At 44.9% G+C, this 144,179-nt stretch overlaps 2 protein-coding genes across 5 annotated transcripts; one reads left to right on the top strand and one right to left on the bottom strand.

Annotated features, from left to right (window-relative positions):
• Positions 1-23,332: 23,332 nt before the first annotated feature.
• Positions 23,333-35,965, bottom strand: Banf2 (BANF family member 2). The gene is made up of 3 exons (XM_046439522.2): positions 35,810-35,965; positions 32,337-32,465; positions 23,333-23,523 (listed from the first exon to the last, which is right to left on the bottom strand). Exons 2-3 carry the CDS (start codon positions 32,460-32,462, stop codon positions 23,377-23,379), a joined length of 273 nt encoding a protein of 90 aa, XP_046295478.1. The 5' UTR covers positions 32,463-32,465; positions 35,810-35,965; the 3' UTR covers positions 23,333-23,376.
• A 40,504-nt stretch (positions 35,966-76,469) lies between these two features.
• On the top strand, positions 76,470-142,524 carry Rrbp1 (ribosome binding protein 1). 4 transcript variants are annotated; one of them, XM_046434541.2, is made up of 24 exons: positions 76,470-76,609; positions 99,741-102,024; positions 114,735-114,883; positions 116,008-116,130; positions 118,586-118,738; positions 119,757-119,875; positions 121,924-122,077; positions 125,603-125,741; positions 127,643-127,812; positions 127,923-127,957; positions 131,743-131,833; positions 132,648-132,740; positions 134,281-134,373; positions 134,452-134,535; positions 134,682-134,771; positions 135,499-135,591; positions 135,984-136,055; positions 136,659-136,754; positions 137,438-137,521; positions 139,332-139,448; positions 140,267-140,350; positions 140,707-140,805; positions 141,288-141,431; positions 141,964-142,524. In XM_046434541.2, exons 2-24 carry the CDS (start codon positions 99,762-99,764, stop codon positions 142,000-142,002), a joined length of 4,584 nt encoding a protein of 1,527 aa, XP_046290497.1. In that variant the 5' UTR covers positions 76,470-76,609; positions 99,741-99,761; the 3' UTR covers positions 142,003-142,524. The 4 variants fall into 4 exon arrangements, with proteins under 4 accessions (XP_046290497.1, XP_046290487.1, XP_046290476.1 ...); XM_046434531.2 differs by having other exon boundaries at positions 99,741-102,033; positions 139,332-139,439; XM_046434520.2 differs by having other exon boundaries at positions 99,741-102,033.
• The last annotated feature ends 1,655 nt before the right edge of the window (positions 142,525-144,179 follow it).

Below are 144,179 nucleotides of genomic sequence, written 5' to 3'. Positions count from 1 at the left end.
TGTTCATAGCTCAGCCTATCATTGTGCTATACCAAGACTTTAAGTACTAGAAGTAAGGGTCAGGCTCTCTCTTTCTGGATGGCTCCAGGTTTGTTGGCAACCATGTTCCCTGCATTGTGGAAGTTGAAATCTGCAGCCATAGAGAATAAAAGCTGTTGGGCAAAGATGGAGATGGGAGACAGAAAGAGATTAGTGACGGGATTGGATTAGGAATTCCAATGGCCTAAGATCCACACTTGCCCCTGTTCTTCTCATTCTAATATGAGCTATCTCAGATATGACTCCTTCCAACAAACCATTTCTGGTGCAGGTAAACTCTAGCTGGGTTTTTGTCATGTGCCCACTAAAAATTCCATCTAATGCCAAATATTTACAGAACACCTATTATGTGAACATAGTAGGGTCAGCATTTTGTGATTTCAAGAGGGGTTATGAGAAAGTTTGCCTCTAGAAGATATTGAGGGGATGAGATCGTAAAAACTGGGATTCACCATTGGAAAGGGTGGCTGTGGTGGAGAGAAAGAGTGGGGCACGGGGAGGGAGGGAGAGAGGGAGAGACAAAATGAATGAGAATATGAGTGAATCTCATCCACAGTTCTGTTTGAGGACACCACAATTCCCTTCTCTCTTCCTGTCCATTCTCACTGATGCATGCGTGATTTAAACTCATAATCGTATCCTGAACAATAATGCCCGACTATGGCAGCCTCAGCTGGCAGAAGATGGGGATACTGCAAATGTGAAGGTTTGCAGGATACAGAGATATTAGAATTACATGTGTTGTTTTGCTTTTCAAAAGACAGAGCTCAGAAATGAACAGACATTGAACCAAAGAGGATAAACAGATGGCAAATAAGCACATGAAAAGATGCTCAATATCTTTAGCCATTAGGGAAATGCAAATTAAAACTACAATGAGATATCCTTACACACCTATCGGGGATGACTAAATTATAGTGCAGTGGCACATGTCTAGAATCTCAGTCACTTGGGAGACTGAGGCAGGAGGATCACAAGTTCAAGGCCAGCCTGGGCAACTTAGACCCTGTCTCAAAATAAAATAAAAAGGACTGTGAGGTGTAACTCACTTGTGTGCACACACACAGTGGGAGGTCGTCGGGGGAGAGAGAAAAGAAGCAAGAATGACTGAGATATAATGACACCACCAAATGCCAAGAGGATGCAGAAAAACTCATTCATGGCTGGTGGAATGTAAAATGGTTCAGTCTCTGGAAAGCACTATGATCATTTCCTTAAAACACTAAAAATACAACAACCATGTGATCTAGCAATTGCACTTCTACACACTTATCCTAAAGAAATGAAAACATGTTCACACAAAATTATGTACACATATACTTATAGTAATTTTATGTGTAATAGCTAAAAGTTGGAATCAGCCCAGATGGCCTTCTGTGGGCAAATGGTACATCCATGCCACTAAATAAAGGAATGGACTATTGTTACCTGCAGCGGGGATGAATCTCTAGGAAATTAGGTTAAGAAGCAACAATAATAACACCCAAAGATTACATACTATATGATTCCATTTGGACAATATTTTTGAAATAGCAAAATTTTAGAGATGAAGAAGAGGTGAGTGGTTTTGAGGAGTTAGGAGTGGGGATGAGAGGGAATTGAGTACACAAGGGCAAACCAAAGACCCTGTGGTGATGAAAATGTTGTGTTTTGATTGTGCTAACATCAATATCCCGGTTGTGATATTGCACTACAGTTTGGCAAGATGTTTCTATTGGGAGAAACATTTTTTTATTTTATTTTGAGATAGGGTCTAAGTTGCCCAGGCTGGCCTTGAACTTGTGAGTTCAAGAGCAAATGGAATTCTTGTAATAGTTTTTACAAGTAAACATGATTCTACAGTTAACTCAAAATAAAAAGTTTAATCAAAACCAGAAACCAATTGTTCAAGTCTTTGGCTGACCTTGAACAAAAGTGTGTTGAGGAATATTTCCTATAGCTAAGCCCAAGATAAGAGACTGAGCTAAGATTAGAACTGCTGCCCCAAAGGTGAAGATTTGCAGGGTACATAGATATTAGAATAGTTTGAGTCTAACCATGTTTACTGCTTTATAGAACGAGTAAGGAGAAAAACTGATACCAATGCTCTTCAGAGAAATATAACAAAATCCAGAGACAATACAGAATAGCATCTATAGTATCTGTCACACAATCCAAAATGATTTGACAACCGCCAAATGGAAGTCAAACCTAGGAGTTGTTCTGGATTCTTCTCTGTCCTTTGCTTTCTACACTCAATTCCCAAGATCTGTCAACTCAAATTCAAAACACAGCCTCACTCCTTCTGGACATTGTCAGAATGACTTTCTTGCTCTAGCTCCCACCATCTCTGCTTCCACTGCTGTTCCACCCTTGTTCATCCCTGCACAGAAATCAAAGGCATTCTTTTTAAAGTAGAGACCATGTCACTTACCTCCTTGTGACAGCCCACAGGCCATGCAGGATTGACCTTGTCTGCCTCTAGGGCCTCACCTCCTTCCACCCATGGCCTTTCTCACCACTCTCTGTTCTAATCAGCTGCTACCCCTGTTATCATTCAGGTTTCAGCCTAAATATCACTTCCTCAGATAGGTCTTCCCTGACCTTTCCACCACCCCTAAGTTAGGCCAATGGTCCTGGCACTGAGTCACTGCTGGAGTGTTTTTTATTTTATTTTATTTTTATCTATTTTCCCCAGCAACAGTGTTAGCCCCACATGGGAAGGAACTTTGCCTGCCTTGCTTATTGCTCTTGTAGAGCTTGGAATAGCACTTAATGTACAGTAGGTTCTTGTTCCAGCTAGTTGTTATGTATAATGGCCTTTCCAAACCTACAGATACAAAACAACAACCATCTTATGCCCACAGATTCAAGCAGGGCCCAAGAGAGATAGCACATCTCTGTTTCATGGTGTCTGAGGCCTTGTGATACCTGGAGAGACTAGACTGGCTGAGGTGACTTGAAGGGCTAGCCCTGGGCAGCTGAGGATCAGGGAACCAATTCCAAGAAGGCGTCCTCATTCATGTGTCCTATCTTGGCTGGGTGGGTGGGAGACTGGATCCAGCTGGTCTCCCAGCCTGGTATACCTTGGGGCTGTCAGATTCTTAATAGATGACTTAGCCTTTCAGCAAACTAGGTGAAAGCTGTTTAGCCTCATTCACAAAGCAGAATTTTGTGGGCCAACATAGTTGTAAGGGAATCTATACCCCAATTCTCAATGGTGAGGATGTAAAATATATTGTGACTGTTTTAAAAAGTTCACAACCGTTCTCAACAAATGTTTGTTTGCCCCACATGGGAAGGGATCCACGAATAAATGGATCTATATTAATATATCCCTAGGTAACAGGTCTCAAGTATCAGCCACTTAAATCAGAGCCAAAACTGATGAATCTCTCTCCAGGGTGGACTCCAGTGCATTTCTCCTCTATGCCAGCTCCATTAATGTCCTTCCTTATCTGTTCTGCTCTTTTTCTGGTGTGTGTGTGTGTGTGTGTGTGTATGTGTGTGGTGCTGGGGATTGAACCCAGGACCTTGTACATGTGAGGCAAGCACTCTAAAACTGAGCTATACCCACAGCCCTCTGTGTTCTGCTTTTTGAATTTCTGATCTTCATGAACAAATCATGAACAATCATTGTTTAATTTTCTAGCACCTTAATTTCCTTCCAAGGCCACCGGTGTCAGATACTGGATAAGACATGAGTGATGCAGCATGTGGTAACTTCTCCCAGGCCACACAGGGAAGTGTAACACAGCCTCCAACAAGGGATGACGGCTCCCTTGATCCTAGCCATTGGGTAGTATCGACTTTCAGAAGGCATGTTCATTTTCTTCACATGAAGTGAGAAGCTGAAAGATATGGATCCTTCCCACTCCTTCTCCCCTCCAAAGAGGGTTTAAAATCTTTGCAGGAACTTGAACAGGACTGAAATCAGACCAGTAATGAACCTACACATTGTAAGCAGTTGTAGCACTCTCCAAAAAGGTGGTGAAAGAATGAGAGGAGTTATTCTCTCAGAATTGAGTCAAGCAGAGAAAGGTGTTCATCACATAATCGCACACATTTTTAAATACCAATTATAAATGTGGCATTGAACTGAAAGTGAAAAAGGCCTCTATCCTGGAATTCTGCCATGATTCTGGGGTGAGGCCACTGCCAGAGTGGAAACCTCTGGTTCCTAATCTTTTCGAGATTTGGCAACAAAGATGTGACTGGAGTGTTCTAGGGCGACCATTGTGAAGCATATTCTCCAGTATCTCCCAGTGGTGCCCATTAGGATTGAGCCCTATTTCTCAATGGGGAGTTGGCTAAACTGCCCATTAATACACCCTTAATTGGAGTTTTGGTTAGCTTTGGTCACCATTGTGACCAGAATACCTGGCAAAAACAGCTTAGAGAAAGAAATATTTGTTTTGGCTCGTGGTTTTAGAGGATTCAGTAGAAGGTTGGTTGGTCAGCACCAAGCAGAAACATCATGGTGGAATGGCATGGTGGAGGAAAGCTGCCTAGCTCCCCATAGCCCGGGAACTATGGACTGTAGGACTCATTCATATGTCCTACCTTGGCTGGGTGGGTGGGAAGCTGGGTGGGAGAAGGGTGAGGCGGGGCAGGGAGAAGATAAACCCTCCCAGGACATGCCACCAGCCAGCAACCTACTTCCTCCTACCAAGTCCCACCTTCCAGTGCTCTATTCAGCTATCAGTAGATTAATACACTGACAGGTAAGAGCTCTCAGGATCCACTCATGGTCTAAAAGCCCCACCCCTGAAACTTGCTGAATCGAGGAACATTTTTTTAATACATCAGCCTTTTGGAGGACATTCCAAATTCAAACCATAACAATTGGCTTTCTCTTCTTCCCGTGTCAGCTATCCAACTCTTCCCCTGTGCTTTCTGGATTCACTTCTCAAACCAACTATTTGAACCCAAGTTGGAAGTTAAGGGTCTGTTTGGGAGGAAGTCACACCAAGGCAGTGGGAAGCAGTTGGTGTCACACAAAGAGGGAGCAGAGGAGTCTTTGGTGAACTAGAACACTCATGCTTCCAAAAGGGTAGCAACTGACATTCAGCTCGTGGCCCGTGATGGCTCTGTTGCTATTGCCTTCATTTTTTTTAAGAGTTGCCAGAAATCTAGATTTACATGTGATGTCTCCCAGTGTTGTTTAATGTTGTAAAATTGAAAATACTTTACAGGGCAAACAAAGAAAGGTGTTTATAGGGACTGCGGGGACCCCACCCCAACCTTGGCCAGCCGGGGAGCAGAGGAAGATTTTGGAAAGGCGTGACCTTCTGAATGGAGTCTTAATAAGTACATAGACAGCTAGGGGAAGGTGGGAGAAGAGGAGACAGGAAGGTTAGAGGAAGAGTGTTATGATTTGAATTTGGAATGTACCCCAGAAAACTCACGTTTTGAAAGCACGATCCCCAATGCAGTAAGGTTCAGAGGTGGGGTTTTTAGGCAATGGTGAGAGCTATAATCTTGTCAATTGATTAATCCATTTTATGGATTAATAATATGAATTAATAATTGAAAGGGCTACTGAGTGGTAATTGTAAGCAGTTGGGCATGGCTGGAAGAAGTAGGTCCCTGGAGGCATGCCCTTGGGGACTACATCTTGTCCTTGGCTCCTTGCTATCACTCTCTGCTTCCCAGCTGCCACATGCTGAGCAGCTGTCCCCTTGTCATGCTCCTCCTCCATGATATTTCTGCCTTAGAGCCTGCTGACCAGGAACTGAACGTCCGAAATTGTGAACCAAAATAAACCTTTCTACCTCTAATTTGTTCTCGTCAGGTGTTTTGGTCATAGTGATAAAAAGTTGACTAAGGGGCTGGGGATGTGGCTCAAGTGGTAGCGCGCTCGCCCAGCATGCATGAGGCACTGGGTTTGATTCTCAGCACCATATAAAAATAAAATAAAGATATTGTGTTCACCTAAAACTTAAAAAAAATAAATATTTAGGGCTGGGGATGTGGCTCAAGCGGTAGCGTGCTCGCCTGGCGTGCGTGCGGCCCGGGTTCGACCCTCAGCACCACATACAAACAAAGATGTGTCCGCCAAAAAAAAAAAACTAAAAAATAAATATTAAAAATTCTCTTAAAAAAAAACAAAGTTGACTAACACAAAGAGAAATGGTATGAATAAGATATGGAGAAGGGCCAGGGCTGTGGCTCAGTGGTGGAGTGCTTGCCTAGCATGTGTGAGGCACTGGGTTTGATCCCTGGCATCACATAAAAATAAGCAAATAAAATAAAGGTATCGTGTTCATCTATAACAAAAATATATTTTAAAAAAAGATATGGAGAATAGAAAGGGAAACTTGGAGATCTGGGGGCTGAGACTCATAGACTGATGTATTAATGGTGCTATTAGACCTTTGGTCCTCCGGTGAGTGGATCCCTCTCACACTTACTGCCATTGTGCCACCCTGGTTCCAGGTCCCAGGGAACCCCTCTCCAGTCCTTGTCTTCAGAGCCCCGCGACAAACCTAATGCGAGAGACTGTTTCATTCCTTATAGCCACACACCAAGATTTGAAAATGAAGACTGTATTCATTAATGCCAATTACAACTGAAAACTATTCCTCTACAGTGATCCCAGATTAGTTTGGTTTACAAAGACAGACCCCACCAAGCATTGAGGAGGATATAGAGCAACTGAAATTCTCCTATATGGCAGTTGGGAGTGTAAATTGGTAAAACATTGTTAGAAATCTATCTGGTAGTATCTAGTAAAGCTGAGCAAACATGCATCCTATTACCCAGAGTTTCACTCCCAGGTATACCCAAAAGAAATGAGTGCATAGGTTCACCAAAAAACAAACCAACAAAAACCCCACAACCACATGTAAGGATGTTCTGAGCAGTACGATAGCCAATAAATAAATTCATTTATTCATACAGAGGAATAAGAGCCATAAGAAAGAATGAATTATTGCTGTATGAGATACTATGGATGAATCTCACAAATGTAACAGTGAAAGAAGCCAGACACAAAATATATACTTTCAAGTTCAAAAACAGGCTAAGCGATCTCTGCTGCTAGATCTCAGCAGAGTAGGTGGCCACCAAAGGTAGGCCTGTCTAAGAGGGGCCTGCAGGGCCTCTCAGCAATAATGTTCTGTTGATTTGGGTGCTGGTTACATGGGGTGTTCGTTCCTGGTCAGTGATGATTTGTGAGCTCTTTTGTGTATATATTATACTTCAACAGAGTTTTATAAAGATCATATTCCATAACTTGATCTCCAAAATGGATCTTCAGCAGAGATTCACCATATTGAGGATACCAGAGAGAACAATTCAGGCTGTGGCAGCTATTCCCACAGAGAAATTCTAGAATGTTCTGAATCAGGAGTGGGTATGTGAGGCTCCCGAAGGGCCTGGGTAGGAAATATACTGAAAGAGAGAATTGAGAAGAAAAAAATCCTTTAACCATCAGGTAGGCCGGTTTGCTTGTGGAGGTGAATTAGAGTGATTCCATGATTTGGACCACCTCTGAGTTAATTTTCTTTGCTGAAGGCCCAAGCCTGAGACCATTCATTGTGGGCCATTGTCCATTGACTATCGGGCACTTTGAAAACATTGCCATATTGGGTTGGGGAATTTTGAGCCTATGCCTAAACTGGAAACCTCAAGGGCTCTGCCGGAAAAGTTGCACAATGGGGAGACTCCTGAGGGGCCTCCTGTTGCCTTGATAGACTCAGCCAGGGAAGGGATTTCCCTGCTTCCTGTGAGGCTTTCCTCTCCGGCCCCTGAGCTATGGTGCAGCCAGCCATTGCCGGAAACCACCCACTCTCCAAGGACTGTGGGCTGCCTCCTTGCTTGGGCATGGAGAGCCAGGTCCCTGGGAGCCCTGATGAGGCTATAGCACCTGCGGCTGCACTGTGAACAGTCAGGGGCCAGAAGGCAGGTGGGCTACCAGAAATCCCTGTCAGCTCTGCACTGCTTGAGCCCTGGCAAGGTTTGCATTCATTCCAGAAACAAACCTTTGTTCTCCCCAGTCACAAGGAGGCTTATCTATCAGGGTCAACCTCTTCCAGGTTTCTCTACCAGGCAGAACAAACAATCCTCAAGGTGATTGCCTTTCCAGTTTGCTCCAGAGCTGGGTGAAAAAAAGAATAGCTAACAGGAATTGTCAGAAGACCAGAGCCCTTGCATTGATCTTTGGGAGAGAAGGTCAACTTGGGTGGGAGGCAGAGCCCCTCAATTTAATAAGAGCAGCTCTCAGTGGCAGCCATTGACTAGATTCAACCCTTATTTATTGTGTGCCTACACATGCCAGGCACTGGGCCAGGCTCTAATGATTAATTTTAGTGGGTTGAGATAATAAAATAAAGTAAGTAAATTATGCAGTAGATTAGAAGGCGATAAGTGCTGTGGAGAAAAAATTAAAATGAAGCTGAGACAGGAGATAAGCTGAGAGATGATGGAGGTGACCAGGGATTGAACTCAGGGGCACTCAACCACTGAGCCACATCCCCAGCCCTATTTTGTATTTTATTTAAAGACAGGGTTTCACTGAGTTGTTTAGGGCCTTGCTTTTGCTGAGGCTGGGTATGAACTTGCGATCCTCCTGCCTCAGCCTCCTGAGCTGCTGATTATGGGCATGAGCCACCACGCCCAGGTGGAGGTGATGTTTCTAAAGGGAAGGCCTGGCTGAGAAAGTACAAGCCTAGAAGGAGGTGAATGAGCCCAGCAGGGGCTGGGGAAGTGTGTCCAGGTGCAGGGAACAGCCTGCCCTAGTCGCCTTCCTGCTAGAGAGTGTGGCTATGTTCAAGGACAAGGCAAGCCAGTCTGGCTGGAGCGAGAGAGCTGTGGGGCAGAGAAGAGGCCAGGAGAGAGGAAGCAAGGCCTGACCAGGGCCCCCCCCCAGGCCATTGTTAAGAACTTGGGGAATGGTGTCATGGGACTCCCTTTACGCCACAGTCTGTAGGTCAGGTCAAACTTTTGAGGAAAAAAAACAAAACAAAAACAGTTGCAGCAGGAATCAAAAACCTTAAAAATGTCTTTTTTTTTTTTTTTTTTTAAACCCAGTCATGTCTATTTCTAGTTCTAGGCATCTTCCTTAAAGGAACAGCGGGAGATACTGCCAATATTTCTTCTTAAGGATTTATCCATTCATTCACAAACGCATGTGGCCGTTCATAGGAAAAAACTGAAAACAAAACAGGAATGAAGGGCACAACCTGGGGGGGCCGTGGTGGCACATGCTTGTCATTCCAGTGGCTGGGGAGGCTGAGGCAGGAAGATCATGAGTTCAAAGCTAGCCTCAGCAACTTAGTGAGACCCTAAACAACTCAGGGACATCCTGTCTCTAAATAAAATATAAAAAGGACTGGGGGGGGGGCGCTGGGGTTGTAGCTCAGTGGTAGAGTGCTTGCCTAGCACGTGTGAGGCACTGGGTTTAATCCTCAGCACTGCATAAAAATAAATAAATTAAATAAATAAAGGTATTGTGTCTACCTACAACTAAAAAAAATACTAAAAAAAATGACTGGGGATGTGACTCAGTTAAGTGCCAGTACGGGGGGTGGGGGGCAAAAATGAAGGGCACAATTTAACCCATTATTATATACATAGTTGATATTCTGTTATACAGTTGGCTCTCCATCCATAAGTTCTGCATGCACAGATTCAACCAACCATGGACCACAAACATTAAAAAACAAAACCAAAAACCCATGACTGAACTGAACATGTAGAGACTTATTTTGTGATTATTCCCTAAACAATACAGTAAAACCACCCTTTACATCATATTCGGTATTATAAGTGATCTAGAAATAATCTCAAGTATACCAGAGGATGAGCATAGGTTACATGTAAATACCACAGCGTGTTGTATAAGGGACTGAGCATCCCTGGGTTTTGGTATCCATGTGTGGGGAGCGAGGGAATGATCTTGGAACAAATCCCCCACAGATACCTAAAGAGAACAGTATATGGCTGGGGTATTTGTGAAAGATGATTTAATGATGAGAGGAAAATGTTTACAACATAAATGAAGGAAACAGAGTAAGTCACTTTCAATATGCCCTCCATCTGTTTTAAAAACACATGCCCATAGGTGCTACATAGGTGAGCCTTGAAAACATGCCTGCTGCATGAAAGAAGCCAGCCACACAAGACCACGAAATGTGTGACTTCATTTATATGAAATGTCACAACAGACGTATCTGTAGAAATGGAAAGTATATTAGTGGTTTCCAGGGGCGAGGCTAGGGGTGAGGAGTGAGTGCTAGTGGTACTGTCAATAGGGTTTTTTGGGGGGGAGGGGTGATGAGAATATTCTGAAATATAATAGCAGCACAGGTTGTACAACTCTGTGAATATACTAAGGACCACTGAGTTGTGCACTCAACAGAATGGATTTTATGATATGTGAATTTTATCTCAATAAAGCCGTAATTAGTAATCCATCATGTGGATTTGCTAGCAGTTTTACTGTATGTAATTGAAAAACATCTGAAAAGAAATATAATAAAATATTGGATGGTAGGAAGGTTTTTAAAAATTATTCATTTCCTTCCGTGTGTACTCCTATATTCTCAAAGTTTCCACAAGGAGAATGCACCATTCCCCCCCCCCCATCATATCCACACACATTTTTTCCAAACCTCACTCATTGTGGAAAATTTGTAAAAAGATAAAGGGACAGATATTGCATGGAGCAGAGCCAGCTGAGGGACTTTCGGTGACTCTCAACCTGACCCTTCAAGACAGAATTATGTGGCAATGATTTGGGATTCTATGAGCTTCCCGTCACTGTAACAAAATACCTGAGATAATCAACTTATAAAGTGTTTTGGTTCAGAGTTTTGGGATTTCAGTCTATGATCTATTGGTTCCATTGCTTTGGACCTGTGGTGAGGCAGGACATTGCATGAAGTGCATGGCAGAGCTATAGCAGGATGTTTGCCCCAATTTTCTATTTCTCCCTTTTCCCAGCAGTACCCACTGGAACCCCTTAGGGTGGGTGAGACCATGTGACTAGTTCTGCCAGTGACTTGTTGGCAAAAGTGACATACAGCTTCTGAGCCAGAGCATTTAATTTCCGGTGTGAGCCCCCCACCCGCCCCCAGCTCTCTTCCTGCTGAAACAATCTGTGAACATTCAGAGGGGGCTCCTGTGTCAGCCCAGGTCCTAGAATGAGGAGAGAGCCACCACAACAGACCTGCATTGGGCATGTAATAGAACTCAGGTCTAAGCTTTGATTGTGCTTTTTGTTCTTGTGGTACGGGAGATTGACCCCAGGGGTGCTCTACCTCTGAGCTACACCCCCAGCCCTTTTTACTTTTATTTTGAGACAGTTCTCGGTAAGTTGCCAAGACTGGCCTTGAACTTGCTATCCTCCCAAGTAGCTGGGCTACAAATGTGGGCCACCATGCTTGGCTAAATTTTGTTGTTTTAAGCCCCTGAGTTCTTCAGGTCTCTCATTGTTGTTATTGGAGCACAACCTGGCCTGTACTGATTAACACATGCAAACAAGGAAATCTGAGGAACTACCCCAACCATTGGCCATTTGTAGCTGTTGTCCAAAATGAAATCAAGCAATAACCATACATTATAATGCGATGGGTCACCCCACCTCCTTTTCTAAATGCATTAATGTCTATTTTTGGAAATCTCTTCAAAACAAAGTTAGGAGATAGGAAAAAAAAATCATGTATTTTCCCCATTTCACAGTGCAGGAAACAGAATTGCAGACAAATCAAGTGATCTGTCCATGGTTGCAGACTGACTTAGTGCTATTAACCTGGTGTTTTAAATCTTGGTCCAGTGGCCTGGCTACCGTGGCTCCTCTACCAAGTCAAAGCAAATCTAATCACAGGACCAGGCTAATAAATAAAACAAAATATATTGTACAGTAAGGATTATCCTTAAAATAAACCAAACTTACCTGTAGAGGGGGAAACCAAGACAAAGATATATAGAATCTAGTAGAAATGGGTAAGAAAGAAATGGGTTAACAGAGAAAACCACAGTCTTCCATTTCTCCAGGGTAACTTTGGCCTTGAGAAAGTAAGGGTAGAATTAGAGACTGGGTGTGGGGGAGTGAGGAAGGAGATCCCAAAGTCTCCAACCCAGAGATTTGTAAGGGCGACTTTATCTCTGCCTAGAAAGACAGAGCTCATGATATGAGGCCAGCAATATAGAGGCTCTCGTTGGGATGTTGGCCACACAGAACGGCTATTCCAAGGATCTCAGCTCTAGAGCTCTCATTCTTTGTGTTCCAAAATGGGAACATCTTTTATTGCTTTTTTCTCTGATTTACAAAAGTAATAATGCTAACAAGTCCAAATGATGGATTGTTATTAAAGTAGAAAGTAGAAGTACCTTTTAATACTGCTCCCCCTCAAGTACAACTGGGTAACTGTTATTGATCGCTCCACATCTCGTTCCACAGTTTTCAACGCACGGACCATGGAAGAGCTAGGTGATCCTAGGATCCATGTATCTATTTATGCATCGGAGTATTTGTTTATAGACATGAATCTTTCCCTCTCTGAAGTCACCCACCCACCCACCGTCTTAGACAACTAGCTCACCCTGATCTTTACCTCCTCATTCTTGTTCATAGCCTGCTCTCTCGTTTCCCACTGCACTGAGAAAACAGCCCATCAGAAGAAAAATTCTATGACCTCCCACTTCAGCAACCCACTTCCCTGTCTCGGGGCCACCTGTGGTGCCTTCCCTCCCTGGGTGTCCTCCCAGCCATGACCAGTCCTCCTCCTGTGCCCTGGACCTCATGCCTGTTACCTACTCAAGGACACAAGGCCAGCAGCACTCTTCTCTCTCTCTCTCTTCACCCAAGCTCTCCTCTTTGGGATCTTCTGCACAGCATGCAAAAATACTACCCAACCTCCATTCCCAATTCTCACCTCACCTGACCTGTCAACTGCATTTGTCAGAAATGCTCACTTCCTCCTCTTCTCCCTTGGGGGCACCTCCAATCCACTGGGTGCTTCTCCCCTGTCTTTACGGAGTTTCCCTCATCTCTCTGCCTTCCAAATGTTAGAGGGCCCAAGGCTCAATCCTTGACCCCCGGCACTTTTCTTCCTATATCTGCCCCAGGGGCTCTACCTTGACCACTTCTCCCCAGCCCCTCACATCCATCCTGGTTAGACTCATTGTCATCTTTCAGTTGGTTATCGCCATAACTGGCCTTTCTATTCTCGCCCTTACACCTCCACACTGTCAACAGCATAGAGGGATCCTTCTAAGACACGAGTCTGATCACATGGCCCTCCAATGGATTTCTGTCTCAATCTGAGCAAAAGCCAAAGTCCTATCAAGAACATAACAGGCCCTATGCATTCTCCCTACCATTTTCTTTCCACCTTGCTCATTCCACTCTTTGTACTCACCAGGCACATTCCCACCCCAGGGACTTTGCACTGGCTGTCTCCCTGCCTGGAGTGGTCTTCTCCTAGCTAACTCAGAGTTCTCAGCCTCACTTCTTTCAGGACTTGTTAACCTTTGTAGTGGGGCCTTCCCTCACTGCGCTTAAAATTCCACATCCCCCCTAACCCTCTTAACCTCTTTCCCTTATTTTATTTTCCTCATAGCATTCACCATGAAACTATTAAGTTGAATCATATGAAGTTGCCCATATTCAGCTATTTTTCACCTGGAAAAAATGGCAATTTCATATGGTTCAAGTTAATACATGTTTTACCTGTTAATACTTGTTTTGGCCTCTTCCCACGAGAATGTCAGCTCCTGGGGGAAGTTAGTTTTGTCTGTTCTGTTCTTTGCTGCATCTAGAATTGTGCCTGGCGTGTGCTAGGTGCTAAGTCAACACTTGCTGAGCAGTGTTTTCCTGTGACCTGCTCTCTCTCTTGACACGTCATGGACATCTTTCCAGGACCATTCCAACAGATCCTTCTCATCCATTCTAACGCCTGTCTGCCCCTCATAAGCACCACCTTTGAGTGTCTGAGAGCATCTCTGAGTCACCAGATGTGTTCCCCACTCCTGGGGGAACTCTGCAGGCGGTGGGCCTGGATTTACCATCGGACCGACCAGACCACACCTCATGGCTGCCTGCCTTCCTGCCATGGGCTCATGGCTCTTTCTTCCCCTTGCCCTCCCTCTCTCCTTTTATCTGACCCCCACTTTCCCCTCTTTCCCTTTTATCACCAAGCTTTGAAGTCGCCTCCTGGTCCTGGGAGCCTCCCCTTCTGTAAGTAACCAGACACACCCAGCACGGAGGCTTCCAGAGCTCCCATGCATAGAGCTCTTACCAGGTGCTAGGAATGTTAATCTCCCCAACACAAATAGACACATGAATCGCCATTTTACAGCCAGGGAGCGGGGCCAAGAAGGTGGCTTTTCAAAGGTCTAACAACTGGTGGCAAGAAGGTGGATTCTGTTTTTAAAGCCAGGCCCATCCTCTCCCCACCCCACCCCACCCCCATGGCAGGAGCTGTCAGTGGCTCCCCGTCCCTTCACCCTTACTGCAGGGCAGGGATGGCCCAGCTGCCAGCTGCCTGCTCTTTTATTTCTTTGTCTTTCTCACTGAGGTTGATTTTCCCCATGGAGCTGGCCATCAGGAGCTCAGCCGTTCACTTCTTGTGGGTACAGCTCTGTACCAATGATTGGTGATGCAAGGGTGGCATGTAGGTCCCCCAGCTCCTTCTCCACTGGCTCCCAGGGTGGCCTGCAGGGTTGAGCTCCCACTGCTCACAGCGATCACAGTGGCAGCACTCTGGCTCACCTATCGCTGCCTGGCTTCCTGCCATGTTTCCCCACACACACACCTGCGTTCCCTGGGAGCAGCCCTCGATATCCCTGACAGGGTCTCAGGTCTACTTCTAGGGCAGACCAAAGTAAGACCCACCTCTCGACACCCCTGCTGTGCTGCCCCGCCTTCTCCCCATCCCTGCCACACTACAGGTCCTGGAAGCCAGAGAAACTCAGGTGTTCTTCCCCTGCCTCCTCCACGTCGTTTAATCAAGCTTAGAGCCTTAGACACTAGACATTCTAATCAAAGTCACCTATCCATGGATACCCTCTAAAATACAGTTATGAGGCCAAGAGGGGGGGTCCATCTCCTTTTCCTTGAAGATATTTCACTCTTATTAAGATGCTGGTCAAATCCACCTTTCCCAAATCTTCTGAACAGCCTTCCTGCCAAGTACAAGACGGGCTGTTAGCTGGGCTGCGGACATGTGTGCAAGCTGATCCTCCTGCGTGTCTTTTACAATGGCTTTCGGGGTTAGCAGGTTGATGGGACTCTACAGGTCACAGTCAAAATCAGAAATAATTTGATGTTGATCTGTTCTTTCTTTTACCCACCCATTGAAGAGTATATAGGTCCTAGGAGCCTGGCACGAAGATGCAGGCCTGTAATCCCAAGTGGCTTGGGAGGCTGAGGCAGGAGGATCGTGAGTTCAAAGCCAGTCTCAGCAACTTAGTTAGACTCTGTCTCTACATAAAATATTAAAAGGGCTGGGGATGTGGCTCAGTGGTTGAAAACCCCTGGGTTCAATCCCTGGTACTCCCAATAAGTAAATCAATAAGTAAAAGAGTATATAGGTCTCCACATTTTCAGTGTCCATACTCATTAGAAAAGTTGGTATCTGGGCTCTCTTCCAGCTCACAGCTGTGAACATTCTTCCAAGAGCCATGAGAGCAACAAGCTCTCAAGAGGCCAGGGCACTAAGGAAAGCACTAAGAAAAGAGATTTATCATGTTCCTACTGTACCACATTCTTTATATATACTATTTTTGTGGGCAGGATGGGGCAGTTCCAGGGATTGAACTCAGGGGCACTTGCCAGTGAGCCACATCCCCAGCCCTATTTTGTATTTTATTTAGAGACAGATCTCACTAAGTTCCTTAGTGCCTTGCTTTTGCTGAGGCTGGATTTGAACTCACAATCCTCCGACCTTGACCTTCCAACCCTCTGGGAAGCATGCACCACCATGCCCGGCTGCAGATACTATTGACATTGATCCACTTTGTGAGGCAGGGTTATTATTGTCTTGGTCTCTCTTTACAGATAAGTAAATAAAAGCTCAGTGAGGTGAACTAGCTCAACCAAGATAAGGTGGTGTTTTTCAGAGCCAGAATTCCCAATCATGCCTGCCCAGCCCCAAATGATCTGTGTTCTTTCACCCACCCTGGGATGTTTCTCCAGCTGAAGATTTGTTGGGACTTTGATGCAGCTCACCTTGGCAGAGTAAGGATGTTTCAGACTCAAAGGAAGGTGGCAGTTTGCTATTGCTGCATAGTAAACTGTCCCAAGCAATAGTGGCTTTAAGTGGGGATCCTTGCTACTTGCTAATACTCCTGCGAGAGACCTGCTGTCCCTCTCCTCTCTGAGAAGACTCACTCTCTCCCTTGAGAGTGTCCTCCTTTTCCTTTTCCTGTCCCTAAACTCATGCCTGTAACTCTGAGCAACATGTCTTGAATCTTTCTCACTTGATTGCGAGAATCAAGGTTGAAAGGGGGCCTCTTTGGCTGCCTCATTTTCCTGGAAGGCCCTAGCCCTGTAACATTTGATAACTTTTTAAAATTTATTCTTTGAAAGTCAGTGTTTTTTATTTTATGTGTCTTTTGGAGTCCATTTAGGTATAGGGTATATTTTCTATTTCATTAATATTGTCCAGTTTATTTTCTTGGAGAACAAAATTACCTTTCACAAATCTTCATTTCTCTCACATTTCTGTGGCCATTTGATCTTTTTGACTCTTATTTTAAGTAATTATGCATTCTGCCCTTCTTCTTGACTGGATGTAGATGGTTATTTATTTACTTATTTTTGTTCTTTTTAGTTTGCACGACAGAGTATATTTTGACATATTATATATTCATGGAATATAACTTACTCCAGTTAGGATCCCAGTCTTGTCGTTGTACTCCATGACATGGAGTTTCACTGTGGTGTATTCATATGTGAACATAGGAAAGTTACGTCAGATTCATTCCACTGCCTTTCCTATTCCTATTTCCCTTCCCTTCCCTTCATTCCCCTTTGTCTAATCCACTGAACTTCTATTCCCCCCCCACCACCTTTGTTGTGTGTTAGTGTCTACATATCAAAGAGAACATTTGACCTTTAGGTTTTGGGATTGGCTTATTTTGCTTAGCATAATAGTCTTTAGATCCATTTACTGGCAAAAAGTCATAAAGTCATTCTTTTTATAGCTGAGCAATAATCCATGGTGTATAGATGCCACTTTTTCTTTATCCATTCCTCTGTTGAAGGGCATCTAGGTTGGTTCCATCACTTAGCTATTGTGAATTGAGCTGTTATAATTGATGTGTTACTGTAGTATGCTGATTTTAACTCCTTTGGGGATCCCAGAGAAATTTCCAAATAGTCCCATCCAGGTTCACCCCTTGACTTTTGACTGACAGCAGGGTGATATCAGACTTTTAAGTCTCCACTGTCATGAAACTCTAGGTCACTTTGGCCCATGCAGACTGATTATAATTGGATTCTTTTTTTAAAAAATATCTTTATTTTATTTATTTTTATGTGGTGCTGAGGATCGAACCCAGAGCCTCGCATTTGCTAGGCGAGTGCTCTACCACTGAGCTACAACCCCAGCCCCTATAATTGGATTCTTAACCATAAATTCTTAAGACTTTATGTTAGGAGGAATTATCCTTATGTTCCTCAGTTTCAGTCTATGAAGAGGGGCAACTTAAGTTCCTCTTAGTGACATTATTTCAGGTCTGCATTTCTCCTGAAGATAACAGGTAGTTTGCTGAGAAACATGACATATCCTATCCACTGAGACCAGGCAGGGCTGTAGATAAATTGCTTCTTGAAAAAGAAAGCGTGGTGGAGGTCAGCAAAGTAGGCCCAATTTATAGATTTATTCCTTTAGCCTTATGTTCCCACTACTCACATCTGTCCCCTATCGAAAACACTACTTTCCCCCAAATGACTAAGCTTACAGGGCCCTTTAGAGAACAAACCATAATTGTTCATTGTGTAAATGAAGACTAGGAGAGATACATATAATAAAATGTATTTTTTCTTTTCGTTACACAGCTTGATGAGTTTGGAAAAATTTATACACCCAGCAAACCACCACCACCACAGTGGAGTTGTAGAGTGGGTTCATTACACCAAGAAGCCCTCCTGCCCCTGTCTAGGCAACCCCTCTGCCTCCACCAGATCACCAGTGCTGTGCTTTTTGTTATAAATTACCTTTACTTGATATAGAATATATCCATGGGCTCATAGAGTATATATTCTCATATCCCTGGTTTCTTTCGCTTAGTAAAAATTTTTTGATATTCATCAATGTCATCAGTATCTCTGTGGGAAGCTTTCTTTTCACTGTTAAGTAAATAGAACCCCAGTGCATGAATGCACCCTGATTTGTTTATCCATTCATATGTTAACCAACATTTGAATTTCTAGTTTAAACCTATTATTAAGAAACCTGCTGTGAACATGTGTGCACAAGATAATATACGAACATCTATTTTTATTTAGGATTGCTGGATTTTATGGTTGTTCTCAAAAGTTTAAATTAATTAGATCTTGCCAAAGAGTATTCTAAAAGTTTTGCTGCTACTTTATATTTCCAGTATTTATGAATGTTTGTAATTTTTCCACAGTATCTCCTCTACTTAGTACCATCAACTTTAATTACATTTCTGGTTACAACCATTCTAGAGGATATGTAGTATCTAATAGTTTTGGCTTGATATTTTATTTTTTACTCATGATGTTGAGTACCTATTTATATTCATGCAAGGTCTTCCTTAGTTAAGCGTGTATTCAGATTATGCCCATTTGGTTATTCTCTACCTTATTACCAAATTATAATTTTTAAAATTTTATAGATCACGTGTTTTACTTTATTTATATATGTGTAATTTCTTTTTGAAATTATAATATTTTCTATCTATTTCCAATAAATTCATTCAGCCTGTGTGTGGGGGGAAATGCACCTGGGGGTCCGTTGAGTGTTGGCTGTTCCATGCATGGCTCAGCGGGATGGACAGGCATCAGCTGCAGGTCTGGCTGGACTTGGGTTCTTGCTGCAGTTTGCACTGTGACCGGCTCCCCCTGGATTCTTTCTAGGGCCCAGGCTGAAGGGGCAGCAGTCATTCAAAATAGTAGCTCTTCTTGGGCTGGGGATATTGCTCAATGATAGAGCATTTGCCTAGCGTGTGTGAAGCCCTCAATTCAACCCCCTATATACAAATAAGGGTAGCAAATAAGGGCTCTTCTCGTATTAACAGAGGCGCAGGAAGTGAGTAGAAATTTGAGAGGAGACAGAGAACTGGCACGTTGTCATTTCAGCTTTGTCCCATTGGCCAAAGCAAGTCATGGATAAGTCATAGCCAAAGGGCTGGGAATGACTGCCTCCAGAGGAAGGGACTTGCAAAATCACATGACAGAGATGGGAAATGCGGGGGAGGTGCAGAATTGAGTTAATCATTTTGTGAAGAGGAAGGCAAAAATCAATACAAGAGAATGAAGTGAGTGATGATTCGTGGTGTATAGGGGAGAGTGAAAATTCTTGGTGTAGAGCAGAGGATTCCCCATCACCACCAGGGATTGAACCCTGGGGCACTTAATCACCAAGCCACATCCCTAGCCCTTTTTTCTTTTGAGACAGGGTCCTGCTAAGTTGTTTAGGGCCTTGCTAAGTTGCTGAGGCTGGTTTTGAACTTGTGATCCTTCTACTTCAGTCTCCTGAGTCGCTGGGATTGCAGGTGTACACCACTGCACCCGGTGAGGGGAGAATTTTTGAGAACAGGGGGTCTTTTCCCAGTGTCCTTCCAATTACACTACACAGGGAACAGTTACTCCTGTTTTCAACACCTGTGCTTGGACCCCTCTAGAGGCCCCTTAATCTTGGGGGCCCCATATCCTCCAGGTTTTTCAGCTCCCTAACACTCCTTCATGATTCCAGGCACCCCTAAATGGATGAAGTTTTGCAGTGTTGGAGGCGTGTGGAAGTAGACTGAGAGACAAAGCTACCTCTCCATTTTCTTTTTTTAAAAGAGACAGAAACAGAGAATTTTTAATATTTATTTTTTAGTTATCGGTGGACACAACATCTTTGTTTGTATGTGGTGCTGAGGATAGAACCCGGGCCAGACGCATGCCAGGCGAGCGCGCTACCACTTGAGCCACACCCCCAGCCCAACCTCTCCATTTTCTCCTGGAGCCAACCAGCTTCTGTCTGAGAAAATGAGTGACATGTGAATGCCATGAGTATTTCAATGGAGAATGAGTCCAAGGGTGGGGTGTGCAAGAGGGAACTAGTGAAAGGCTCTGGATGCTTAGAATCTGAGCTCTCAGGAGGTAGAGCTGTTTAACACTTTGAATCAACCAGTTGGCTCGCCTCCAGGCTTGACTCTTGGATTTCTCCTTGGAGAGAGCAAGAGAAGCAGAGTTAGAAAGGGTTATAGACCTCCAATCGTATTGTGAGTTTAGAAAATATAACACTGGTAAAGCTGTTAAGGGAAAAAGTTACTTAATCGATACCATTGGTCTTGATTAGTGCTGCCACAGGATGTTTCTGCTTCTGAATTCAGAACTTTGGAGTTAGTTGTGGTCATGTGACTTGCGTTGGCCAATGAAATGTAAACGCAAGAAGTACATATCACATTTGGGTAGAGACTTACAAAGACAGTGTGATAATACACCCTGGCTCTTTCCCGATGCTGTGATTATCAGTGTGTATTGAGAAGGAGTCTTCATCAACCTGGGTCTAAAATGACTACAATGGATAAAGCTCTCCTGATGACATGTATTGGACACGTAGCATGAAACAGAAATCAAATTTGTTGTCTACATAGCTGTGTATGTGCGGGGAGGTGGCACTGGGGATGGAAATAGGGCCTTGTGCATGCTAGGCAAGCACTCTACTGCAACTACACCCCCAGCCCAGTAATCACTGAGACTTTTTTGGGGGATTGGACCCAGGGGCACTTAACCACTGAGTGACATTGCCACCCCTTTTTAAAATTTTTAAAAATTTTTTGAGACAGAGTCTTACAAAGTTGCTTAGAGCCTCACTAAGTTGCTGAAACTGTCTTTGAACTTGTGATCCTCCTGCCTCAGCCTCCTGAGCTGCTGGGATTACAGGTGTTCACTACCACACCTGGCAATCACCAAGAATTTTGAAGTTGTTTGTTGTATCAGTATAAACCTGCCTGGTCTGACTGATACCAGCATACAACTCAAGCAACAAAGAAGTGTATCAAAATAAAGAATTTAGGAAGGACAAAGCTATGATCTTTAAAATAATGATACTAACAAGAATTGATGGTAAGCTCTTAAATATACAATTAAAACTAAATAGTTGATTGAACTTGGCCTTATCTCTCACCATGAGCCTGGGAAGAATTTAAGTGCTATGAACTTTGACAAATTGAAAGTAATGATAAAACCTATACAAAATGTGAAGAAAGTGGAGAAGAGATGTAAGTCCTAAGTTCTTTTTAGTTTTATAGCAGTAGTTCATACTATCTATCATTAAAAAACTGAGTTCAGAATAAACCTACTTATACTAACTAACTTCTTGCTGTTTTCCCCCATATTCTTCTTAAAACTTAGAGGAAATAGATTTGGAAATTTATCATTATATCTAACAATGAAGAAAAAATTCATCAAAGTTCAACCATTCTTTCAATTCCCTTTTGACTAAATCCCAACTTTCGTCTTAGGTTGGATTCTTCCAGAAACAGAATCTGACACGACAATGTCAATGTTCCATGAGGCCACAGGGAAGGAGGATTATCCCAGGAAACACTTGTTTGGGGGATAGAAGGAGAATGAAGTGAATTCAGGGTTTTAAAGAGCTAATCATCACTGCAGACAACTGGGATTCTACCCCACTGGGGAACTTGGGGAGACTCAGTATTTTCTCATGTGTGGGGCATGGAAGTGGGGGCATTTATCCATCCACTTCCATCCAGCACTGGGGACTCTTCTGGGTATTAACTCCCTGCCACTTCCTCCCTGTCCTGTGGTCAGACTGGTTCCATTTCTGCAACCAGCAAGACCCTCAGGCAGAGGGTACTTAGGTGCCTGCAAACAGAAATCACTGGCCTTGATTGGAACCATGACTACCAACAGAATAAGGCACCAAAAACATTAAGTAAAACCTTTCTTCAGTTTAAAAACCTTATATAATAGATTAATATAAAATAAATTATGCTAAATGAAAAAGGCTTCTTACTATATTATTGCATTTATGTGGATTTCTGGAAAAGTCAAAACTGTAAGGATAGAAGACATATTTGTGGTTGCCTAGGGCTGGGGATGTTTAGGGGATAACTACAGAGGATCAGGGGACTCTCTGGGGGCAATTAAAGTGTTCTACATCTTGATTGTGGTGTTGCTTCTGCCAAAATTCATAGAACTGCACACATGAAAAAGTTGGGATAATTTAACTATATGTAAATTATACCTAAAAAATCTGACAGTGATGATCTTAAAGGTATGTCTGCATTATTTGCTATTTTAAGAAACTGTAATTCTCCTCCCTGGAAGAGTTGGTGACTTGCTTCTAACAAACAGAATAGAGAGCAGGTCATAAAAGGCACTGGGGGCTTTATGCTTGCTTTCTCAATTCTTTCCTGGATCACCAACTTTGGGGGAAAAAGTTGCCACTCCATGAACAGCCCAGTGGAGAGGCCCCTGTAGGGAGGTACTGAAGCCTCCTGCCAACAACCACGTAAGGTGGCAGTCTTGGAAATGGCTACTTGCCCTGGTTAAGCCATCAGGTAACTGATCCCAGCCAGCAGTTTGTAACCTCATGAGAGACCCTGAGATAGAACCAGCCAGCTGAGCAACTCTGAGATTGCTGACCCTCAGAAACTATGAGCTACAAGTTGAATATTGCTTCTCCAAAATGCTTGGGACCAGAAACATTTCAGATTTTGGAGTTTTTCCGATTTAGAAATATTTGCATCAACTTCACCAGATTGTGCATCTCTAATACAAAAATCCAAAATCTTTAATTTTCCAAAATGAGAAATTCATATTTGAAGCATTTTTGAGTTTTGGATTAAAGAATACTAAACTGGTAATATTAGAGTTTGTTGTTTTAAGCTGCCATGTTTGGGTGCAATTTGTTATATGGCAATAGATTGTTAACATAAAATTTATTCCATTTAAAAATAAAAATTACAATTATATAAATTTTTTGCAGAGAGCTACAGGGCATGATATTCATCTAAAGTGAATGATGGCAGTTTCTAGGCAGTAGGTTTTGGGGTGATTTTTCTTGTGATTGCTCTTGTTTATTTTTGTATTTCTTTTGGATGCATGGGTAACAATGAAGTTAAAAACACAAATAATGACTAGGAGCCTGGGTTTAGATGTAGAAGGCATCATTTACCCAGGGGCAGAGTGGTAGGGTGTTTCTACAGGAAGCTGGCACACCATTCCTTCAGACAGTTAGAGCTCTCCTGGGCCTCACACTCGGTGGCACCAAAACAGCAAATGATCCACTTCTGAAACTCAGCCTCGTTTTTGTGCATCAGAAGGAACTGTCCCAACAGGATGTAGGCCTGGGGAAAGGGACAAGGCAGGGAGGAAAATGGGAATGGTTAGTATAGTCCCGGTCAGATGCGCCCTTTCTTCCCCAAACATTGGAACTCATGGAACAATCAAAGGTTGGGGTACAGGTCCAATTTGAGGAAGACTGTCAGTCCTGAAGCTCTGGCTTGTTCCAGGAGGATCCAGATATGGGTTCCTGGTGAGAAGTAAGGCCAAGTTCAACGCCGAGCTCTCTGGGTTGCTTTAGGAACTGTCCAGCCTAGATTGAACCAGACCCTGTCCTCCTCAAACTTAAGTGAGCACAGAAATCCTCTGGGATCCCATGAAAAGGCAAGTTATGATTCAGAGAGCCTAAGTCTAGGTGGGACCTGAGAGTCCCCATTTCTAACAAGCTCCCAGCTGAGGCTGGTCCAGGACATTGTTTTGAGGAGGGGGCCTCACGTACTTCAGAAACTCCTTTCAGACCTCTCATCCAGTATTTCTCTCTTTGAAACACACACACACACACATACACGCACACACTCGCGCGCGCGCGCACACACTTTTTTTTTCACCTTCACTATTTTCTCAACTGCTGTTAACACAGGGTTCTCACAATCTCAGCATTTCTGACACTAGAGAATTCTACGCTGTGGGTCTGTCCTGTGTACTGCAGGATGTGTAGTAGCATCCTGGATCTTTGCCACACCCCCCCCTTGGAGCTAAACTCTCCTCTGCTGAGAACCAGTGCATGTGCAACTGGCAGGTGAAGGTCATCTTAGCATCGACTTGTCTTTGCAAACCACCTGTGTGATCTCAGGCAACTCCCCCTGAAGTAAGGCTCAGCAGGACCTAGGTCTCAGTGTCTGTACCTCTCTAAGGCACATCATGTGACCTGCCCTGCAAATGAAGTGAATCAAATGCAAAAAAACGTTCAAAAAATGCAGATTTCTCCTTTGTCCTGAGAGATGTGGCCCTGTGGGAAGAGCATAGAAGATATGAAACATGCTCAGCTTTGTCCCTCTTTCCCAAGCCTCCTACTGGTTCTCTTTCTCTGGTTCTGAGGCTTCAGACTTTTTAGATTGAGCAGCTACCAGTTTTTCAGGCTCTCCAGCCTGCAGACAGTCATTGTGGGAATATTCAGCCCCTGACCATGTGAGCTAGTCCAACAAATCCCCCCTTTTAATCGTATATATCCTGTTGGTTCTGTTTCTCTGGAGAACCCTGACTAATACACTTTCTAAGAGTCTCTGTGGATAACAAAGACATTAAGCTAAATATTAAGTGCACTATGATTTATATTCCAATGGTAGTCTCTAGTTTTTAATACCTACATTCCAAAGATTTTACAATTTCATCACACCATTATTAACAACAACAACAAAAAAGGGCCACGTGGAGAAAAAGACCTCCCAAAGACCACATGGCCATAAACTGGCCAAACCGCTCCATGGTGGAGACTAGAGATTTCACGTCACATTACATGTCCATCTCTTGGGACTGGTTTGGGCGCTTTCCAGTCTGGAACCAACGAAAACCAGTGTTCACTCATGCCTTCAAGTTCTGGACTCTTTCCATGAAAACCCTCTGGTGTCTGTTGACTTTAAGTGATGTAAAACAAAGCAAACTTCATCTTAATCAAAGGAAACGTTTTTTACAAAAGAGAAATCAAATAAAAACTGAATCCCAGTCATAAAATGTACCTAAGCAATGAAGTTTGAAGGTATTATTTTTACTTATCATTTATTTTTCGTAGTGCTGGGGATTGAACATAGGCTAGTGCTCTACCACTGAGCTACACTCCAGCATGGAGTTTTATTTTTAGTCATGGTCCCATTGTTGAAAAGAGGAAAAAAGCCAAGATTTCATGGTGATTTGAAACTGTTACTTTAATCTTTTTTTTTTTTTGAGCAGTTGGTTGGTATGATCTCATTTTTCATCAGTATCCTCTCTCATTTGCACTGGTAGAGTTAACAGATATTTTAAAATAAGCATTTAAAAAACTGAGCATGTATTAAGTGTCAATTGAGCCAGCTGCTGTAGGTATGGGAGGTGCCAAGGTGAATATAACGGGATGGAGAGCCAGTGAGCTTTGTCCAAGGAGAGAAACATTCATCATAACAATATTAATAATACTAGGAAGTGGCACTTTTGAGAACTTTGGCAGGCTACACACTGCTGGAGACACCCAGTATGTTTTAATACATCTGAATCTCATGGGTGCCCTGCTCATCCCCTTCTCCAGATAAGAGTTCTCAAGAATCTAAGAGATTAAGACTCGTGCCTCCCTCCACTGCATTCTTCCACCTCTCAACCATCTGCAGTCCAGTCTGGAGGTTCAGCCATCCTCTGCCTGTTTCTGAGACCAGCTGCTAGCATCAGCTGACCTGGTAATTGCAGTTTCCATATGCTACCAGGCCCAGCAGCCAGGAAACCTAGGTCTATGTGGCCAGCAGGACCCAGGCAAGCTTTCCAAGAATGCTGCAGGAGGAAGGGCTTCCACAGTGGAGTTGCAACCTGATGCTCCATCCTCAGCTTTCCCTGTGCATCTTCCAGTGGATAGACAAGGAAAGATGACCTACCTTCTTGCTTCATTCCTGTGGACTTCATCTTGCTCCCAAGGGAAGCAGGAGTCATGGGCTCACAGCATGACTCTGCCCAGTGTCCACTTGGTTTCTCCACTGTCTCCAGAAAGTGAACCCCTAACCTGCCTTCTTGAGCCAAAGAAAAACCAGCTGCAAGGAGGGGGACATAGAAACACAGAAACCCTGAGCAGATGACTCTACATTCCCACTCCCCTGAGAGGCCACGGCAAGCCAGGGATGTATGTTTCTTCCTATAGCAGCAAGACGGCAGCTCCATGGGAGACTTGCCCTCAAGTCTAAGCAGGGATGCTTATCCAGGGACTTCTTCCAAGCAGGGTAGGAACCACCCCCCTTTACTCACTGTGTCCACTTCTGATAAACAGAAGCAATCTAAATCTGCACGGGGGTTGGATTTCCTTGGGTGTAACCTATGTGGTTGCCCAGGGTCCCACACTTTGAAAAGCCAATTGCTTAATCCATTGGAACAAAGGGCCTCCTCACATTTTCATTTTGCTCTGGGCATGAAAATCAGGGAGTTGGTCCTCATCTGCATTCATAATAATTTTTTGGACCTTCACTATGACACCTGGTCTTGTCTCTTATCTCAAGTTTCTTACACTTCCTCTGCTTAGGTCCCCGGCTCCTGAATGCCTATATGGAATGTACTTCACACCACTAAAAGACCTCAGGGAGAAACAACACCACTTTTTCCGATTTTCTCTAATCAGACATTGACTAGTCCAATATCTCTGGGTCATTTCAGGTCTAAAACACTGTGCCTTTAGTGTGAATGCACAATCTAATATAGGTCTTGCCGTTTATTCTCTTCCCTGTCTCCTTGGGTCATGCTATACTATAACATTATCCATCTATCCAAAATTCAAATTTAACTGTATTTTGTTATTTCATCTGGCAACCCTATGCAGGGTAACATCCAAACTTATGTACTGATTCCTGCCAGGGTCCAGATGTCAGGCAGCGAAGTCAAGTGTCAGCAGAGAGGACAGGCAGGAACTAGAGCCCTTAGCAGCTTAGTCATAGGCATCTTGGGACCTGAGGGAGACCAGGGCTGACCTCACTGGGGCTTCCTGGTCCTGAGTTCAGCCTTCTCTCCTCTCTGCTAATTACAACTAAGTGGCTTTGGAAGGAGACGGAGATCCTGGAATCTGGACAGTCTTGAGATAAAGGTATGGTAACATGAGGCAGGCAAGGTAAGAGAGAGAAGAGCCTTGCAGGTAATCCAGGTCAGGGCAGCTGCATGGGAAACGCCTCCGTCACACTTCAATTTCAGGAGGGCAGACAGTCCGATGGTGTAGTATCCAGACCCTACAACCTGTCTACCCAGATTCAGATTTCATCTCTGTCATCTCATGTGAGCTTGAGCAAGCCACACATGATCTCTCTGCTCCTCAGTTTCCCCATCAGCAATATGGAGATAAATAGTCTACCTCAAAGGATTTTTTTTGATAATTAAATAAGATTAAATATATGTGATGCAAAGGATTTTTTGATAATTAAATAAGATTAAATATATGTGATGCACTTAGAAGTGCCTGACATGTAGCAAACACCACATGCTATATCTATTAGCAGAGATATGCAGAGCAGGTGGGCAATCAAGACATTTACTCCATTCTGATCCTCTAAGTATCTCTCAGGAGAAGGATTTGGGCTCAAGAACATGACTTTACGAAGTCTGTAAAAATCTCTAAAACCAACCAGATTCTCTGGGATGTTAAAGTCACCTCCATGCTATTGGAGAACCCCAGAGCTATCTCCACAGTGGTATGCACACCCCACAAGGCCCTGCCCAACATCACTGAATTTACTGAATATGTGGAAATCCACCACCTCTGGGTGAGTTGTCCTAGGGAGGAGACAAGTACGAAGACACAGACTCATCCTCTGCTCAGAGGAGTTTAGAGAGAAAAACCACAGGCATGTTGTGTCTCTGACATCAGTGTGGGCTCTCAGGCCACATGTACCATAGTCAACAGTAGGACAACAGTGTACTGATGACCCACTGAAAAATTGTATTGCTCAGAAAAAGGAGCTGTTGGGTGGGGTGGGCAGAAGGAAGGTTTCCTAGAAGAAGGAGGCTCTAATTAGAAGCTTGAAGGGGACTAAGGTCCATTTCAAGAGACCACAGGTTGGAGGAGGGTGGCTCCCCTAGGTGTTTGTGGTTCACAGACAGCCTGGCACTAATGCAGGGGTGGTAGTGGGTGGGATAAGGGTGGGGAGCACAAGCGTACAAGAGAGTTCAAGGAAGGCTGTGGCAAGTCTTGACGCCATGGGCATAATGGATTTTTCCATTTCCATAATTCCTTTCTTCCATAATCCTACTTCTGGGCCAATAGAAATAGAAGATGAACCAGCCAATATGTAATGTATAATCTTCTAGAAGCCACAGAAGGAACAAGGGGGAAGGAAACAGCTGGAATGAATTCTAATGGTAAATCTTATTTTGTCCCATAATCCCAAAATATTATCATTTCAATATGTAATCAATAAAAAATTATTGATGAGATAATAAAGAGCTTCTGTTTCTTCATTTATAAAGCAGAGACAACTATCATCACCCTGTATACTTTTAAGATGGAGACTTTAAGACTTTAATAGAAAAGTGAGTATTTTAGATTTCTGGGACATCTTCATTCAGATAAATGCTCAGCAGGCAGATGTGGTTGGTGGCTACCATTTTGGATCTAGATCCTCAGGCCAAAGGTGACTGTTCCAGGAAAGTGAAGGCACAAGATAACCAAGAGAGATCACAGGTACATTTCTCTTGAGAAATGTAATTTTTTTTTTTTTTTTACATTTCTTTCCTGAAGAGACTTGGGTGAATCCAGTTTTGTTTTCTTGCATTTGTTTTATTTTGGTTTATTTTAGTGTTTGGTTTGTTTTGTTTTTGAGATGACACCTCACTATGTTGCCCAGGCTGGTTTTTAAATTTCTGGGCTCAAGCATCTTCCTGCCTCAGCCTCCCAAGTAGCCAGGACTGTAGGCTTGTGCCACTGTGCCCAGCTAATCAATAGTTTTGAAAAGTTATGTTTCAAACCATGAGTTGGAAAGCAGTTCATGCCCTAACTAGAGCTCTGGGGAAAGTGGGGAGGATGTAAGCACGGTCCCCTTTTCTCGTACCCCAGTCTTCTATTGAAGAAAAGATGAAAGACTTGTATGGGGGCAGGGACAGAGGAGAAGGTACTAGGTACTGCCTACCAGACTGCATCCCAGGTACTTAGAAGGGGTATGGAAAGAGCCAGTGCCCACGGGACAAGTCCAGGAAAGATGTTAACAGCAAAGGTGGGTTCAGAGGCAGTGCTACCTCATGGCAAAGACACTGAGGTCCCAGTCTAGGTAGGGAAAGGGAAGGGCTCAGCTACGCCTCAGCAGAGGCCAGCAAAGTCTGAGAGTGGCTTGAGACCCAGAAAGATGTCCCTCCTTCTGCCAAGTTTAGGTTCCTGACAGGCAGTGAATAAAAACATAGGAACCTGTATTTTCATCAGCTACATCTGAGAACCCTGCCCTGTCACCATCTGCCTGCCCACATGCTCTGATTTCTGGCCTTGCCCAGGGACCAGTGGCACTTGATCATCTGGGCCTCCTCCTGGGTCTTCCTGTGGGCTCATCTGGGCTCTGGGGCCTGATACAGGGGTCTCACTACCAAATCTTAGTCTAAGCCTCCTCCCTGCCTGCCATAACCCACCTGAAACTTCTTGTGTAGTTTATGACAGTGTAATTCATGGTCATTCTTATTTTCACCCAGAACCTCAGTCAGACACTATCTCCCAGAGTTTCTGTTTCCTCACTTATAAAGCAGAGACAGCTATCATCACCTAAATAACAGGTGAGGAGGCGCAAAGCAGAGGATAACAGTGAGATCCCTAGTGTCAGAGCCATGGTTCTCGAAATGCACAGGGCTGAGGGTGGGGCACTGGACACTGCCAGCCATGAGGTCACGAACACCGGAGGGGCACATGTCTATGGACCAGGATGCACATGGGCCAACCCTATACCCCTGACTCTATGCAGGCAAGTTCCAGGGCCCTGAAAATTTTCCACTTCGTCATTCATTCCTTTATCTTAAAGACGTCTGACATACCAACAATAATCCTTATTTAAAACAAAGTTGAACTGGAAAAGGCAAAACTATATACATAAGAAAACAAATAAGTTGTTGCCAGGAACTGAGGGTGGTGAGTATCAAGACACAAGGGAATGAATATTTTGGAATGGTGGGATTGTTCTGTGTCTTGATTGTGGCAATGGCTACAGGACTGTCAAAACTCACAGCAATGTATGATACAAAAGGTGAAATTTACTTATGTAAATCATACCTTAACAAAAAGTGTTTAAATGCTAAGCATAGAGCTTAGCAACAATAATAAAACTCCACAATTATGGAAACATTAAATCAATGGTGGTAGACATCAGAAGAGTGGTTACTCTGGGGATACGGATGGCACTGGCTGGGAAGAGGAGCAAAGGCACCATCTGGAATTTTGAACGTGTCAGATTGCTGGTTCCAGATGGTGTGTACCTGGGTGCATCCATATGTAAAAATTCATTGATCTGAACTCTTCATACTAAACGCATATCCCCATCCCCACAATTATGTTACACTACAATAGAAGAATAAAAGGAACAATCTTTTTTTTTTTTAAGGAATGCTTCATTTAAAATATCTATCCTAATCAGACTTGCCCACTTCACTACCTGCTTGGGAATGGCTCTCGATCCTTTATCAGGGCTCCACCTCAATTGTGGAGCTCCAGTTTCCTGATGATACCACCAAAATGGATATTAAGTTGGAGGGTAGATCGGGGTGAGATTCAGAATATATAACAACCGGTCCAGTGCCAAGTGTCAATCAGAAAACCGTGGGCCCAATGCTTCAGATTTGGGCACAAACCAACAGATCACCAGCTGTGCAGGCAGTAGTTCCCAGCCTCTTTTGAGTGTTTCTATAAGATCTTCTTGCCTGGTGGTATAGATTGGGTTTGAAAACTGAAGGGAATTCATAGCAGTAGGTCAAGTAGATGCCTCTTGACTGGAGTTGCAAGGTTGTGTGAATTCCCAGACTCCCTGGCAAATAATTGCTTCCTTTGGGACTTTTGCCATTCTCTCCTGAGGTTCCAAACAGCTTTTTCATAGCCCCATAAAAACAAGTTACTACATAGAATATTCAGGGCTACAGTTTTGATGTGCTTTGTTCCCCCAAAATTCCTGTGTTGGAGGCTTGACACCCAGTGGGGTGGTGTAGAGGTAATGGAATTTTAAGAGGTGGGGCCTAGTGGAAGATGATTTGGTCCAGGGGAAGGGATCAATGTAATTCTCATGGGACCCTGGTTAGTTCCCAAGAGAGCAAGAAATTGTTATTTTTTATTCTTAATATTTATTCCTATAAATAGAGCAAGAATAGGGACTGGGGATGTAGCTCAGTGGTAGAGTACATGCTTAGCATGCATGAGACATTGGTTCAATCCCTGGTATCAATTAATAAATAAATAGGCAAATAAAAATGGCCCCTCCCCACCATCTGGTTTCTTGTCTTGTCATGTGACTGCTCCTTCTTTCATGGCTCCTACCATGATGTCGTGTACCATGTTGTGATGTGGCCAGGAGGGCCCTCACCAAAAAGTCAAACATGTGGTCCAACCTTGGACTTTAAGTCTCCCAAACTATGAACTAAATAAAACTCTTTTCTTTATAAAGTACCCAATTCTCAAGCATTTTGTTATAGCAATGGAAAACAGACTTCTACATTCATATTCTGTTGGATATCTTGAGGTCATTCTTGGCTTAGAAATGATATCTTAGAATAACTCAAGTCCCCTGTCTCTGAGGCAGACCACAGTCTATTGGTTCTCCACCTGTCATTCCTGCGCTAATGCTCTGACAGGGCAAGGAAAGTTCCACAGGGCCCCTTTATGGAAGCAGGGAGTGCACCATATCATCTGTTCTGATACTGCCCCAGACTCTAATGGTAAGCCCATTTCTGTCAAGCCCTGAGTATTTGGACTCTTAGCAAATCTTACCCAGCCCTGCTTCTCTGAGCTAAAGCAATTCTCTTTGCCTATTGGCTACAAATCCTTGAGCTTTCTCAAGCATATGGGGTCAGTAGCACTGAAGAATGTGGCTCCTGGCCAAGTGGCAGCTTTGTTCGCTGATGGACCTTCAGAGGGATGCATGGCAGTGGCTGCCATCTGGCAGGACTTGGGAGAAGAGAAGAAAAGTTGAAGAAGAAAAAAATGAATTACCTTGGTGAACCCTTTGGTAATCAAATTGATGGCAAGCTCACGGCTGACCCCATCCACCCAGCCAACATCCTTTTCTCCAATGGGTTCAGAGAGGAAGGCTCTCAGCCTGGGAGACATGTGATCCATCTCCTGCAACAGCAGTGGGGGAAGAAAAAGAATTAGGAGATGGCTGACTGCTCACAGTGTGAGTGGACATTAGGGAGCTCCCTCAGCCTATTAAGGGATTGGGGGCAACAGATGGTAGACTTCCTTCCATCATCCAACATTTACTGGGGACTTTTCAATTTCAGGTATGGTGCCCTGCACTGAGGGCTTTACACTTCCATTCCCATTTGGATGGGCAAAGAGATGTGCAATGATGGCTGCAGACAAGTTGACTAAATTCCCAGTGAAAAGTGTATGCTTAATAGTAAGAACCATGTTATATCCCTGTCCAACTCTTTCCACCTTACATGCTTTAACAGCCACTTTTCCTTACTAATTAACCTACCTTCTTTCTAAACCACCCAACACTTTTGTCATACTTTTTTATTCTAGCATTTATCCTACTCTATTATAGTTATTTGTTTGGTTGCATGTAACAGAAAACTCTTCAAACTGACATTGTATAACTTGACGTCCAGGGGTGAAGGTGGATATGGTACAGTCAAGGTTGCAGATCTATTTCTCTATGATTATTTCTACTTTACCTCCTTGTTCTGCTCATGGTGATGAAATGACTACTCTAACATTCATATTCTCTAAAAATGTCACCTCAAAATCAGGAAAAGAGGGGCTAGGGTTGTGGCTCAGTGGTACAGTGCTTGCCTAGCAGGTGCAAGGCTCTGGGGTTCGATTCTCAGCACCACATAAAAATAAACAAATAAAATAAAGGTATTGTGCCAACTATAACATATATGTGACACACACACACACACACATATATCAGAAAGAGAGAGAGAACTCCTCTTTCAGAAGTCCCAGGAAAATGCCTCATCCATTCTCGAAGATCTGTCTGGGGTCCCTAGTGTGAGCTTAATGTCAGCCTAATGCCCCAGACCTAGATATGGGAATAGAGATGGCTTTCTCTAAGACATATAAGCTGTGAGTTCATGTGTAGTTACCTGAAAAAAATCAGGATTATTATCTAGAGAATGGGAGATGGGTGTTAAAACCTAACCATAATGTTCAACCAAAGTCTACCTCTGGCTATCCAATATCCATATAACACCCTTTCCCTTACATAATCATCAGCAATATCTATATATGGCTAAAGTGGACTCCCTCCCTCCCACAAAGGGAGCAACCCTGTGATTCATCTAGCAACTAGATTCAGATTCAAGGTTATCTTGTTGGGGAAGGTACATCTCACACTGTCTGGAGGTAACCTATGAACTAAATGCCAAAGTTCACCACCTTTAACATAGCCAACAATGCTGAGGGTGGGGGGAAACAGTTAAAGGACATCTGCAATAAGAATTTCTCTTTAGAGGGGGTGGAATTGTGGCTCAGTGGGCAGAGTGCTTGCCTAGCATGCATGAGGCACTGAGTTCAATCCCCGGCACCACATAAAAATATGCAAATAAAATAAAAGTATTGCGTCCATCTACAACTAAAAATATATTTTTTTAAAAAAAGAATTTCTCTTTAGAGAGGGGAAAATGGAAAACATTTAGTAGCCACTGGTCAACAGTACACACAATATCCTGCTTAAAGGAAATATTGAAGACTCCCCCTGACCTGATGGTAAAGCAAGTTCCTCCATTGGACAAAATGGCAGCCCATTTCTGATTTTGTGTGGATTTCCCTCATTCACTGTACTGCCCTGTTGGCATTGGAGTGGGCATGGGATAGATGCCTTTCCAAGAGAGTCACTGTTTGAGGGAGCACCCACTTCCTGTAGGTACAAGTTCAGGGATTGCCTGAGGGATGGGGCAATCTCAGGCCAGAGTTGGCCACTTTTCTTGGAAACTCAGACTTAAGAACTTAATGTATTTCTTCTATTCAAGTCTGTAGGCTGCTAATTAGAGCTGGAGATCTTCTTAGGTTGGAATCCTTGCAACTGGCCTCTACGCCTTGCCCAAATCTTCCTGCTCCTCAGATTAGTGGTGTCTTCCTTTATCTATGAAGTAAGGAGGCCCCCCCCAGATTTGCTCCTTATCCTTGAGCGATAATCCAACTGCATATTCACAAGTCAATCGTCCCCTTTGTCAAGTTTGATGGCCTTAAGATGAGATGCTTGAGAGAGGCCTGGGAATGGAGGGGAATGTTTTTCCAGAGCCCCCAGTTTTTTCTCCTATTAGGTTCCCCATTGTTATCTGTGCTCTAATTTTAGCCAGATAAATCAGCTTTTCCAACCTAGTAGGACTTGCTTATCAATTTCCTGTCACTTTAGACTAATGATCACACTGAAAGGCCATCTCATAGCAAAGCCATATTTTCTTCCTTCTCCGTTTTCAAATGGGCCACCTTTCTCCTAAATTTGAGTCATCTAGGACCCTAATGACAACTGCTAGTGGTAACCAATATCCTGAATATTTCCCGTAAGACCTTAACATGGTGTGGACTCCAGAGTATAAGATCTATTTCCCAGGATGGCCATTTTGCTGAGTGGCAGTTACCATCTTCCTAGTTTGAGTTAAGACATCCCTTCCTGGTCTCTGCCTGAACATCTCTTTGCAACCAATCCTACATTGGAGGCTTGTCCACTGTCACGTAACTAGTACCAGATTCTGTGTCAACTTATTATGCAAGTAACAGAAAATCCAGTTCAAAGGGGCTTATACAAGAGGAAGATTTTTATAGTAGCACACACTACCAAAATAAATAAATAAGTCCAGAGGAGGCCAGAGGGGGTTTCACCAAGGCTCCAACTTGATTACCTTGCATTTCTCTTCATTCAACCTTCCTTGTGAATCAGCTCAATCCTCAACTTTAATCCTTCATGGAACAGGATGAACCAGGACCTGCCATTGCTTTTGTAAGCCATGCTCCCCTCCCCTCCCCTCCCCCATCCCTCCCTCAAAGGAAAACACAGAGCTCTCTCCCTAAAAGCCACATATTGTCCTAGGTCATGCCAGCCCAATTGTCATCTGCCAACCCCTAAAACAAAAATTATCATCTGATATGCATGATCCACCTCTGGGTTCTGAAAGTTCATGGGCTGCAGCGGTGAAGAGAGTGGTACAAAAATTGAGATAGTTACCGTGCTACTGGGTAGGGCTTACCCCACACCAGCAGAGGGGATTATGTTAGAAGGGTAGCCCAACATCTACCACATATTTCCTAAGAGATCCTGAGGCCCTCCAAGGGCTGTAAGGGCCTCCTTATGGCCTTTCTCCCACCCAGCCCCAGCCCCGGCCCCAGTGTCTACTACTTGCGCTTAGCATAAGGGAAGCACTGGGCATAAATGATCAAATGCATCCAAAACCTCCCTCCTTTTCACCATACTTGTCCCTCTCCTGTCCCCACCCCCTCTAGTTCCTCCTCCAGACCTTTCTGCCAAGTCGACCTCCTCTGGTAAACCTTGTTGTTCCACGAGACGTTTTGGAACACTTTTGATGGAGCTAAGCTCTGCGAGAAAAGATGGATCCAAAGGCACTAGAGGTCGAGGGGTTCCTAAGAAGAGTAGTCTGAATGTGCTGGTGGTGGAGTCTAGGAAGGGAAACATAAGACAGGAGAGTTTGTTCAGGGTCTTCTGATACGGAGGTTGTCAAATAAACCGATGTGGAAACTATAACTATTATTTGGAAGACATCAATCTGGCTTTGTCTGAGAAAACAGATTTTCTAAATACAAAAACGTGTTGAACACCAATATTAACTGATAAACTCCTCAGTATCCATGGCATTATGGGATGATCAGTTGGGATTGGTAGCCCCACTCAGGGCCAGGCTGGTATAAACCCCAGGGTTTCTGAATGAGGAATTACCTGGAAGTCTTACCAACCGCACCAATTTTGCTGAGGGAAAATTCCACCCACTATCCATGTTGGCCATCTGTTAAGTTAAACATCTATGCCTTTTAAACTTTCAAAGTCTAAATAGAAACTACAACATTGTTATCAAGGCACCAACAGCATCAAAGACCAGTAATGATTTGTAACACCTGTGTGTGTTTGATTTTTCTCACACTGGACTCATTGGGTCCCTCAAACACCTCCCCTCTGGGGTAGATGGGCTGTAATTTATAACTTCTGAAGTTTGAGGGAGCCCAATAAAAGATCTTCACATTCTTTAAGTTGACTTTAGCTATAAGAGTGGTTTTCAACTGGAGGTGGTTTGCCCCCCAGGGAGAATTTGGCAATGTCTGCGGACATTCTTAGTTGTCCCAACTGCGAGAAGGAGAAGTGGCATTGGTATCTAGAGAGTAAAGTCCAGGGTCACTGCTAGACTTCTTACAACACACAGGACGGACCCTACTATCAACAATTATTTGGCCCTAAATGTCAATAGTGTTGAAGTTGAAAGACCTTAGGCCACAAGTAATAGAAAATTCAGACTCAGATTATATTAAACAGTGAGTACATCTCACATAACTAGAAATCTTTTGATGACACAGACCCAGGATTTTTTGAGTCGGTGGCTCTGTGTTATCAAGGGCGAGGCTAGCTGCTCCCCAGGTCCAAGATACTGACAGAATTTGCTCAGATCCCATCTGAACATGAAAATATCTAAAGGGAAAGGAAATACCATTTCTTCTTGGGTGCCCTTAACGGGAAGCAACCTCCCCCTGAAAAAAAACTCTCCAGAATCTTCCTTAGTTTCAGTGGCCAGAAGCAGGTAATATGACCAGGCATAACCCAGTTCACTAACCCAGGGGAGTGGGACCACCATGGAGGGCTGAATGGGCAACCCTTTAAGCTACTCAGGGAATGTGGGATTCTGAAAGGAAGGAAGTGGGAAAACGGATTCTGGGTAGGATAACAGTGTCTGCTACGTCTTCTCAACTCTGGTCTAATATTCAGTTCATTACAACTAGGGCTTCTCACAGCTTAGTGTGTGAAGGGAGCTCCTCAGGGGTTCTTGTTAAAACATGAAGGTCCTGACCCAGCGACCTGAGGCGGGACTCATATGATGCATTTCTATCTAGCTCTGTGGAAATGCTTGTAGGTCCAGTGATCCTACCTTGACTAGCAAGTCACTGCATGATACCACTTACTCCTTTTATATTACTTATTAATTATAGTAAAACATACACTTTACCATCTTAACTATTTTTAGGTACACAGTTTAGTAGTGTTAAATGCATTCACATCGTTGTGCAAATGGTCTCATGAACTCTTTCATCTTGCAAAATGGAAACTCCATACCATTAAGTACTATCTTCCCATCTCTTCCTTCCCCAGCCCTTAAATCCACCCTTCTACTTTCCATATCTATGAATTTGACTACCCTAGATATGTCATGTAAATGGAATCTTATATTTTTTTTCTTTGGAGATGGAATGTAGCTCAGTATTAGAATACCTGCCTAACATTTGCAAAACACCAGGTTTAATCCTCAGCAACACACACACACACACACAAAATCATTCCTTTGTCTGATTTCATTTTGCACAGCGTCCCTACGGTTCATGCATACTGTAGCATGTATCAGAATCTCTTCCCTTTTTAAGGCTGAATAATATTCCATTGTGTGTCTATACCATATTTTGCTTATTTTTCATCTGCTAACAGACACTTGGGTTGCTCCCAACTTTTGGCTATTGTGAATAATGCTGCCATGAACATGGGTGTATAAATATCTCTTCAAGACTCTGCTTTCAATTCGTTTGGATATTTAGCCAGAAGTGGGATTGCTGCATCATATGGTAATTCTATTTTTAATTTTCTGAGGAGTCACCATACTGTTTTGCATTTTGGCTTAAAATTGACAGCGCATTAGAGTCGCGTGGGGAAGATTCACAAATTTCTGATGCTTGGGTCCTTCCTCCAGACTTTGATTTGATTGGCATGTGGTAAGACCTAGACATTGGAATTTTTAAATATTCCCTTAGTTATTTCTAATATGGTGAACAGTTTGTGAATCAATGCTTCCCTGTCATTTGCCTCTTTCTTATGAAATTCGATGCTAGGTTTGCTGGGATGATCGAATTCTAGCTATGTGAGATTTTATGGCAGGATCTGCAGGTCTGTGTCACCATATGGCATATATTCCCCGACTCCTGGGCTGTGTCTACCTCCCCAGAATTGCAAGGCACATAAGATCCCCATTAGCTGTCAATAAGAAGACTTAATGATTACCACCCCCCCCCAATGGCTTTGAAGTCAGAAAACTTCTAAGCAGTCAGACCTCAATAACCTGCTTCCATTTTTTGGTAATTAAAAAAGACTTATTTATTTCAAAGGGAATTTTACTTGGAATCCATTTATATCAAACAGATCAAAGAGGAAAACTATTCTATTGACTAGGGAATCAGGTGAGGTCACCATCCCAATCGCCTCTTGTGCTTTCCCAAAGCCCATCTCGGATCTAGCCTAACCTCCTCATTGCACCTATCAGAAAATCAAGCCCCAAGAATTTAATTGCTTAATTTATCCTGCTCCAGGACTATGTCTGATCAAAGTTCCCAGGGTGGAGTATCCCTGTTCTAAAGCATGCAGTATTCCCTGGGTGACCTTCAGGGTTGGTTTGCATTGTCAGATTGAACACTCAGCCACTATGTGACAGAATCACTGCAGATACAATATAAGCCCACCAGGTAAAAGATTCCCATGTAATGGGGTATTCTCTCAGTTACTTTATTCTGAACCACAAAATGTTTAGGGAGGATACTTTGGCTAGAAATGACCTCCATTGATTCTGGCTTTAGATGCTTAGAGAATCACCTGATTAGATAAGGAATCGATTAGATAAGGAATCGAGGAGTCAATGGAATTTAATCACAATTCCCAAAGCAATGAGGTCTCCACCACAAATGTTTGACATCCTTTAAAGGTCATTTAAGGGGCAGGGATTGTAGTGCATTGCTAGAACACTTGCTTAACACGTGTAAAGCACTGGGTTTGATCCTCAGCACCACATAAAAATAAATAACTAAAATAAAGGTATTGTGTCCATCTACAACAACAAAAATATATTTTAAAAAGTCATCTAAAAAAGCTCCATGCTAAGTCTTTATGAGAAGGTGAGCACAAATACACCCATTTCAGATAAATGGAATGGGGGTGAGGATGCTGCTCAGATGTCATGCAAACAAGTATTTGGAGCTTAGGATACAATTTCCAGTGGGAGTTGGGGGTGGGGGGCTTTATACAGAAATTCATGACGTCTCTCCACAACCACCATTAGCTAGAAGTGAAGTTTTTATTCTCTAGAGATTGTATAAGATGCCACAAAAAGTGCCTCTTATTAGAATACTATTGTTTTGTTGAAATGTGAACAGAAAAAGTGCAATATTTCTAAATATTTTCTGCAATCTGTGATTTGAAAGGCATGTAATCAAGTTATGAAATCAAATAGTATATGTATGAACATTCTATCAATTCCTTAAAAGTCAGACTATTTTATCTATAGTCCTAAAAATTTATATATTCAAACAGCCAAAAAACATTTTGGGGGGATTTTCACTCTGAGAAAATGAGGGATTATTGTATGTTTATGTTTGCTTTATATTTGGGCACATATAGTATGAGAATTGAGAAGTTAATTCCTTCATGTTTTACCCTTGCCTTTATTGAAGATGATTGCAAGGAATATCACAGAGGGGGAAATCTACATATGTAGTGAGGTAGTTGAGAATGCTACTATACACATTTTGTTCTATAAAATAGTCTTCATGGTATACTTCTTGTGAAATGTAATGCCAAGGGGAAAAGTATACCTTTCAAAATTGGTATATTTCTACCTTTATGAAAAAAGTAATTTGTAAACACCCTATTTCCCTTTTTATTTATCAACACATGATGATCATATAGAAAAACTAGCATGGATTAACACCTCCCTCACCTTCTAGTTATATTTGCTTATTTTGCCCAGAGCCTACAATTTTCTCTATCTTAATTCTAATTTTAAAACTTGGGCTAGGGATGTGGCTCAAGTGGTAGCACGCTCGCCTGGCATGAGCGGGGTGCTGGGTTCGATCCTCAGCACCACATAAAAATAAAATAAAGAGGTTGTGTCCATCGAAAACTAAAAAATAAATCTTAAAAAAATTCTCTCTCTCTTAAAAAAAAATCTTAATAGCAGGAGGATAGCAAGTTTGAAGCCAGCCTCAGCAACTTAGCAAGACCTTGTCTCAAAAAAAAAAAAAAAATGTTGGGGTGGGGTACTGGGGATGTAGCCCATTATATCCCCAGTAGAAAAAAGGAAAAACCCAAACTAACTAAATAATATACTTAAAATAGTCACACCTTTTTTTTAAAGCCATATTATATATATAGTCAAAGCCTCAAAGATACAAAGAATATATCTCATAAACCAAGCAGTTTTATGGGGACATTCAGGATCCACCCCTATGCCCACCAAATATGGCAGTCTTGTAGCATCAAGAAAGGAAAAGGAGCCAGGAAGAGAACATCTCAGGGCTGTCCCTGCAGAGGTCTGTGGGCGCTTGGTCTCCAGCGTGATGCAGATGGGAAGTCCAACTGATGGAGTCGGGCCTGGATGGAGCAGGGACACAGGCACACTTCTCACTTGGTTAGGATCTGAGGGAATACTGCCCAGTGACCTGTCCATACTACTTCCTGGCTTTCTGTATCTCTGTCCTCATTCTTCAAAGCTATAGTTGCTTCCTTCAAATAAGCAGTCTTGCACAGAGAAGAAAAAAACAAGAACAACAACAAAAAGAAGGGTCATAATGTTCCTATGACATTGAGGTCCAACTCCTAGGAGCCACCTTCCCCTTAAGCTGTTAAGGATCTGAAGAGACACTGCAAGGCTGAATTCCTACATTAGGAGACATGTCTTTCTTTGAGGGTCTAAAGAGCTTGGGAAGGACTCCACTTCATATAGTCAACTCAAAAACTACCTTTCAGGGTACACTGTCCTCACCATGGTATCCTGGGGCTATGGATATGAGACTATGCCTCACCTTCTCAGGACATATAAGTTACTTTCTTTATAAGGATTGTTTAGCTGGTGGGCTCTGAGCCTGTGGTTGGCCATCTTGGCCACTGACTGTGGAGAACCCATCTGAGAAGGAAGTCAACACAGAGGAAAGCAGCTCTGAGAGAAGGAAAGGGATCCATAATAATTTGCATGCCTGATCTAGCCATGCCTGAAGGCATCTATCCTTGGATGTTTTCAATGATATTAGACAAAATAAACAAAATAGGCATATTTTTTTTTCTTGCTTCAGTTTAAGTTGGAATCGCATCATTTATACTGAAGAGCTTTAAATAGACAACCCCCATATTCATTCATTTACTCATTCATTCAACAAGGGTTTATGGATTACCTACTTTAATGCTCGAGCTCTGTGCCAGACACAAAGCATCCATATTCCATCAGAGACCTTGGATAGGATCAGTCTTACGGCTTAGACCTCAGGAACAGAAGAAATCATTTTTCAATGACCATGAGTGCTCATCTTTCAAAAATAAAGGTAACATTTCCCTTCCCCACCCTTTGTTCTGTTTCTACAATGGAAAACAAGATCTTATTCCTCTGTTCTTGGTTGGCTTGCACATAATCCTTTCATTCTAGATCTTTCTTTTCATTGTTAAGTGATAACCAAATAAATGCAGTGGTCCCCAGAACTTCACTGAGATTTGTCTATAGGCAAGGCCTGGAGTTAAGTCTATGAGTCAGTAGAAAGGGCCTTCTGCAGATTCCTCTACCAGAGAATATTTGAGCAGTCCATCATAGGATATACCAAAACCAGCTACATAAAAGACATTCCAGAGGCAGGAGTTCACTTCTTCAGGAAACCAGGAAGGAGAGCATGGGCCACGTTCATGGACTCCAACTCTCCTTTAAGGCAAACTGGATCTGAATGTCACTGCTGATTCCTGACCTGGTGGTTGGGTTGGGATAGGAGACCCAAGTCTGATCTCAGCTCTGCCCATGACCAGCTCAGGGACCTTGAGACAGCCACCTCTGTTTCATATTTATAAAATCAGAGTGCTGGATATATCAGAACTCATCCTCCTTGTTCCTTCCAACGTTTTGTCTCTTTATTAGTTTACAGTTTGTAGATGGCACCAAATTCATATAAGCACACAATCCCTATTCTACCATTTTAATATCCAAAAAGCTCTAAAACCCAGAAGACTTTTGCTTTTGTTTTTCTTTTGGCAAGGGGTACTTATTGAGCAGCCAAACCTGGCCTGCACTGACATAAGACTATTTATAGTCTTTATTATCCCATTTAGTGTGAATATTTATACATTTCACCGCAGGAATATTAATGGGTTTGTTTACTGGGTGTTGAGCCAGACTCCACTGGGAATGTCTGGGATGCGCAGAATAGGTACCTTTTACTTTTCTAGAATTAAAGAGAAAAGAATCTGAACTCCTTAAAACTTCTCTCCCCAGCATTTTTGAGAAAGTTTTCATGGACTTATACCAAGATCACTGAGCCTGATAACCTGTACCAGACAACTTGTAATGAAAAAGGGGTTACTTGTCCTCCAAACTGTGCATACCTCACTTACTCTTGTCCCATAATTCTAAGTTTCCCAGCCCCCTTTCAAAATATCAGCTATACAGTTATGCACACTGCATAAGGCTGTTTTGGTCAATGATGGACAGTATATATGACTGGTCTAATTGTAAAGTTACAATGGAGCAGAATAATTCCTATCACCTAGTAGTGTCATCCCAGCTGTCATATTGTCATAGAGCAATGCATTACTCATGTGTTTGTGGTGACCCTGTGGTGCTGCCAGTCATAGAAAAGTATATCACATACAATTATGTATAGTACATAATCCTTGATAATGATTATATACCACTGTTACTGGTTTATGTATTTACCATACTATGCTTTTCATTATATTTTAGAGTATATTTTTACTTTTAAAAAAGTTTGCTGTAAAATCATATTGTATGTGGTGCTATGGTTTGGGTGTGGTTTGAGTGTCCCCCCAGGGTCTGCTGTGATTGATGACTTGGGTCTCAAGATGGCATTGTTAGGAGAGGGCAAGTTGGGAGGTTTTTCCTCAAAAGGTACTTCTTACAGGATCTTTGGCAGTTTTCAAGAGAGGGTTGTTATCAAAGTCTTGAGTTTAGCTTCACCTAGTTCTCCCTGCTTTCTGAATCTCCATGTGATCCTTCCTCTGCATGTGCTCCTCCCTCTTCCATCAGTCATGGGCCCCATGCCAGAGCCAGAGCCAGAGCCTGTGCCATGCTGTTTGGACCTTCAGTCTTTGAAACTGTGAACTAACTAAACCACTTCTCTTATAAAGTGGGCTGCCTCGGGCATTTTGTTGTAGAAATGTAAAGCTAACATACACTGCTATGCCCACAGCACCTAAAAATATCTCTTTTATTCCATCTCTTGATTGCATCGAGAGCCACATCATGTGATTGACATAGGCCATCTAGGTGAGTGCAAGCACAATCTAGGACATTCAACACAATCATGAAATGTCCTAACAGAGCACTTCTCAGAAAGTGCTCCCATCCTTAAGCAACACATGTCTGAAATTGTCCTTTTTCTGAAAAGACCCATTTAGTTGGATGTCCTGTGTCTGGAGAGTGGTTCTAGCTGGGACTATTTCTGGTTGCATCTTTTCTTCAGGAAAATATTCTCTCTCTCCTATGGGTCCTGTTCTCTGCAAATGATCAGGAACTAATCTAAGAAGTCATGTAAAGAGTGGATAAATGCATGGTTTTATCCTCTATGGACAAGACATCAGAATTTGTAGCAGATATGTTTTTCTTTACTATTTATTTTTCATTTTTCAAACTGTGGTAATATGTGCAACATAAAATTTATCATTATGACCATTTTTAAGTTCAGTAGTGTTAATTATACTCACATTGTATACCAATCTCCAGAATTTTTTCATACCCAGTAAACAACTCCCTTCTTCCCCTTCCCCTAGCCTCTAACACATTCTGTGTCCCTGTATCTGCTTATTTTGAGTACCTCCTATGTGTAAGTACACAGTATTTGCCTTTTTTTGATTAGCTTAGTTCACTTAGTGTAAAGTCCCCAAGGTTCACCCATGCTATATAACATATGACAGATCTCTCTCCCCCCCCCCCGCTTTTTTTTTCTGGAATTGAACCCAGGGTCTCACATTTGCTAGATGTATATCACCAGGCCAATTTCTTTCCTTTTTAAGGCTGAATAATATTCTAGTGTTGTGTGTCTACACACACACACACACACACACACACACAGAGTTGTCTATCTGTCAGTTCTAGGACCACTATCATGGATACCAAAATCCATGAATGCCCAAGTCCCCTATATATTTAAATCATCTCTACATTGCTTTTAGTACCTAATATAATATCAATATTGTGTAAATAGTTGCCATGCTATATTGTTTAGGGAATATTGACAAGGATAAAAATCTGTGCATGCTCAGTATAGATTAATTTTAAAATCTTTTGTTCATACTTTATTTTTATTGGTGCCTTATAATTATACATAATAGTGGGATTCAATGAATTTAAAAAATATATTTTTGAATCTTGGGGTAAAGAACCCAGAGATGTGGAGGGCAGGTAACATTTTGCTTATCCATCCTGGACCCTTGGATGTGGCTACCGTGAATAATGATGCAATGAACACGGTGTACGATAATAGATACATTTTTAAACCTCTTAATTTACAGCTCCTTGTGAGTAGAGCATTTTGGTTCCTCCCCGCTTTATCATGACAGTCCCAAAGAGAAGGGGAAAGCAGTGTCATCCTGGGAAGGAAAAGGAGACTCCTCGGAAGGTCTAATTTTCCTGCCTCATGAACTCTAGAAATAAAGGGAAAGCCCGCCCCTTTTAAATACCACCCTCTCGGGGAAGGTGAAGGAGAAAGGATGAATATGTGGGAAGCAGGTAACGGCAGCAGGGGGCTTGTGAACCTCTCTGGGACACAAATCTGGAAGTGGCAGGTGAAGGCAGACATGGTAGGTTGCAGAGGGGAGGTTCTGGAATGTTGGTGAGGCACAGGAACCATGCCTGGGAGACTTGGCCTGTATCCCTGGGCTCAGGAGGAGATGTCAAGAGCAGGGCCACTTCTAAAGTGTTTGGGGAAGAGGCTCATCAGTGAACAGTGGCTGGGTGGATGAAGCCCAAGGAGATGTCCTTGAAATTGTGCAGCAATTCATGTATCCAGGGCAAGATGGGGCAGAAGATTCTTTAAGGACTGATGGGTAAGCCAAAGCCTGGACTCAGGATGAAGAGGTCCCATAATTGGGACCCTTACCGCCCCTCAGGCCACAGGCTGCAGCCAGCAGTGAGGATCAAGATATCCCTAACAGACCAGGAGGGGCTGGGCACAACAGACCAGGAAGGGCTGGGTGCCCCAGACCAGAGAGCAGTGACAGGACCACAAGGATCAGGCCATCGTCCTGCAGACTCCACTGGTATTCAAAGTCTCCTCTCTCTACCACTACCAAGGCACAGTAAGAGCTGTCCCCACCCACACCCTGACAGTCATATCACTCCTTAAGGAGGAATGAAGAGGGGCAGAGCTGTCCCTAAGGAGACCTCATCTCCCAACAGACACTCTGCAAGGCATCCTGAACAGAAGCTAACAACATATTTATACCGCATGTCTCTTCAGCCTGAACCTGAAGAGACAGTATCATGGGTACCGCAGGCACTATGCCCAGGTCCACCTGCCCAGCAGGTGCACCCATCCCCAGCTGCTGCAGGTGCTGCAGTTAATCTCACTGCAGAGGAGCATTGCCTTGGAAACGGAAATGGAAGCTGCCACACCTGGAGACACCTGGGAGGTTGGGAGGCCCAGCCTCCTGGCTGAGGGCAGCTAATGGCCTACAGACACGGAAGCACAAGAGCTCAGTCCGCTTGTCACAAGGTGAGGCTAACTCTGGCACTATTCCTACTTCAGAGTGCCCCATGGGATCAGGCAGAAGCTGATTCCACCTGACACTGCTCAGCTCACTCCCTGCCCCCTCCTGCTTCCCTCCCTAAGCCGTGTGCACCTGAATCCTGGTCTGCAGCTCTATTTCTGCAGCTGGAGACACAAATGTTTAGCCAACTAGTCTGTGTGCCCCTGTACCCTTTTCAGTGGTGATGCCTAAAAATAAAGAATATTTTCTTTGCACCTGTAAGTGTGGTGAGAGTGAAACTGTGACTCCACTACATTAATTTAACAATGTCATAAGACAAAAGTGACTCTAATGAGGGGTTTACAAGACCCCGGAGTAAGGGCCCAGGAGAGACCATCTGGGGGCAGGTGGCCATTCTGCACTCTCTGTGGCCTGAAGGGCTGAGTGGGCAGTAGTTTTGCTGATCTCTAATCCCAAACCTTCCAGAAGGTTGGTTTCTGGTTCCCTTCAAACTAGGGTTGCCAGATTTAGCAAATACAAGATGCTCAGTTAAATTTGAATTTCAGATAAGTAACTAAATAACATTTTAATATAGCATTTTTATATGACCCCTTAGGACATACTTATACTAACAAAGGTATTTCACTGTTTATCTGAAATTTAAATTTAACTGGCATTTTGTATTTTTCTTTCAAGATCAACCCTCTCCCATACGGTCTAACTCAGCCTGCACTTCAGACTCAGGGCTGCTCTGGGGAGCTGCAGGGGTCAGAAATTTTCCTATTGGGATTTCACTCCCAGAGGCTGGACACTTACTCCTCCCTTCTATGGATCCAAAAAAAAAAAAAAAAAACCATCCTAGGAAGCTGGAGGCTAAAGGGGAGACAGAATGGTAATACATAGCTAGAGAGATCTTTGCAACAGGACAACCTGTCACTCAGAAGTCACCTCAGAGGCAAACACTAGTTTGGATGTCAGTACATCCCTGCTCATCAGGAAAGAGGTTCTGGTGCCAGCCTGGGCTCACTCCGGGAATAGAAACAGAATGACCATGGGCAAGGGAGGAGAAGCAAAACAAATGCACTGGTGAGTAAAGAGGCTCACATCGGCTGAGCATCTACCATGTGCCTGTCTCATTTCGGACTTTGTCACACTTAATCTTCACAATCAATTTGGCAACCTCAGAGAGTTGTTCCTACTTTGAGGCACAGGGAGACCGAGGCATGGAGAGAAGGGCAAAGAGGGACTGCTATCTAGTAAAAGGCAGCAATGAATATAAGCTCAGGTCTGGGTGCCTCCAAAGTTCAGCTCTTTTCTCTCCAGCATAGGAATCATCAGGGGGCAGTTTTACAGATGCTGTCCCTAACTATACCCATGTCCCCTCAGGTCTCACGGTTCCCACTGTAAGCACTTGTGGCTCTGCCCTGAGACTGTGCAGGACTATAGTGCTAGGGACAAGCAAGAGAGAAGACAGCCCCCAGCCAGCAGGGGATGCAAGCAGGTAGATAGATATCAGCCCCAGGTCCTTCAGGTGGGACAGTTCTGGGGCATGTCCCACACCCAATGGAAACAAGCCTCATTTGCTCATGGTGGTAACCTCCTGCTGTGACTACCTTCTCTACCCTGTCTCAATCCCTTACTTCCCCCTCTTTGTGTGACATGGGTCCCTTCCCAAATCAACTACAGATGCTTCTTGGCTTATGATGGGTTATATCCCCCCAAACCCACTATAGGCTGAAAATGCACTTAATGCATTTAATCTACCAAACATCATAGTAAAGTTTCTACTGAATGTGCACCACTTTCATACTGTTAAAAAGTTGAAAAATCATGGAGTCAAACCACCAGGACAGCCTATTCCTGCACTTAGATTCTCAGGGTTGGGAAGCCCAACCTAAAAGAGCAGCTAATGCTTCTCCTGGCTTTCTACAGCACCTTACTAAGCTCTTCCCAGGGATCATCTCACTTAATCTGCTCATCCATGTGATCAGGCAGTTTCTATTATTATCCCCATTTCACAGACAAGATACATTCACTGACCAGACGGGCTGCCAAGCCTCACACTGAGAGTGCCTCAGGCTAATAACTGTGTTCTCACCCCAGAGTCATTAGAGACTTCCATTGGATTCCTGGGCCATCACTCCCCCTCCTTGTATCTCTGGACTGAATTCTCTTTGGGTGCAAATAGAAACAGGGGCTGCAGCAGTTGTCTGTTGGCCAGCCAGGGGATGCCTTGGGATACAGGTGGAACTGTGGAACTGCGTGTTGTCTTAAAATCACATCAGTTCCATCCGTAAGATATTTAAGGTTCACATGCTATTTTTTTCTTTTGTTCTTTGCCAGACAGAATGTCTTGCCCAAGCTTCTTTTTCCTTTATTCCTCTGCTCTCAGATTTTTGTGTGCCTGCCCAGCACAACAGCACTGATACCTTCTAAGGACCAAGGCAGCCCTCTGGGTCCTAGGGTCTCTGGCTGAGAGGGTATGTGCATTTGTGAGTCTCAGTTCAGAAACTGGCTCTGAGTGACTTGCCTGATCTTCCCCCATGCAAAGACCTACTTAAGACCATATAAACACACACACACACACACACACACACACAGTGGGTTGGCTTGGGCTTCAGAAAGAGGACCTCAGCACGAAAACTCTTTTTGATTTGTTTGCATTCAAAGCCAAGTTCTCAAGGCCATAAAGAAAGGGTTTCCAAAAGATTGACATTGCTTTCACTTATAGCATTGTCATCTGAGAAGTCTCTAGCAGAGATTATAGGAAGGAACTTTGGTGATTTCTAGAAACCTTTTGGTGTTTTGTATGTGTCAAAAGACAAGCTTGCCCTATCACAAATATACTTTTGGACAAAAGGCATAAACATCATTCAGAGGGGTGTTCTGCTCCTTCTGAGGGTTAGTCTCCACTGGGTTATCAGGAAGTTTTTGGTTTGGGGGTTTATTTCTTTATTCTTGGCATCAGGACTCAAACCAAGGGCTTCATGTATGCAAAGCAAGTGCTCTATCACTGAGCTACACTTCCAGCCCATGTCAGGAAGTTTAAGCTGGAAGAGGTCTTAGTTACATCGACCTTTTTGAAATCAGGTGCCTCTCAAACATCTCTTAAAAGCTCAGATCAGGGCTTACAAATGCAAAAGTCAGAGGGAGCAAGTAAATGAAGAGAATAAGTCAGTGAGGAAAAGCAGCACAGGGCCTTGATATACGAGGACTGACATTGGGCAGCTGTTAGGGAGGCCACAAAAGGGGTGTGGACTATGTCTGGGTGGGGTCGATGCCCCAACTATAGGAGGCAGCCCTCTCTCCAGCATGTAGGTCCCAGGGACCAAATCTGTGAGTTCTTTTCAGAAGTTCCACATTGAGATTTTCATGTCCAGATTCTCGATTTTAAAACCTTGGGCCATAATTCTCCTATTTGTAATACTCTGTAGAACCAACAAAACAAAGCCATGCCACCAGAGTGCCTCTCTTGCTATAGACTTTCCTTCTAGAAAAATGCCCATTTACATATATTACATAGTTTGACATCACACGTGCATTTGTGTGGATATTGTGGACCAGGAACATTGGGTTAGGAGCCTCCGCAGTCAAGTTCCTACTATTAAGAAAACTTCATCTTGAGTTGACTGGTTCTCAACCCTGAATGTGGTTCAACCTGGGGACGTGTTCTGACCTTCTCCAGGAAAATCATCTACAAACAGGTGACTACCACCTCCGCCTCCACCTTCCACTCATTTCCCCTTAAATTTCTGCTGGGATTCTCATCTCCAAAGCATGCCCTGGTGGAGGCTGAATTTCCAAGCATGCCAACCCAGCTGAAAGTGCCAGGTGTGGTCTCCAGGATCTTCCCTCTGGTGACCTGTGGGTTCTAGTGGCATCTGGATATCCACCCAAGTTATATCCAGCCTGGCTTTGCCCCAGAGGGGGAGGCATGCACACCTAACACTGCTCATGGTGGTTACTTCTCTGGATGGATTTTGGATACAGTCATCTGGAAGTGACCAAAGAGACACACAGGCCACCTGTCCTCCTTTGTAGAGAAGACTAGAGAAAGCCCTTTGCTCTGCTCTGTCCTCTGAGCCATCTCCATCTACTTACTGTTTGCTGCCTTCTTCTCTGAGTGGTGGGTGATGTAGGGGCAGGAGGAGCCGAGCTGAGGCACAGCTGGACATGTGTTGATCTTGCCTTTGCCCCTTACTAGCTGGACACCTGGACCTGATCCCACCTGTCCATTCCTACCACCATTTATGGAGCCCTTATGCTAGATGGGCCAGGCATGTTACTGTTTCACAGATAATATCTTATTTAATCCTCATTACAGTGCATGAGGCAGGAATTCATTCTAGCCCCATTTGCCAGATGAGAAAATAGAGGCCTGGAGAGTTTGATTGTGTACTTGGCCAGGAGAAGGGCCAGAGCTCGATTTCCCAGTCTTTAGCAAATGCTAACCGTGAGTTCAGCCAACTAGCCGATGTCTGCTTTTCTTTCCTACTTATGTGGGTCATGAAAATGTCTGTGCCAGATGACTGAGTGGCCCCATGAGGTGCCCAGACTAAGGAGGTTCTCAAAATGACGGTGTTGTAGCAAACCACTGCCCTGACACACAATCTCTCCCTGGGCTCAAAGTGTGTGTGCTTGGCTCTGGGAATATTACCTTCCCTCTGGCCCCTCCTGCCTGGCACCCCGTGTCTGGCACTGATTCTTGCAGGTTCAGCCAAGCATTGAGCCTCTTCAACTTTATCAATGCCGTCATCTTGCGGGTTGGGTGGCCACGTTTTCCTAAGACCAGACGCATGCATGGGGCCTTCTGAGCTTTTTGGTAGCTCCCTCAGGCCTAAAGCCGTGAAGGGTACATCCCAGACAGGACAGGGGCATCTGGGTGCCCATGGCCCCTCATGGCATCGTGTAAGCTGTTTCACAGGGACCTGTGCAAGAAAGCAAAACAGAGACGCAGAAAGAACACCACGGAGGGCAGGGCTGCCGTGACGTATAAGGAAAACATAGCACAGAGCGCGTCACCAGCACAGAGCACGTCACCATCACAGCAGCTAGGGATGAGCCAGCACTAACAAGCTACGTGGTCATTGACACTTTCTTGGCCTTAGTTTCTGCATCTATCAGATGGGCACAGCAGACATGCTATTTTAGGTCTTGCTCCTGCACAAATCTTCCCCCGTCTTTACCTGGCCATAAAGAAATTTGCTGAGTTACCTCGTCTGATAGCAGGTCACAGGACCTTCCTCATTCAAGATAATTCCTGCCCCATACCCTGGAGGAAGGAATGCTGTATAGATAGGCCAGAAAGAATCTGAATCGACAGGCTTTGCTGGGTTTCTCCATCTATTAGCACTGGATCTGTTTGGGTTTGGATATGAGGTGTCCTGAAAATAACTGCTGTGTTAGTACAGTCATATTCAGAGGTGAAATGATTAGATTATGGAAGGTGTGACCTAATCAGTCCATCCTAGTTTGAATGGACTGACTGGGTGGTGACTGTAGGTAGGCAGGGCGTGGCTGGAGGAGGTGGGTCGCTGGGGGATGTGCCCTGGAAGGGCTCATCTTCCCTATGGCCCCTCCCCTCCCTCTCTCTCTTCCAGGCTGCCAAGACCAGAGCAGTCCTCCTCCACCACAGTGTGCGACCTCACCTTGGGCCCAGCTCAGTGGACTTGGCCTATCATGGACTCAATCCCTGAAACCATGAACCAAAAGTCCATGTTGTTGTAAGTTATTCTTGTCAAGAATTTTGATCACAGTGACACAAAGCTGATTAACACAAGAGGGGACACTTTTTGTCTTATCACATTGATACACGATCGTTCATACTTCAGTCCTGCTTGTGCAATGAAGCCTGTACAAAAACCCAAAGGGACAGGGTTTGGAGAGCTTCCAGATAGCTGGACACGTGGAGGTCACTGCAGGGTGGCACACCTGGAGGGGGCATGCAAGCCCCCAGCGCCCTTCTCCTATTCCTCACCCTAAGAACCCTTTAACCTAGATCCTTTGTGATATCCTTTATAATAAACCTGTAAGGTAGTAAGATGAGTGTTTCCTGAACTCTATGAGCCCCTCCAGCAAATTAATTGAACCTAAGCATGGGATCATGGGAGCCCTAAGTTTAACCAGGGGCTCAGAAGCACAGGTAAAGTAACCCGGGGCTCAAAACTGGCATCTAAACTTAGGGGGGCAGTCTTGGAATGAAGCCCTCAACCAGTGGGATCAGATACTTCTCTAGGTAAATACTGTCAGAATTAAATTGAATTGGAGCTCACCTGACTGGTGCCTACTATTACAGAATTGTTTATTGGCTGGAGGGGAGAAATCCCCACCTCTTTTGTGGTCACAGAGGTCTTTTATGCTGATTATGGCATAAGAACAGAGAAAGAATAGGCAGTTTGTTTTTCCAACACAGCAGAGTTAGATTAATAATTGTCCAAACAATGGCCCCTAATCTTTCCCCAGCTCCTGGGAATTCACAGTCTACCAGCAGCTGATTTAAGGCTCTGATAAGTCCTGCATAGCAAGGAACCTTTTGATTTGGTCTAATCCATTGTCACCTCCCTTGACCACACAGCATTTTAGGTAACATCAACTAACATCCCTTGAACAAGTGTTCAATGGAACATTCCTTGGCTGATTTTTAGGTTTCTTCTGGTGTGTAGGTTCTTTTTAATTGATGGCCCCTTTGAGTCTGTGCTGGGATTTGGGATACCCGGTTAGCTGTGGGCCTTCTGGGATTTATTTATTTATTTATATATGACAGTGGAATGCATTACAAATCTTATTATACACACAGAGCACAATTGTTCATACCTCTGGTTGTATACACAGTATATTCACACCAATTCGTGTCTTCATACATGTACTTTGGATAATAATGATCATCACATTCCACCATCATTTATAACCCCATGCCCCCTCCCTTCCCTTCCAACCCCTCTGCCGGCCTTCTGGGATTTGTAAGACCCCAGTCTTCTGTTTCTCAGCCATCACAAGAGAACATGGACACCTGCTCTCGTGGCTAGCTGGGCGATTTTTTGACTTCCCATTAGCTCTTCCTTTTTCAATGAAATAATCATGTGTTTTTATTCTACATGGCTCAGGTGGGGCTGGCCTCATCACATGACCCAGGCCTGGCCATAAGGTAACACATCCTCTTCCCTGCTGTGACTGCTTCTTTGTGAACATGTAACTCCAGATAGGCCAATCAGAGAGAACCCTGGCACTTTTTTTTTTAAATTTATTCTAATCTGTTATATATGACAGCAGAACCCTGGCAGTTTTGTTGGAAAGATTGGGAAAGAAATGGGGTTGCTGGGGTTGCTAAGTCAGTGTGTGATGGGGAAGGATGTCATTTTTTCTTCCATCTTGGAGAGATCCTGCCAGAGAGATCTTAGGGGAATGCAGTACCAAAGATGGTGACAAGCAGCTTCTTGAGAACATCACATGGGGTCCTGGATATAACCAGTCCTAAAGCCATAACACACCCCAATCAATTCCATTTCTTGAAATCATAGATATTCCTTGACTTATGATGGGATTATATCCACATAGAACCACTGAAGGTGAAAATATTTTAAGTAAAAAAAATGCATTTAGTACACCTAACCTACTGAACATCGTAGCTCAGCCTTGTTTGCCTTACACATGCTCAGAACACATTAGCCTAGAATTGGGCAAAACAATCTAAAACAAAGCCTATTTTGTAATAAAGTTTTGAACATCTCATGTATTGCACTGAGTGCAGTCCACTGTAGAGTATCTGTTGTTAACTCTTGTGGTTGCATGGGCAGCAGGGGCTCATTGCTGCTACTTGGCATCACTAAAGAGAATTGGCCTCACAACCACTAGGCTGGAATGGGACCAAAATTCAAACTTTCTATTGAATGCCTATGACTTTCATGCCAACGTTAAGATCGAAAAATCATTAAGTGGAACTCTTGTCCATTGGGGACCATCTGCAGTTTGTGTTTGGCTTTCTAATGCTGTAAATGAAAACCCCACTCCACCAATTTTACAAGGGGCATGGAGAGAATCAAATGTTAAAGAAGGAAAGTACGGCAAGTGTTTGGGAGGCGGAATAGGATCCTCATGACAGAGTGTGGGCACAAACCCAGCTGCCAGAGAGGAGTGACTGATCACATGGGCCCCAGCAGGTGCAGGCAGTGCTTACCCCAGTAGAATGATGGACCAGGGGTGGAACTGGGGGACCCTGCAATGCTAAACCTAAGTGTACAGTCAACCCTGACGGGCTGTATTCTAATATGACCTTGCTTCTCCAAGTGTGGTCCGTGGACCTGCAGTCCTGGCCTTATCTGAGAGTTCTTGGGAGGAGAATCTCAGGCATGGCCCTAGATTTGCATTTAATCAGACTCTGGTGGTCTATGAGTACATTCAAGTTTGAGAAGCACCATATGGGATAATTTATAGGAACCATGGAATCATTCAAAGGTGACCACCAAGGATTCCTTCCTCCTTGAACGTACGTACTGCCCCATTCATCAAGAGGTGGACCACTTCACCTCTCCTTTCATCCTGGCTCACACCATCACTTGGTTAGACCAATAGATGGGATGGAAATGGGGCTTTGAGTTCAGGGCCTGGCCCCTTCTGATTTCTTCTCTCAAAACTCAGCTTTGTATAAAGAGTCAGACTACCCTGAGACCCTCATGCTACCAACTGCATGGAAATGTTACTTGGAAGGCCCCAGAGTCCCAGGCATGTGAATAAAGCCTAGTCCAACCCTGTCCACAGCTGAATGCAGCTGAATGAGCGACCTTTCCTGGTATCACATGGAGGTGAGCCCTGTCCAAGTTTTTGAGCCAGAGAATCAGGAGAAATAAGTAATCTTTGCTGTTTAAGCGGCTGGGTTGTTATTTTTTGATCTAGCAAAAGGTGACGGAGACAGTGAATCCTCTTTACTAAAGGAGGTGGCTGAGGAGTGGCCACCTGCAGGGTGTTCACATGCTCTGGGCACAGTGCTGAGCATTTTCCTCGGCCAGGTGCTGTTCTGGGCATGGGGTTGGAGGGGTGGAAAAGACAGCATCCTTATTCTGGGTGGAACTGACATTCTTGTCCAGGGAGATGGCAAAAGACAACACATAAACATGACGGTTTCAGAGAGATAAGGAAAAATTGGAGTGGGGGTGGGGAGGATATTAGGTAAAATAGGGAAATTCTCTCCAAGGAGACACACTTGAACGGAGGCCCTCATGCTGAACAAAGGCAAATTGTAAACGGCTAAGAAGGAAAAGCAATGGCAGCAAAGGGACCAGAAAATGTAAAAACCACAAAGTACAGAAGCTCTGGGAGGTGAGTGAGAGACAAAGGAAAGCTGGGGGAGGGGGGATGAGATAAGAGATACAGTCACAAAAGCCAGCAGGAGCTAGAGGTGTAAGTCCAATCTGGCAGCCCCCACCACACATGGCTATAGAATCTAAGTTAAAATTTAGTTAGAGCCGGGTGCAGTGGGGCACACTTGTAATCCCAGCGGTTCAGGAGGTAGAGGCAGGAGGATTGAGACTTCAAAGTCAGCCTCAGCAACAGCAAAACAACTCAGTAAGACCCTGTCTCTAAATAAAATATAAAATAGGGCTGAGGATGTGGCTCAGTAGTTGACTGCCCCTGAGTTCCATGCCTGGTACCTGCCACCCCTCCCCCCAAAACAAAATAAATTAGTTTGAGGCTAGGGAAGGAGGATTGTGTTCAAGGCCAGCCTGGACAACTTAGTGAGATCCTGTCTCAAAATAAAAAAAAAAATAAAAAGGGTTGGGAAATATAGCTCAGTGATAGAGTACCCCTGAGTTTAATCTCCAGAACTGCAAAATTAATTCATTAACTTATTTAAATAGATAAAAACACAGCTCCTTGGTCTCATTAGCCACATTTCAAATGTTCAATAGCCACAAGTGGCTAGTAGCTATCATATTGGACAGGGCTCCCATATTGGTCAGGGCAGATAGAGTATATTCCCCTGATTGTAGCAAGTTCTATTGGCCAGAACTGGCTTAAAGGAAAAATAAGAAGTTTTGACCTGGATCAGAGTTCAAGGTCAAACCATATGCCCATGGGCTTGACACTTTTAAAATTTCTTGAGGTTCCAGTTTCCCTGAGGGTTAAATGAAATTCTTCCAGCCTAAGAGTGGGTTCAGATTATCCACAGTAAGAAAGAGGCCAAGTCCAGGGTCCAACCCAGGTCTTACTTATAAGAGTATGACGAAGGCCTTACCTGCCTAACCAGCAACGAAGAGGTCTGTTTAACTGACTTCTCTGCAACCTCATTTGAGCTGCCACTGTGGGGCTCCCTGATGTGAAAAAAAAGAACAGAGCATGGCTACTATTTCAGGGCAACATGCAGAAGGGAAATTGCCACAATTAGCCGAAGCTGATTTTGATTAGCATATTTTCTTGCTAGGCTCATAACATCTGTTGGTGTGGAAACAATCGCTCTGTCTTGTCCCATCAAAATGAGAGGCCTGGGCAATGAACCAGGCAGGCCCATGGGGAGTCCAGCGTCAGACAGGATAAAAGTCCTGGAGGGGCTTGAAATAATCTCAGTGGAACCAGACAAGTCAAAGCCAGTGTCTTAGGAGAAGGACAAGAAAGGAAAATGCCTATCCTGCGAGCTGGGAAGCAGCAGATGGAGATGCAAGATATCCTAGGGGTTAGTGGGACCTGCTTCATCACTTAGTGCTTGCGACATCTCTCTAAGTACCTTAACCTTGGGGTGGTTACATAACCGTTGTTATCTGAGGAATGGGGACAATGGGACCCACCTGATGGAGTTAGGAAAGGAGCACACAAAATAATCTCTGGAGCCACATTTGGTATACAGCAGGTGCTCAGCTAACGGTGGCTGAATGATCATCTTGATGGAAAAGGGTCAGGTGAGAATAATGGATGAGCACAGGGATGGCTGAGTAGTGCCTGGGCCTGTTTCTTCCATCCAGTTCTTCAACACATATTAACTCTATGAATTGCCCCCATGGCCTTGGACAACTCCTTTAACCATTGTTGCCCACCTGGGGCCCAGCAAGGTGCCCCGGCTGATCTCTGTAGCTCCTTCCAGCTCTCCCTGCCTAACAAAGTCCACAGCCACCCCAGAAGGCCCGATACATCTGGATTCAAACACAGAAGGTAAGCAAGCCATTGAGACCCAGAATCCTTCAGTGTTAGATTTGGAAAATGGCCGTTAAAGGTCTTCTGGGCCAGCTCCCATCTCATGGTGAGAATTCCACCCCGCAGTTATGCTGACAGAAGGCCCCACCTTTGCCTGCACGCTCTCACTGCCTGTTCTGTTTCCAGAGCTCTCTATTCTCGGGGACAGTTAACACAGAGCCTAGGTACACTCCATGTTAATGTCCCTTTTAAAAGGTAGCACCCAGCACAGGACACCATTCTCAGTGTCTGTGTCTGTGATGAGCGTGAGAATAAACTACTTCATGGTGTGGTAGTAGAAATTAAGAGTGGTAACACACCTAATGGGCCTGGCACATAGTAGGTACTGTATTTGACCCCTCTAACTCTGGCCCATTTACTGTTCTTTTCTTCCAGAGGGGCTTAAGATGGGGCTTAAATGTCATCAGTAGGCCTAGGACCCCATTAATATCTTGGACCAAGCAGAGATCAGCTTCAGCCTCACCACATAAAGAAAAAAGAGAGATGATCATGCCTAAGGGTACGAGATTCCTCCTCCTTCCCACCCTTCTTTCCTGTCTTTCACAGTCAGGTCAAACAGAGTCTTCTCAAGATCAAGGAGGACCAGAAAAAACAGGATTGTAAGTAAAGGTGTATGGTGCTGCTGTGTAGACCTGTAAGAGGCTAAACATGGTGGACACTCATGTGGACAAATGGGAAGAGGCCACAGAGGAGAGGCTGATGCCCCTGAGTTCCATCCCACCGTGGGTTGTGTAAGGGTCTTGGGCCTTGAAACACCACCCTCAGCTAGCTCCTGGTGGCCCAGCTGGCAAGAGCCAGCATCCTCTGGGTGAAATGGCATTGTTCCCTGCCTAATCCCGACCACCCTCTTCAATTTTGCCTCTCTTTTTGGTATTCAAATCCATTCACCTACTTCCTGTTAGTGTTCTGAAGCTCTCCTACTGTCCCCAAAATAAAAGATTTGATACAGCAGAGTGTCATAAAGAGATGGATTTAAAAGCAAAACAAGAGGGGCAGTCTACAGAAAGGAGAGGCCATCAAATGCATTTTGGGTGAGGGGAGGGAAGGTGGCTTGTGCGTCCCTTATAGTACTGCTGCAAGGCTACCTCTGCTCACACTGCTGTGGGGTGTGTCCTTGTGGCCAGTGGCCGCCTCTGACCTTGATTAGGGCTAGAAACAATGCTCCAGTGGATTTTCCACTAGAGAGCCCGGCCTCTGCCATGGAGAGGTTCTTCAAGCAGACCTTTAAGAACGGGTGCCCTTTGCCCTGAGAGTTGGTGCAGGTGGCAAACCAAGCCTTAGAGGTGATCTGAGTGCCCCCTCCTGCAGATGGTTACCCATCAGAAAGAGGCTTGGGGAAGGGGTGAATGCATCCGATGAGCCAGTTTTTTCTAGGAAGTTTGGGTCTTGTCCCGCAACACTCCTGGCCACCAGTTCAGGCCACCTAATCCTGTTGTGAGTATGAGATTCCAAGGCACTGTGCCAGCAGCCATTCTGGCCCTATCTCCTTCCATGGCCTGGGAGAAGTTCCGAATACTCACCAGGTGCACCTGATTAGGCAGCGGCAGGCAGCAGGTAGCTGGACTCCGTTGCAGAGGATCTGGGACTGCAGGCCAGTTCTAGGAGGTTAAACATATGTCCTGAGTGGACTACATTGTGATGTCACACCACTGAGGTGGCCACAGAGGAAGGCCTTCTGTGGCTGCTAGTGTCAGGGATAGGGTGGAGTAGAAATGACTGCCCCGATGGAAGAAATGAACCCGTGTGTGTGTGTGTGTGTGTGTGTGTGTGTGTGTGTATGTTCTCAGCCAGCAGCTTAGAGAAGCAATGAGGCGCAGAAAATATCAGCCCGGGAGAAATCTTATGAGACCACCCTGCCACCATTCGCTACCATCCCCACCCCTGACTGGCCTGGGTCAATTCCATTAAACCAAGCCTATCTTTTCCCATACAAATTCATTTATGTGGATACCTCCAAGTCGGCACATTTAAAATTCTCAGCAGCTTTTATTTCTACTGAATATCCCTGACTTTTCCCCCTACTGCCCACCTGGTGTGGCTTCAAGACAAGCAAAAGAATTTATATATTAGCTCAGGAAAACAAATAGGAACACAAATCCACCCTGTGTCCCCCTGCCGTCCACAGTTAAATCCAACACAGATGTCTTCTAGGTTCTCCTCTATAGCATGTATGCTCTGGATCCTTTCTGTGGTTGGCATTTGATAATTAGACACAGTTTATATTTAATAAGGCTCAAAAGCAAAGAAAAACCCACCAAAGGGGGCAAAATAGAAAACTTCTCCTTTTTCTTCTGGTGCTTAGGTTTGGAAGTAGAGAGTACTTTTTATTTTCTTTTTGGGGTGGGAGGGAAGCACTCCTGGGGAGCCCTTTTAATTTTGAGACAAGGTCTCACTAAGTTGCTCAGACTGGCCTCAAACTTACCATCCTCCTGCCTCAGCCTCCTAAGTCACTAGGATTATAGGCACATCACACCCAGCCAGGTTTTCCTAAATGTCAGAGTTTAAACAGTGGATCTCAAACTTTAGGTTACATTAGAATCATCTGGAGTGGTTGTTAAAATGCAGACTCTACCCTCGGGGATCCTGACCCCATAGATATGAGGTAGGACCCACAAATGCACATGTCTAACTAGTTCCCAGATGACACTGATGCAGATAGTCCAGGGGCTACACTTTGAGAATGTGTTAGGGGTGCCAGTCTCCTGGATTTGATCCTAAAAGAGTAATTCCAGTGATGGCAGTATTTTGAGGTTGCTGGGGAACAAACAGGAGCTGTGGCTAGAGGTCAAACTAGCTGGGTTCTCTGTGTTCAACCAACATGATTTATTGAGGTTCTATTTATTGCCAGGACTCAGACATTGCTGGGACCCTTCCCACAGCCTCTTTGCTGTGACACTTCTGAATGTAAAGACAGCCTGACTTCCAGCTGCCAGCACCTGCATCTCTTTGCTTGGGGGCTTTCTCCAGATGCTGGAGCATACCCTGCCTACAAGTAGGGCAGCAGGCAAGAGCCAGAAATCTTCTCAACCAATGAGTATCAGGCTCGAGTGAGTACATACCTCAGCTCCTTCCCTTCTCAGGTGGGATGATTTAGAGGTGTTCTGCTCCCCAGAGGTCCCCAAAGCATCAAGCCTTGGGTGCCCTCAGTGATAACTAATTTGATAACACACCTTCTATTGCTGCAATCCTCCCTTGTCTCAACTTCCCACTCCCCTGCAGATGTTCCCTGGGAACAGCCCCCAAATAGACTTCTTCTACTCCAATCCTCATCTCAGAGAATCTGCCTTCTGAGGCAACCTGAACAAAGGTAAATAAGGAATGAATGAATAAGGAATGGTGTTTACCCTTGATAAGGTCACAATTAGAAGGGAAAAGACACAGACCAGTTTAGAACAGTTGGGTGTTTCTGGGGATCGCAGGTGAGTGTCAGGTCTCAGGGCAGATGGAGGTGTCCTGCTGGCTGCCCTCTGGGTTACCATCAAGGTTGCCCTGAGGAAATGCACCAGTTGATATGCTCAGGGGGCAGCCTGGTAGCCTGGCCAGAGAGCCTTTCCTTTCACAAAGGGGAGGCTGGGATATGCAACCTGCAGGGCATAAATTTGAGACACCAATTCCTCCTGCTTCCCACTCCTCCCAGACAGTTCCTACTGAGATAAGAATAGGGAGGTAGAGCTTGTACCATCTAACATATAGCTCTTGTTCACACTTTTAGGGAGCATGGGATGCTTGGAGAGTCGTTGATAAGGGTTAATATGGCTTAGATAAGGTATTCCCCAAAAGCTCATGTGTGCAACAAGACAAGACTGCTCAGAGGTAAAATGATTGGGTTATGAGAGCCTTAATTAATCAGTGTGTTAATCATCTGGTAGGGATTATCTAGGTGGTAACTGTAGGCAGGTATGGTGTGGCTGGAGGAGGGGGTCGCTGGGGGCATATCTTTGGGATATATATTTTGTCCAATGGTGGAGAAGCGCTCTCTCTCTCTCTCTCTCTCTCTCTCTCTCTCTCTCTCTCTCTCTCTCTTTCTCTCTCTCTCTCTCTCTCCTTCCTGGTGCTATGTCAATAGCTACTTTCCTCTGCCACACCATTCCACCATTCCACCATGATGTTCTGCCTCATTTCTGGCCCCAAAGAATGGAGTTGGCTGTCTCTGGACTGAGAACTGTGAAACCAAGAGCCTTCAAATAAACTTTTCTTCCTTAAAATTGTTGTTGTTAGGTTTTGCACTATTCCAAAGGGCAGCCAACAGAACACCCCCACCTGCCCTGAGACCTGACACCCAGTGGCCAAAAAGCTGACTAAAACAAGGATCTCAGCGGATCATGCTTTCCTAGTGACTGGCCCAGTGTCATGGCTATGCCCAGCCTTATACCTGTACTGTGGCAGGATTCATTCACTTCTTCCCTTGCCTCAGCAGTAGGTCCTAGTTCCCACCCCCAACTCCTTCCATATTCTCTTCCCCATCATTATCATCAGCCCTCCCAGAGTCCCCCCAAACAAACATACCACCCAATAAAAATGTGCAAGGCATGAAAATACACTTCAGGACCTGTTTTCTTCCATCAGACACTTCATGTACAGAAATTCTGGAGCTGCTACTGCATGGATTCAATGGCAGTTTGGCTGGTCATCATCCCAGATCATTCTTAAAGGACAAAGAACCCCAGGGTTCTTCTTTCCTCACATTTTGAAGTGGCTCTGGGAAGAATGAAGCCTGTCTTACTAACGCATTGTGTCAGTAACAATATTAACCTTTTCAGTCTTACCCATGATGTAAAAAGTAATTGGCTACAAACAGCCACAAGCTCTGCCTCTAGACAATAGGATTATACTCATGGAAAGAGACCTCAGGATGGAGCTAGAAGTAAAGGGATCTTAGCTAGTGCTTCCGTAGGCCAGGGATCACAGTGTCCACTTCATATTTTACATTCTGTCTTACACACATTTCTTGCCTAGGGGAAACACTAGGAGGAAATACACTACTGTATGTAAAGGGTTAGTGTTTCATGGATGAGACTATAGACATTCTTTCTGTATTTAACAAAAAGTTACCTATATGATTCTCTCTCTCTCTCTCTCAATATAATAAAGTGTTCATTTAAAAAAATTGCAAACTACTGGAAACAAGTGCTGATGGTGGTCTACAACATACTAGATTTTTACTGTATGTTTGTGTGATGAGATCCTATGGATTTTTTCCTCTGCATATCTACCAATCTAATTCTTCAAGCTGGATTCAAATTTCACATCCTTTACTAAATCATCCATGCCCCTGACAAAATTTGTTCCATCCAGCATCTTTCCGTATATTGTTTGTTTATAACCCCATCAGGTGCTCACCAAGGACTGTGATGAGATCTTTAATTTTTCTCCCTTTCTGCTCCTCCTCCCACTGCTCTCGTAGACACTGAACCCAGAATCTCACCCATTCTAGACTGGGAATAAGTCTTTATTCTTCATATTTCCAACAGTCTTTAACACAGAAATTTAGAGAAAATAAATCCAAGCTGGCACTATATATAGTAGCACAGGATGTTCACTACACAAATGCCAAGCAATCGTACAAATGGTTCCCTCAGCTGGAGGATGGTTCCTTCAGAGTCCCTGTCCCATCACGTCTATTTTGTGACCTAGAAGAGGTCGTCTCCTGAGCCAGTTTTCTTATCTTTTTAATAGGGTTGATGGGATGATCGGAATGAAGATAATTGTGTTCACAAAGCCCTCTGCAAACTATTAAACATGCTTCAATGGTATGTGAGGTGTTCATATAATAAATCTAGACGATATATAGCTTTCTTTCTGACCTCTTTTACTACTTGCTCGTTACCACTTCTTGCTCACCATTTAGATCTCTGAAATTGTCAACCGTTTCCACCTCGTTCCACCTTCTGCACATGCTGTTCCTTCTATCTAGAAAGCTTCCGCTCCCATGTCTTCCCACAATGGGTTCCTTCAGATGATTTAGATTTCAGCTCAGTGTCACTTGAGGCTTTACCTGAACATCCTAAAATAGGCTCTCCCCACTATCACTTTCTGTCACATTACTCCAGTTCTTTTTTCCTTTTTTTAAATTATAGTTTTAGAGATGGGGTCTCACTAAGTTGCCCAGGCTGGCCTCAAACTCCTGAACTCTAGTGATTCTGTAGCTAGGACTACAAGCACATGCCGCCACACCCAGCACTTATCACTCTCTTATTAGTATAGTAGTTGTTCCTTTTCTGGGGGTGGGTGGGGTGCTTTCCATGTCCCACAATGGATCCTGAATCCATAGATAGTACCAAACCTTATGTGTACTCTGTTTTTTCTTATATGCTCAGCTGTGTTACCACATAGTACCATAGGTAATCATCCTTATATTTGTATGCACAGGTGCTCCTTCTCATCATTATTCATGTACTTTGGGGCCGTTATTAAGTAAAATAACAATTACTTGAATTTGATCTCTGTGATACTGTGACAATCCACCTGATCGATGGCAACTAAGTGAACTAATAGGTGGGTAGCCTATACAGCATGGATACTCTGAACAAATGATTCAGGCTTATGAGATTTCATTGTGCTACTCAGAATAGTATGCACATGAAACCTTATGAATTGTTTATTTCTGGAATTTTCCATTTAATATTTTTGACTCATAGTTGACCATGATTAAAGTGAAACCACTGTAGGGAGAATAGTATACTTGAAATTATATTATTTGTTTGGTACTGATCATCCACCTCCTGTCTCCTGGTCTAGAGGAGTTTTGTCCATTTTGCTCATTGCTCAAAAATCATGCACCGAACAAATATTTTTTTTACAACATTGTATGTATTCAGTTCAGTTTTCCAACCATTTTTTTGCAAAAAGAAGAGACTGTGAGGGAAATACTGTTCATTCCCACCCAGTGACTGAACGAATCTGCTCAAGACGTGCCGGTCGGCCACAGGTCTGAATGTTTGCCACCCTGGTAAGGCTCCACGTCAGCCGCTGGGTTGTGGGGAACTGGAGAATAAGGAGGGCATTGTGCTGTGCTCAAAGATGGATGCGTTCTGAGAACAGCTCAGGGAAAGTACCTCCCCATTAGACACACCTCTCTGGGCTAGGTGCTTTGTTCTCTTCTCCTTTCCTGTCTTTCCCCTACCAGAGCAAGGAAATCAGAACAATCTGCCTTACCTTTGTTCCTTGTAACTCAGTGTGCAGATTCTTTAAGGTTCTGGTGCTTGTAGACAAGCCCTGCCAGCACCACAGTGGAATTTTCTAACCCATGCCAAAGAGGGAGCTCATTAATTTTCGTGGCTGAAAGAAAACACTTCTTTAGAAATTGGTATATTTGCTCTGCTGAAGGAGGGTGCACAGCCTCCCTGGGAGGAAGGTGGGTCCCTCAGGGAATCCCCCCACCCCAGCCCACTGTATAGTGTGTTGTTTGCACTGATGGCTGCCAACTGTCCTGGATGACTTGAGCAGAGACAGGAACACACTCCCTCTTCCCCTAAAGTGACCACCCAGTACATTTCCAGAAAGTTCTTTTGCCCTGTCTCTTCCCTTCTTTCTTCTTGAATGTTCATGGTTCCTGGAGGGGATCACACCCAAGTGTCTGCTTTTTAAACTGGAAAGCAATTTGGGTCAATTCCCCAGTGCCTGGACTTGGTGCCATCAGGTAGCCAGAATATTTTACACAGTGGTAAGTACTTTTAAAACATTTTATATTTAAACAATGTGTCTTTATAAATAGAAAATAGTGTAGAAGGAAAAACACTTAAAATGTCATATCAGAAGATTGGAAATTCCCATGATCTTCTCATATTTTTATTGATAACTTCCCTTGTACTATATTAATATTTATTCACATATTTTACATATATATATATATATATATATATATATATATATATATATATATATATATTACAATAAAACTATTTCCATTTTGAGAATACCTGCTGCTGTGGATATATTTCAGAGAAGAATGGAAAAATCACGTGGGTATTTTAAGATCTATCTTAATGCCTTCCTGGAACAGATGCTTGAGGGGCCATAACCCCCTTCCTCAATGTCCACCTTCCCTTCCCTCTACCTTTAGAGGCAGTTTGGCAAGAACGTTTGAGAAGGAGCTGCATAGTAAGCCAGTAAAACTTTAGTGTGAATTAGTCTTTCCTCCTCCTCTCTCTCAATCATGCTCATACATAAATATTGGCATCTAGGGCTTCATGAAAATCACTGGACTTGTGAAGAAATGACCCTGGAAGGAAGAACAAAAATCATCTAAATTAAAGTTATCTTAAACTAAAACTGTGCCCTGACCTGGGGCTCTTGGACCACAGTGACTCTCAACAGACTAAAGAAGAGAGCTGATGGAGCTGTGGGCTAAGTTCTCAACCCTCCAAATTTAATTTTTATGCAGTTCACATTCAGATCAGAGGCTGGGAGGACTGTGCTGAGGCGGGCCCGCCGGCTTGATGTATTAGCTGGTTGAAGGGCCTGCCGGGCCAAAGGCAGAGAGTGGAACTCAATCGCCCTAGTGGGCCTTTCTGAATTTTATTATACTTTTTTTTTTTTTGGCTTCTGGCTTAAGGACCGTCTTCAAAACTCTCACTAATGATTAAAAAATAAAGAAGAAGAAGAAAAAAAAGCTGATTAGCAGAGTTTGAGAAGAGCCATACAGTGATTAAGTGGTTGGGGAAGAAAGGTTTAAGGAGCTGCAGAATTTAAGTCTAGAGGCAAGAACCTGGAAGAGGGGATCGAATGATAATTTTTAAGTGCCAGTCTCTTACTAATCAACTGACACCACTTGGTGAATGTTTAGGGAAGATCCAGCATGGAGCAGGGTGCTTTAGCTTTGCCCTAAAGCTATGTAAAAATAAGGCTTGAAGAAATAAGTACACAGTGAGGCAGGAGGCAGGAGTGATTTAAGAAAGACCTTCTGGGAGCTAAAAGAAACACACTGCTGAACCTAGAACACAGGAAATACAGAAGGAAAATAGTACCACTCAGGCCTTCCATAAGCTGTTATTTCTGAAGAGTTAGGATACCTGGATCTAAAATCTAGCAGCAAACTCTAATGCCCTGTTGGGCTGGGGCAGCCTCCAAAAGTAGGCATTGGTAGGGGGAAAGTATTTAGAGGTTTTGTGGAAGAAGGAGTTCTGTGGGCTCTTCAAGGGCGGAGAATAACCAAATTGCACTCAACTTTGCATCCACCTATGAGAGGGTGCTTGGCAAACCTAGAACCAACTACGGAATGAATGACTGAAGGCAGGACTTGAAAGGTGACAGGGTGGGGTGGGCATGGTGCTTAAGGTAGGGGAAAGTGCTCCTTGGGCAGAGGCAGCTGGTGCCTACAGATGGGAAGAGGCAGACGTTGGGGAACAGAGAGGTACTGGCATATGAGGGTCTATAAAAATCGGGCAGAGAAAGAAAGACTTGATATAGTCAGGACTATTTTTGGCTGCTGAGGCGGAGGCATGACAAGGTAGAAGGAGTAGTTTTGGAGGTAAATTTTACTAAAGAATGGACTAGAAAGAGAGAGGGGGGGGAAAAAGGATAGCTTGGTCCTTTATATCACTTTACTCTGTGAATTTACTTGAAATTTACATACCAGGAGCTGAATGCAGACTATTGATTGCCTGCTTCCCCCATCTCCACTAGACTATTAACTCACTGAGGGGAGGGGCCTATAGATTTATTCTCTGTTGAAGTCTTAGCAGCTAGGGTAGTCTGTAGTATGCCATGGCGCTCCATAAATATTTATCCAATTGTTTTCATTAACTTTTGTGTTTCTGTGACCAAAACATCTCACAAGAACAACTTAGAGGAGGAAAAGTTTATTTGGGGCTCATGGTTTCAGAGGTCTCATTAAGCTAACTCCATTGCTCTGGGTCCAGGATGAAGGCAGCACATCACTAGAGAAGGACCAAGGCAAGGGAAATGCTCAGCTCATGACAGGGTCCAGAAGAAAAGGAGGGAGGGACCACAGGGAAGAAGAACTCTCCCAGGGCATGCCCCCATTGACCTACCTCCTCTAGCCTTGCCCTACCTGCCCACAGTTACCACCCAGTCAGTTCATTCAGACTAGGATTGACTGATCAGATCATCGCTCTCCTAATCTAATCATTTACCTCTGACTATTCCTGCATTAACGAGAATTTTGGGGGACACTTCATATCTAAACCATAACATGAATGAAAATAAAGTAAACCCAGAATGAGAGACGAAGTTCTGTTCTATGTACAGGTAAAGTCCTGAGCTTTTCATCTCTGGTAAGATGAGCTGAGATATACTTTTCACTCAAAGATGGAAAGATGAAGTCCTTTTGCACCTTCCAATCCAATAGCTTTGGAAACCCATTTTGTCCCAAGATGCCCATTGTAAGGCTTCTGGTCATGCCAGGCTGACCTTAGGGACATAAAGTGTTTCTCCTGACTGGTAACTTCCTATTTGTGATGGAGGGGTATAATCACACAATTCCTAGAATATCACAGCTGGACAGCACAACTGAACATGTTTTTGATTAAATTAAAACATTTTTTTTTGACAGCTTACCAAGTGCTCCTTATATCTAAGGCTGAAGGGGAGATACATGGAGTCCTAGAAGAATGGTGGAAAAGAGATTGTTTCCCTAACTCATGTAGGGTCTGTTGTACTGGCTCATTTCTTCATTCATGATTCCATAGAGGAAGCAGAGATTAAGCCTGGAAAGATGCTGTTTTTTGAGTCTTTCAGTGTTATTTAACTTTGTCATTTATAAGTGTGAAAATTTGGGCAAGCTACTGCACTTCCCTAGCCTAAGCCCCCCATCTGTAAACTGAAAATACTAATAATACTTTTCTGTCATGGTTATAATAAGAATCATCTGCAAAGCACTTTAGAAACAAAAAAATGCCAAACATCATTCATCTCTTATTTTACTTTTCCTTGTTTTCTTTGGGAGCCTACAGATGGTCAAATCATTGTCATTTCTCAAAAGCCTCTAACTCTAAGCTCATTTCCAACATCACCCACACAACAAACCCGTTAGTTATTTTCTAACTCAGGTTGTCTTTTACTACCACTAGCAAGTGCAAGTGTTGGTAACTTGAGCTCACACAATCTATTTTATTTGTATCAATTTTATTTTTTCTTTTGACAATTTCTACAGTCTATAGGGATATTTCCCCCAATGTGCTCAATAATATTACTCATTTCAAGGAACACTATTTCAGAATTTAAATGATCTGGGGTATCCTGTAGATTCTCTGCTCTAGATCTTGTGAGAAAGCATATGATACATGGACTGCCTGGGGAATGGAAGGATATCCATTCTGTTTTACAACTTTTAAATTCTAAATTTGTGTTTAAAGGTATTTAATGGGCCCTAACCCTAACACCCATTCATACATTTGTTAATTCATTCAAGAAATATTTATGAGTTTGGTGCAGATACAGTCAGTGTCCTGCCCATATCCCCTTGGTCATTCTTTTGCATATCAAGTGCCTATTATTACAAACACTAACAACGATCTTTCTGGTCTTTCTAAGTGCTTTCTTTGGAATGTGAGCTGGAAATGCCAGCTTAATGCCTTCAGGAGCAGCTTCAGCCAGTGATGGATAGGAGTTGGTGAATAAGTGCTTCAGCTTCCTTACCTCTCAGCTTGAATGACCGTGAGGCGTATTCTATACTACTTCTAGAGTTCTTTTATGGGATCGTAGCACAGCTGCCCACAGCAGTAACTTGCCTATTCACAGGCTTTCATCCTTATCTGACTTCCCGGTTTCCCATCTGGTAATTCCTGAGATCGTCTTCCAAATAAACTTTTTTCACTCAAATCTTTTTTTCAGGGTCTGTTTCTGGGGAGATAAATCTATGGTGAGTTTTGTTTTTGCTTTTTTTATTTTTATTTTTTGGTAGTGGGGATTAATTAAACCCAGTGCCTCACAATGCTATGGAACATAGTATTTTTTTTTTTTTTTTTTGAAACAGGGTGTTGTTAAATTGCCCAGACTGGCTTCAAACATGCTACCTCTGTCCTTAGCCTTCCAAGTAACTGAGATTACAGGGGTGCATCAGCATTCTGGTCTATGGTGAATTCTTAACATAATCAAGGCATTGGGCTAGGTTTTCATAATGATGCATTGGACAGTGAGAGTGCAGAAGTATCAACATGAACATAGACAACATTTCATTTTTTTGAATATTTTAAAATCCTGCTGAGTTTTTCCTCCATTCTTCTCCCTTTCTCTCCTCCCCACCCCACTCCGCTCTGGTCTAGATGACTACTATATTCAGTGGTGTGGTGGAGCTTATAAGAATTTATAAGAACTTATTGTTACATTTTGGGAATTCATGGCAATGTGTTAAACACAACCAGTATTAAAAATTAAATCGTATAAGCGTATAATGAAATAATTATATTTTTAAAAAGTTAATAAATCCTCAAAATCATTACTCCCTAATTATTTTACTCCATATCAAAGCTCTTGAAGTTATGTCTATTATATGTCCGTGGCCAAGATAGTACACAGTGGTGTATGACTGCAAATTTCTTCCCATCTTTGCCTTCAGTAATTAGATAGTTTGAAATCAATGGGCTCTGATGGGAATACATACACCACAGAAATTGGTAAATGCCCCAAATCAGGGAGTTTCCCCACTTTCCCTGCCCTCTTCAGATAGTTGTTAAGTATTTACAAGGCAAACATCAACTGCAGCTTGCCTGGAATTTTTCAATACCTCCCTAGTTTATGGTGCCTAATCCTCTGTTATGAAAACTGTCCTATCCATTCTGGTACTACTGATAAAGTAGTCTTTTGAAATGCAGATCAGATTGCATTTAGTCCCTGTGTAAAGCTCCCCTTTGGCTTCCCATTACCTCCCACAGGGCCTCCCTGATCTGGGACCTTCCTGCTACAGATCCCATGTCTTTTCTCCCTTCTTCCTAGAGTTCTAGTCGTGTAACCTCCTTCCTGTTCCCTGAAACAGCTGCTGATCTCCCCTTTGTCCCAGGAATTTTGTACTTCCTTTTCCTTATGCTGAGACAAGATCAGCTTCTCATCCTTTAACTCTCAACTCAACCATCCCGTCCCCAGAGAGTCTTTCTCTGACCATCTTCTTCACACTCACTGCACTGCCCATTTCCCAATCCCTGGTCCTTCACTGTTACGTGAGCCCCATCCACTTTTCCTTGCACCACTTTGACTCATCTTGCTTATTTATCAGTTGATTTGTCTACTGTCCCTCTCCCCACTACCATGTGAGTATGCTCCATCAAAGAAGACCCCTCACCTTGTTCATGGCTGTGTCCCCAGCACCTAGAGCAGTGACTGACACGTTGTGGGTACTCAGCTGTGTGTCTGTTGGATGAACAGATGCACTTTGCTTCTACCTTTTCCCCTCCCATTCATTTCTCAACCCTCTGTAATCTAGTGGCCACTTTACCACTTGCTGCATTCTCCAAAGTTGTTTCCCCCAGGTCTCTGGTGATTTTCTGAGTTGCCACGTGTAACACTACCCCTATCTTTCTCTTGCTATATTTCCAGGCTATCTTTAATAGTGCTTATCCCTCCCCACCTCTTGAAACTCTCTGTCCTCTGTAAATCCCTCCTTTCCTGATTTGCTTGCCCATTGCTCCCACTTAGACCTTGTGCCATTTTTTTACTCCAGCCTGTATTTCCCCTCCTTGTAAATCTGAGCTCACCTGTATGACATGGTTTGGCTAAAAGAATGATATGGAAGCAACACAGTTCTGAGCCAAGACCTCAAGAGTCCTTGTATATTTCTGATCATTTTCTTCTGATTCAATCATTGTCATGAGAAGGGAATGTTCCCTCTAGCTTGCTGATCCCAAGAGGAGGGTGTAAGCCCAGAGTTAGGAGCAGGAGCAGGGCTTCTGAAATTCCTCAGTCAAGCCCAGGCTAGAGGTGAGTCCCCAGTCTATCCAGTGCCCAATGAGTGAGCCAGCCAAACTTGACCAAGCCTCAGCTGACTCACAGAAGCCTCAGCCCCAACAAGAAACCAGACTTGTATTAAACCACTAAGTTTTAGACTCTTCTGTTATGCAGCAAAGGCTGATTGATACAGGCTTTTTTGTGGATTTTCCTTTTTCTGTCCAGTGCTCAAGCATTGGCTTTCTCCTGTCACCATCCACACGCAGCTCCCAGCTCTATATGTTATGTATGACCATTGTTGTTCTTGGGATTTGACCTTGCTCTGGCATGCTTAGGTTTCTAAATTCTTTTGCCAACCTCGATTTCAATATGAAACTTTGGATCTACAGAACAATACAGTCCTGAGCCGTAGAACATTTCAGTCAATGACACATCACACACATAAGAGTGATCCCATAAGGCTGTATCATCTAGTGACATCATAGCTGTCTTAGTTTATGTGAGTACATTCTGTAATCTTTGCACAACCCTTTTTATTTTCTTTTTGAGACAGAGTCTCACTAAATTGCCCGGGCTAGCCTCAAACTTGCCATCCTCCTGATGAGTTGCTGGGATTACAGGTATGCACTACTATGCCCCATTTCTACTTATTCTTTTTTTTTTTTTTAAATTTATTTATTTTTAGTTCTCGGCGGACACAACATCTTTGTTGGTATGTGGTGCTGAGTATCGAACCCGGGCCGCACGCATGCCAGGCGAGCGTGCTACCGCTTGAGCCACATCCCCAGCCCTCTACTTATTCTTTTAAAACAATATTTGCAATTTGGTAGAGAAAGTAAAGTACTATCATGGATTAATAGACTATACTAGGCAATTATTCTCATGTTTAATTTTTCCTAATAAGAATGCTTTGTTTTAAATGTACAACTAAAGTCTAATGCATCTTTTTTTTTCCAGTTAGGTGATTTAATCATAATTTTTCTTACAAACCAAATTCAGCCTTTCAAAGAGTATACAATTTGATGAGTATTGCTATAATCATGTGACCATTACTATAATCAAGATATGGAACATTTAATTTATATCATTCCAAAACAGTTCCCTTATTCCCCTTATGATCACCTTTGGGGAATAATTCTTCCTATCCTCTCCTTTGTCCCTGAGGTCTTTCCAGATAGCTGTCCCACGTGCATCATGCTGTTCCTCACCAGGGGCATACTTTGGACCTGGTTACCTTCAATGTCTCCCTTGAGCCCCTGTTTATTCCCTCTCCATTGTGTCTGAAGGAACCCCTCCGCCCAAAGCACCTGTCCCATCTGGGTCCTCTCTTTCTTTTGTGTTTAAATCATCATTCACACCAGAGAGCTCCTCAGTGGACTGCCATCTGGGAATGGAAAGGACCTGTTTCCTAGGCTCGAGCCTGAAGCCTGACACTGAGCAGATGGCACCTGGAGTCTGGGTCACAGAAGGAATCTTCCTTGTGCTGCTGGTGAGTTGTGTGATTTAGCAGATTCTGGACTGTGGTGAAAGATCAGAGCTGAGGAGATGCCTCTTACTGCCCCCAACATCTAGTCCAGGGGATAACTATGGTTTTTCCCATTATACCTTGGGAGAGCTGATGAGATTGTGCAGGGATAAAGATGGGACTCCACAGGTACAGCAGTGTGGCCATGAGGATCAGACCATAAGGTGGGATGTGAGGCTGACCAGCTCTGATAGAGCTTGGCTGAGGGAGGTCAGTTTCTCCACTCAAAAGATGTCTGAGGAAGATGAAGCTGCAGGTGGGAGTCTCTAGAGCATAACTGGGGGTAGCAGAAGATGAGTGGGGAGGGATTGCAGTAAGCAGAGCTCAGAGGAGGCCACTCTTCCTTCTGTCCTGAATTGAACGTTGTATTGAGGCTGAACCAAATATTAAATTAGGGGGAGGAACAGATAGGGAGCCTCTTTTTGTAATAAATACCACTTACTCCTAGAGACTTCATGATCCTATCATTCATTGGACAATATTTACAGAAATATTGTTTTGTGTTTAAATTACCCATTCACACCAGGTGCTGTGGCAGGCAGGTGCTGTGGCAGGCACTGGTTCCATGTGGAAGGCTTTAAGGTGCTCCCTCCCACACCCTCTGGCACTCACCATTCTATCAAGAACTTTTTTCTGCAAGGCTTTCTCTGGCTGATAAGGGGTAGGGTGAGTTAAAGTCCCTTAACCAACAAGGACTGGGAGTGCAAAACAACCATGTCCTTATCCCTCTGGTGGGACATTTCTGATGTGTGTTCTGTATCATTTCCCAGCATCTCCAGTGACACCAAGCCCTGGCAGCCTACAAAAGTTACTCTCTTTGACGCAGGGTGTGGTGGCACATGCTGTAACCCCAGTTCTCTGGAGGCTGAGGCAGGAGGATTTGTGAGTTCAAAGACAGCCTCAGCAATTTAGGGAGGCCTAAAGCAATTTAGTGAGACATTGTCTCTAAATAAAAAAAAATATAAAGGACTGGGGATATGGCTCAATGGTTAAGTGCCCCTGGGTTCAATCACTGTTTAACTCCCAACCCTGCAAAAAAACAAAAAAACAAAACAAGTTAAGTGCATGATACTGTGTTCTTTACTGGCTCCTTCCTATCCTATTTATCCATCAGTGTTTCTTATAATCATCTCTAAATGAATTACAGTTGCCTTCCAGAGCTATCCACAGGTTATGCACCCACATACTCAACTGAAGATAAAAAACAAAATTCAGAAAAAACCTGCATCTATATTAAATATCTAGACTTTCCCCTCCTTGTTATTATTCCGTAAACAAAATGTATAACAACCACTTATATCATATTTGCATTTTATTAGATATTATAAGTAATCTAGAGATGATTTAACATGTATGGAAGGATGCATGTAGGAAATATGAATATACTATGCCATTTTAGATGAGACTTGAGCATCTTCAGATTTTTTTACATCTGTGAGTGGTGGTCCTGGATACCAAATCTCCTTTGAATAGTAAGAAACAATTGAAATTTTGAACCATATCCTTGTGCCAGGATCTGCTGGGAAAACTTAAACAGTGAACAAAATAAAGGAGGCTCCTACACGGGAACAGGCCCCTGGGCAGTTGGGTCTTTACTGGATCTATGTATTACTCTGGGCTGCCTGCTCTATCCCAGTCTCTCAACAAACATCCATGAATGAATGAATTTCTTCCCTAAAACCCAGAAGAAAGTGACTGTCCTACAATAAATACATCGATGTTCAGAGAGGTTAAATGGCTTATCTGTGGTAAAGTAAGACCAGTTGGTAGTAATTGCCAGCCAGAAGTTGGAATTCTTGAATTTATTTCAAGCCAGGGTTCACTGAAGAAAATGAGCATAGAAAGCTAATCCAGGTTAATTCCCATTGATTAATCATTAATGTGCTAAGGAACTGCTGAGATTGAAAATAGAAATGAATAGTTTAATTTCAACCTAACTCCTCTTTATTCCCTCATAAAGGTTTTTATTTTCAACTTCTTTCTAACAATAACTAGTATAGTACCAATGGCAAATGGTGGTGGTGCTTGTGGAGAAATTGTCTTAAAAAAATAGATATTAGGCAGAGAATTCTGCAACCACAAAGATGAGAGGAGTGGTGTGGGCAGATAGACAGTCACAGCCCTTTTGGCCTCTTAGAAACTTAAATTTCAAAGAAACTGGCTTTGGCTCTAGTTTGAAGGGTTAGTTTTTGTCTTTTTTTCTTTGGTGCCAGGGATTGAACTCTGGAGCACTCGACTACTGAGGCACATCTCTAGCCCTTTTTGTATTTTATTTAGAGACAGGGTCTCATTGAGTTGCTTAGGGCTTCGCTAAATTGCTGAGGCTGACTTTGAACTGCAATCCTCCTGCCTGAGTCACTGGGATTACAGACCTGCACCACTGCTGAAGGGTTACTTTTTTGTTCTTGCAGTGTTATGGATCAAACTCAGGGCCTCATGCAACCTGGCAAGTCCCCTACCACTGAGCCACACACCCTGCCCTTTTAACATTATATTCTAAGGGAGGGCCTTGCTAAATAGCCCAGGCAGGTCTCCAGTTTGGGATCCATCTGCCTCAGCCTCCTGAGTAACTGGGATTACAGGTCTGCACCACTGGATCTGGCTGATTAGTTTTAAGAGACTGTTATAATGGTTAAAATCTAAGCCTACAGTTAACTTAATTAAATTTGGTTATGAAGACAGTGTTGGGTAATATCTGGAAGGAACACATGTAATGAGGAAGTGCCAACTGTTCAGTTTCCTGGGGTATAGGTGAGTTTTCTTGGGTCAGAACCTTTCACCTTTCCCATTACCTGGAATAAAAAGTCCATAAGGTGGGTCATTAATTATTACTCTGGGGCTGTGGTTTAGGCCAGAACAAGAAAGACACACTGAGCCTTGGGTGCACCCTCTCTAAACAAAGGGTGTGTGATGTTCACAATGCCTTGTACACTTTCTGGGTTTTTCACCCCAATTTTCCCCTTTATTCAAGGAAATCTTTCTAGTGTTGACTGTAATCTCTGAAGATGATTACTTGAGTTGCCCCCCAGCAGAAGTTGTGTTCCCACCCAGAAACCCCAGGGGGCTCTGCTTTCCGGAAAGTTTAGTTGGGTTTGAATAAAGCAATTTCTTGAATTGCGCAATCCTGCTTAGGGTGACACCCACCGCCACCTCAGACCGGAGACGTCCAAAGGAGCAGGCCAGGGGCTGCTGGGATTCGAACCTTCCGCCTCCCGCCTAGGCGGAGCCCATTCCGAGTCAGCTACGGCGAGCAGCGCCCAGGCCCGGAGTGGGCGGGGCTGGTCGGGGACCACCCCTAGCTGGGCGGAGCGCTCGGGTCCCGCTCCGCCCCCGCGCAGAGACCAGCGCTACGCGGCCCCGCCCCTTCTCGGCCCCGCCCCCCGCGGCTCCCCGCAGCTCCTCCCCTCTCCCATTGGCCGAGGCGGAGACCCTCCTCTTTGTCCAATGGCCGCCGCCGCGGCTCGGCCATTCGCGTCCTTACTGGCCAGCGACCAGCAGAGTGGCGGGTAGCGGACCAATAAGGAGAGGCGGTTCGATGAATGGCTGGCCCGGGTGGGGAAGGCAGGAGGCGGCGATCCCGGCGGTGGGGGCCGTTCGCCAGCTCCGAGGCAGAAAGTGCCACGACTCCACACGCGCGCACGCAGCCAGCGAGCGGCCGGAGCGGACGGCGGACGGGGCGGACGGCGTCGGGGTCGCGGCGCCTGCAGCTGCTTGGGGGCGGCTTCTTGGTGGAGGCTCGGCCGGCTCCTCTCTCCCGGTTCCGCGGCGGCGGCGGCGGCGGCGGCGGCGGCGGCGGCTCCGGCTCCTGTCCTCTTGCTCTCCCTCTCGCGTCTCCGCCTGCAGGTAAGAAACTTGGCTGGGCCCTGCAGCGGCGGCGGTGGCGGCGCGCGGGCCCGGCCGTCGGGGTGCCGGGGCCGGCCGCGCCGCGCCGCGAGTGACACGTCTCCTTGGCGGCCCCTCCCCCGGCGGCGCCGGCTCGCCCGCCGCCCGCCGTCACCGCGGCCGCGGCCCCGGCCCTTCGGGGTGGGACTCGGGTGGGGGGGCGTGTGCCAAGGCCCATTCCTATGTAGGGGCGGCGGCCGAGCGTGCCGAGCTGCGCGGACCCCACGTCCCTGGCCGTCTGGCGAGCTGTGGCGGCCCGGCGGCGCGACGTGGCGACCCCTCCCTCCCGGCCCGGCCGTCGGGCCGGCCCGCGCGCTCCTAAGTTGGGCGAAGAAAGTTGGCGGCGGGGCGGGGCGGCGCACAGCTGGCGGAGGAAGGGGTTAAGTTTCGGGAAGCCGCCGGATGACGTTGCCGGGCTGGAGTCCGGGCCGGAGGAGTGGGGGGGAGCTGGCGGAAGGCGGTGGAGGCCGTGGGGAGGAAGGCGGGATTGAATGGGCAACCTGAGGGCCGAGTGCGCCCGGTTGCGGGCCGCCGAGTGGCGGTGTCTTGGGGGATTCTGGAAGACCCGACGGGGCGGGCCCGGGCCGTAGGCGTGCTGTGCGGACGCCCCAGGTTGCCGTCCCGGGCGCGGACGTTCGGGCGGCTGTGGTGGCAACTTCCCGGAGTGCGGGACGAGGTTCCCTGCTCCCCCTGGCGGCGGGGCTGGGGCACCGTTTCCCCCGCGGGGCCGCGCGGAGTCCGGCACGAGGGCACCCGGCGGGGGTCAGGGCCACTCCGGGCCCAGCTCGGCCTGCCCCTCCCGCGGCCACTATGAATGGGTCGGCGGTGCCAGGCCCAAGCGGAAGCGGGCACCTCCGGCCCGGCGGGCCAAGCGCTCTGGCACCCAGCCCGCTGCCTGCCCCAGCCCGCCAGGCTCCCCTCCTGCGCTTTTGGTAGGGAGAGTGTTACTGTGGCCCGAGTTTCCACTGGGGCTCAGAGATGCTTTAGGGATCCCCTTTGCATTACAAATCACAAGGTGTGGCACTGTCTGGTGTCCATGCACCGTGGAGGTTAGGACCAAGTCATCTTTCTCGGGCTTGGGGTGAGGGGCCATCTCAATTTCCTCGTCTGAAAAATGGGGCTCCTGATTCTCTGTACTTTAGAGAAAGCTGTGGAGGACCAACCCATGTAGGAAGTAGTCAACAAGTGTTGGCTTGTCCTTTTGGGATGCATTTTTAGGGACGTGCCGGACACAGGAGCAAGGTGGAGCCAGGCTCCTACTTGCCTACTGCAGACCACAGGCCTGCAGCCTGCAGAAGTCACAAGTTTGGATTCCACTTGCTAGACTACATATCTCTGGTCCCCTAACCTCTCTGAACCTGGGTTTCCTTATCTGTAGCCTGGAGATAGTACCACCCACTCACGATGGGGTCAGGGGAGCTGTGCAGGGAAGTGCTGGGACCTTGTGCAAACAGCAGGCAGTTTGGCAATAACTCCGTAGGTCAGAGGTTAGGAGAGACTGGAAGCACCAAGGAAATGAAACTTTGGAGGCTCTTGGAAGACTCCCACGTCTCTGTTTGCCCAGCTATTCACTCAGTGTGCTGAAATCTTCCTGGTTGCCAGTATCTGGATGGAATTTTCTGAAGTTTGGGGAAAGTGACCCAGTAGGGTTTCATATCCCAGGCTGAACAACTGCACATTTTACACAAGCCCTATGCAGTTGGGGAGCATTCTACCTCCCTTCCACCTCCTTATACTTTTCCAACTGCCCTTGTTTGTCTTAACTGCTCATTAATTGGATACCCCGAGAAATCTCAGTGATTCTGCAGCATGCTATCTAACTTTGGTGATGTCTTAATTTGTTTATGAACTTTCCAAAGGTCAGCCCGCTATGGTCTGCCAACTTGTTTCCCTTCCAGAAGTACCTTCCGGTTCTGAGGTCCTGGAGATGCCACTTCCTTCTTGATTTAAGTAGAGGAGGAGAGGTCAGGGCAGACCTCCTAGTAAGTTTCCCTTTGTATGGAACAGGGCAGAGTTGGATAGCAGGGCAAACCCATATTATTGGGCTGCCTGGCCACACCCCAGAGGAGGGCAAGAAAGGAGTCCTGGGGTTTAGAAACAGAGGGTTTCCAGTGGGTAGGGCTATAGGCACTGTGTTATAAGAGAACTTTACCCTTCCATACTTAGAAGTCTGCCTCTGACCATTTCAGAAAGAGATTAAGAAGTTAGAGCAGTACCATGGTATAAGGATATTTTTTGTTGATGGGAGAGTTTTAAATAAATCCTGAATCGAATCATTTGAGCAATTATGCTCTTTGCTGAAATGAGCCCTAACTCTACAGGCTGCAATAATTATATAGCACCAAATTCAGTTTAAATGGTTGAATGCAAATGATTTAATTGGAATATTGGTTTATTATGCAGCAGAATACCTTTTTAAAGTGTAAAATCCTGGATTCTTCTTACTCATTCTTTTATCGCTGGGAGCTTTAACTAATAGACAAATGACACAGAATCAGAGACAACAATTCTTTTGAGATACCGGATTTTTTTTTGTTAAAATCTTGTTTCCAGAGGGAAAAATGGTCAGTCAGAATTATGAAGGTAGGGACTGTGCTTTCCTTCTGTATATCCCAGGCCTACAATGGATAAGATCTAGTAAGTTTCCTTTGACACAGAGTGGTGCAGACCTGAATCACAGGACTCCTGATTTAGCTGAAGCCTGGAGGAGGCTATGATTGAGGGATGGCAAGAAAGGGATCTTGGAGTTTGGAGATAGAGGGTTTCCATAATTAATACTGATTAAGTGGGATAATCTACCATCTCTGGTTAAAATATCCTCAGTAATTAATCCAGCTGTTTCATGAGATAAATGAAACTGAACACAACTTGATTTTTAAGGTTTACTGTTTATAATCAGATTTCATAACTTTAATGTACATTTAGGACTGACAACAACCTTATTTTTTAGGATAGGTATAGTTATCACCCATTTGGTGGATGAGAATGGGGAGGCCCAGCAGATCAGGAGGTGTTTAGACTTGTTTTTGTTGCCAGTTTCTAGGTGACCTGGACTCTGCCTTCCAAACATTCTGTGGGGCTGTACAATTCTACCTTCTAGGGACAGTAATTATCCCAGAGACAACATAGAACTAGAAGACCAAAATTAAGTTTCACTGTCGAGAAAGTGGAGAGTCAGTTGAAAATGTAAAGTGGCAATGCAAGAAGGTACTTTGAATTTCATTTCTTTATGAAGCATCTCTCTTCTGGATCTTCAAATCTATACATACAAATGAGGGACTTCTAGTTCTCGTCCGAAGAAGTTGCTATGAAAAATGGTATTGTCCGGCACCATAGCCACATACAGCTATTTAAGTTTGACTTTAAAACTAGTAAAATGAGATAAATCAGTTTCTTAGCCACATTTCTAGTGCTCAGTAGTCACATATTGGTCAGTGTAGATTTAGATCATTTCCATCATCACAGAAAGTTCTGTCAGATAACATTGGTCTAGGGAAGCTGTTATTCTCTAAATAGTCAAGTCTCTGTTCTCTTGATCATAGGGAAATATTTTGATGTTCAGCCGCGTGAAATGCCCATTCTATAGATCAGTACAGTTGACTAGTGTCAGTTCATATGCTTTGACCTAATAAAATGTCACTTTTAATCACATTAGTCCTGACTCTGCATTGTAAACTACATAATGAGTGGGGAGTGGGGGGATATCAGTTTTTACCTAATAGCAACAGCATCTAAATGGCCAAATGTACCAAACATGGAAAATAAATAAGTATTAAGTAGAAATCATATGGCTTGTAAGGAAAGTAAATATTTAATTTTAAGTGGGCAAGCAAGGCCAGTTAGCATTATAGAACATTAACTCAGGGACTTCCTAAGAGACCATTTTTTTTTTTTAGGCAGACAAATTCTGAATGAGTCTCCCCAAACAGGCAAGAATACACCCAAGTTTAAAACCAGGCAAAAGTGACTCTCCAATCTCTCTAGAATGCACAGTAACTTTAATGTTTAAAAAAAAAAAAAGTCCTATAATTCCTTAAAGTCGTAAATTCTCAATTATTTTGGCAAGACTGGACTACCTGCTTGGTCGCCAAACCTTACATCTTCCGACATATTGGAGTTTTCCTATCCCTGGGGCAGTGACTAATTTGCAGGCTCTTTCATACTCCATATGACTCTGAGAGGCTCAGTGGGATTTGAGAGGATCAGTATTTGGGAAGAGCTGTTGAATTCTTGGTTGTCCTAGTGGGCTCATCTTAGTACTCAGAATGATAGAACCAAAGTTTAAACAAAGAACCTTCAGTGTTGGGCAGCTAGTCAATTTCTTGTTGGTCAGAGGAGAGGCCCACTGAAATTGTGCCGGAAGTTATCAGCTATTTATAGTGATAATGAATATCATTTGCTGACTCAAAAGTCATACTAAAAGACCATCCTGATCCCAAACCTTTAATTCTGTACCCTACCTCTGGGCTAGTTATCAGCACACAAGGACTGTGTTAAGCTGTCTCAAGACAGGTTTGAGGCTGGTGCACTGTGTGGACTGAACTTGGCCTGCACATGACATTTGTTTGACAAACCCCATGTCATTAAACACCTTTTAAAAATGGGGGGATTTTTCCCCCATTAAAATATTTCATTTTACATGAGGAAGAAGCTAAAGCCCAGAAAGAGAAAAGTCATGTCTAAGGTCACATCACTTATTCCTGGTATCAGAACCCCCACTAGGGCTTATCTCTTGGAAAAAATATTTAGGGCCCTCTTGAAAAAGATGAGAATGTCTGGCCACATTATGTTGGTTTTCTTGCATGAAAACTATGAACTGTGGTCACCCTCTGGGAAGCGCCTGTGCCCTCATGCACCAGCATCCTACCCTAGTTTATGTGATGTGCTGGGGTTTCACCAGTCCTTGGTGGGGGGGCGGGGTTGGAGAGCATCTGGGAGCGGCCTGGCTCATCTCCAGCATGGGGCAGTGAAATAAGCTCTGGTTGGGGTTCTGATCCCAGGAATAAGTGGTGTGACCTTAGACATGACTTTTCTCTTTCTGGGCTTTAGTTTGTTTCTTATGTAAATGAAAGTAGGCCAGATGGCTCCATCTTTGAGGCTTCAAACCTTGGTTTAATTCCCTGCTCTCTCATGCCAGTGTCTCCAACATCAGCAAATCCCATCAGTTCTACCTTTAAAATAGAGCCCCCATTGGACTTCTTACTCTCTTTTGGTTCCACTATCCAACCCCTTTCACCTCTTGCATGGATTATTTTACTACCCTCTGAAGTGGTCTTCCAGTTTTTGCCCTCACCCCATGCCTGCTAACCTGTTCCAAAGCAGTCTTCTGTTAAAGAGCCTCCTTGGCCAGAGTCTTTATAGTGGTCTCCAATGTCCCCACTTAGGCTCTGGCTGCCTACCATGTCCCTTGCTCCTTGGGCACACTTCTGACTCAGGCCTTTTTCATGTGCGGTTGCCTCTACCTGGGGAGTTTTTCCCCCAGATAACCACGTGACTGGCTCCCCCATCTCCCTCAGGTCTGTTGCCACTCTTTTTATTTTCACAATATCTTTATTTTGTTTATTTTTATGTGGTACACAGTGCCTCACATGTGCAAGGCAAGTGCTCTGCCACTGAGCCACAACCCCAGCTTCTGTTGCCACTCTTTTTAAAGTGACAGCCATCTCTTTTCATGTCTCTCTCATCTCTGCATCACTTTCTGTTGATTATCACCACCTAATGTATCCCATATTTGACTTTTGCTATGTTCCACCCCCAGTGGAGCATGAGCTGTACCAACATGGGGATATTATCTGTTTTGTTTCCTCAGGTGTCCCTAGTATCTTCAACAGTGATGGCACCCAGTAGATGCCATCCTTGCTGAGCTAATTGAAGAGACAATTTCCTAGTGCTCATATTCTTTGGGTATATTATCATTTAGCTTGAAGTAGTCTGGATTCCTAGAGCATCAAATATAAACACAAAAACATATTCCAGAGCCAAATGCAAGTGATTTTTGGATTACCTCCAGCCTGGCTCCAGTTGAGAAATTGACTAGAACGTTGTGGAGTAGCGCTGTCAAGCATGGACAGTCCCTGCTCTGGCAGCAGAGGCCGGAGGTTTAAGTGTGCCTTAGGGGAAGGCTTTGGTGCCTGCCCTCCCTCTCCTGGCTCCCTGAATCTCCTGGCCAGCATATTATATAGCTCTCAGGGCTGCCTGTTTCTCCACAGCCTATCATCCATAGCACCTCAGCAGGCTGGGCCCTCCCAGGTGCTTGTCCTAGTTCGGGGGAGGAGCACTGGCAGTCAGCATCCTGTGTTTCCCTGTGTGAATTATGAACATGAGGTGGGGTTTGCAGAGTAACTGAGCATATCAGTGACGACACACTAACCAGGAAACAAAAGATTATTTTTGGTTTTGAACAATGTGCTGGCTTGCTCTGAATAGAGGTGGATTTTGTGTTTCAGTGTTTCTAAGTGGTAGGAGGGAGAATTCTTTTCTTTTAGTTGGTATTACATTTTCTTTTCTCTTGGTCAGACTAAGGAGTGAGAGGACTTGAGAGGTTTTTCTGCTGCCTCTCCTCGCAGTGGGCTTCTTTGCCCTCAGAGGGCTTTAGTGTGGAAGTTAGCAGAGGTGAAGGAAGCCTGGTCAAAGGCATGCTGGTCTTGTAGGTGAGATTGGATTCCAGGCTAGCTGCCATCCTTCATTTCTCCTTCTCTCCTGCTTGTAGGCAAAGAATGGAAAAGAACATCCTAGATTCCTAGCCCTTTGTAATGATGGTTTGTGACCTACTCATTTTACATGGAAGTGTGAAAGACCCTTGTCCATACCTAGGTGTGGTGTTTTCTGGAATCTGTCCTTCAGTGATTAGAATGTACAGCTCAACTGTATCAAAGACAATTGAGTTTTCTATGAATAGGAATTGATGTAGCTTTATTTCTGTTGGATACATTCTTATTTTCCATTCTTGATATTTATACTGTAGTACTTAGAAAAATCTTAAAAATTTATAATAATAAGTGATTCAGGGAAGGAAGGAGCTAAAAAATAAATGAATTATTACAACTCTTCATGAAAAGTCTTATTAGGGACTTGTCAAGGAACTTCTGAAAGGTCAAGTTTAGCCTTGACTCTGAAGCCCAGCCCTAAGTTGACTGTCATATGTAGCTTCTGTCTGAAGTTCCTGAGCCTTAACGGTGTACAGTTTTATTTTTTAAGACTGTGAGGAGGATAGCACAGTAGGTGTGGCTCCTTGCTGTCCTGGACACATCAGGAGGTAACACCTGCCTGGTTTCTTTAATTCCTCTCTTTGGAGAGAGCAGTATTGTGTATATGTAAGAGCTGGGAGGTGGCAGTAGAGACAGAACTGTGACAGATTCTTTAAGCCTTAAATTTACCTCTCCTTCAGGATCCATGAGATGCATTTTCCTGGCAGAGATGGCACACATACTTTAAAAAAAATATTTATTTTTTAGTTATAGGTGGACACAATATCTTTATTTATTTATTTTTTAATGTGGTGCTAAGTTTCGAACCCAGTGCCTCACACATGCTAGGCAAGCGCTCTACCATTGAGCTACAGCCCCAGCCCGGCACATATATTTTTAACTCTTTACTGAAGTAAATATATTTGAGTCTATAGCTCAATACATTTTTTTACAGAGTATAAACCCTTGTTTAACCATCAGATCAAAAAGTCTATTATTTTTCTCTACAGCTCTTCTTGTATCCCTGTGTCCCCTTTTACTTGCTGCCTGTCCCCAAGGACAACTGTTCTCCTATTTCTAATAGATTCTTTTTGCCTTGGTAGGAATTCTATAGATGTGGAATCATGTGGCATATGCTTGTCTTTTCCTCAGCATATGTGTAAGAGTTCATCCATGTATTTGGGATAGCTGTAGTTTATTCATTCATTCTTGTTGTTTATATTCCAGTATGTGAATATATCTCATTTTATCCATTTTACTCTGGATAGGTACTTGGATAGTTTCCAATTTGGGGCTGTTACAGATAACACTTGGTCTTTCCTCTGACTTTTGGTGAACGCATATTCATGTTTCCATTGGAGTGGAATTGCGGAGCCACGAGGAAGTGTATGCTCAGCTTTAGAAGACAGTGCCAGACTTTCCCCCCCAAAATGCTTCTATTAATTTGTACTCCCACCAGTAGTATATGAGAGTTTAGAGTGCATTGTGAAATGACTGACTTTAGGAAGGAACCAAAGTTTGATAATAAGAATCAATTCCTTCATACCAGAGTTCTCTTGTCACAGAGATGGGAATGTCTGGCCAGCAGAGCAGAATTTGTTAATCAAAGATGGGTCTTTGCAAAGGGCTGATAGGAGGGTCAGATTTAATGTCAGTGAGCAAATGTTATTTCTTCACCACAAATCCAAGTGGAAAGGAGCTCCTCATAAAAATTAAGTGAGGGAGTTGATTTTTTTTTTTTTAAACATAAACATTGTGATTTTTCATATTTATTTATTTATTTATTTATTTTAGTTTTTGGCGGACACAACATCTTTGTTTGTATGTGGTGCTGAGGATCGAACCCAGGCCGCACGCATGCCAGGCGAGCGCGCTACCGCTTGAGCCACATCCCCAGCCCGAGGGAGTTGATTTGTGTTCTGATCTGATCCCTATTGGTTTCTTAAAAACAAGGCAAACAACAGTTGGGTACCAGACCTTATTCATCCCTGGCTCATACATTTCTAATTGGAAGATCCACCCCTTCCATGAGTATGGTGGTGTGGGGATACACCTGCAGGATCTCCTACTTATCCACCTCCCACCCTTGGGATTAGGGTATAGTAGTTCCCCCATCTGTGGGAATATATTCCTGTGACTCCGGTAGATGCCTAAAACTGCAGGAGTTCTGAACCCCATACATACAACGTTGTTTTCCTATACAATGTAATATGATAGAGTTGAATTTATGAATTGGGAACAGTATGAGATTAACAACAATAACATAACAGAGAAGAAGAGTTCCAAAAATATCTGTAATAAAAATTATGTGAATGTGGTCTTTCTCGGTATCTTATTGTTCTGTACCCATTGTTTTTCTGTTGACAACCTGAGACGGTGCAATGCCTGCCTGACAAGATGAAGTTAAGTAAATGATGTAGGCAGTGTGATATAGCATTAGGTCACATTGACCTTTTGATGATACATACTTTAGACTGTGGCTGACTGAGTACCTGAAACCTCAGAAAGGGAAACTGTGGATAAGGCAGCACTTCACATATCCAGGTCTGGATTAGAAACTTGTCTTGCTAGCACAGCCAGCCTTCCTGTCACATAACAGTGATGTTTTCCCTTTTCTTTGAAGAGCTTGATTGGCTGGAATTTGGTTTGACTGTGAGTGGCAACAGTGCCAGCTATCAGTTAGCTTAAAGATTGAAGGGACACTGGGTTTCTGGTGAGGTAAGGCCTGTGTTGTCTAGACCAGTCTTCTGATTTGGGATGGGCTGGGGCAAGTACTAGATAAAAGATCAAAAACACCTCCTGTAAAGCAAGGAATGGCCTGGAAGATACTGAAGAAGGATAAACACGACCCTGAGGGCCTTGGGTGAACTGTGCAAACTCTTAAGTTTTGAGGGAATCTGTCAGCACAAGGGGCAGAGATCAACATGGACAGCATAATAGGAGAGCCTTCTCCTAAGAGCTGGAACCACTAAGGACTTCAATACCTTTAGGAAGAAGGAAAGTCCTAAGTAAGCACTTCTGGGACTGGGGATGTAGCTCAGGGATAGAGCGCTTGCTTAGCATTTGGGAGGCCCAAGTTTCAATCCCTAGCACTGCAAGATAAATAAGCTAATATGCAGATAGACCAGTAGTACACAGCAAATAAATACATAGAAAGGAAGGAAAGGAAGTGCTTACCCTACCCAAGAGCCAGGTTGTGTGCAATGGCATAGCCTGAGAAGTGGATATGAGAAGTTGTCCCTTATGTAGATTACATGACCTGAGTACCGGGAAACAAGCTCATTTTAAAGTTATTTTATAATTGACCTGGACAGATAGTGCTCCTGTGCCAGTCTCTGAGCAGGCAGGTCTATGAAGAACTGTACTTTATGTAAGCTCATTGAATTCCCAGTAAAAGTGTAACAGGAAAATGAACAGCCCATGCTCACAAAACTAGACAAAGGATGCAAACTAGAACTAGACAAAGGATGCAAAGTGCTGTCAGTGAGGAACATAGGAACAGATCTGTAAAAATATAAGATGGTGGTGTTGATGCATATTAAATACCACCACTTACTGAAAGTAATAGGCAAGGTTGAAAATACCCACAAGGAACAAGAAACTATAAAATGGTTTAGCATATTTTGAACACTGAACCAGGTCCAACATGTAAATATGAAAATGTCAATAATTGTAATAAAAATCTGACAAATGGCATTATCATCAGATTAGACAAAACTGAAGAGAAGAAATGGACTGGAAGGTAGAACAGAAGAAAATATATAGTATTCATCTTTAAAAATCAAATAGATGGGGCTGGGGTTGTGGCTCAGCGGTAGAGCTCTTGCCTAGCATGTGTTAGGCACTGGGTTTGATTCTCAGAACTGCATAGAAATAAAATAAAGGTTCATAACAACTAACTAACTAAATAAATAAATAAAATAGATGAATACTTTGTAAGACCAATAGAGATTCACAGAGAATGGACTGAGAAGTGTGTATAATTGGGGATCCAGGAGAGGATCTGGATCTCTTCAGTGGGTATCTAAAGAGATCATGACTGAGAATTTTTGCAAAATGGATAAGACATTCATCAAAAACTAAAACCAACCACCTAAAAACAGGTTTATATGTGGATAGGTTAGTGGTGTAATAATTAGAGGGAAAAATTCAACATGAAGGTGAAAAGGTCATTTTAAGACATAAACCAAGACAGTTACTATGGATCTTGGCTAAAGGAAATTCTCAAGGATATTCTTGGAAGAAAGATGAGGCCAAATGGAAAAAAGTGAGTCTGCAGGCAATGAAGAGTAAAACTAGTTAATTTTTGAACAATCCTAAATAAATGTAAATAAAATGAGATTATATACATGAAAACAGTAACATCTAAGTTGGAAAAGGTAATGAAATTTTATGGGGGAGGGTAAAATTTTGTGAACCTTGCATGTTGATTTTTAAAGATAATTACTAAAGAGTAGAAACAGTGAGTTACTTCTGTAATAGTGGGGTAGAGAATGGTGAATAAAACGTTTTAAATAATCAAGAAAGACAGATAGTAACCCAGGACAGGGAGTAAAGTAGCACAAAACGCAGATTTAAACCCAAATATGTCAGCATTCTTATTAAATGTAAATGACCTAAATATTCCAGTTAAAATGTAAATATTTTGTTCATACTGGGTTTTAAAAACATCCAGCTCTGTGCTGTTTATGAAAGATGGTGAAAGTAAAAGAATAGAAAAAGATACTACAGAAAAACTATTTAAAAAAACTGGTGTGTCAATGTAATATCAAATATGCTTCAAGGCAAAACCCATTATGTACAGAGAAGGTCACTTCATAATGATAATCATGCAATTTGAAGATTGTTAATTCTAAAGTTAAAATTGCTCAATCTCAATACATAAAGCATAAGCTGACAATTTTCAAAAAATGGACAAATCTATATTCATAGTAGAGTATTTTAGTAATCCTGTCAGCTAAACAGAGCAGTAGGAATGTAGTTTGTAATGATTTTTTTGGGGGGGGTACCAGGGATTGAACTCAGGGGTGCTTAACCACTGAGCAACATACCCAGCCCTCTTTGTATTTTATTTAGAGACAAGGTCTCGTTAAATTGCTGATAAATGACTTTGATCTTGGGATCCTCCTGCTTCAGCCTCCCAAGGCCCTGATATTAACAGGCATGTGCCACCATGCCTGGTTGGTATGTAATGATTTTTTTTGTAAATAAAACACTATAGCCAGTGCATACTTCAGGTTAGCCATATCTGTAGCCTTTAAAGTAATTCTCAAGAAATAATAAAGAATTGAAATTGTACAGAGTAGATAGATCACTATTCAATTAAATCAGAAATATGAATAAAAGGAAAATCTCTGTGTACTTAGAAATTTTAAATTGCTTCTAGTATTCATGTGTAGGTCAAAAAATAATGAGAAATAAAAATGTTGAAATGTATAGTATGTTAAAACTTGTAGCATGTAGCTAAAATATTATTTACCAGGTAATTTATGACTTTAAATGCATTCAGAAGGAGAAAAAGATGAAAATTAATGAACTAAGCATGTATCTTGAGACATTACAAAAGGCAAAATAAACCTGTCAATCAGCAAGAAGTAAAATAAGGATTAATGAAACAGAAAACAAATATATAATAGGGAACCTCAACAAAACCATAATTTCACCCTTAGAAGAGATGAGTAATATTGACAAATCTCAAGCAAAATTGATCAAGAGAAAGACATAAATAACTAATATCAAGTGTGTAAAATGGGACTTCACTACAGATGATGTAGACATTAAAAAGATAAGTGGTTATTGTGAAGAACTTGTGCTACATAAATTTTAAAATCAATATTTATTAACATTTATTAAAATATCTAATAACTAGAGAAGAGTTATACATCATACATCAAAAACTTCCCTTTTACATCTCAACATGGCAGAAGTTTTGCAAATTCTTACAATATTAATAAGTTTCTAGAAAATATAACTTATCAGTACTGAATCAAGAAGAGATAGAAAACTTGCATAGTCCTATAATTATTAAGGAAATTGGATCCTTCAAGTTTTCTCACACAGAAAATAGCAGTTCCAGATGACTTCACTGATTAGCTCTACTAGACTTTTAAAGAATAAGTATTTCAGTTGTTCACAAACTCTTCAAAAAAAGAAACACTACACTATCTACTCATCTTGATACAAAACCTGACGAAAATAGGAGGGAAGAAAATTATCAAATCTTACTCCTAAAAATACAAACCAAATCAATTAGTATGTATAATGACATATCATATTTATCCTAGGAATGCAAACTTGGTTTAATGTTTTAAATATGTTTATATTCACCTCCCGTGCTAACAGATTACAGAAGTAGCACAGCGTGATTATCAAATACAGAGAAAGTATTTGGTAAAATGAACCATGTATTTATGCAAACTAGGGATAAAAATGGACTTTTTTAAACTGATAAAGGATGTCTACAGAAAGCCTGTAGCAAACATCACACTGAAAAAATGGATACATAAAATCCTGCCCTTAGATATCAGGAAGAACTGGTTGCCTAGCATCATCCTTTTTCCCTCTCTTTTTTGTTTTTCGTTCATACTGGGGGTTGAACCCAGGAATACTTTGCCAACTGAATTATATTCCAGCCCTTTTTATTTTTTGAGGCAGGGTCTTGCTAAACTTAAAATCCTCCTGTCTACCTTCCATGTAGATAAAATTATAGTGTGCGCCTCTGCAGCCGTCCGTCATTTCTCTTTAGTGCTGTGTTGGAGGTCCTACCCTGTCAAGAAGAGTGAAGCAGAGCATATCAAGAGTGGGAAGAAAAGAACAAAACAATGGTTCATATGCTTAGATATATAGAAAACTTAAAAAAAGTCTTCAGATGTATTATTAGAATTAGGCAAGGTTGCTGGGGGGAAAATTTACCATACCTGAATCAAATACATTTCTTATACAAGTAACAAATTGAAAATGAAACGTAGAGACCTTTTGCAAGTGTGTAAAAACTGTGAAGAACCAAGAAATAACTCTCTGCAAAAATGGGTAAGATTTCATGGTGGACATTAATTTCTCCTTCAAGATAGTTGTGTTTTTCTTTGTAAATTTGGTCCTTATAAAATAAATTAACACATATTGTCCTGATATCAGCAGATACTGACTCCGATGTGAGGAGGCTAGCTGCATGTAGTGCAGGTCAAGTTCATCCCGGCTTTCTCAGAGGTGCATGTCAACTGCAATAAGCACTCTGTTGTGGGCCGATACATCTTTATTCTTCATGTTTATTTTTAAAAATCAGGATCCTTGATTCCTACCACATAGGCATGTTGTCTTCATAAGATGAAGCTTGTAGATTTCTTAAAGGTCTCAGAAGATTTAGGTCTATTTAGATACCTACTTTTCCAAAGACTTCGTGATTTTTTAAAATTTTTTTCCTCAGGCATACAAATTGAATCTGAAATGGCTGATGAATAAGGCTTATAATAGAATACATTTCTATTTTTAGTGTTTCAACTCTTCTTTGAAATGAGTAGTATTGTTTCTTTAAAGTAGGAAGTCAGTTATTTCCATCCTATTAACACATGAAATAAGTGATTACAGAGCTGTCTTTAGTTACTGTATTTTCTCTTAGTTCCTCTGGGTTAAACGAAACAAAACAAAAACAAATCCAAGATTACATTTAAAATTTTAGACCAGATACTCTGATTCCCTTTTAGAAATGTTTAATGAAGTTAATAAACATTTTTAAAAAAAGTTTTACTGAGTTTATGGGGTAGCAAAGAGATTGCCAGAAACTGTAAACTAAGTGAGAAGTGACTGGGGCCTAGCCTAAGCTGACCCTGGGATAGGGGTAGGGTAATGACAACTACAGTCATTTTTGGCTTTAATGCCCAGGGGGTAAGGGATTATCTGAAGTGGAAGTGGGAACCGAGCTTTCCTTCACATACCCATTTAAGTCCCAAACCCTTGAAGGCCTGCATCCTCAATGGAAGAGCAGACATTTATCCCATGATTAATAAGGGGAGAGGAGGATAGGTAAGCACTTACCTGCTTTGTTCTGGGGCAGGGAAGCAAAGTCTCCTGAGTTTTTCTGTGCTACTGGGCCCAGTCCAGGGCCTAGCACATGATAGGTAAGTGCTCAACCACTGAACTATACCCCTATGCCTTTTTATTTTATTTTAAGACAGGGTCTTTAAGTTGCCCACACTGACCATGAACTTGTGATCCTCCTGCCTCAGCCTCCCGAGGAGCTGGGATTACAAGTGTGCATTACCATTCTGGGCTTAGTTAAATTTTTTTTTAAAGGATTACTCAATGATAAAGTGGAAATAAACCGTAAAGGAAAAAAGGATAACACTTGAATAATCCAATAAGAGTGCAAAAAAGAATGGGAAAATATGTAAAGAAACTGTTATAAATAGGAAGTATAAAATGAGAGTATAAATGAGTCCAATTACATAGGAAACCACAATAGATGTTGGTGGATTAAACCTACCAGTTAAAAAGACAAATTGCCACTGGTCTTAAAATAAAACCCAGCTATATGCTATTTTTAAGAGCTCCACTTAAAACATAGGGACACAGAGGAGTTGCAAGTGAAAAATAGAAAAAGGTTCCAGGCCAATATTAACCCCAGAAATTTTGGTAGGGCTTTTAAGTAATCAAACAACTTTAAGGAAAATAAATTATTATTAGGATAAATAGAGACATTGAAGAATAGAGGGGAGGTAACAGGCTCTTTACCAGGAAGATGAAATAATTCTGATATTATGTTCACCTAACAAGATGGTCTCTAAACAAAACACAATAGTGGGAAAGTTACGAGTTCTCAATAGCTGCTTGATTAGGTAGGCAAAAACCTAGTGATGTATAGAAGATTATTAAGCTAGAACTAAGGATTCACACAGGACCTTATATTCTACAGAGTATACATATATTTATAAATATTGATCACAATCCTGGTTTGGAGGCACATGCCTATATTCCCATCTACTTAGGAGGTTGAGACAGGAGGATGGCAAGTTTGAGGCCAACCTGGGCAACTTAGAGAGATCCCGTTTCAAAATAAAAAGGACTGAGTATATAACTCAGTGGTAGAGTGCTTGCCTAGTATGCACTAGGCCTTTGATTCAATACCAAGTGCTGGGACAAAAAACTGACTACAATGTAGTAAAAATCACCAAATATATAATCTAAATCAGAGTTCTTCAAACTGTAAGCATTGGAGTCATTTTAGTTTGTTATATAACATCTTTAATTTTTGATGACAGAGAAAAAAAACAATAGTGCATTCCATCTACTAAGATTGAGTTGTTTCATGAGAATTTTATTTACTTGGTTTTCTCTCTCTATGTGTGTGTGTATATTAGTATGTATGTATGTATCTGTGTCCATGTCCTAGGATACACAATAATTTATTTTTTTTGGTTAGAAATCTGAAGGCTTATAATACAGTTAAATTAGGATTTATCAGCCATACTTCAGGTTCATCCTATATGTTAGGAAAGTTAAGCACTGCCTAGTCACAGGTCAAAGAAGAAACACATGGGAGCTAGAAAATAAAACCAAATAGTTATGAAAATGCTGTTCATTGATGCCTGTAGGAGGAAGCTACAGCAGTACTTATGAGGAAAATGTATTGCCTTAAATATTTGCTATAAGAAAAGAGGAATAAAAATTGATAAATGTTCATGTCAAGAAATTGGAGAGAACAGAATGGAAAATCAAAGAAATAGTGAAAATTAATTGGGTCTAGAATCATCATTGAAATTGAATTAGCACTCTACCTGAGTTCTATACTATTCTACTCCCTACTCCAAGAAAATATCTCCAGACATCCATCCTGACAGTTTTATTATACCCCATAGTCTTCCAAACCTACAAAGAGCAAATAACCACAATTTCATAAAACTTTTCCAAAAAACGGAGGGAATAATCCTTAGTTCATTCTATGAGAATTGAGTGACCCTGATTCTAAGATCAGAGAACAACCTGAGAATGATCTCTGATTTTTCTACTTAGAACATACAGAAATTCCACATAAAAATATAAATAAACCAAATCTAGAGATAGTATTTAAAAAAAAAAAAAAACAACACCCCACCTTTTGAGGACTCGATTATGCCATAGAAATCATCTTTTTGAGTTAACAGAATATGTATGATAATAATCCCCCCTTATGGTTTCACTTTTCACTTTTTTTGTTATAGGTAAGTATGGCCCAAAAATATTAAATGGAAAATTATAGAAATAATTCATAATGGGGACAAGAAAGATGGTGGAATGAGATGGACATCATTACTCTAGATACATGTATGACTACACATATGGTGTGACGTTTTATTATGTACAACCAGAGAAATGGAATGCTGCAGTTATGTACAGTGAATCAAAATGCATTCTGCTGTCATATATACCTAATCAGAATAAATAAATAAATTTTAAAAAAGAAACAATTCATAAATTTTAAATTGTTTGCTATTCTGAGAAGTGTGATAAAATCTCATGAAATATCTCTAGATTTGGTTCCTTCATATTTTTATGTGGACTTTTTGTGTGTTCTAAAGTAGAAAAATCAGAGGTCATTCTCAGGTTGTTTTCTAAGGTTGGTATCAGGGTCACTCAGTTATCTTAGAATAAGCTAAGGATTATCCTCTTACATATCATACTCAGGACATAACTCCCTTCATCCAGTGTATCCAGACTATATGTGCTACCTGCCCATTAGTCTGTGTCATCAGACTAAGTCTATCATGGTATTGCACAAGTAAAACTTATTTTGTTTAACAATGGCCTAAAACACAAGTAGGGACGTATTATAGTGTATTATTATAATTCTTATTTTATTGTTGTCAATTTTTGCTCTGTCTAATTTACAAACTTTTTTTCATGATAAATATGTACAAATAGGAAAAAACATAATTTATACATATAGGATTTGGCACTGTTTGATTTCAGGCTTCCACTGGAGTCTTAGAATATATCCCTAGCTGATAAGGAGGGGGGGGTACTTTATTATAATTCAACACATTTCAGATTAAAAGAGAAAATGTCAAGTGATAATGAAAAAGAATTTGCAAAAATTTACAACTCAGTTGCTTAAAAACAGGTAACCAAAAAGATAAGATACACTACTTAACCTGAGAAAAACTTGCAGTCAGTATAACATGTGATAGTGAAACATAGAAGGAAAAACTTAGAAATGCATGGGAAAGCCTCCCCTCACTGACCCCTCAGCCCTGCATGGGCGCTCCCCACCAACTCTGCTAAGATGGGAAGAGATGAGATAATCCAGTTTAGGAAGCAAGAAACAATACTGTCTTGTTTTCCACACATGATTTTTTTTTTTTTTTTAACAAAGAGAATCTGCAAACTCCTAGATTTGACAAGAGCTTAGCATAATAAAAGCTGGGTAAATAATACCTATGCAAACTTGTAGAACATTGCAGGTTGTCTATAGCTAGAAAATAGAAAAAGTGAATTACAAAAGATACTTTTCTGCCAGCACATTTAAAAGCAGTAGTAATCTTAGTAGCAACAACAAAAATTACAAGAGTTTATAGAAAAAAATCATAAAAGCTTTCTGAAAGTATGAGAAAACATTTAAATCAATGTAGTGCTGTAACATACAGTGTTCATTGACAGGAAGTTCCCATGGTTACAAATGTCAGTCCTCTCTGTGTTTATCTGTAAATTCAGTGTGATTTAAATAAAAAAATCCCAGTGGATATTCTGGAAGGAATGCATAGGCTAAAATTGTGGTATCGACACAGGGCACAAATAAATGAATATACTCTTGAAACAAAGTATAGAATCCAGAAACAGGTCTACTCATTGGAACAGAGGAATGGAAGGAAGAGACCAGACAGGGGCTGAGGATGTGGCCCAGTGGTTAAGCGCCCCTGGGTTCAATCAAAGTAAAAAATAAAAAAAGAGATCAGTCAGGGAATGGTGCTGGTCATTGAACTAATGGGGATAAGTTCTATCACTCTTTCTTGTTGTCTATCAAAGTTAATACCCAGTGATTGTGAAATCCTAACTACAAAAAGCATTACTGATGTTTTTAGGAGAAAGTAAAATTTTACTATTATAAATAGTAAAATGACTTTTGTTGCAGTGGTTGCCTCCAGAAAGGGACCTTGGGTAGCAAGGAGGGGGATGAGAGAGAATTTTTACTCTGCGGTTGCCATGTCACATTGCAGTCTCATGTAGTAGTAGTATAATTTTTATATACAATATCTCATCAATATGGCAAACTCTTAGAGGATTTGATAAATGTAGGTAGTGGGTAAATGGACATTCATATTTTTCTTTCTTTTTTTAAAAATTTTTTATTTGTTTTAATTAGTTACACATGACAGCACCATGACCTTGACATATCATACTTTTGACTCAGATGGGATATGATTTCTCATTTTTCTGAGTGTACAGGTTGCAGAATCACATTGGTCATGCAGTCACGTATGTACACACAGCAATAATAATGTCTATTTCATTCTACTATCCTTCCTTTCCCCCATCCCTTCCCCTTCCCTCCCATCACTTCTCTCTACCCAAACTAAGGTGTCGCTATTCTCTTTTTTTTTCTCACATCGTCATGCGTGTATTTTGTATAACGATGAGGGTCTCCTTCCATCTTCCATGCGATTCCCCTTCTCCCTTCCTTTCCCTCCCACCTCTCTTCCCTATCTAGAGGTAATCTTCTTTCCATGCTCTTCATATTTTTCTTGCTCTTCTTTATTTTTGAACTCTTTCTGAAGTGCTTGGACCAGAAGTGTTTCAGATTTGGGATTTAAAAAAAAAATTTGGAATATTTGTTTATACATAATGAGAATTATCTTAGGGATGAGGCCCAAGTCTAAATTCATTTATGTTTCCTGCCCACCTTATTACACATGCAGCTTGAATATTATTTGTACAGTATTTTGAGTACACCTGTGTTTTGACAGAGACCATCATACGAGGTCGGGTGTGGAATTTTCCAGTTGTGGCATCATATTGTATTCAGAATTTCAGAATTTGGAGCATTTCAGATTTTTGAGTTAGAAATGCTCAACCTTTATCTTAAGGGGAAAAAAAAGGAGATAATGATTCTGATATAGCCATATCTGTTTTCCTGCCATTCTGCTTTAGTTCTGTTTCTTTCTGTTAAGTCACCTTATGTCTAGGAAAAGGATATGGAGGCTTATCCTCTTTGACCATCCCTACCTGTAGCCATGGCTTCTCCCAGCATCCAGATGTGGTCTACCACAGAGCAGCTGAGACAAGCCCCAGGGAAGAATCATTCTCTTGGGACCCTAGAGGTGCTCAGGGAGTTTCAGTCAGTGAGCATGGGTGGCCCCTGCTTCTGGGTAGTCTCCTGACTCCTTCCCTTTTAGGGCCTTCATCTGTTTGCCTTACACTCTTTTAAGCCTACTCTCTCTCGAGAGTAAGAATACCTGTTTCACAAAAGTTTCTGGAATTGACACAATAGAGATACCTTGTATTATGGATAAGCACACTTTTGACTTAATTCTTTGCCCACCTAGGCACGGCCCAGGGGAAAGCCCTGGAAGAGTTCTTACTGTGGGCCTCCTACCACAGTACAAATTTCAAAAGGGAAGCACTAGGAATGCTGGTCTTGAGAACATATTTGAGAGGCCCTATTGGCTTTATCATTTCTGGAAGTCATGCAGGATATGTGTAGCCACACCCAAGCTGACTCTCTGAGGCTGTACAGTCCTCTGCTGTGAACAGGCAGAACTGTCCACAGTGATATTACCCTAGCCTTAAATGTTTCAGTGTATTTCTAAAGACAAATAGGCTTTTCATTTTCCTGTGAAAGCTTGCTTTTCAAAAATTCTAACTCAGGAATTAGTGGTAGGGATGTAATTTCTTTTTAAAGCAACTCGTTCTGCAAAAGTTGGGAAGATACATTTGTGCTGCAATAAAAATTACATTTGTGTGTGCTGCAGAGGAAAAATATTCTCCTAAGTTTGCTTTTCTTGATTCTTAGCTCCCCACAGAGAATGTATTTTTGTATCTCATGTTTGCCTGTGTGGAGTCAGATTAAAGGCTAATTTTCCAGCCTTGGTTTTTCTGCTGGAGTTTAGAAGTTGGAGAACTTGAGGCTTCACAGAGCTGTACAGTCCTCTGCTGTGAACAGGCCCTGCTCTGTCAATGGCCATTCACTGTGTTAGGGTCTGGTGACCAGTGCCAACTGCAGCTCCAGGAGAGGCCACCTCTCAAGTACATAGTTGTTGGGAAGCCACTTAAGGTTTATGGAGCCATAGCTAGGGTGACTCAGACCCCAGTGTTGGTCTGCCTTCAGAAAGGGGTATTTTGGAGGATTTTGGTCATCTGAATAGGAATATAGTGATTAGAATTTAGGTTTTATTTTATTTTATTTTTTCATGAATGCATCCACATTGGCAGAGTTCTGAGAGGTCCTTGTGAGGACTTGGCGTCAGTTGGTAGACACCTACCAAGAAATAAGGTTGACCCACAGCATTGCAAACCTTCTTGTCCTGCCCTTCTACCCACTGAACCCATCCAGGGCTGAGCAGGTTACAAGTCCCTTTTTAATGCCAAGTTTGGGGGAGTGTGTTCCTGGAAAGGCTCATTTGTAACAGCTTACCTTGACCTTAAGAGAATGCCCTGGTGGTGCCCTGTGCTATTACTACTACAGCCAGAGGTCAGAATCCACTTGGAAACACAAATGCCATCTCATCCAGAGTTCGAAGGCCTCTAGGAGCTTACCTCAGACTTTATTTACAGAGGTGATGACCAGGGTGCAAAGCTGTGCCTTGGCCCTGTGCAACCCAGGGTTCACAGTCTGTTGGAGAAGTCAATGTTACATGCTGATGGTGTGATCACTATGAAAGTGTGCTGGGCAGCTTTTGTGAGGGAAGTATCAAAAACCCTCCTTAAGGGGCTTATCGGAAAGACAGTGAAATCCTGTGTTTGAACTGCAAGTAGAATGATTTGTCTTAGAATATGATGCTGAGACATTTAAACACTGTCCTTTGCAGTCCCTTCTTTAAATCACCCTGTTGTCACAATTTGGCTTTTGTAATTGTTGTTTAGAAATTCCCACTTGATATTTCCATCCCTACACACACTCAGGAGGTGTTGGAATCTCAACTTTTTGGAAGAGCAGTCTCAATGTCTGAGCCACCACCAGCCTAGATCCAGGTTCTGCGGTGTCTAAGAATCCTGGAGGGCAGTGTCCTCTTCTTTTCCTCTCCCTCTCTGGCCTTCCCTGTCCACTTTCCTTTTCTGTTTGCCTGTTCTGTTGTTGATCCTCTTTAAAAGGGGTTAGGTTTTTCTCTCTCTTTCCGGTTTAGTGGACTGAGAATTGATGATAGCATCAACATTAGTTAAAAGTTGAGTATCTATATACACTCCTTGGTTCCTTGGTGAAGTGGAACTAAGTTTGGGCCATCAACCAGAAAGGTCTGCACCCTGTTGCCTCTGGGCCCTCAGACTTTTGCCCATAGGCAGCAGTGAGAATGGTGGGGTGTGTTGCCTGACAGAGGCCTGTTGATACTGTCCCCTCCCTTTGTGCAGCCTGAAGATGTGAAATTCCAACCCTGGTGTCTGGTGGGCTTTCCAAGACTTCCCCTCCTACTTCCCAACTTGCAAATTATAGGCTCTCTGACTGCATGAGCTGTTGTCGGCAAAAAGACATTTTCCTTCACTAAGTTCTTGATAACTGTTTTAGGATTGTAATGCATAATTGTTTATTTTTGACCCCAGTAGTGCTAGGGGTAAAAGGGAGGCAACAAAATAGAGATGGCATGCCAGTGGCCTGCTGGCCAAAATGTACACTGCTAAAAGGCTTTGATGATTTTGAGTTTACTCACATGGTATTTTTAAAATTAGTCAATTTCACATCAAGAGAAGAAGAAGAAGAAAAGGATTTCTGCCTAATGTGAACAATTGGATCATCTCTCAACTCAGTACTCATATTTCTATGGCAGTCAGCTATGGCTGAGTGGCTAACCTACTACTTAATTTAGGCAGGGCGTTTTTCTCCACAGTCCCTACTACTCCCCACTGTCTCATATCTGGTTTTACTTGTGCTTAAGTGCATCTTTGACCCCTGCCATGGGAACATCTTGAATTGGGATCATAGCTACGACTTGATCTTAATGTCTCCCGGGCATTAAGTACTCTGTTATAGATCTGCACTTTGCAATCTGTCTATTATTTGCACCTCCCATCAATAAGAGAGACGCTCAGATCTTGGATAAAAATTGATCTCTTCTAAAAAGGGGCAGGTAAGAATGTGTGATACCAAAGATTGCCTGGGTTTGTTTCTAATCTGAATTTAGTCTGAAGAAAGAATTAGTGAAACCTTAGATTTGGTGACAGGGGTGGAGATGGAAATTGTCAAATGCTTCAGTTTCTCCAAAAAGTAATCAAATGTGTGTATTTGGCAGGTGAAAAGAAAGCCAGCCAGGATGGATATTTACGACACTCAGACCTTGGGGGTTGTGGTCTTTGGTGGGTTCATGGTTGTTTCTGCCATCGGCATCTTCCTGGTGTCAACCTTCTCCATGAAGGAGACGTCGTATGAAGAAGCCCTAGCTAACCAACGCAAAGAGATGGCAAAAACACACCACCAGAAAGTAGAGAAAAAGAAGAAGGAGAAAACAGTGGAGAAGAAAGGAAAGACCAAGAAAAAGGAAGAGAAACCTAATGGGAAGATACCTGACCACGACCTGGCCCCCAATGTGACCATCCTCCTCAAAGAATCAGTGCGTGCACCTGAAATGACTTCGGCCCTGACCCAAGTCCAGTCCCCCATCGTTGTTGCCCCTATAGCTACAGTACCAGCCATGCCCCAAGAGAAGCCAGCCTCCTCCCCTAAGGACAGAAAGAAGAAGGAGAAAAAAGTGGCCAAAGTGGAACCAGCAGTCAGTTCTGTTGTGAATTCCATTCAGGTTCTTGCCTCCAAATCTGCCATCTTGGAAGCTTCCCCTAAGGAGGTGCCTATGGTTGTTGTGCCCCCAGTTGGCGCCAAGACCAGTGTCCCTGCCCTTGCTCAAGGCAAGAAGGCAGAAGGGGTCCAGAACCAGGGCAGAAAGGGGGAGGGAACCCCAAACCAGGGCAGGAAGGCAGAGGGAGCCCCAAACCAGAGCAAGAAAGCAGAAGGATCTCCAAATCAGAACAAGAAGGTAGAGGGTGCCCAGAACCAGGGCAAGAAGATGGATGGGACCCAGAACCAGGGCAGAAAAGGGGAGGGGACCCAGAACCAGGGCAGAAAGGGGGAGGGGACCCAGAACCAGAGCAAGAAGGGGGAAGGGACCCAGAACCAGGGCAAGAAGGGGGAAGGGACCCAGAACCAGGGCAAGAAGGTAGAGGGGACCCAGAACCAGGGAAAGAAGGTAGAAGGAACCCCAAACCAAGGTAAGAAGGCAGAGGGAACTCAGAACCAGGGCAAGAAGGGGGAGGGAACTCCAAACCAAGGTAAGAAGTTGGAGGGAGCCCAGAACCAGAGCAAGAAGGGGGAGGGTGCTCAGAACCAGGGAAAGAAAGGGGACGGGGCTCAGAACCAGGGCAAGAAAGGGGAGGGGGTTCAGAACCAGAGCAAGAAAGGAGATGGGGCTCAGAACCAGGGCAAGAAAGGGGAGGGGGTTCAGAACCAGAGCAAGAAAGGAGATGGGGTTCAGAACCAGGGTAAGAAAGGGGATGGGGCCCAGAACCAGGGAAAGAAGGGAGAAGGGGACCAGAACCAGGGCAAGAAGGGGGAGGGGGACCAGAACCAGGGCAAGAAGGGGGATGGGGCCCAGAACCAGGGCAAGAAGGGGGATGGGGCCCAGAACCAGGGCAAGAAGGGGGATGGGGCCCAGAACCAGGGCAAGAAGGGGGAAGGGGCCCAGAACCAGGGGAAGAAGGGGGAAGGGACCCAGAACCAGGGCAAGAAGGGGGATGGGGCCCAGAACCAGGGCAAGAAGGGGGATGGGGCCCAGAACCAGGGGAAGAAGGGGGAAGGGACTCAGAACCAGGGCAAGAAGGGGGATGGGGCCCAGAACCAGGGTAAAATATTGGAGGGAACGCCAAACCAGGGCAAGAAGGTTGAGGGGGCCCAGAATCAGGGCAAAAAGGGAGAGGGATCCCAGAACCAGGGTAAAAAAGCAGAGGGGGCTCAGAACCAGGGCAAAAAAGTAGAGGGAACGCCAAACCAGGGCAAGAAGGGAGAGGGAGCCCAAAACCAGGGCAAGAAGGGAGAGGGGCCCCCAAACCAGGGCAAGAAAGGGGAGGGGGCCCAGAATCAGAACAAAAAGGGGGAGGGGGCTCCTAACCAAGGCAAAAAAACAGAGGGGAGCCCCAACCAGGGCAGAAAGGGAGAGGTAGCCCCTAACCAGGGCAAAAGGGCAGAAGGGACCCCTAACCAAGGCAAAAAGGCACAGGGGACCACCAACCAGGGCAAAAAACCAGATTCAGTTCCTAATCAGGGCACAAAGACAGAGAGTGTCACGAACCAGGGGAAAAAAGTTGAAGGAACCCCTAATCAAAGCAGAAAGACAGAAGGAACTCCCAACCAGGGCAAAAAGGCAGAAGGGTCTCCCAACCAGGGCAAAAAGATGGATGCAGCTGCCAATCAGGGTAAAAAGTCAGAGTCAGTTCCTGTCCAAGGTAAAAATGCAGACATGGTCCAGGGCCAGGAGGCACCAAAGCAAGAGGCTCCTGCAAAGAAGAAATCTGGTTCAAAGAAAAAAGGTGAGCCTGGTAAGTGACTCTGGTCTCTTTGTGACCTTGGAGGGAAAAGCTGTCTTTTTATGGCTTGTAGATTCCCTTGAGGAGCCATCTGTAACCGTCAGCTTTTGCCACAATAAGACCCTGTAACAAACATCCCCCAAATTTAATGGCTTACAGCAGCAGTCACTTACCCTTCTTCATACTGCTGTGAGTTGGCTGGAGGTTGGCTGGGATGTCTTGGCTTGGAGGTTCTGCTTCAAGCTGTGGTCTAACTGGGTCAGCTCCTTGCTGCAAGTTGAGCTCAGGTCTGGTCCTCATGTATTAATTCTGAGGCCTGGGCTGGGGATTCAGTGGCTCTCCAGGGTAAAGGGACAAAAGGGCATTTCAAGTAGAAACATATCTATCCTGGGATCATTGGCCAGGGAAAATCATGTGACTGAGCCTGAATCAAGGGGCAGGGAGTCCGCTCTGTCTCCAGTGAGAAGGACTGCAAAGTGATTATTGGATAGGGGATTTGAAGAATGAGGAATAGTCTACATAGGACTGTGTCTTGACAAGTCTGTCTTAAATATCCGACTGTATTCTGTCAGACTGTTCTTTGTTCTTATTTCACCTGATGCTTTTGTATAGCTTTATGCATTTATATATATTTGTTGGGTTAATAGCAGTAGAGTAATGTTCTTAAGGTGCAGTCACATTCTTCCATATTGCTCCAACTTTCCTCTCTTCCCTGCTCCTACCCTAGTTATGTAATGGAAGTTTTATGGAACATTAATGTAGGAATTGTTTCATATAGACAGATATTAGATCATGTAGAACATTATTTTGCCTTTACCTGTGTAGTGCATACTAGTAGAGAAATTGGACCAGAGTGCATCACTCATTTGATTTCACTTTGTCTCCTCCTCCTCCTCCCCCTCCACTTCTTTCCTCCTCCTGTGTTTGAATAGCCATTGACTGATTGGAAAATTAATTCTGTTTGTCTTAAGGAAAGTTATCTTAGGGCATTTGAATGTGTGAACCTGTGTCATGTAGCATAGGGCCCTCTTGTTTTTAAAAAGTTGAATTTTCCTATTTTGCTCCTCTGTTGAACTTTGTTCCCTTTCTCAGGTCTCCCCCAACTCCAGTTTCTGATGGGACATTTCCTCGGAGTATATGAGGAAACTCATCCCACATGACTGGCTCTGGGACCTGCTCGGCATCAAGAGGCCCACCTGGGTCAGGTTGGCCTTTTAAGACCTTGACACTGAGGAACTGGGCTTTAGCTTACTTCCAAAGGCTGGAGAGTAGCATACTGCCCTTTCTTTAACATGATGTTTGTTCCACTGCACCCGCAGATAGGGATAGAGCTGAGAACTAGCTGGCATCAGATTTTCCCGCATGGAGTTGTTTAGTGCTTCCTGTGCCCCGTGGTCATTATTAGGACTGGGATTATATGACTCAGTGATAGAGCACTTGGGAGCATGTACTGGGCCCTGGGTTTATCCTCACCCTGCAAAAACAACAACATGGTCATTGTTACCTTGGATGGTTTTAGATGTTTGAAATAAGATGTGAAACAGAAATGTGGTGGTGATAATAATATTGGAAGGGAAGTTGAAATTACCCTAATTTGCCAAGTAATAAAGAACCTTGTAAGGAATGAGACTTATGTGTGATCTGTCTAAATCTATGCAACAGCTTGATTGAGGTGAAAAGAAAATTTGAACCAGGAAAATAACTACTATGATCCTGATAAGAAAGATTAAATATTATAGATAAAATGGTAGTTATTTCAAGTTAACTTATGGTCTCCTGTTAAGCTTTCAATGAGCTATCCCCCTCTAACTTGACAAAAGTTGTAAAAGCTCCATCTGAGGGGAAAAAGGTAAGAAGAGTGAATAGATTTTTTAAAAAAGCATTAGGCCTGTCCTGTCTGCTATGGGAACATTTCTCCCAAATATTGTGACTATAAGTAGAGAAGTAGAATGGTCCAGAAATCAACTTTGTCACCCCTGAGAACATACATGAGGGATGCATCAGACTTTAGTAGGAAAGAAAAATGTTCAGTGAATGATTTTGAACACCATGTTCATAAAAACTTACTTACTCCCCCCTTAAACTTACCCTTTCTAAAACTTTAAAGTTTAGATAAAATATATTTAATTTTAAAAGAAATTAATATTGATCTGCCCAGATGGTGGAAGACAGTCCAGGGTTGTAATGAGAGGTGGGTGTGGGGGAACTTGACTACACAGATGGCCAGGAGGGATTGTCAGGACCAACAGGAAAAGACAAAGGGGGAAATGGGCAACCGGTGTGACACTGGAAAGGCAAGGCAGATTTCTTTTTTCTTCAGAGTCTAGAAACATGGGAAAGTACTTTTTTGTATTTTTCATTTTTCTGAATTTGCACTGTGCATTTGCTGCTATTTTCTCATGGTTGGTGGATGCAGGCCATCCCCCCCCCCCCGCAGCCCTCCCCCCCCAAAAAAAAATATCCTTGAAGGTCCTGAATGTTTCTCCTCCTGCAGTTCTTCTCAAATTTGATATGCAGACCATCCCCTGGGGATCTTGTTAAGATAAAGATGTGCCTTAGCTGGGGGAGTGCTTGGGGTGGGCCTTCGATGCTGTACTCTTTACCAGTTCCCAGGAGATGCTTCTTACCCCAGGCCTACATGCAGGCTAGGAGGGACCTTTTCATATATCAGACAGTTTTGAAAATTCACAGTATTCAAATAAAATAAACTTTATTTAAAATGATTACTTCAAGCAAGAAAACATGGCTGTGGTTAAAAAGATTGTGGCATTGTGAATTGTATGACCCTTTTGAAAAGCAATTTAGCAAAATATATCAAGAGCTTTTGGAGGGGCTTGTAGTTTTCTTCTACTCCTGAGACTCTCCTCTGAGCAAAAAGTGTAAGCTATGGTAGAGAGGGTTTGTGGTTAATGGCCCTGACTGCCTGGGGACTCAGTACATTCATTCTGCTGCCCCCCCCCCCCCCACACACACACAGCAGCCACCAACAGTGATGGGTGTGAATATTCTACCGTGACATGCAGAAACTTTACAGCATGATTTTCATTTGAAAAAAGTAGGATACCAGATTTTTTTAGACAACATAACAATAGAAAACAAAGACATTAGATGAGTGATACTGATAAAAAAAATAAGGAAATGTATAGTCTTCCCTCCATGACTAAGGGGATTGATTCCAAGACTATCCCCTGTGTATTTCAGACTCTGGATGTTTAAGACCTTTATATAAAATGACTTAGAATTTGCATTGTCCTGTATACTTTCTTATTATTTTGTTTTTATGGTGCTAGTGCCTCATGTATGCTAGGCAAGGGTTGTACCACTGAGCTGTACCCCCAGCTTTCCCCCAATACTTTAAATCATTTCTAGATTACTTAAACCTAATACAGTATAAATGCTATGTAAATAATTGGTTGAATTCGTGAATGAGGAACCTGTGGATTCAGAGTACTGACTTTCCACATTGAGAAGTCCAGTTGTCTTCTGATTTTTTTTTTTTTTTTGCAATGTAATAATATTTTATTCTTCAGAGAAGTCAGAAAGTAGTAACCTTGAAGAAGGATCTTGTGGCTGTGAGAGTGCCCCCTGAAGTTGAAAACACTTGTGTGGAAGGCCTTTGACAATTTTCTGTGCAAGGCCACATGGGACAGAAATTCTAATGAGCTGTTGTAGTAGATAATTTCCTATTAAAATCCTTCTTATTTAATGACCTTTTAAATTATTTTAGGGGCATAAAATTGGGTCTTGATATATTCTCTTAAATTCTCTGTTCATCATTCCAAAAGAACAAAAACAAAAAACACAACTCCAGCAATAATGACACTTCCAGATGTGAAAACAATCCAGAGATAACTGGATGTCAGAGGCAGGTGGAACTGCTTTTCTTGCATCCGGTAAACCCTCTAGATATAGCTTAGCATGTCAGGCCTCTGCAGTGGATTTGTCTTAGTAGTTGTGGTGAAATGCAGAGAAGGACCCTTGAGTAGGAGTCATAGAAGATGACCCAAGAGGGTGAAAGTCATTCATATCATGACTTTCAGGGGGAACTGTAGGCAGAACTCCTGGTGGGCTGATTGGCCCTGGGTGTTCAGAATTTCAGGCAGGACAGGGTGAAGTGGCCTGGTGACCATGCTTCTGGGATCAGGGAGATGAATGGGCATTGGGTTCTGGATTACTGGTGTGGAGCAGACTGGGAAGGGAGCTCTTCTCACGTATCTAGGACACCTTTACTTGGGCAGGTAAAGGATCCAGGGATCCTTTAACAGTTTACAACAGAGTGTGAAGGTCTAGATCTGTTCTATCCACTGTGAGAGCTACTAGTCACACAGGCCATTCAAATTGTCATTTAAATCAGTCAAAAGTAAATAAAATTAAGGATTCAATTCCTTAGTGGCACTAGCCACACCCTAAGTGCTCAGTAGTCAGGCAGGCGTGGCCAGTGGCTCCCCTTTTAGTGCAAAGAAAGAACATCTCCATCAGACAGAAAGTCTGGTTAGACAGCCCTGCTGTGAAACAAGAGCTATTTGGAGGGAGATGGCCTTTTGGGTCACCTTCAGGTGGCCCTGTGAAGACAGAAATGTCTTTGCCAGCCCTATGTTGGAATCATACATGGCTCCTTTCCTGCTTGATTTGGGCTGTCTGTTGTCCTCTGCATCACAGTGGGTGCTATGAGTGAGGTCCCAGTGCAGAACTAGCACTGGAGCTGCTGAGGTCTATCAGAAACTGGTGTTGCTTTCTTGGTCTTATCTAGCACCTGGTAAGTGGGGGGCTCTTGCTGACAGGTGCCCCAGAAGAGACCTGGCAGGTGTGGAGGCAGACATAGGGCATGATTCTGCAGGCCTAAGTTGGAACTCTTCCAGAACGTCTGTTCTGATTTTCCTACAAGAGCAGACTGGGGCCATGTGACAGGTTTTTACCACTTGTCCATGGCTGTAATTTGACAGTGAACACCTGCCTTCCTAATCCTTGCTTCTTAAAATTTATTATTACATAAATGTTTCCAGAAAACAGGATTTCAAAAGTATAGCGGCAAGGAAGGTGAAAATTGAGTCTTCCCACTTCATGCCTATCACCACCCTTTCCCCCTGGAGACCCTACTCGTCACATGCAAACAGTGGTTTACACAGCTTAGAAACTGCTCTCTGCTTAACAGTGTATTGGTGATATCTTTCCACACTGCAGTTGCAAAATGGCCACATTCAGCTGCATAACATTCTGAAGCATGAATGTATCGTAATTTATTTAAATGATGCTTAAGTAGTGTGCAGGCTTTTTTGGCTGCTAAAATTAATGCCGCAGTGATGTACATATATTGCTGTATGAGTGTCTATAAAGTAAATTCCTAGAAGTGTAATTGCTGAGTCAAAGGTGGGTACATTTTTAATTTAGGAAGATGGTATTGCATTGCTCTCCAAAAACATTTTGCAATTTATGATGAGAGGCCAGCACGATTGTTTTCTGAGTTAATCACTGCTCACATGGTCTTTGTTATGGCACTGTGGAAAGGGCTGTAAGTTCAGGGGGGAGCATCATAAACCCAGCATGGAGTGAGCAAAAACATTGGCCTATGAAACAGAAAGTTTGGAGTCTTTTTTAATTGTTTAGAGAAAAGAGAATTGGCAGAATCCTAAAGTAGAAATTCCCCAGAACTAAAGTGTCTTGTGTTTGGGGGTGCCATTACTGACCTTAGCTGATAGCCCAGAACTTGTGCATAGCATATAAGGAAAGCCCAGTTTCTTGTACAGGAAGCGTATGTGTATGGTTATGATTGTTTTTTAAAAATCTGTTTTTATCCTCGGAATTAGTCTTTGTCTTTGTAATTATGTCAGGTTACCTCCTACCCTGAGCCCTGGGCTGTCGATTGCTTACTAATCGGCATCTTGGTGTTACACTGTCGGGAGAACCACTCCGTCCCAGCACCTGGAGTTGAGTTTAAGTCAATGTAGTATGGGCAATGGATGAGAGACTGAGATCTGCATAGTATTCTTGTTTGGGGACTCTGCAGTTAGAATGGGTCTAGAACAGTATGCTTTTAACTGGAACTTAACTCACTCTGTGTTGCTATGGGAAGAGTCTGAGACCAGGTCACAGATGGGGAGCTTACCAAAGACCTTTCTATTCCTGCCTGATGGGAAAGGGGGGCCCTTGATGGCATGGTACTTCTCTCATAGACTGTGGATTGGCTTTTCATTGAGTGACCTACCCCCTCTTCCAGCCTGCTCACATTTACTGATTTTACTCTGGGGCCAGAGTGTCAAGGCCCAGGAGAGCCCCACTAACCTTTAGGAGGGAGAAAACAGCAGAAAGGAATACCTTCTTCTTTTTGGGGCATTAGAATGGAGGCCAGTTTTCAGGCCTCCATCATGATGCCAATGCTCATCCCAGCCCCTGGCACACACTGGTAAATGTTTATGAACTGAGGAAAGGTGGAAAGTTAAAGGTGTTTCCCACATCCTGTAACCTGGCAGCATCCTGTTGGATGAGGGTGGGATGGAGCCTGTGAGCCCTTGTTGTGTGCAATGTCCCTGGGCCACCATTCAACCTTCACCAGATTAGGCAGAAATACACAACAGGAAACACAATCCAAAGTCTAGAGTTGAGTTCTATAGCCTAATGAGGGCGGAACTTAGATTGTATAGGGAGGAATTATCAAAGCTACCAGGAAAATTATTCCAGGTAACCACAGCAGAGCATAGTCCTTACTTAGACTATTTGTTACAATGATGGTAACACCCCTTCCTACTCCTCACTCCTACCACCATCCTTTTTGCATCCTGGGCCCCCTGTGTCCTAGGCCTCCTGCTGGTCACCACAGGAAGGGTGACCATTATGCTGTTTAGTTTGTGTTGAGATGTGTGGCTCATGATACTCCTTTGCCTGCATTTATCCCCTACAGTTCTGTACAGTGGATTTATATGTTTCCTGTTTCAAAAAGTGGAAAAGTAGAGCTCAGACCTTGCAGGAGTTGCACAGCCAGCAGATGGCAGCACAGGGTTTCCCTGGGCAGTCTCCCAGCACTGCCCTTCCCTGCAAACTGCTCTTTGCCCACTGCCAACAAGTCGTGATACTTTTTCTTTTGACTTTAAGTCAGTTTCTCAGGGTCTGAGGCTCTGAGGACAACTCTCAGGGGCTTTTGAGCCATTATTCACCTTCTGTGCTAAGTTCTTCAAACCCAAGTTTTGCTTTTTTTCCTCTTTTTTAAAAAGGAGAACAAAAACGGACCCTATGGAAGTGAGCCAAGTATCAGTGAGAAGCCACTAGATGATATTCTTCCAGAAATCGCCATTAGGTCACTTTAAGGCATGGCAGTGCTGGGGCTCTAATCACTGCCTAGGCAACTGTAGTCAGAAAGACCAAGATTGTAAACATCTTGTTTATTTCTTCAGGCATTAGGTAAAATCTTGATTGTCATTGAAATTGTGTTCTCCTTCCACTAACCTTGTATGCCTGAGGAAACCCAAGGAGGTATCTTGCCCAGAAGTCCTCCATTAGTTATCTGTCTTTTAAAAATATTGTGATATGTGAGGTTTTTTTCCCACAGAAAAAAACAAAAAAAAAAAAAAATATTTTTTTTTTTGTTGTTGAAATCTCCGGGAGGAGGGGAGTACAGAAGTATAAAGAGGAAACAGAGTCATTCAGTCTATAGGACATTTTAAATTTCATTAGAACCATTTAATACATATCCTCTTAATTTGGTAACATTACTTTTTACTCTAATCAAAGGGAAAGGGCTCAATAAAGGCCCCAACTTGATTTGTGCTTACTTCCAGTGCACTTGAAATGCCAGATGTGATTGTCCTTAGCAGTCAGGGGTCAAGTGTAGGCACTCTTCCTTTGCCTGCCTGTTGTCAGGAAGGCTGGCCAGTGCCTGGCCTGAGCTGATTTTGGAGCTGATTTTGATTCTTTTCCCAGCCCCCAAGATCATGCTCCATGTCAGGTTCTACTTTGGGTTGATACCTGGGCTTGTCTCCCACTAGCTTGGCTTCTTAAATACTTTTTGGGTTTGGACCCTTGTCTTGGGGGTTTTACCTGTACTGTCTGCCTCTATCCTGGTCCATCTTGGCATACTGAAATCATCTTCCCAAACTATAGACCTTGCTCCCTTTTAGGCATTTCTCTGCCTACAGGGTAAAATCCAGATCCTTGGAGCCTGTGAAGCCTTGGACCTACTCCAGCTTCACCTCCCTCTTCTTTGGGAATCTGACTAGCCAGGCTCCTGCTAGTCTCAGTGCTTTTCCTGGGCTGCTCCCATTCCTGTAGTAGTGCTTGACTCAGGAGCCTGCTTTAAAGTGGTGTTGCTACAGTAGGAGCTTCCCCTGGTCTCCTTCATATTACGCTGTTGCATGACTGCTCCCTGTCCACTGCCTTTTCTACATGTAGCCCTGCTTCTAATTCGCCTTTTCAGGCCTAGTATTTGTACACTGCTGGGTACACAGTAGGTACAGTGTTTGTGTTTGGAGACTAGTTGGACTTGCCTGCTCTGGGCAGGGCAACTGGGTACCTGCAGCAACAGCTGGAGTTGAGCTGGAGATTTTTGATTGGCCCAAACTGGTGCTGAGGTGATAACCCCTCCTGTTAGCCACCAGCTGTCACCAGGCACCCAGAAGGCAGTTCCTGGAACTGGAATGGTTTTATTCTCTCCCCTTTGGGAAAGGAGGTTGAGTGTGAGCTGTGCAGGAACTTTCCAGCAGTTGGACACTGGAGATCGGGGGGTTGAGATGGGGATTAGATGCTGATCTAGCACTGGGCTGCCTAGTCTCAGGAATCCCCTTTTGGTTGACATCTTCCTTTTATGGCTCAGGCCTGGTGATTATGCAGGCAAAGAATAATTTATTCAAAGTAATTCATGGTTGGCAGCGAAAGAGAAAGAGACCCCTAAATGCCTTTTTGTAAGATAAATTTAATTTTAGGTTATAAAGCCTTCCTGTGTGGTCACAGAAGGCAGTGTAGTTTTGAAGTTTGGGGCTTTGAGCACATTTTCTGAGCCACTGCAAGCTTCTTGGTGGGGAGCTCTAGAAGCACAAGGCTCTGCTTACTTAAGTTTAGCATCTTGAGTAAGGACAATGGTGTGAGGCTAGAGCAAGGGGATCCCCGACTCTGGTGTTCTGTCCCACCTATCTTCTTGGACAGATTTGGCCATGGAGGGGATGGTTCCCAAGCTTCACCCTTGCATGACTTCTTCATTCCTTTGTTTGTTGAGAATAGGCAATGGGCAGGGGGCTCTCTTTAGAAGGGGGTCAAGGTCTTATATTCTTCATTGGGTCCTTGAAGGCTGGTCCTGTGAATTTATTGTTCAGTGCTTTACCTTGTGCCAGGCGTTGTCTCAAGCATGTTGCAGTATACTATCTGCAGCCACACTGTTAGGAAGGAATGATTATTACCCCTACTTCACAGAGAAAGAGAGGCGGGGGGGGGGGGTTGCGGTTAAGCCCCTTGTTCAAAGAACTCAGGAGGGAAGGAGTTGAGTTAAAAGTTATAGCCCAGGCCACCTGGCTACAAAGGCCTTGCTCTGGCCAAGGGAAGAGGTAGCCTGCAGACTGAACCTGATCCATGGATGTATTTGTTCAGCCACATGGTGGTTTTATTAATTTATTTTTTATTGAGTTAGATGTGAGCATTGAGGGTCAGGAGGTACACATGAAAATCTTATTTCTAATCTCTTGGACAAGTCTGTAGCTCTGAGGGTTCTTGGGAGTCGTCACCTGGAGATAAGGTAACACACTAGGACCACCCAGTTGAGGGGAAGCTTATCCCCTGGGACCAGGCCTGTGAGGACATTTGTCATAACACCTGTCTTGCTGTGTCCACGACCAGGCAAGGGTCTGATGATACCATCACAGCAAGACACAGCCTGCATCTCCTTCACTCTTCTGTTCCCTCCTCCTCCTCCTCCTCCTCCTCCTCCTCCTTCTGCAAGCCTCCTGGCCTGTCCTTCCTTGGACTTTGAGACCCACCAAGAAGGGGCAAAATCTGAGTGTAGCAGCTGCCCCTCAGGGAGCTGGTCTCCTCTAAAATTCCCTGCCCCTATGCTTTTTTGAACCCTGTGGCTTAACATATACATATCTTTGGCATATATTTTGGATTGATTTTAGTGCCTTAAAAGTTCACAATACCAAGTCCTTAAGTATTTGTTGGGAGACCTGAGTGAGGTATCAGGCATATGTTAGGCTCCTGTGGGTATGATGTTTGTGATTCACTGAGAAGCTCAGAAATTCTGATTCCTGCTTCTAAGTGCTTGCCTTTTTTTTTTTTTTTTCAGTTTTACTGCCCCTGATTTGGGGAGAATAGAGGTGGTGCAATTCTTACCTAAAATATTTAATGAAGAAAGTTTTGTGAAGTTAATGGCTCTCTAAAAATAACCTAAAAGGGAGTGTTTGTGTAAGCATGGAGAAGTTTCTGTGAAAGTTTCTGTCGGGGTGAGGAGGCAGAGAAGAGTGTTCAGTTTTGCTCTGCATAGCTTAGGATTATTTTACTTGTTATAAGTTGCTTATATTTTTAAATTAAAATGTCTAAAAATTTTTAATATAATTATACTAGAAAGTTTTTAATAAAGAATTCATTAGAATACCACTGGAAGAAGACCCTAGTAAACATTGTGGACAGAGCATGCAGGAGTGCATACACGTGCCAAGATTGGGGAGGCATCTGGCTGGGGCGAAGCCTGTGAGGAAAATGGTGTTCACTAGCAAAGCCTCCTCCAGTGGTGTTATCCAGATGTTCCCCTGGTGGAGTGGGGCCATAGGGCCTGACAAAGTGTCTTCAAAGACTGAGGCCAGAGTCCTCAGTCACCTGGGACCCTTTTCAGAGACAGTGCCTGCCAGGATTTCAGCAGGAAGCATTTTAGAGGTCCCCAGAACTGGAAAGGAGTAGAGGCTACAGTCCAGGAGAAATATAGTGTGAGCTGCAGCCATGTGCCACTTACGTAACCGAAATGCTCCTCGTGAGCCACTTAACATAGGCCAAGAAGAAACAAATGAAATGTATTTTAATGACATATTTAGCCCAATTTATCCAAAACATTATTTCAATAAGTAATCGATATATAAAATTATTACATCTATTTCACACTTTTTTTTTAAACTCCAAGTCTTTGAAATCCCATATATACTTTCCACTTGTAGCATATCTCAAATCTCACAAGCCACATTGCAAGTGCTCAGTGGCCACGGGTGGCTGGAACTTTCTGAATCAGAAAAGGAGATGTTTCTGCAGCCATCGGCTGGACATAGGCTTTCATGGCTGTCCTGCCTCTTCTGCAACTCCCTGTGTCTTTGAATAGGTGGTCTTCTTCTCCTGGACAGTGCTGACAGTGAACATGCATCTGGAGGCTGAGGGGGGAAACGAGAAACCATAGCCAAAATGGTACCAATGGGGGTGTCTTCTGAGGGTGAGCTCACAAGGGGTCTTTATGTATTTATTTACTTATTTTTGCCTTGTCTATACTCAGAATTTTCTCTTGTGTGCATAAGTTTATAATTAAAATTATTTTATATACAGATATCCCAGTGTAAAGAAAGAAGGGGGCATACCCTCCCATACCCATTTTTGTGGCACTTACCAACTCTTAGGCCTTCAATGTCAACCACATTCTTTTTAATCTCCCAAGCTTCACCAGGGTAAGAAGTTATAAAATAAAAGGTGTTCATAGCAACCAGCTCGCCCACATCCCGCATTCCCCTTATTAAGGTATCATGCTAAGTGCCTTAACTTGTAATGAAAATATTGTGACTGGTAAGTAAAAATATTGTGACAAGTCAGAAAATTCGAGGTTGCTATAGAAACCTTTCCCATTTTTTGTCCCTGTAAGGTGGGCTTAGCTGAAGGTGCTGCTGCAGGCTGCTCTCTTTTTGTTGTTGTTTCATCTTGTTTTAGCTCATTTTTGGCCCTCTGTTTTAGCCATGGTGCAGATTTGGGCCTCAGTGGAAGGAATTGCCTTAGCATTTCAGGCAAGGCACCTCAGTTTACCCTTTCTTACCTCCAGGCTGCAAGAGAACTGTGATGAGAGCACACTGTGCATGGGGAGCAGGAGGGTGGTGAGGAGTTCTTCATTAGTGATAATTGGTTTTTGGTGAATGGCTCTGTGTCCTTTAGGAAGTCATTCAGGTACCACCGAGTAGACAAGCCCATTCTGGAAGAGTCTAGCCCAGTTTGTCCTTTCCCCAAACCTGTCACTGATTAAGCTTCATTCAGGGAGTGTTGGAAATAGAGTGTTTGACCCTGGATGCATGGGAAGCAGCCTCCCTCATTTTCCATCCTTCTGCGTGGCTTGGGGTATGCCATCCTGGGGGGTCTGCAAGTGGTCAATGAAGGATTCCCTGAGCAGTCAGAGCCTATAGGAACACAGGGACATGTTAGTTAAGGGAAAATCTTCTGGAGTTGTACAGGGTGAGAACTAGACCAAGGTGTTTGCTAGAAAAAAAGGAGTGGAGAAGGGGAGAAAAAACTTTGGGAAAAGTACCCCTTGCTTAATTCTGCATCCTGATGATAAAGGGATGTTACTCCATCCCAGGCTGGGGTTTTCTCTTCACAAGTTAAAAAGGGCAATGCAGGGTACCATGGTTTGTTCATTTTCAATGCCCTGAAGGAGCACAATGCCACCAGCCTGCTAAACCCAGGCAGAGGGACAGACCAGATCCTTTTCCTTCTCATGGGCTTTGTTATGGCGTCTGTCATTTTGGGGAGTGAATATAATGCTCTGCTCCTTCCTATTTCAGTGTCCCTGGATTCCAATAGCCCTCTGTACCTGCCTTACAAGACACTGGTCTCCACGGTTGGAAGCATGGTATTCAATGAGGGTGAGGCCCAGCAGCTCATTGAGATCCTGTCTGAGAAGACTGGCATCATTCAGGACACCTGGCATAAGGTGGGCCCATTCAGAGACCATTGTAGTGGGCTGGGACTGGTGGCCCCTCTCCACTGCCCTTTCAGGGACCACTGAGCTGTAGTGGTTGCCTGGTCCTAGACACCTCCATCACCGGGAGATATTCATCAACCATGCTTGCTTGCCAGGCTACAGAGAGAATTTTCCTAAAACATTCTTCACATCTTCCTGGCTGGACCTAGCCACTCCTGCCCATGCACAAGTCGCATGAATCACCCTGAAAATGCTTTGGCTTCTGCCACAGCCTGGCTACCAAAATGGGAAGCCTCTTAAGAGTCAAGAGGCCGACCTCTGCATTACAGGGAGTCTGGGGAATAGAACACACAAGGTAGGGCCTCACTGATCTGTGGCCAGAGCTCAGAGTGTGGGAAGGACGGTGTAGGAACACTGGGTGAGAGAACCTGATGGTGAGCCCTGAGGAGCTTCTCTGATGGACCTCATGCTATCAGGCAAATTCTGAGTCTTACCCTTTGGTGCCTCTGCCCCAGAAATGCTGTGTGCATGTGTTTCTTTCTTAGCCAAAGTCTGGAGTCAAGGTAACTTTTCTGGAGTATTTAGTGGCTAGAGGTTTTGGGGGTTCCCTGAGAGCTAGGCTGGGAGCTTCTTTCCTGACGCCAGTGGGAGTTAATTCCTTTCTGTCGCTGGGGGGTGTCATGCATCATGTATAATCTCAATGATACTGGGAGTTCCTTGCTCAGTGAATGTTGGGGGTCTACTGGGCATGAGTATTGAAGGAGTTCAGGGTAACCACACAAGAGACTCAGTTCAGGCCACTGTCTCCAGAGTACACCTCCCTCTGGCCCCCTGGGCTGCAACCAGTGGCCTCCAGACTGCACATACTGGCTCAGGGGGCTGGAAATATGGGGATCCTAAGTACTGCCCCAGGAATCCCTATTGCAGAGGCTGAGTGGCTGAGCAGGGCCACCTTTTCTCCCTATAGATGCCTGGAGTTAGTGTGGACTTGCTTGCCTTGAAGCTTTTGTTTCCACTTCATCAGACCCTTGGGCCTCCCTCTTAACTGATTGCTTGGGGGTATGATGGGGGGAGGGGACAAGCAAATTGTCTGTCAATCCCCTGTATTAACATTGGCTCCATGGCATTTCTAGGCCACTCAGAAGGGCGACCCTGTGGCAATTCTGAAACGCCAGCTGGAAGAGAAGGAAAAGCTGCTGGCCACTGAGCAGGAAGATGCAGCTGTTGCCAAGAGCAAACTGAGGGAACTCAATAAGGTACAGCCCAATCAGGGAGGCGAGCCCACTCAGGAAGCACACCTTCTAGTCCCTTGCCGGCCCCTCCGTGGGCCATGATTGTGCTTGATCATGATAACCAGGCCAGGATCAGCTCTGAGACAGGCAGCTTTCCTATCCAACTTGCATGCTAGGCATGGAGCTGTTATCAAGCCTGTGACTGATGGGGCTGGAGATTACATGCTGTCTTTGAAGAGTCCAGGGGTGAGGTTGGGTCGGGAGCAGAGTGGGTTCTTTCTTTATGGTTGCAGGAACATGCAAGTCAAGCAAAGATTGGGGACCTCAGTTTATCATGGAGATGAACCTGGTCAATCTCATGGTGACAGGGGAATATTCTAGAAAGGAGAGTGGACACAGTTGTTCTAAGGTTTTTTTCCTTGAAAATTGGGGCAGGGAGGCAAAAGGCACTGCTTTTCTCCTTTTTTTCTGATGTCAGTGTAATGATGGGCTAGTAAGCAGCTGGCTCCTTAGAACTAGCCCATGGAGGGTCAGGGAAGAGTTGTACTCTGAATGGTAATTGGTAATGGGTTTGCAGTGCTATGGGAGTGAACTGGGGGATCAGTCAAAATGGGTCAGGATTGAGGCGTAGGGGGCTGCTCTTCCCTCTGCCTAATTCATTGGGGTCTGTCCCTGGTTTGTCTGTTTTTGAGGGGTGAGTCCTGATGCTCTAGCCTTCATGGAGGAAATGCTTGGCAGGGCAAGGGGAGCCTTCTGCAGGGATGGTCTTGCCTGCTTTGAAAGCTATCTTTTCCCTGAAGAGACCTGCAGGCATGCTCTTGCCCTCTGCCCACCTACCTGCCAGTGGGGAGATGGCCTAGGTTGAGGAGGGTTCAACACCATCTTGGCTGCAGTTCTTCCTCTAGGCACTTCCATCTGCTCACTTGAGAAGAATTGGAAATGAAATAATTTTATTGTTCATTCAGGGGATGTACCTCTGAGCCAGACAAGAAAGTTCTTTGGGTGGGGGGACAGGCTGGAGAGCAGAAGAGCCTTTGGATGTTTACTCTTTGTGTTTTACCCAGAAGCAGAAACCAACCAAACAAACAGACAAGGCTCCCATGACCTTCCCTAGTGCCCAGTGACCTATCCATCCATGTTGTTTTCTTTCTTTTTTCCAAGATGTATCTACACATGATCTTTGCTTGAACCACCCTGGGTTATTGATCAGATGCAGGGCAGCTAGAGCCACTTGCCCTTGTTCACCAGTGTCAGTTATGCACATCTCCTCCTGACTCAACACACATCATGCTGGAGTTAAGCCTAGGCTGTGACAAAGAGTATTACACCACAGTATTTGGCCAGTCCTGCGAATCAGAACTTTCCTACCACTCAAGAACTAACTGACTAGCATTCCCACTGATTAAGAGTCCATTTTTCTGTATCCTTTTTCTAAACCAAGTTGAGAAATTTTATGAAAATTTAAGTGACAGGAATCGGGGGGTGTTTACATTGCCAGCTGGTTTTGCCTGGCTAGTGACCTGTAGCTGCCCCCTTTTTATTTAGAATGGGCTTTGTGGTGAGTCACATTTGTGGTGAATTGTGTCCCTCTTTCCTATTATGGGGTCACTGTCCACAAAGGACAGGGTGGCAGGTGTGAGGGAGGGAGTGCCCCTTGTTGTTGGCCCCCTTAGATGTGGCCCCTGTGCTTGCTGGCCATTCAGTACCCAAGATCTTCCTCAGAGGTAGCTGCATGACACAATTTCCAAACCACAGTCCAGACACCTTAATCAGGTCGAGACACGTATCCTGTCCACCCCTGTTGGGGAAGTAGAATTTTTCCCTTAGTAGGAGCTGCAGAGATACAGCCTATGATTTTTATTCCCCTTCTCACCTGCCAGCCTTGACTCTGGGGCAAAAGAAGTTTAACAGTATGTCCAACCACAGCTCTCTGTCTCCTGACCACATTCCGGTCTCTGCAGCCTGAGGAGGTCCTCTTGAGCTTCCAAATGCTTATCTGTCCCAAGAGGATGCCCTTTAGGCTCTGCCAGTGGCTCCTAATCTTCAGCCCCAAGTCTACACCCTGAGCTCCACGTCCCTCCCACCCCACTTCTGGCCTTCCTCCCCTTCCCTGTTGCTCACTTGTGCCCCACGTGTCCTACCTTTGCTTACCTCCTGACCCAAGAGGAGGTTGTTGTCACATATCTGTGTGTGGTAGACTTCAAGCCTTGGGAAGCAATCTCTCTGGCCACAGAGGCTGAGACCAGCTGTAGCTGAGAGAAAACCTTTGTTGGCATTTTATATCTTCCTCTAATTAAAAGTAGTTAAATGTTTGTAGATGCATTTGGCCACTTTTCTTCCCTGTACTCCTGGAGTAGCTCAGTGGTAGCTATAACCTTGGGTTCAAACCCCAATACTGCCAAAGAAAGAAAAAGAGAAAGAGAAGAAATCTGACCTCATCTCTGCTCTGCTGACCAGTCCTTCTTTCCAATTCTCCCAGGAGATGGCTGCAGAAAAGGCCAAGGCAGCGGCTGGTGAAGCCAAGGTGAAAAAACAACTGGTGGCCCGGGAACAGGAGATTGCAGCTGTGCAGGCTCGCATGCAGGCCAGCTACCGTGAGCATGTGAAGGAGGTGCAGCAGCTGCAGGGCAAGGTATGGAAGGGGACAGGCTTAGTGCAAGGTCTGCCCAGGGCTGAGGATGCCTGCAGGGGCCTGGGGCTATGGCATTTGGCTAAATGGTGCCAGGGAGCCCGTTATGTGTGCATTTTATGTTAATAATCAGAAAGGCATAAAATATATTTTAAAGAACACTTCCAAAAGAGCCTAGCCTCAGGTTGGAGGTAGAGCACTTGCCTAGCATGTGTGAAGCCCTAGGTTCAATTCTCAGCCCTGCGTATAAATAAATGAATAAAATAAAGGTCCATTAACATCTTAAAAATTAAAAAAAAAAAAAAAAAAGAGCCTAGCCTCAAGTGGCCAGCATTGTGTCCCAGTTCGTGGGGGCCCACCATGGACCAAGGTGTTAGCTTCCAAATGAACCTGGAATAATGTCAGCTCCACCTTCTCCAGATATTGTTGGGATGATTCTATAAAATAGTAGGCCTGATATTCCATAGCTCCAGGATGGCCCCAGCACATCTTTGCCGGGCTGCTGCCTGTCCAGGCTGGCCTTCCTTGTCAGAGCCTGAAGATTAATCTCCTGACACTTGCCCTTTGCTTGGTCCATGGCTGCCTCCCCATTGCACATCTCAGGAGGTGCTAGGGAGGTTAGAGGGTCAGAAATGACTCTTTCTCATTTCTGGTAGTTGTGGCTTATCACTATATACTTTATCTCAGAAGAGTCAACCCGTGTGACTTTGGAGGCAGACATGCATGGAGTGGTTCTGAGGCTCTTAGCTGAGTGCTCAACTGGAGTTCAGGCTGAGTTCTGAGAACAGTGAGGAGGAAGAAAGGGTGTGTTGCTTCAGGTTACACTTAGCTTTGAGCTCCTGACACTGGAGCTATGCCATTTTCAGTCCTCTTATTTTATAGCATTTTCCCAACCTCTATGTGGAGCAAGTGGAGCCTCTGGGGTTTTCTGTTGGTGAGCTGTGACCTCACTAACCCTACCCCAGAGATCTATTTTCTTGATATGGTCAACACTCTTATGACCTTGTTAATGACTTTTTAGATCCGAACTCTTCAGGAACAGCTGGAGAATGGCCCTAACACCCAGCTGGCCTGCCTGCAGCAGGAGAACTCTATCCTGAGAGATGCCTTGAACCAGGCCACAAGCCAGGTAGAGAGCAAGTAAGTTGAGCATCCTATGCAGATACCACTATGTCACATTCCAAGGGCTTTGGAATCCAGGTGACTCTGTAGGTCTCTTGCAAGGCCGTCACAGTGCACTCTAGTTCTTACTGAATGTGGGGTTGGCCTGGCTGCGGGTGTGTTTCTGCCCCCTCCCTGTGTTGGGCTGCATCCCAAGCTTCCATCTTTTGTGTGGGTTTTGAGCAGCTGAATCTTCTGGTAGGTGGCCTGGTACCTTTCAGGTGGTGAAGATTTCAGCAAGAGTCAGGGTGCTCTAACCTTAGGCTGGCCTTGCTAGCATGCATGGTATCAGTGGGATCATGCACCCTCAGCCCCTGGCTGCTGCCAGCTTCTTGCTTTCCTGGAAGAGTGAAACTTGCCCAGTGCCCATCTTCATAACATGCCCCATGGAGGGCTTCATAAAACTCCTGGTTGTGACCTAGAGTATCAAGGCCAAGCTGTTCGTCCAGGATGAAAGTTTGTTGGTTGTGTGGGGACCTCAGTTCTCCACTGGCAGTGCCCTCTTCCATTCTTACACCCTGGTAATGAATACTGTTGTATAGTACACAGGCCTGCCGAGTAAAATTCCTATTCTCTTGCCTCTGCTAAAATGTCACAGAGCCCACAGTGAGTTGGTCAGCTCTGGAGGGCAGCTCTTCACTTCTGCTGTTGAGTACAGCCATACTTTCTTCTCTTTCCCTGACTTGGGCCATCTCTTAAAAAACCCAGTGTGCTGTCTATCCATGTGCTTGTCTGCCTTCTTTTGGCTTGAAGTGCCCTGTAGGGACTTTAGACTTTATGGGGTTCTGTTATCCCCAGAGCATGTCCTCCTACCAAGAGAGGACTGGCTAAGGCAGAAAGCACTGGCACTCATCATGTAGCCAGGAGTCAGATGGGGAGAGTCTTAGTACAGGAGCTGGGCAGGGAAAGAAGTCTAGCCATGCCTTTTTGGTGGCTCCCCTAGAGTGAAGGGAGGCCTAACAGCTATTTTCCCATGCTGTCCTTCTATCAAGGTCACCTCCAGGTGTGTGTGCACATCTTCATTTCCTCCCTGACACATCAGTGTCTAGAGGTTTTTGACTGCCATTTCCTCAAAAGCCACAGCACAAGAGGAGCATGGGGCTCAAGAACACGCTGGCTTCCCTGACACAGAATCTGTTTGTGGCCTCCTTACTGGGAAAAGCTCTAAAGCATGGGGACTTGTCAATCTGGATGTGGTGACTGTGCCTCTTATCAGGCTGGAAGCCCCGCCTGGTGTTGGGTTTTTTCAGCTCCAAAGCAGTCCCAAGGGGCTGCTACCCAGCCTCCCACTTCCACCCCAGGTTGCTTGAGTCTTGGCATTATAAAGCACAGGAGCTGGTGCAAATGAGGAAACTCAAGTCAGAAAGGTGGGACCCCACCTGTCAGCAGAGCAAGACTGGCCTTGACCAGGTTTTGCTACCTGTCTGGTGGTGTCTTATTGTCAATTCATGCTTGCAAAGGAGCAGGCCTACAGCTGCCCTCCTTTCATCTTAATCAAGTTTCCTTCTATAACTCCAAATATTGCTCTCAGGTCCTGAGAACCACTTTGAAGTGCATGCAGTGTTGAAGGGTCTGCTTCATAAGTGCCTTGGGCTATGGCTGAGGATGGTTTCCCTGGCCTGGCCATGGTTGTGTAGGCCAGTGGAGTGGGACACATGGCTTCTGCAAGCTGCTGCCCTGCCCTGCAGGTAGCAAGGCATGTTTACCTCATCTGCAGCTCTTTTGTACCCAGGTCAGCAATGAGAAGAGTATCTGACCCTTTTTCTATGTGAATTTCCAGTAGTTTCTGAGCTCCTGTGGGAGGCTTTGGCACATAATTTGCCCTTTGCTCTCTCTGGTCCATATGCTATATTGGTAAAACAACATCTTTGACAAAACACACACCAAACTTCACATGGATGATAATGCAAAAGAGGCCTTGGTGATGGCTCCAAGATGTGAGCACCTACTTCAAAAAAGAGCAGATATACCAGAGAGGCATAGGCCACCTATCATCCGTTTCTCAGGGACCTGTGACTGTCTTGCAGGCAGAATGCAGAGTTGGCAAAGCTCCGGCAGGAGCTCAGCAAGGTCAGCAAGGAACTGATGGAGAAGTCAGAGGCCTCGAGGCAGGAGGAACAGCAGCGGAAGGCTCTGGAAGTGAAGGCAGCTGCCTTTGAGAAGCAGGTCCTACAGCTGCAGGTGAGTAGGGGTGCCTCAGTGCCCCCGTTCACTGCCCATTGAGCCTGTCTGCATTATGGGGATGGGCAGGGCTTGTAGCCACACTAAGTCATCCCTTTCTAGCCATGAGTAACAGATGGAGATGTAGGCAGTTCTTGATCCCTCAACCCTAGCTAGCCTCATTAATAAAAGTGATAGTATTAAATGGATGCTTTCTATGTGCTAAGCATTAAATGGATGCTTTCTATGTGCTAAGCTTTGTTTAGAGCATTTTATAAACATTGTAACTCTGTGAGGTACCTACTCTTAGTGTTTGCATTTTACCCATAAGCACATTTGAGGCACAAAGAAGTTAGCAATCATATTTAGGACACTGTAGAGGCAGGATTTGAACCCCCTGAGTCTAGCTCTAGATCTGTATTTATCCTCCCATATTTGCCACCATTGTGATCCTGCAGTTGTGGAGAAGCCAGTGAACTAACTGCTTCGAGGACAGGTGGGATTTTCTTCTTTCTTAGCCTTTGGATATAGCTAAAATCTGTTTTCCCCAGGAGTGTGCCCTTTCTCCTTCAAAGAGAAGAAGGTTTTTCCCTTAGTGCACTGGGCATCATCTAGCATGTTTTCCTCAGCCCGGGGGCTTTGCTGCCCACAGGTCTGATGATTTCCAGTGTTTCCACTGGCTTATGTCAGGGAAGGTTGACCAGGCTTGGGGCAGTTACCTTAGGCATGAGGAGCTTTGATAACATACTCATGTGGAGGTTAAATCACTGGAAAACAAGGAAATCCTGGTGACTCAAGGGGCTTTGGGTTGTTTTTTCTGCTGTATCATCGAAACCAAGCTATGGGACTAGAATAGCCAGATATGAAATTCTAAGACTGTTTGAATGGATACAAGATACTAAAAGAGAACATAACAAACACAGTTAGAATTTGGGTGGAATCAAGATGGATAACTTGGTATTTTCTGATTTTTGTATAAAGCAGACCACTGAGATCAGATTCTTGGAAGTGGGCCTGGCTGTGGTTATATTTTAAAGGCTCCCAGGTGGTTCTGATGCATCTGAGGAAGGACTTTTCACTATTGCAGCCTGGTTTTCTGTCACATGTCATTCCTAAGGGTGGAGGCCTGGCCCTGGCTCTTACCAGCAAATTACCACCTGCAGATGTCTGCTGCCCCTGTAGGTCTCTGGACTCTCATCCACAGCCTGGGCCTATACAGAGGAGTCCATTCTTTCTAGTTTAACACCACAAATTCTGTGGCATGTGGTCAGGGAGGTTGAGGGTTGTGGCATTGTCCCTCATGATATTGATAGTGAAGGCCCCTGGCCGCAGCTACTGGATTCAGATTTCAGCAAGTTATTTCAGAGCCTCAGTGTCGTCCTGTGGGGTAGTTGTGGGGATGTCCTGGTAGTTGTGCTGACATACTCAGAGCCTAGACCTAGAACTCTACCTTGAGCAGAAAACAAGTTCAATAAATGCCAGGGTCCATTCAGGAAATTTCTCTGACTAGAAGTGTTGTAGGTTGTAGAAAGGGCCTTTCCCTGTTGTGCTGAAGTGGAAATGGGGCTCTTTCCATTTTATCCTTCTCTCACCTGAAGCGTCTTCACTGAGATCCAGCTCTTCAAGGACCAGGATGGGTGTGGCCTCCTGTGCTTACCTTGGGAACAGAGCTTTAACATCAGGAAGCAGACCCCCATCTCCTCCCCTCCCCTTTAGTGGTTTGACGAGGCCTATGTGAAGGAGAGTGCAAAGGGTCCTTTGAAAGTGCTGGTGGCACTTGTCTTGGCTTCTTGTTCCAGTGAGTGAACTGAATTTTAGAAACTCAGGAGCATTTTATACCAATCCCCAACCGGCCATGGGACCAGCTTTTGAAATTGCTCAGTGTGATTGGCTGTGTTGACTACCTTCTCCTTCCAGGCAACTGTGATTCTAAGATGTATGTTCATGGGTTCCATTGAAGATTCTAAGTTTTTGGTTCCAAAGGTGGGTGGATTGTTTGCTTGTTGCTGGAACCATTATTCTTTTTTTTTTTTTTATTTTAATATTTATTTTTTAGGTGTAGATGGACACAACACAATGCCTTTATTTTTATGTGGTACCGAGGATCGAACGCGGGTCCTGCCCGTGCTAGGCGAGCACTCCACCACTGAGCCACAATCCCAGCCCTGGAATCATTATTCTAATGAATGGAAAAACATTCAGTCTCCCTACAGCCCTTTCTTAAGAAAAAGAAAGGAAGAAATTGCTAGTAGTTTTCTCCAGTGACAATCTGGAAAAACCATCTCAGTGACAGGAGCAGAGCTAAGGATGTTGCAGCCCTGAGAGGGAGGCAGGGCCCAAGAGAAAAAGCTGGTCTGCTTCCTGGGGAGCCTGTGGCAGTCATTCCTTCCTCCTCTTTCATCCCTTGGAGTTAGAATGAAACTGACCCCTTGCTATATGCCAATGCAGAAAACATTGTGGACCCTAAAGCTGTCCTGATTTTGTCTTGTCACCTACAGTCTGATGCAATGACTTGACAACGACTTTTCTGGCTCCAGATCTACCTCTGCCTTCATGGTTCTCTTCAGAGCATTTAGTCTAGCACCATGTTGTGTAGCCATTGGGCTAAAGAGAAAGAAATTGGGGTGTGGTGATAGAAGCATGACTTGGAGCCTCACTTGGGTCAATGAGAGGCATTTATTGTCAGATCCTTCCTGGCCCTGTCCAAAATGAGCTTATTAATTCTGTAGCCAGGGATCTGGTCCTTTGGAGAATTAGTTTCTTTGAAGATATGGTGATGTCAGAGGCTTTGATCGACATTCTTATCCCAGAAGCTCAGTTTTGGGAATCATTGACTAGAGTGTCCATTGGAGTATTGATTGGGACCACCAGAGGTTGAGAGCATCCTGCCTGCCACTGAATGGGGAAATTGGGAAACATTCGGCACCTCAAAGCTATGTGTGGTTTTTAAACAAGGACCCAATGATGTGGAAGTCTGTAAGATACCAGATTGAAAAATATGAAATTGTCATTTTTGTGGAGGAAAGATTGAATACTGGCAGTTTTATGTGATTCATTCTAATATTAAATGAAAGAACTAAGAGAACTGCCATATTAATGATCCTAAGCATGTGTCACATCCATGTGGGTATAAATGCATATTGCTATAGGCAGGAGACCCAGCCAACTGTCTGCTTCTGGAGAAGGCATCAGGATTCCACTGGGAAACTCCTTATATACTTTGTTTGAATCAGTATCTTTGGACTTTTGCTACAAGCAAGTATTTACAAATCACTTGAATATAAAAAATATTGAAACTCACCTCACAACCCCCACCCCCCAAGTGGGAAATGCATGTAGGTCCCTGGCAGCTGCTTTTCTCACTGAAAGGATGCTGGGTGAAATTTGGGCAAATTCTAGGAAGTTTTTACGTTATACACAAATCAGAGACCATATGGGGCTTTGGTAAGGGCAGGAGGTAAAGAGTTTTGTTTTCTTCAACCTGGGAACTGATGAGGGCCCAGCCTCCTCCCGCCCTCACAGCCGTCTTTTCTCTGTCCTCTCCAGGTGTCTCACAAGGAGAGTGAGGAAGCTCTGCAGAAGCGCCTAGATGAGGTCAGCCGGGAGCTGTGCCGCACACAGACCAGCCATGCCAGCCTCCGGGCAGATGCCGAAAAGGCACAGGAGCAGCAGCAGCGGTTGGCAGGTAAGGGCAGTGTTCTGATGGCCCTTGCTCCTGGTGGGTCCCAAAGAAGTCTTCCGACTGTCCTATTGCCAAGGCCAGGCCTGTACCTACCCCCACACCCCAAAAGTTGAAGAGGCAGGGATGTCAGGACTGGCTGGAGTCACAGAGTCAGATTAAGAGCAGACTGTCCACTGGGTTTGGGGAGTAGGGCCTGCAAGGGCTGGATATAGAGGATGGTGCCTATGTGGGCTACTAGTGGGGTTGGGGTCTGGGGACAGAGGCAGGGCCTGCAAAGGTTGGTTACCCAGCAGGTGAGGCTGGTGAGAAGTTGACCCTCATTCACTAGTATTTCCTGAGCCACTGCCATGGGCACTGGGCTGGCAGGAATAGTGCCACCTGCAAGGACAGGGTTATGCAGCAGTGCCCTTTACACAAGGACTTAATCTGTGAAGGGACAGATGGTAAATACATTTGGCTTCCTGAGTCAAACAGTCTCCATTACAACTACTCAGCTCTGCAGCTGTGGACAAAAGTGTCCATAAACAATGTGCAAACAAGCAGCCTTGGCTATTCCCCCACACCCACTAGAGATGAAAACTATGGCATTTACCACTGAGCTACCCAGCCCTCCTATCCTTCCTCCCTCCCTCCCTTTCTCCCTTCTTTCATTTATTTATTTATTTTGAGACAGGGTCTCACTAAGGTGTCTAGGCTAGCTTCAAACTTAAGATCTTCCTGTTTCACTTCCTGAGTAACTCAGATTACAGATGTAAGCAACACTACACCTGGAAGGCTTGTCTTTTTGAATAAAACTTTGTTTATAAAATAGACACGGGGAGAGGAGCCTATAAGCCAGCTCACTGATCACTGGTCTAGAAGGCCTGGTGTGGCTTTAAACACAGGAGGCCTTTCTGAGGCAGGAGGGGTGTTTAAACCTAGATCAAAATGATGGAAGGGGTCAGTCCCATGAAGAGTAATTTAGTTAGCATAGACCCCTGAGAGGGGAATGAACTTGAACTTGGCCTTGGGGCTTCTTATTAGCTACAAAGCCACAAAGCAGGGTCCTGTGAAAAGTGTTAACAGGAAGGTCGGGGCAGGGGAATGGTACAATTTCATTTGCACTTCTGGGGTGGAGAATGGACCATGGGGGCAGGAGAGGCCCAGGGAGAATGGGCAGGCTTCTGTAATTGTCCAGAATGGTGACAGGGCTTGGCCTAGGTGATTACAGAGGTGCTGCTACTGATGGGGACAGATTTGGCATGTGGTGACTGTGGAGTCCCCTTGCTTTAGTAGTGGGAGAGAGGTAGAAAAGGGAAAACAGAGCAACCAGGATGAGACCTGGGAGGCCAGGAGGCGTGGTTTGAGTTGCTAAATTAGATTTTGTTTGGAAGTGGCAGGTGGCAGAGCCTGGGGTTGGGGATGAGGTCAGTCCTGGTGGAGACAGCAGTGTCACAGGCAGGTGGACTATACTCAGCCATGGGACTTTAAGATCACCTGAAGAAGAGGACAGCTCCTGAGTAAGGCCCCAGGATAGGCTCTGGGGAGTGTATAGCCCGAGATCCATATATAGTAACTTTCAAAATAGTTTCTGGCCATGTCACTCCTATCCGTGGTCTCAGCTAATATGAGCCAGAGTGTTCTAGAGAATGAATCTTCAGAAACTTCAACCAAAATCCATTTTAAATCTCTATCATTTTCTTATTAGTGGCCTTTGGGCATTTCATCTTGCCCTAATAGTCCTCAAGAACACTACCACTAGGCTGTGATTTTGTTCAGCGGTGATTTAAGAAGCCCCAGTGGTTAGAAAGTGTGTCTTAAGATCCCCAGGCACAGAGGAGGCTGGGGAGGGACAGCAGTCCTGGTATTCATCCCAGGCATTTCCAGCCCCTGACTTCTCTTTCCTTTTCCTTTTCCTGCAATAGAGATGCACAGCAAATTACAGTCCTCTGAGATGGAGGTGAAGAGCAAGTGTGAAGAGCTGAGTGGTCTTCATGGGCAGCTCAAGGAGGCCAGGGCAGAGAATACACAGCTCACAGAAAGGATTCGGTCCATTGAGGCCCTGTTGGAGGCAGGCCAAGCCCGGGATAACCAGGTCAGCCCACTCCTGGGAGGATACTGCTGAGGAAAGGGGCTCCCCTCCTGACTAGTTGCTGTACAAGTGAGCCTAGTGGAGATCAAGGAATTTTCTGTGTCTCGTTCCAGGCCAGCCAAGCTGAAGCCGACCAGCAGCAGATGCGGTAAGCTGGCAGGGCGGCTGTAGGGGGACCATAGGGCTCTTGTCCACTCACTTCAGCCTTAGCTGAGGTGACTGAAGGCTCCTGGAAGCTCAGGCTTTCGTTATGGCACTTGAGGCCCCCTTCTACTTCAGAGGCCCCCTTCTACTCCTGTCATTCTAGTGGTTTAGAGAACAGGAGACAGGTCTGGGCAGGCAAACGGTCACCTTTGCAAAGAGCTATGTATGTATTCTCTGTTGCTATAACAAAATACCTTAGGCTGGGTACTTTATAAAGAATAGATGTATTAGCTCATGGTTTTGCAGGCAGAAAATCCAAGATTGGGCAGCTCCTTGTGTTTGACCTCTGGTGAGGGCTGATAGGAGAGCATGAAAGAAGAAGCATGCACATGGTGAGCCAGGAAGCCAGAAATAGGGGCAGGGCCAGTCTTATTTTTTTAATAGCAACTCACTGTCAGGAACCAACTCACTCAGTGAAACCAGCATCAGCCCCTTCTTAAGGCAGCACTCCCAGTGACCTAGCTGTCTCCCACTAGGCTCCACCTCTTAAAGGTCCCAGCACCTCTTAATTACTCCCATCAGGGAATAAGCTTCCAAGACATGAACCCGGGGTGTGTGTGTGGCGGGGGAACGGGACAAACCACATCCAAACCATAGCAAGCTCTGTGCCCACTCTCAAGGAGCAACACCTATCTGTGTGAAGAGTGGCAAGTGCTTCAGTGGGTTGGGGGCAGACTTCTTGCCAGCTGTATCCATCCATGTTCTCCTTCTGTTGATAGATGTTTTCAAGTCCTACTGAGCCAGACTCACAGGGTAAATTGTGACCATTTTGTAAGATAAACTTTAAAAGGGAAAAACAGGAATTAGTATGTCATCTAATGACTATATGCCAGGTAGTGGGCTGGGAGCTTGATGAGCTGTTTTTAAGAATTTTATAGAAGAAGAAAAACAGTTGAATACTGAAATATATATGTATTTTTAAGTTGACCACTCTGAAATGGTCTCAAGTTTATGTGTGCCTGCATGTGTCTATCAATGGATCCAAATCTAAGAGGAATGAATCCAGAATCAAGGCAAAAACAAGGAACTACGGACACTTAAAGATGGGGTGTTTTTAGCAGAATAACAATGAATATTATATCCTCATCAAGTGAATTCCTCAATGATAAGGTTTTTGTTTTATTGATTTTTTTATGTCTAATCAGAGTGTCTTTATGGAATGAATAATGAATAAATAAGAACCGGTAAAGAAATAAACTGATATCGAATGACAGAAAAATGGTTGGATACCTAGATGGATGAACTGATGTTCATCCATCTCCTGTGGGGGAAGACTGGCTGATTAAAAGGCAAGAGATTTTAGGGACTGAGGTCTATAAATCAAATGGGGAAATGGTTGCGGTCCAGGCTGTCTGCTGGACCAGAGGTTTGGGATGTTGGAGGAATGTAGAGCTGACCTTGCCACGGGGCTGTTTTCCTTTGTTTATGATGACTTCATTGCTGGCCAGATCTCATTTTCCCTCAGTCAGCAGCCCCAGTCCTGGACTTTTTTGCTCAGGGACTGCTTGCTGTTGCTAAGGCCAGAGCTGACACCTGGGTGGAGTGACTGAAATCAGGGAACAGAGTCCTTGTGACCATCAACTCTGGGACAGGTGTTCACAGTCTTGAGAGGTGGGTCCTGGCTGCCATGGCCAGGGTTCCCTTGAGCATTGGGTGGGATGAGCCATGGAGTATGTCTTTTCTCTCTGCTCAAACACTTCTGGACACATTCTAGGATATCAGCCAATAAGATCCCTTTATTCTGGCCATTGTTGCCAAAGAGTCGCCTACTACTATGCTTCTCAGCAGGTACAGCTTCCTAGGCATATAGCCTGTGTTCCTCAGCATCCCTAGGGCTCTCTGGTTTGGGGACTGGAGAAAGAACCCAGCCGCCTTCTTGTGGAAGACCCAGAACCCAACCCTTCCCTTCTTCCTTTCCTAGGAAGCATGGGTAAACTTTATTTCTCAGAGTGGTTATTTTTTTAGGGGCAGAGAAGCTCAATTTTTTTTTCTTTAAGCTCAGATTCTTGAGCCACTCAATGAACTACTAGGATAATTAAGTCACATGGCAGTTATTTTTTAATTTCAAATTTTTGCAAAGTGCAGAAATGATCTGGTAGAAGCTGGTTCCTTTTCTTCTCACATAGTTTACCTGCAAGTTGTTTATGCTGGGCCATCCTGTTCTGGGATAGAGAGAAGTGATTCAGTCCCAAACTTTGTTTCTACAACTTGACAGAAGCTGCTAAGGGGATGAGGGTCAGTGTGTCCTTACCACTGACCTGCAGACTCTTCTTCAGGATCTTGTTCTTCTGGGGTCTCTCCAGAGGTGGTCTGCTGGAGGATGCTGTAGTGTAATACAGGGATTAGAGGGATAGTCTGAGGGGTTTCAGTAGAATTTTGGCTGGGGGGGGGCAGGTACCAGGGATTGAACTCAGGGGGACTTGGCCACTGAGCCACATCCTCAGCCCTATTTTGTATTGTATTTAGAGACAGGTGCCACTGAGTTGCTTAGCACTTCACTTTTGCTGAGGCTGCCTGTGAACTTGCAATCCTCCTGCCTCAACCTCTCGAGCTGCTGGGATTACAGGCATGCACTGCCACGCCCAGCCTTTCAGTAGAACTTGGAGGGTGGGGGTCACAGTTCTGTGGGCCTAAACTCAATGCCCAGAAGTCAGCAAAGCTCTCAAGGCCGTATGCAAACTGTATGCAGGTTAAAAATATAAGGCTGTGATAAGCCAGACTTCATTATCAGATAGGTGGTCAGGACAGCCAGCATGCTCAGCCCACACGTGCTTTATGGTCAGCATTAGTGTGTGTTAGAATGGTTGTTTTCAAAGGTCTTTGACCATGACCTTCAAGAAGAAACACAAATACGTTTGTCCCCATGTGGCCGGCAGTGTCCACCACAGCCCTCCTTCCTCAGGCTGCTGGGGTGGTAGCTCCTTTGGGGGACTTCCTCCTGCATCTCAGGAAGTGGCTTGAATTGCTGATTCAGACCACTGTTGACCACTTCTAGACTTTAGATTTCTCATGTCCCTGGGTCTCCATCTGTTGCATATCATAATGTGGAAAGGGGCTTGTTAAAAGTGTACATTCAGAACTGGTCCCGAGAGCCTTGAGTACAGTGCTGTAGTGATGGTGACCTCTCATTTCTGGTTGAAGGGCACAAGGAAGTGAGGCACTGACACTCAAGGATTCCACAATGCTGGGGAGTCATCTCAAGGCTCATTTCCTCAAATCCCAGGATGTAGAAATGAATGGTCCTCCATTGGTCCTTGGTTCTCGGTCAGGGTTTGGGGAGCTTTCAAGAGCAGTGGTGCCCAGGTGTGAGGTGACAGCACTACTGTGAGTTTCCAGCTCACACCTTAGAAGGCCCAGCCTAGTTCTGAGAGTCAGGTGCAGCCATGTGGAAGGGCCAGCTGGCATGTTCTGTGGTGACAAGATGGGTCATACCAAACTCAGTTCAAGAGAGTAGATGTCCTGGAAACCTAACTGCTGGGGCATATCCTCTGCTGGCCATTGGCTGCTCTGGAGCCAGTGCCCTGGCCTCTGAGTGGTCGGCATGAGGCAAGGTAGAAGGGTGTGTGCCTCGCAGGTGTTCCTTGGGTAGAGGGGGGTGTTAGGCTGGCTGGGTGCCCTGGGTAGAAGAAAGGGGTCCTCCTGAGATGGAACTGGAGGGTAGGCACGGACCCTTGGAGCTGAGGTGGTGACCTGCTGTGGTAACCATTTTCTCTCCCCCCACCCCACCAGTCTCAAGGAGCTAGAATCACAAGTATCATGTCTGGAGAAGGAGGCCACTGAGCTCAAGGAGGCTGTGGAGCAGCAGAAAGGGAAGAACAATGTGAGTGTGGAAGGCCTCTGAGCTGGGGTGGGAGGACCAAGGCAGAGCCGTGTGGACGCCGGAAAGGTTTTCACAGAGTCACCTTAAGGCGTCTCTGTAGAACCTGCCCTAGACAATCAGGGAGCCCAGCTTTGCTTCTCCCTCAGTTCTCACTGTTGTTTACTCTGGGAGTTTCCTCTTCCTGCCTCCTCATCCCCAGCTCCTCCATATGTTCAGGGTTGACTGCCCTTGGGGCATTACCCAAACATGGACAGTGGTGTGACCCATGTACTGATTGACCTGGTCTGGGTCATGTAGCCACCCTGAGCAGATGTGGGTGAGGGAGGCTGGTGCTAGGAGAAGGGGAGAGAGACATGCCTGCCCTCTCCAGAGGGCAAGGGCCTTCACCCACATCCTTCCCACCTGCCCTTGTCACGGAGCAGGGCTTGCTGGTTGCCCTGCTGCTCCCAAAGGAGGTCTCACTCCTAGAGCCAGCCGAGGGAGTCAGCTTGCTGTTTGGTGGCAGGAACCTGCTCTCTGAGGAAATAGATGGGTCCTTCCTCCTCCTGCAGTCTAGTCTCCACTGAAAGGGCGCCTGCCTCTTCATCCTCTGTGTTCGACTATTCCGGCATCAGGTGGCAGCACCTTGGCCTTGTGCTGAGTGCCCCCAGGAGAGGCCACATGAATGTGGGCCAAGAAAAGAGTGGGTCCTATACAGGGTCTGAAGTGGGGCCATGGGGTTCTCTGAGCCCAGCCCTTGCTGAGACCAGTCCACAGGAGCTGGTCATTGACTGACGGGTGTGGGCTACTGACTTCCCCTCATCTCCCCTCCCAGGACCTCCGAGAGAAGAACTGGAAGGCAATGGAGGCACTGGCCTCGGCTGAGCGGGCCTGTGAGGAGAAACTGCGTTCCCTGACCCAGGCCAAGGTCAGAGCCCTGGCCATCCTTAGGCTGGCCAGCTGGGATAGCAGCACCTGCCTGGTTTAACTGAGTCCACAAGATATGGAAACTGTGTAGGGGACAGCCTTGGCCTCAGTGTCTCATAAATCTGTACCAGGGCCCCCAGGCTCAGCATGCAGTGTCCTCTAGTTTCTTCATTCTTTCCTTCCTCTCCCTTATTCCTTCCTGCCCCCCTTTCATTTTTCTTTAAGAGAAAGGAGGGAAATGTGCACCCTCAATTGTTTTTCCTCAACTGGGCACTCTGTTATGAGGGTACAGAGCTGAGCATGGCCACAGCAAAGACTGAGCGGGCTTGGGGAGCACTGTGGGCTGCACACTCTGCGAGTGCGCCCAGGGTTGCACCGGCTTCATGGCCTTCAATCATATTATTTTTATCCAGAGGTACTTGGAATAATCCTGCTTCTTTCTCAGGCCCTCTGAAGTCACCATTCAGTTGGTTCCATGTGTGTTCTTAGGGGAGGACATCTTTAGCAGTGAGCTTTCAGGGTGTGGTATCCAACTCTCTGTGCCTGGGGCCCCCATTTGCCCTGGGCTGGCTGGAGTCAGTGTGGAGGCCCTGACTAGGGGCAGCAGCACTGACGCTCTAGCCCACCCTTTTTTGTCACACATTTCCATCCCTTGTGAAAGGCCAGCCCCTTCCAGCCTTGCTCCAACAGAGGGAGAGCCTGTCCCAGTACCTGAACTTTGCAGTGACTCCCATGATCCTCCCAGGAAGCCTGAGGGTATAAAGATGAGACCCAGAGAGCAGGCAATAGGGCAGAAGTTGTAATTAGATTATTAGAATCTTAGATTTTTGGCCCCAGAAGTGAGTGTAGAGATGGTCTGGCCACTGTGTGGCAAGTGCAAAAGCTGTAGCCAGGCTGACAGCTTGTGGCCACACAGGCAGAGAAAGACAGAAGGTGGCCTCCAAGGCTCATGTGCTTTGCCTTCTGACTCATGACTGGAGAACCTGAGTGGGCATGGTGGTCATGTGGCCAGGGGTCCAGGGCAGGCCACAGCATCATCTCTGGATAATTGGGCAAGCCAAAAAGGGTCTGCTTCTCAGGCTTAGTTCAGACCAGGGGTTTTGTGGTCAGACTGGGTGTCTTTGTCACCTGAGGAAAATCAGGTCCAGCCCTATACAGGGTGTGAAGTCAAGCTTCAGGAGAGACCCCAAGTGATGCCCTATCTTCTCTGAGTTGGTTTCTTCCTCTGGAAATTGGGAATGTTGATTCTTCCTTCCTCCCATGGGTGCCTAGAGATGAGTTCCCTGGGGATACCTGTTCGTGGCTGGCCCTAACTGTGGCATGCTGGGAGGGCTGGGAAAGTAAGAGCTGGCAGAGTCTGAGTGACTGCTGGGAGGTGTGGGGTAACTGGCACCTGCCACCTGGGGCTTCCCATTGTCCTTCCTGGGAGCACAGACTGGGGAAGCCCATCTTTTCCTTTGATTTTTGTCTTACCCCTGATGAGGAGCTGAGGCCCTTCCTGGTAGGAGGCTGAATCCTGTCCTCTCCCTCTCCCCTTCCAGGAGGAATCAGAGAAGCAACTCCGCCTGGCCGAGGCCCAGACCAAGGAGGCCCTTCTGGCGCTGCTCCCGGAGCTCTCTGTCTCAGAACACCAGGTAGTGGGGAGGGTGGCTCCCAGGGATTGTACTCCCCCAGGAGCATTCCCCACCCTCACCGTCCATGTTTCCTTGTAGAATTATGCTGAGTGGCTGCAGGAACTCAAAGAAAAGGGCTCCCAGCTACTGAAGAAGCCATCAGCTACCACAGAGCCCTCCTCGGTAAGCAAGGCTGCCAAGCAGGTGCCCTTGGCAGGGGCTGCCACTGTCACCCAAGCTCTCCTATCCCTAGGAAGAAAGTGCCCAGAGTCATTTCAGTGGGTAGCTGTGTTGGATTCACTAGACACTTGTTCTCCCTCTGCCCTCAGGACCTGGCCTCCAAGCTGAAGGAGGCTGAGGAGACCCAGAACACCCTGCAGGCTGAGTGCGACCAGTACCGCACCATCCTGGCAGAAACGGTGAGCAGCCAGGGCAGGGGCTCTGGGAACTCTGTGCTGGGTGATAAGAGGGTGCTGCTAGGAGGAGAGCTTTGGGGCCTAGAGTGCAGGGGTTGGCATAGTATCTCCAGAAATCCTCTGGCTCTGTGTGACCTGGGCAGACCTCTGCCCTCCAGACCTCATTTCTTAGACTGGATGGTAATGGCATGGATAAGTCTCTTAGGTCTTCATTATTTCTAAGCTGAGGAGAGGGCTGAGTTGAGGGTTTGAGGCTGGTCTCCGGCATGGAGAAGGGACTTGGTTATAACAACAAGGAATGATTGGGCAGGCAGTTGTGGGAAAAGGCAAGGTAAGCTTTGGCCTGACTGGGTTGAACCCCTCCCTGACTCCAGGAGCAGTGCTGGGTCCAGCCCTTCCCAGTTCTGAGCAGCTCTGTCTTGTGTTCTTTGTTCTGGGCCACCAATGGGATCAGTACCTGTGGCAGAGCCCAAGAGCAACAACAGTTCTAAGAGCCTCATTTGGATCACAGACCTCATTTCCTGGCATGGTCCTACAAGCCAGCACACTGGATAGAAAGCTCACTCCTGGGACAGTGGCCACCTTCCCTTCCCACACAACACTGAGTCTTAAGCAGAGGAAGTACCGGCCATCATTGCAGAGGACCTGGGGACAGGAGTGCGTTTGAGTGTAGGACAGGGCTGAGGAGGGAGACAGCCCTGTCTCACCGCTCTACTCCTTCCTGCCGCAGGAGGGCATGCTCAGAGACCTGCAGAAGAGTGTCGAGGAGGAGGAGCAGGTGTGGAAGGCCAAAGTGGGAGTTGCGGAGGAGGAGCTCCAGAAGGTATCTTGGCATGTGCATCTCCCCAGGGCCTGGTGGCATGGACATTGCTGCTGGGCTCAGGGAAGCCAAGTGTACTCTACTGAAGACACATGGCTGGGTTGAAATTCCAGAGCCCACAAGAGAAGTTAACAGGATCTGTCACTTAGGAGATGCATATCGCTGTTGGCATTTCTGGGGGACACCCTGCGAAGCGGAACTGTAGAATGACAGTGGAGCTCCTCAGTCTCTAGGAGATTGTGCTCCTGTTCTCATGCTGGACTCTATCCCCACTCCCAGGAGAGACTGCTACAGGCCACCAGAGCTTCAGCTTGGCTTGGAGATGGTGGCACTACTCGTCCTGGGAAACATCCCCAGACACCTATGTTTCACAGGGCATTTCTTTTGCTTTGTAGTCACGGGTCACAGTGAAACATCTCGAAGATACCATAGAGAAGCTAAAAGGAGAACTTGAAAGCTCAGATCAGGTATGTGGTGCTTCTGTTCTGAGAGTTGGTTTCTCTTGTCCTATGAGTCTCTTTGAAAGTGACATTGCAGAGGCCATTTGAGTTATTCTTCTCTCAAGGATCACTGGCTTCTCACCTAAGTGATCCTATCCTGTTTTGCTTTAATGAGAGACCTTCATAATAACCTCAGAGGCCTAAGACAGCTACAGATCTGTGCATAGTTCTCCAGCCCTGACCAATGGTGGCTTTGGTCTTGGCCTTCACAATCAAAGGGTGTGCTCAAGGGAGCCCTGGTGTTCCTTTAAGCACCTAAGCAAGCCCTGGCCTTGGAGAAAGTGCCCCTGGTACCTACTTTTGCAAGTGTATCTAAGAATTGCCCTCTCCCCTGCTCCTTAGGTCAAAAACATGTCAGGACCCAGGAGTACTGGAGTTGAGGTACTCTTTTCAGCAAGGAGTTCTCTTGCTAGGGCTTGGTTTCTTATTAGCCTCGATTTATTTGGTAAACTGATGGGCCTCAGGGCCTTATCAGAGCCAGCCAGACTATACGTCCATCACCCCACTCTCTGTGGCTAGTGCCCCCTGCTGGCCAACTAGAGGCTCTGATGTATGTGCATGTCCATCCAGGTGAGGGAGCACACCTCACATCTGGAGGCAGAGCTAGAGAAGCACATGGCAGCTGCCAGCGCTGAGTGCCAGAACTACGCCAAGGAGGTGGCAGGGGTGAGTGCACACTCCACGGACTTGTATGCCCTGCCTAGCCAAGTCTGGGTCCTCCCTAGTGGCTCTTCCTCAGCCCTTAGGGAGCTGTTCTTATCATCGTGAGCCTTGAAGTCTGTGTCATTTGGTTTTGTCTTAAATCCTGCTTATGCCTCATCAAAGGGTCAGATCTGAGGTGTCTGGGGGTAGGTTGTGAAAAGGCAGCCCCACTCTGGGGAGCAGGGGCAGAACAGGGAACAGATCTGGCTGGGCACTGCAACAGGGGGCGCATTTGACATTCCAGATCATCCCCTGAGCATGAGAATTCTCTGCCTGGCTTACTGATTGATGTCATTTCCAATAGGGAGTGGGTTTAAATCTGATAACTGTTTTCTGACTGTTCAGAAGAGGAAAGCAAAAAATTGGCAACCTGAGTCCTGGTTTAATCTCACCCTTGGGGCCTTGTTTTTTTTTGAACAAGAAATTAGGGCAGATGTCTAAGAAGGCCTGAGATAGGTGTGCAGTGAACACCATCCTTCCTAAGTCTTCAAAAAGGAAATTGTAGCTATGGGAAGCCTGGCCCTGCTCTGTGATGATCACTAGTGTTTTGGGTAAATAGATGTTAGGTTTTTGTTTTGCTCCTAATTCACTGGAATTGATTTTCTCTTCTCTCCTTTTCCCTATCACCTGGCTGTTTGTTCCTCAAGTTGAGGCAACTTTTATTAGAGTCTCAGTCTCAGCTGGATACAGCCAAGAGTGAAGCCCAGAAACAGAGTGACGAGCTCGCCCTGGTAGGTGAACGTGGTATCCCGCACGGGGACTGTGACGTGGGGGGCTCGTGTGTGTGAGATGAATCTGCCAGTCAAGTTTTGTTGTTCACTCAAAGATTTCTGCAGCTTAGCAGAGGGGGAAAGTGTTCATCCATTAGCCACATGGGGCAGGAAGGCTCTTTGAGGCCCTCTTGGAACATTTGCCTAAAATTCTGAGCTGGGCCTGTGACCGCTGGGACCAGGATGCACACCCCATTTCCCTCCCACTGGTAGCCTGGTCTCTTACTCAAGGAAGTGGGGGTTCTGGGAGTCTGTTCACCTTGTAAGCCCATTTCAGCACTTACGAGCATCGAGGATGTAGTGACCCCTTGCAGATCCCTCCTGGCCTGGTTACCCACCGCACTGTGGCTCTTAGCAAGGCCTTGCCCTCTTGGGGTTTCCTCACCTCAGCAATGGCTCAGACCCATTCAGTCAAATCCACAGGTGTGTGGGGATGGCCTGGTCCCCACCTGGCCTAGTTCCAGGTTCTGGGGGCAGAGCTCAAGCCCCATTCAGATGTGAGGAGCTGCGCTGTGCAGGTGACCTGAGTCCTGCTTGGCTTGCCCAGTTTTCAGCTACGGTGTCTAATCCCATGTCCCAGCTGCTTGACTGGTTCAGCTCTTGCCTCCATAAAGAGGTCACACCCTATCTAGTACCTGCTTGAGGCAGCCTTTACAACCACAGTCCATCTGTCAGATCTGTACAGGCTTTCTTAAAAGTCTTAAAGTAGTCATCAGCATTTAGAGATTGAGATATTTGGGGCTAAAATGTGCAGCACTGACAAGAAAGAAGTTCTGGTGTGCCAGGCTAGCACCCCCCACAGCCTCCACCAAGCCCAGCAGGTGCTCCCAGCTCCCTGGGTCCCCATCTTGAGCTCATCCAGGATCACTACACCAGAGGGGGGTATCACCCAGCTCAAGTCTCCTCCTGAGTTTAAGGCCAGTCATCTTGGCCATTGGCTAAGCCAGGTCAATGTTACAGGCCTAGGGTATACAGCCCATACAAGGGGTATGTGCAGAATCCCACCCCTAGGCTTTCTTATCATCTTTTCAACTATAGTTTGGCTTTTGCTTTTGCAGGCTGTTGGGCTAGAGATTGTTGAGGTTGAGGCCCTTGGAGCAGGGCCTCTTGAATAGAGCCTGAGACCACTTATGTCCCCTAGAGAGCTCATGACCACGGTCCCCAGCCAGGCCTCCTGACTAGAACTTTTACCCATGTTCCCTGAGTGATGCTGCCACCCTTCAAATCAGAAGTTCAATGGTCTGGGAACCTTGGGGGCCAGTGGATGTGCCACTTGCCCTCAGCCATAGAGCTGAGGATGGGGTAACTTATTAGGCAAGGTGTCATCTTATAATCTTCCCTGGACCCCAGAAAGGGCTCCAAGCCATGGTTCTTGAAGAAACCAAGGGTATAGGCAGAATTGTTGGCAGCCTCTCTCTCCCTTTTGGACTCACTGCCTGTGTGGTCTGTGTCTATCAGGGACCCATCTCACTCCTAAGGAGGATTGCCCACCAGTTTGTTTTGAAGCTCAGCACATGGGTCTCATTGGCCCAGAGGCTTCTTGACCTCCAGGCCTGTTTGGCTCAAACTGGGTGCTGTGGCCCTGCCCAGCTAATCTGCGTAGCGGTAGGGACTCAAACATCGGTCACAGATAGCAAACCAGTAGGGGCCTTGGCTATTAAGAGCAGCTGCGGTCCTCTCTAGGGGAGTGTGTGTGTGTGTGTGTGTGTGTGTGTGTGTGTAAGGTGTATGTGTGATTGGCTGTGCACAAACCCTCCCCTCCCTGTTTCAGGTCAGGCAGCAGTTGAGTGAGATGAAGAGCCACGTAGAGGATGGTGACGTAGCTGGGTCCCCAGCTGTCCCCACAGGCGTCTCCCCAGCTGAGCAGGACCCTGTGAAGGTTAGGGTGGTGAGCTGGTCCTCACATGTGTCACTAACAGCCCCAAGTACAGTGCAGGGTGGGCAGCCTTCATGTTGATTGACATATTGGCTGCTCCCAGCCCTGACCAGCACCCTCCCCATCCCTCTTTACCTGGATTAGGTGCACCCAGGACCCAAAAGATGCAGAGCAGAGGGAAGGTGACCAGGCAGAGAGGCGGGCGGGGGTGGGAGTGGTCTGAGACTGGGGAGTGCACCGTGCACCTACCAGGCTGAGAGAGCAGCCTTGGGTTGGTTCTGCAGCCACTGTAGGGGACTTGTCTCCTGTTGTGGCTCTTGCTGGGATATTACTAGCAAAATATCTGCTCTCCAGAGGGGTGGTTATTATTTATGTGGTCCTGGGGATGGAACCCAGGGACTCAAAAATACTGGGTGAGCTCTCTGCCACTGAGCTGCACTTCTAGCCCTCTTCAGAGTTTTGACCAAAGGAGCTACCACTTAAGAGTTCTTGCCAAGAGGCAGGGGCCTGTCACTAGGGTAGCCACTGTGGGTTTGGGCCTTATCTCATGGCTCTGAGGCATCTTTCTTGTCCTATGGGTCCTGTTAAAGGTTCCTGAGATTACAGAGGTTCCCTCAGAATCCTTTTAACTCACCAGCTTCTGGACTGCAACTGAGGTTCCATCTCCCCACAGGAGCATCAGGGATGGCTCATTGGAGCAGGGCAAGGCTGGGGGAACCCTAGAAGCAACTAAAAGGCAGAACCTATAGTCTCAGTCTGCCCCAGAGCCCTGGGCCCCAAAAGGGTCCTTCACCAGGTTCCCAAGTTATGTTTGTGATATCTCCACACAGCTGAGAATGCAGCTGGAGCGGACAGAAGCCACCCTGGAGGACGAGCAGACAAAGAGGCAGCAGCTCACGGCTGAGTTTGAGGAGGTCAGGCCTGCTTGGTGGCTCTCAGCCCCTATCAGCTTTCAGACTCTTATAGTCTCTGGGGAGCAAGCAGGTCATGCTGGCCCTCCCCTGCTTTGCCCACCAGGTGTCTGGGCTGGGCCATCAGCATGCTGGGGGTTGGGAGGACAATGGGATCCTGGCAGGTGGGCGTGGATGCTGAAGTCGTCTTGAGACCTCATGGCTAGTCTTGGAACCTCAAGGCTAGTCTGTGTCTTCAGGCTTGAGCTGTTGCACCATCAGGCTTGGGATGCCCCTGGTCCCCAGGCAGATTTGGTCATGCTTGACTGCTGAGATGTTGGTAAGGCTGCTCACCCAGGCCCACTCTGCTCTCTGATAAGGCTCAGACCACAGCGTGTCGGTTACAAGAAGAGCTGGAGAAGCTCCGTGCTGCTGGTACCCTGGAGTCTTCAGGAACTGAGGAGGCTGTACAGCTGAAGGTAGAGGGTGGGGCTGGGGCCTGTGGCTTTGACCAGTCTTGACCTTGGAGAGGGGCCAGGAATGGGAGAACAGACCCCAGCCTAGGAACTGGCTTCCCTCGTCACACATGGTGGGAGGGAGCCACGTCACATGGCAGCTACTAGTCAGTGTAGCTATTTAATGTAATTTATATAAAACTTGGAAGTCATGTTTTAGGTACTGGTAGGTATACATATCTGGTGGCTGGCACATTAGACAATGCAGAGTAGCCCACACCTGTTGTCCTAGGCCAGGAGGTAAGTGGGGCTGGTGGGAGGCACAGTCAACATAGACCATTTCCTGCCAACCAGCACTGTCTGTTGTTGAGTGGCCCGTAGACAGCTTCCTTGTGCTCCTGGAAAGCTCCAGTCCTGGGTATTTGGGCCCTGTGGGTGTATATAGCTCAGGGTCTTACCGCTGATATCATGTGAGGACTGATCCCCTCCAACCCTGAAACCCACAGGAGAGACTAGAAAAAGAGAAGAAGTTAACAAGTGATCTGGGACATGCTGCAACCAAACTACAGGAGCTTTTGAAGACAACCCAGGAGCAGCTGGCAAAGGAGAAGGACACAGTGAAGAAGTTGCAAGAACGGCTGGAAAAAACAGTGAGTGCTTCATCCATGTGGGGCCACAGGGCTGGCTTCCAGCCCCTGTGGCTTGGCCTGTTCTGGAGGTGGGCCTTGACCCCCAGGAGGGTGGATGGGAGTGAGCTTTTGGGAAGAATTGGGTATGATGCTGGAGCCCCAGGGAAGTGGGACAAGCAGGAAGTGGGAGAAACAGAACTAGGTGTTGGGGACAGATACTTGTAACACGGACATTAGCCCACAGGGCCCAGAGCCCAGGAAGCATGGTTCTCACTGCAGCCTGCTTGGGCCCCGTCCCAGTCCCCCTGCCTCTGTCCTGGCCCCTACCTGCAGGGTTTTTCACCTGACTCAAAGCCCTCACACTCCTGCATCCTGCATTCTCACTACCACCAACTCCTAGGCAGCCAGCCCCAGGAAGTCAGCTCTGGGTCTCCAGACAAGTGGCTTGGGGCTGTCAGCCCAGGGAGGGGACTGCAGGTCCTGGCATGGCATGAGAGGTTATGCCTTGGCTCCTTGCCCAGCTTTTCTCTCACATGGCTGCCTTTGTTTGCAGGAGGACGGCAGCAGTTCAAAGGAGGGCACCTCCGTCTGAGTCTCTGCAAAAAGAAGTTACTGTTCAACTTTACCAAAATGCCTTACACATTCCTTATAAATAAATAAACCAACAACACAGCGTTATCCAGGCCCAACTTCCAGTAGCTCCGAGAGAAGCCATCAGAGACAAGAGTCTCTTAGAACCACAGAAATAAATCTTCCAGACCCCCAGTCTGTACAAGAACATTTGTCACATTTGATAAACACTATTCCCTGGAGCAGTCCTGGACCACCTTGAGCCGACGCCAAAGCCCTTGTTGACTCTGACAGACCGGGTTGTGCCGGGAGGCCAGGATGCTTAGGGATCTATGTCAATCAGTGCAATTGTCATGTCTTTTTTCAGTGGGGTTGGGGTTGGGAAGTGGCCGGACCAGGTGGTGAGTTCTCAGAGTCTGGGGAGACTGGAGGGCCTCAGCCCAGCCCAGTGAGGCAACAGCTCCTCACCCCTGGAAGTTGCCAAGCAGAACTGATGTGTGACCACCTGGATGTTAATGCCATTAAAACCAATGTGTTGCCCGGCGCTGCAGTGTCGTCTGGTCTTCTGGGGTTCCCCCATCTTACTTTGGGCCCAAGATGGGCTGTCTTTGGGACAAAGTGTAAGCATAGTCTTGGTTTCTCTGCAAGCAGGGGACCAGCAGCTATGTAAAATGGGGATAAAACCTTTTTTGGGACCCCAGTATTTTCCATCGCCTCCTAGGCTTCAGTGGTTGGTGGGCAGATGAGGAAACAATGCCTGACACCCAGTGGTCAGATGGCCTGACTGCTATACCCCACCCTTGAGAATCTGAGGTTTCTGTGAGCAGGGGTGTGGGTGGCCTACTGTGGTATGAAGTAAGCTCTGTGAATGAACAAGGGTCTCCATGTGCGCAGGGCCTTGGATGAAGGTCCATACCTTGGGAGGGGTTCAGGGCTGGAGCAACCCCTCCCACCTGTCCTGTGGCAGAAGCCAGCTTAGACTTCTGCCAACTCTCATTCCCAGAGTTCTTGGCCCATAACAGAATGGTCCAGGGGAACTTTGGCCTAAGAGGTGTGGAGCTTCTTAACTGAGAAATAAATCTGGAGTTTATACAAAATGTTAGAGATCCTGAATCACAGCAAGGCCTGAACCAAGCCAGGATGGGAAGGTAGGTCTGAGCATGTCCAGTGTCCAATATCAGCCAGTCTTGTTAAGGGGCTGCCTTGGCCAAGCGCTATTCCACATTCATCTCCCTGCCCTGCCGAGTCTCCAAATCCTTTGGAGAGTCTAATTGGCAAAACTTGGCTGGGGGATGTTGGGCACTTAAGATGGCAGATCCTACAAGACGGGGTTGTTTTCACACTACTGGGATCTGTATCTCAGCCCCCTTGAGTGGTGGATATGATTCCAGTGGCTGTCCCAGGAACCTAGGGAGGTGTAATGCTTGTAGATGTGTCCTTTTGCCTTTTTATTCAGCACCCCCCCACCCCATCCCAGCACCTGTGTGTGAACCACTTGGATGTTAATGGCTAAATTGGAGACAAGGTGCTGGAAAATCCCGGGCGGTCTCCCTGGAGTTTGCAAGAGGGTTCCCTCGGGACAGTGGGTGCAGAGGGGAAAGTGAGGCTGAAAAGTCATTAAGACCAAGGGGTTTGGACTAGACAGGGCAGTAGAAGCCACTAAGGATTTTTAAGCAGGTGTAGGGGGATACTCCTGTTCTAGGATTCTATGGAGGAAGGTGATGTGGAGGGGCACCCCACAGGTCTTGAAATACTGACCAGGAGAACGAGGAAGAAAATGATAAGAACACCTGATGCCCACTCATACCCAACTCACAGCACCTGGTCTTCCATGAGGTGAACCAGAGCCCATGGAAATGATGGTACTCACCTGGAAAGCTGCAGGGCTGGTTCCAAACCACTTCTTACACCCTCCAGTGCACCGGCACTCTGAGTGGGCCACAGGTGTTTTCTAAGGATGCAAAACCCCACGAATAGCTGTGGCCCTATACATCTGTGGTGCCCCAAATTGCATCTGCATCTGCTGTGTGCACTATGCATCTGAAGCAAGGCTCAGAGCCAGAGGAAAGTCTCTGGGTGAGGGAGAGCAGGGACACTAGCAAGATGTTGGTGATGGACAGGAAGGGTGGAGACTGCTTGAGCAGCCACCTGACCAATATCCTCCACAAATGCCTCATCATTGTGCTTTCCTCAGGTTTG

The sequence above is a fragment of the Marmota monax genome, unplaced genomic scaffold (genome assembly GCF_021218885.2).
Source record: "Marmota monax isolate L192 unplaced genomic scaffold, Marmota_monax_Labrador192_F-V1.1 WCK01_AAM20220418_F8-fsc00005, whole genome shotgun sequence".
Classification (NCBI taxonomy): Eukaryota; Metazoa; Chordata; class Mammalia; order Rodentia; family Sciuridae; genus Marmota; species Marmota monax.
Note: the sequence above shows the minus strand (reverse complement) of the source record. Positions and strands in the feature narration are given on the sequence as shown.

Coding starts and splice junctions, on each gene's coding strand:
- Rrbp1 (XM_046434520.2), top strand. CDS start 99,762: ATGGATATTTACGACACTCAGACCTTGGGGGTTGTGGTCTTTGGTGGG. Junction 114,884..116,007: donor TTCAGGACACCTGGCATAAG/GTGGGCCCATTC, acceptor TGGCATTTCTAG/GCCACTCAGAAGGGCGACCC. Junction 141,432..141,963: donor AAGAACGGCTGGAAAAAACA/GTGAGTGCTTCA, acceptor CTTTGTTTGCAG/GAGGACGGCAGCAGTTCAAA.
- Banf2 (XM_046439522.2), bottom strand. CDS start 32,462: ATGGATCACATGTCTCCCAGGCTGAGAGCCTTCCTCTCTGAACCCATT. Junction 23,524..32,336: donor TTACCAAAGGGTTCACCAAG/GTAATTCATTTT, acceptor CCCTTTCCCCAG/GCCTACATCCTGTTGGGACA.